This window comes from Carcharhinus amblyrhynchos, chromosome 4, assembly GCF_965287045.1.
Source record: "Carcharhinus amblyrhynchos chromosome 4, sCarAmb.v2.hapA, whole genome shotgun sequence".
NCBI classification, from domain to species: domain Eukaryota; kingdom Metazoa; phylum Chordata; class Chondrichthyes; order Carcharhiniformes; family Carcharhinidae; genus Carcharhinus; species Carcharhinus amblyrhynchos.
Window position 1 is genome coordinate 40,441,421 of NC_137327.1, and position 144,179 is coordinate 40,585,599.

Genomic DNA, 144,179 nt, shown 5'->3' on the forward strand with positions numbered 1-144,179 from the left:
CCCTTCGTTATCCAAACTGGCTCTATTCTCTCTCCACAGATGCTGTCAGACCTGCTGAGACTCTGCAGCATTTTCTGTTTTTGTTTCAGGTTCCAGCATTTGCAATAACATGCTTTTATTCTAATGCATTCCTGGCAGGTCATCCACATTCTACGCTCCATAAGCTTATGGTCATTCAAGGCTCTGCTATCCGTATCTTAACATGCAACAAGCCCTCTTTCGCTATCAACTCTGTGCTCGCTGTCCCACATTGGCTCCCAGTCAAACAATGCCTTGATTTTAAAAATTATCATCCTTGTTTTCAAATCCTTCCATAGTCTTGCCCCTCGCTGTGTCTGTAATCCCCCTCCCCCCCAATTCTCTGAGATATCTGAGCTTCACTAATTCTGGCCTCTTGTGCATTTCCAGTCACAATTTCTCCACCATCAGTGGCTGTGACATCAGCTACCTAAATGCCAAACTCTGGAATTTCCTCCCTACACTTCTCGACTTCACTTCCTCCCTTGAAAACACTTCTCGAAACCTATCTCTCGGAGTTAACTTCTGGTCATCTGACCTAATAACTCCTTATTGGCTTCAATTCATGCTTTATTTTATAATGCTCCTGTGAAACACTTCAGGATGTTTCATTAGATTAAAGATGCTATAGAAATATAAGTTGTTCTGTGGTATCATTGATAGACAATGAAGAATTCCTAGTTCAAAAAATCTGCAGCAGGATGCTGCTAATAATATTTTATTAATACAGTTGAAGGAACAAAATTGGTAACAAAACTGGCAGTCAATCTCTGTGCTAATTTCACTCTGTCCGACCAGTGACCCTTTCTCTGTCTGACTTTTGTGAAAATAAAATGCAATTATGCCAAAGTAACCGTGAGTTGTGTGCCAGTACGTTTAGTAAGTTAACACAATTTGGTTAGTAAGAGGAGCTTGATGGCACAGTCGTTAGCATAGCTGACTCACAGCACCAGGGATCTGGGTTCAATTCCCGGCTTGGGTCACCGTGCAGAGTCTGCACATTCTCCCTGTGTCTGCTTGGGTTTTCTTCCACAGTCCGAAAGCTGTGCTGGTTAAGTGCATTGGCCATGCTAAATTCTCCCTCAGTGTATTTGAACAGGTGCCAGAGTGTGGTGACTAGGGGACTTCATGGCAGTGTTAATGTAAGCCTACTTGTGACACTAATAAATAAACTTTAAACTAGTATTCTGATCTAGTGTACATGATCTTTCACAATGCAATACTAATGTGTTTTGAACTATGTAATACTCTTCAGTTTTCTTTCTCATTTGAAATTAGGATCATTTGCACCCATTCATTTCCTTTGAACTCTAATATAGATCCATGGTGCACACTTCTGGGAAGAATTGCACTGGAGTCAGTAATGGTGAGGGTGTTAGCACGTACACGCAGTAAACATCCACTGGAAATTATTGCAATTTTTGATGAGGTAACAGAGAGGATTGATGAGGGTCCTGTAGTTGTGAGGTTTACAAGAAGTACTTGCTAAAGTGCCACGCAAGAGATTTGTCAGCTGAATTAAAGCCCATATTATAAAATGGGAAGTGGGCAGCAAGGATCTAAAGTTGGCTCAGTGACAGGAAACAGAGAGTAGTGGTGAATGGTTGCTTTTCAGAGTGGAGGAATGTTTGTAGTGACGATCCCCCATGGAGTGGTATTAGAATCATCGCTTTTCTTGATCTATATTAATGATCAAGGTATCAAGGGGACTTGGGTATGCAGGGCACAATTTAAAAAATTGTGGATGACACAAAACTTGGAAGTATTGTGAATTGTGAGGAGAAATGTGAAAGGACATTGACAGGCTGGTAAAATGGGCAGACACATGGCATGATATTTAATGTGCAGAAGTATCAAATGATTCAATTTGACAGGAAGAATAAGGAGAGGCAATATAAGATAGAGGGTACAATTCTAAGGAGGATGTAGGAGCAGAGGGACTTGCGGATAAATGTGCACAAATCATTAAAAGTGGCAGGGCAGGCAAAGAAAGTACTTAATGAGCACATGGAATCCTTGGATTTTTAAGTTGAGGCCTGGAATACAAAAGCAAGGAAATTATAGTGAAACTTCATAAGATATTGGTTTGGTACATTTTGTCCAATTCTGGCTATCAAATCTTAAGGAGGCTGCAAAGGCATTAGACCATGTGTAGAAAAGATTCACAAGAATGGTTCTAGGGATGAGGAACTTCAGTTACAAGGAAATATTGGCAGAATTGGGGCTATTCTCCTTAGAGAAGATTCAGAGGGAACTTGATCAAGGTGTTCAAAGTCATGAGGGAGCTTCTTGACATTATAGACAGGGAAAACTATTCCTATTGGCTGAGGAGTTGAGAACCGGATGATACTGATTTCAGGTGAATGACAGGATAAACAAAGGTGGACAATATGATGAAAAACTTCATTACAGAGCATGTGATTACGATCTGGAATACACTACTTGTGAGTGTGCTGGAGGCAGATTCAGTCATAGCTTTCAAAAGTGAATTGGATAATTATACAGACAGAACATGTTTGCAGGTTGTGGAGAAAAGGCAAGGGAATGAAACTCGATGCAATGCTTTTGCAGAGAAATAGCCATGCCAATGGTGGGAGAATAATTGCTGTCTTCCTGAGACAGCACAAGAGGTCATCTATCAGAAATCAGATTCCCAGACTGTGGTTACAACATACAAGCCCCTTTTCAATAATGCAATCAACATGCATGGGCAGCAATCAGAGCATGAAAGGCAGCAAACTGACTTTGTATGATATCAGTCTCAGCATCCACTGCAGGACTGAGACAATGGATGGGATTTTCCAGCCTCCAAACAGGAAAATCTTGTCCAAGGTGATGGACCTTTCCATGGTCTGCCCGTCTCCCACTACAATTCCCTTGGCGGGCAGAATGGAAAAATTAGCCCTATTGAGTGGCAGCTGATGGTGTGGAATGGAAGTTGCAATATTGCCTATCATTGGGTCCACAGTGTTTGGACAGAGTTGGTCACCACTTCCATGTGGGAAAGGATGGGCTTTGGCCTCTGTGCAAAGCCCTGAATGAAGTAAATTCCAGAATTGTCTATGCTCTTTGGCACTGACCACAGGCTTCACAACGCACCATTGAAGTGCTGATCTCAGTCCTATGGCATGGGATACATTCGCTGACCATCCACATGAGACTATTGAACTTCATGTGTCACTTTCTCCATGTCTTCAGGGCTTGACTCCTGGCATTATCTTCCACTATTAACTGTTCCCACTGCTTTCAGAATCTGCACCTGGAGGGCCTCCTGTGGTGATAGGACATTTTTTTCTCCTTTCTACCTCTTCCACAAAGACTTCCACTGCTAGAAACTGAAGACCTTAGAGCCTCTCTCCCCTACATTATGCTATTATTCAATATTCCCCCAGTCAGAGTTATTTCTTAAATAACTGTCAGCTCCAGCCACAATGCTTCTCTTAAGAGACGCAGACCAGCTTTAAGCATTGCAGAATGACTTAGTGCTCATGGTATTGACTCTCTGTTAATTCTTTCAGCCAATTAGGTTAGTGTTGGCTGGACAGTGAAATCATTGAAATGAGCAGATAGCAAGAAATTGCTGTGCTGCTCTGCATCACAATCAACATGCCTTGTTAACCATCTTCCTGCGCCCATTTTTAGTGGCTATTCTATTTAGCCATCAGTAACATAAACATATCTATACACATAGCTTTAATGCCATGGTCATCGGCATTACATCTATGGTTATATGAATCATAGACTAGAATCATAAAATCCCTACTGTACAAAAGGAGGCCACTCGGTCCATCAAGCATGCATCAACAACATTCCCATCCAGGCCCTATCCTGTAACCCCATGCATTTGCCCAGTTAATCCCCCTGACAATAAAGATCAATTTAGCATGGCCAATCTTCTCATCACAATAGCTCAGGATTTTCCTTGGGCTTCAGATTACTTTGTACACTTGTTTCTGTTTCTCCCGTGTCCTCCCCCGCACCGCCCCACTCCTCACCGCATAATCTTTTGATGTGGTTCAATTCAGTTTCAATGCCTTGCTCTCCCTTCCACTATTCTAGCAACATCTCTTGTGCACTAAAGTAGATCTATGCCATGGCAATCCGAGGCTGTGGAATATTGTGCAAGCTCCCCTTAATTGCATTTTAGTAAGGTCACAATAAAGCACTGAAAATTTATCAATTACCACAAAGACTTTCCAAAACCCAATAATTTGGAGAAACACTCAAGTCAGAACATTCTCCACATGTTGCTCCATGTTTTTCCAACAAGAAATATAACAACAGAAGCTATTTCAACCCCCAAATTATCATCAACTATAAACAGCTAAGGGCGAGACTACCAGTATTAATATTTATTTCTTCACATATTTGTGAAAGCAATGGGATCCTGCAAAGCAAGTCTTATTGATAATCAGTTTTAGCAATGATTATATATCAAGTGTTTAATGAAATGCATTAATGAAAAAAAAATTGAGAATAGTAACTTTGAACAAAGTTGTCAAGGAGATGAGTACTTAGACTGAAGTGTACATATGTTAGCCACAATATTCAGTGCCTAATGTCTCCAGGCTCCACTTTGAAGACCCATTTTTCTTTGCTTGTCAAATGCTTTTCTTTCCAGTAAACATTGGGATTGATTTTTATTAACCAAAATGTGTTGAAGAGCTGATAACATATGAAATGGGGGGACACATTAAAATTAATTATTCCATAAGAACTACCATGCTGCTGTTGCATTTTACCAAAGATGCTTTTATATTTTTATTCAGAATTTCATGCTGAATGCCAAAAGCGAATGCATAGCCAGTTAGTGTGGGCAAGAGGACGATATAAAGTATCCATGATGCGAAGTAATGAAGGTGAAATGAAACCTTTATCAACCATCAGTCCAGTTTGCTATTAAAAGTTTGTTTGCATGTGTTTTCAATGACAGTTATGTATTACGATTGTTCCTAATGACATTTATCCTTTTGCTGCTGTGCGTAAAAGACTTTGTGCACTGTGATAATAGAAGGCTCTGTGGTGGTCCTTGTTCCCTTGGTGGTTACGGCAAGGGTGATTAATTTCCCAAACCTTGTTTTCTTAGACAAAATGAAAAATTAAACCAAACAAAGGAATACTGAGAATAAAAGTTGGCAAAGAACTTTCCTCAAGTGGTAGAACACACAATGTATGGAAAATAAAAGTCCAGCATTCAGCTTAAGATAGATGCGTTTTGCCCTGACTTCTGGAACATGACCATCACAAATTATCACAAGGAAAACATTTTGAGAGACCGGACTTGTACTGTGGGGAAAAAAAAGGAACACAGATAGAGGAAACTGATCGTATCAGCTGCAAAGGGGCTTTGTTTTCTCAAATGATGTATGGTTCCTGAGACAGGCTTAGCAAACAAATTACTGCCTCTATCCACTCCAAGAGAGTACTTGGGTACTTCAGAACAAATCACAGTTAGACACACAACATTATAAGAAGGTACCAACTCCAGAAGCTATGAACAATAGTCTATTCAGCATGTATCACAGGAAACACTGCCTTAAATATTAATTATAGTTAAAAATGGGTAATTTATCATTTCATGGGTCTCTGGAGTAATAAGCCTACTGTCTGACTTTAATGCACTTAGGTTTTGTTCCAAAGGATTTCTTAGTAGTAAATCGCCTATTAAACTGTTGGATGGGTTTAGAATTAGTCTATTGTTGGGCATTCCATATTTAACCAGAAAAAGTCTGCAAGCATGCTGGTTTCATTTGAGTTTTAGAAAAATAATTCTATAAGTGAAAAATGAAGAAATAATGACACTTCACTTTCCTGTTTTATGGGATGATATGGATGTGAGCATGTTTTGAATGCCACATCGGTTCCTGCTACAATGTAGTACCTGATTCTGATCCACACAAGACCCTGATGTATTAAACATTGCAATTCAGACCATGACGCTTTGTGAGGCAATGGATTGTATGGTTCGTAGTTTGTTGATGCTGCCATTGCACTGCAACATCTGACAACACTTAGATCCAAGTAACAAGTTAATACTTAAAGTCACTCTCTGAACATGTCATCAGCAAGAAAAGGCAGACACTCAGGCTTTCCAGATGATGATCTTCATGTGTTTTCAGAAATTATGGGACTGACAACTCACAAGCTATAAGTTCAAATTGTACCATGGTAAGTTACAGAATTTACTTCAACAAATTGAGTAATTTGTGAGTTTGGACCAGAAAATTGACCATGAGAGCTTCAGACTTTTTGTGCTAATGTCCTTCAGGGAAGGGAAGCTGATCAGGCCTCCTCATGACTCCAGTCCCATGCTACATGGTTGATTCTTTTAATGCTCTCTGAAGTAGCGTAGCGGACACTTTCTTCTCAGAGCAACTGAGGATGAGCAATAGATGCGTATAACTTGCATTGCCCACGTCATTAAAACAACCTTAAAAAAGAATTAGACAACTTACAAATCCTGGATTTTCAACATTACAAATTAGATTTACATTTTATTTAGATGGCATTGTATTTAAATCATGGGTTCTGTCACCAATGGAGCAGTAAAGATTATTTGTTTTATCTAAAGACGGAAATAAAGTTTAAACCAAATGTCAGATTATTCCACTATGAAGCAAAAAGAAAATGCTAATACATGAATATTTTACCTAAACTGTAACATGCTTGCTCCAGAATCGGCAAATTTCCATAAACATTGCCTCTGGTGAGGCATTGAATTTTGTAAATAATAAATAATATTCAAGAGGCGATCACTGAGCTATATAAGAATCGTTCTAAGAGTACGCTATCCAGCAGAGAATCTAGTGTGAATAATTTAATGTGGCCAAGTGTTGCAGCACCTTAATTCCACAGGTCATGTCAACATCCTTGTCCAGTCTTAATTTTCCCATGGTGGTCACTGCTTTCCCACAATATGAAGAATGTTTTTAGCAAAGTCCCTAGTGTATTATTTGGATCAAGGGGAAGCTTCCCTGCATCACTGAACCTTCCATGACCCTGACAAAGCAAAGCTTGGCTGCTATTACTCTGACCTGGCTATTATCTCCTGGTCTAAACCACTTGTTCCTCCCTAATGAAACTTACTGAAACATTGTAATTACAACAATGTGATTTTATCACACTTGTATGTGAAGCCTTTTGTTTTTTTTCCTTTTATGGGACTACTGTTTCAACCTCTATTACATTTCTAATTACAGTATGATAATCGATATTAAGAGGAAGTGTACAATGTCCATCTGTTGGACCTTCTGAATTCCTTTTGTGAGGTTCGACTTTACAAAAAACATAAACATAACCATCTGTAAATACAAATCATGGGGCATTTGAATGGTCTGAGCGGCATCTGTGCCATTAATGATACAAGTGCTGCATCTGCCTCAGGAAACATTACACTGCACAGTTGTTGGAAAATGCACTGTTTGCCCAGCTTAACAAAGTGGAGATTTACAGCAGAACATTTCTAGGAAGCACCAATTTGCTACAAAATCCTTCCCCAAAGAGCTTTTGAACATCAACTGGTAATGAAATGTGTATTTGCAGTTTGAACTGCTGTGGGGGGCTGGCTGCCATTATTTACTTAAGTAATTGAGAGCATGGACTGGTTGTTGCAGTGTATTATGATGTTGCTGTTTCACATTTGAAGAGTTTGCATTGAATTCAGTCCAGTAAAACGGAATGCAGTTTCCTTTCCTCTCTGGTTGTTTGATGACAAAACACCTGTGACGTATGAGGAGCCTTTGAGGACTCTGGGTCTGTACTTGATGGATGAGGGGCAATCTCATTGAGACTTACAGAATACTGAAAGGCATGGATAGAATGGGCATGGGGAAGTTGTTCCCATTGGTTGGAAAGACAAGGATCCGACGGCATGGCCTCAGAGTAAAGTGACAACGCTTTAGAACAGAGGTGAGGAGGAATTTCTTCAGCCAGAGGGTGTGAATATATGGAATTCATTGCCATCGAAGACTGTGGAAGCCAAGTCATTGAGTGTATTTAGGACAGACATAGATAGGTTCTTGATTGGTAAGGGGACCAAAGATTATGGGAAAAAGGTAGGAGAATGGGGTTGAGAAACTTATCAACCATGATTGAATGGCAGATCAAACTTGATGAGCCAAATGACCTAATTCTGCTCCTATATGTCATGATTAATTGCATCTTCAAACTCCCTCCCCTCCAATTAAAGCTTGATTGCTTTCTCTTTCTAACTACTCATCTTCCTTTCCTGGTTCAGTGTTTATTGTCACTGCCAATGTCTCTTTCCTTTCGGGTACTGTCCCTTTTTCAATAGCCCACCATAATCTCCTGGTCTAAAGCCCGCCATAATCCCCCTCTCTAAAAACCTACCATTGACCCTTGCTATTGCAACTCATCTATGGCCTTCCATTTGTCTTCAAAGTTTTTGAATATGTTAAAACAGTTCTTTGCTTAAATACTTTCAATTTGGTTTCCACTCTGCACAGAGACTGCCCTGGTCAAAATGATTACTGGTATGCTTTGTGATTGAGACTATCATATTTTATCTGTCCTCTACATCCTCCTGAAAACGTTTGACATAGTCTGCACCATTCTCCTGCACCAACCGCCACCTTTGGTTCACCTCAGTGTTACAGTCCATGTGTGGTCCCATCCCAGTAAAAAGTCTGACAACACCAGGTTTTAGTCCAACCTATTTATTTGATAATATACTCACAAGCTTTTGGGGTTAGTCCCTTCGTCAGGTGAATGGAGAGTTCTGGCCTCAGACAGAGCATATAAAGCACAGACTGTCTGTGCTTTATATGCTCTGTCTGAGGCCAGAACTCTCCATTCACCTGACGAAGGGACTAACCCCAAAAGCTTGTGAGTATATTATCAAATAAATAGGTTGGACTAAAACCTGGTGTTGTCAGACTTTTTACTGTGTTTACGCCAGTCCAACGCCGGCATACCCACATCATGGTCCCATCCCTACATGATGCAGCTTGTCTTCAAGACTGTTTCTTTTCCAGTCTGCACAGTCACCCCAGATGAGTTAGGATTTCCAACAACTGGATTTTAGGAAGACTGTATCTATCATTTTGGTCTTGGATCAAGAACTCTTTTCCATTAATTCTCCCTGGCTGCACACTCAGATTACAGTTCAAGTCTTTAACCAGACTCCTGGCAAATCTAGATTCAATGGGGTTAAATTTTCAAAATATTCTTGATGCACTTTGAGCGAAGGACGAGATAGCTCTTTTTTACCTTTTCACTGTAAATGCCTAGGAGCAGGCAAACACATAATGCAATATAATTCTTGCTTCTTCTTCCTGTTGTAATTCTGGGCACAAGGGATACATCTCAGGCATCCGGTGCTTTTTAGGGCATCAGGAATATCTAAAAGACTGGAATTTCCTCACTGTAATTGATTACAGTAGAGAAAACCATCTAAAATAAGAACAGAAGAACATTTCTTACTTGCAGTTCATTGGGTTGCAGCCTAAGGTAAATGCTACATTTGTATAATCAATGGCACACATGCCTGCACAATCCATCTACAGCCTCAGAAAGTATGATTTGAGAAAAGGCTCGGCTGGTAGGAAAATGGACATTACGCCCTACCCTGGATTGACCTTCAAAGGTCTTCCGGGGCAATTTGACCTAGCTCTCTCATTTACTCCTTGGTTCTCCTTGCCAAGATTCCAGCTTTCCAATCTTCCCTCAAAAATACTAAGTTGTCCCCAAAATCAGTCCGCCACTGATCTTGTCTTGTCCCACACTATCCATTATTCCCGGTGTTATCGAAAGGAATGAATAGAAAAATAAACAGCAGAGATGAAAGTTTATAGATGAGGTACTTTGCTTTTCCAACCTCAATTCCAGTGGGAGATCAGAAGCTCTAAAATTCAATAGTTGGTTGATCAGCAGAGAAAATCCCACAGCACATTGGAACCAATATTTAAACACTGTAGCCAAAGTAACTTCTGATAGGTGTTACATGTAGAACTATAGAATTCATAGAAATACAGTGTAGAGTATTTTACCCAGGCCCTCTCCCCTACCCTATCCTCGTAACCCCACACATTTACCACAGTTAATCTATCTAACCTAAACATCTTGGGACATTAAGGAGCAATTTAGCAAAGCCAATCCACTTAACCTGCACATCTTTGGATTGTGGGAGAAAACTGGAGCACCCAGAGAAACCCATGCAGACACAGGGAGAAAAGGCAAACTCTGCACAGTCTCCCAAGGCCAGAACTGAACCCAAGTCCCTAGTGCTGTGAGACAACTGTGTTAACCATTGTGCCGTACAGATTGAAACAAATTTTGGAAACTGTGGAAATTAGCAGAGGAGGGCTTATAAGTGAAATGATTCTCACTTCAGCTCCCAGTGGGTGTCAGTCTACAGCACAGAATTTGCTCATATTGCTGGAATTTGCAATTTTACTACAAGCTTCCATTTTAGTTAAAGGCTACCTGAGAAGATTTATAACTTGAACTGTCATATTGATAAGCATGAGGGCTATTAGAATATTTTAAGGTCCTAGAGAAAGATTGAGTTGAAAAAGCACGGGTGTTTCAGTCTCTCCCTTACATAATCAAGGGGGTGGTGGGGAGTGGGGGTCGGGGGAGGGGGGGTTCATTAATGTTCTTGAATTCAAAATGGTCAAAATGAGAAAACCAATTTTTGTTCCAATAAATATTTTCATAAAATTATATTACTTTAAAGGATGGCTCGATCCTTTTACAATAGTTGTAAAATCTGACCTGTGTATGGCTAGAAAAATTATGCAACTTGTACTGTTAAAATATAATGTGAGAACAGAGTCAGAATACCCATTCAGATTTGTGGTTGCATGTGCACATCTATGGCTGTGGTTCAGCAGGTGTAAACTAGTAATAGCTCTGGTCCATGCTTGGGTCTTTGCCAGTAACAGATGTGTTCAGTCAAATAAATAATTGAAAACCTTAAACAAAATCAGCAGCTTGGCTATTTCTACTGCATAATAAAGCAGCTCTCATAAAGGTAGTGGAAAAAACACCCTGCTCATCATCACTGCCATTAACAATCATGAGGAAAGATGAAAACAACGCATGGTTTATACTGAAAATGAAGGCTTATAACCAGAAAGAGTCCCTGGAGTCCATTACCAATTTTAATAATACATCAAGGAGCCATACCCTGAGCAAACAGTTCTATGCGAAAGCCAAACACAGCAAACTACTTACAGTTACCGCATGGAGAGACAACTCCCAGTGCTATGAATTTAGCAAATTTATAAAGGTACATAACATGATAGCTATTAGCTAAATTAAAAGAGAGCCATTACTGTGGTGGAGAGTCGAACCACTTGTCAGTTTAGGACCACAAGCAGGAAAGTTGGAATGCTTTTTTTTATATATATACAAGAGAGCTGCATGAGCAACAGTCAAATTATGTGCATGAATAATAAAATACATCTAATTAAAAAACTGTAGTTAAATATGCAAAAAATAATGATAATGAGATTGTGCAATACCTCAGAGTATTGCACATTATAAATTACTGAGAAGTGCAAGTTGGCCTGACCCAAACTCTCACTGCTGGAATAAAAGCAAAGTCCTGTGGATGCTGAAGACCTGAAATAAAAACAGAAAGTGTTGCAAAAACTCAACAGGCCTGGCAGCATCTGTGGAGAGAGAAACAGAGTCAACATTTTGAGTCCAATATGACTCTTCCTTTCACTCCAAAGGGTCATATTGGACTCAAAACATTAATTCTGTTTCTCTTTCCACAGTTGACTGCTAGAAGCTGCCTTGAGTATTTTGCATTCCAGTGCTTGCCCTGTTATATTGTTGTATGAAGTTGTGGGCTCTCATTGATTTTTTACTGGACAACAAGAATCCCTTTCCCATTATTGTTTGTTTTTTATCCTGCACAGTCATGTCTGAACAAGGCAGGAGTTGTAAAGGCTCATCATGGGCCACAGGATCGACTACTGTGCAAAAGGCTCCATAATCACACGTGCATGTGAGCATGCCTGCCTACATGCATATGAGCAGGCCTGTCTTCACCTCTACCTTGCTACCTAAAGAAGACCATAATGATATATGATGATTTCTTCGAGATATCAACCTTTCTGTTTTTGGGAAAATGAATAATTACTCGGTGAATATTCTGCAATAGTGTTAAACCAAATAACCTTGAGAATGACAAATCCTATTTTACAATAAATACTTCATTGTTGAACAAGTGCCAGCTTTCAGGATCTTATGGGTTGAACAGATGACCTTATTTTCTTGTTATTTTCTTGATGGGTTGCAGCATAGTGGTGCAGTGGTTAGTACTGCTGCCTCACAGCACCATGGCACCAGGTTTGATTCCCGGCTTGGATCACAGTCTGTGCAGAACATACATGTTCTCCCTGTGTCTGCATGGACTTCCTCCGGGTGCTCCAGTTTCCACTGAAAGACATGTTGGTAAGGTACACTGGCCATGCTAAATTCTTCCTCAGTGAACATGAACAGGTGCCAGAGTATGGTGACTAGGGGATTTTCACAGGGACTTCATTGTAGTGTTAATGTAAGCCTGCTTGTGATACTAATAAATAAACTTTAAAACATTACATGATAGATATTGTGCAGCATATTCCAACAGTGATCAGTGAATACCCTTTATGATATAATTTCTGTTTCTGACTGCTTCACATGTAAACATGGGTTGATAGAATCAAGGCTTCTTTTTGACAGCACCTTCCAAACCCTTGACCTCTGTCACATAGAAAGACAAAGGCAGCAGGTGACTGGGAACACCTGCAATCTCCCCTCTAAATCACAAAATATCTTGATTAGGAAATACATTGCCATTCTTTCACTGTCGCTGGATCAATATCCTGGAGCTCATTCCAGCAGAAGATTGCTTAGTGCCACCTTCTCAAGGACAAACAGGATGGGAAATGTCACCTGTATGTGTTTGAACTCACAAAAGTTCAATTTTGTAAATCCCAAACGCATCAGCAGGCTGGATTTTACCAGCCCCTGGAGACAGGCTGGGAGAGTGAAAGGTTTGTAAAATGGCAGATGCTTGGAGGGGAGCCTGACATCTTCCCACTGCCATGGAATATTCCCAGAAGAGGAGAAGGCAACATTGCAGCCAACTGAAGATGTATGGCCAATTATTAAACCAATTAATTGGTTAATTAATGGCCACTTCCTGTTGGTATTTTGTTCGTGTTATAGGTAAATGCTGGCAGGCTCCCACTGGGCACCGGGGTGGGGGAGGACCCTTCCTTATTGGTTGCGCCAAGATCCAAGGAGAGATCTCCTGGAGACAATGGCTGTCGCTCCAGCGGGTCCCACCTGCCTGGCCCCCAGCACAGTAAATTAAACACTTTTGTTGTCTGTGTGGGCGCCTCAACACGGTGATGTCATGCGTGTCCTGAAATTGAAGCTGCCAAACTCCTAGCTCTGTGATTGGTCCAACTGCTCTAGCAGATGGGCCACTATTGTCAATTGAATGGGGGTGCCAGTGGTGATTTTTTTTAAGTCGTGGTGAGATTCTGCCCTCCATCCTCTGATTTCCACCATATGGTTATGTGAATGTCCTGAACAAGGCAAGAGGCAACCTATATTTTGGTTTCCCTGTTTACATTTGTTGCCACACCTGACTAGCATTTGCTTCATGAGAGACGGACAGAGGTTTTGCCTCTGACAAGGCAGCAAGGGAAAACCTGAAGGTTAAATGGATGAAGGAATGGCAATCAACTGCATTCTCTAACTGCTGGATTATCTGCCCTGTCAATTTAGGCAGAGGAGAAGATGACCGTTTCCCTCACTTTATGTTGAGTATTTTAAGTTAGTGTCCCATGGTGTCCGAGTTCAAGGACAAGAAAATACCATCCAGTTCACCAAACTAACCTTGAAACCAGTTTATGTGCAATGTGCTCTCTCATGGTGTCTACCCAAAATATTTGTCCAGATAGAAGAAATCTGCAAAGTTTATCCTTGCTCCCATGGGTAATTGAATGCAACTCCTGAGTTTCTATCTAGCCTACATTGGCCATTCTTGACCAGATATTTTCCTATACCTTTTCCTTCCTAAAGAAAATTAACCAAAGGCAACTTTACAAAATAGGTCCATGTACAGATTAATAAAGTAAAATAATGACCCTCCAAAATAAAGACAGATTGGCGGAAGAATGCTTTTAAATCCATGATATGATGCCACCTACATTTTAATCAGTGACATATTTTCTTTAGCAGCGCATTGTTTCCTGATTTTAAAAGCTTAATTCATTTTGTTATTTATTTCACAAATGCAGATTTCAGACACGAGAAAGATTCATTGAAAACAGGAGATGTAAATGAGGCCGTATATAATGTCCCATGCAGGAAATTAAGCCACTTCTATAATTAAATGATGAAGTAGCAAATTCCTAAAACACCAGCACGTCCATCTGAAGTGAAGTTAAACCTATGCAGTATTTTCTATTCAAGTCAATAGGCATTTGAGTTGGTCAATAAATTTTTTAATAGAGCTGTGGACTAGACTGGCTTATACTTAGCCATTCAAAGCACCAGCAATTAAACTGTCAGCTGATACCAGCAGCTACTTTCTCTTCTGAGTGACTTCAGCTGACTACAGATCTCAAAGCAGCTCTGCACATCTTCCAGAAACATTGATTATCCTGCAAATCCAAAGGAAAATAATTTTTAGTCTATGGTAGAAATTTGTAATTTATGATTTTAATTCTCAATGTAATGTTATTTTGAGAAACAAGACCAGAACTGCAGTAATATACGTAATTTACCACTGGAGTGCTTTTAAACTTCTGATTAGGCTGTTTTTCTAATAAAATGGCTAAACAATGTAGTCACATGGGCAGCACTGTGCGCAAGGGGGATCACAGTGGCACAGTGGTTAGCACTGCTGCCTCACGTACCAGGGACCCAAGTTCAATTCCAACTTCAGGTGCCAATCTGTATATAGTCTGCACAGGTTTCTTCCGTGTGCTCCCGTTTCCTCCCACAATCCAAAGATGTGCAGGTTAGGTGGATTGGCCATGCTAAATTGCCCCTTGGTGTCAGTGGGATGAGTATGGTAAGTATGTGGGGCTACGGGGATAGGGCTTGGGTGGGATTGTTGTCAGTGCAAACTCAATGAGCCGAATGGCCTCCTTCTGCACTGTAGAGATTCTATGAAATACAAAGAAAATGCTGGAAGTGCGAAACAGGCCACACAGCAGCTGAAAGGCAAAAATTGGTTCATGTTTCAGATGAAACCTTCATTTTAGGTTTTCAATACTAGTTTCTTTTTTTTTAAACATCTCATCATTGAATGAGATGTCTCAGGTTGTGCCTTATTTGCCATGAATGGCTGGAGTAGCACCAAGCATCTCTTTCCTTTGGCTCATTGTTTGGACATTGACACAGCAGATCCAGTCTACTCAGATCATACTGTGTTTAAATTGAGTTTTTTCAGTAAGGAAACAGAAAGCTGACTCATGTCAGTCGCCTCTCAGTACAGACAGCAGTCCAAATCTTCAGATCTGTTGTAGGGTCATCCAGACTCGAGGCGTTGGCTCTATTCTCCATAAATACTATCGGACCCAAACAGAGAAAATGCGAGAGAGACTCAGCGTTTGGGTCCAGATCTTCTGTTGCCCCAGGGGCCGTACCCCAGAAGTATCCTGGAGAATGTGCTGGATGACCCCACTAGGATGTTCCCATTGTAAGGACTGCATGGGAATTGCCTGCAAAGTTCCAATTAGCCTATGTCTGGAATCCTCCAAAACTCTGACTTAAAGTTGAAGACTTTGGATGGTTCTGACTCATTTAATAGGATAGTTACCTAGGAAAAGTTAGAAGGATTAAAACCAGTTCTAACTCCTGGGTAATTATACCTCCACCCCCTGACAATCTTCATTAGTCCCCATTCTGACTAACCCCGAATTCCCTTTTATTAGTGTCACAAGTAGGCTTACATTAACATTGCAATGTTGGCCACAATTCTCCCACCGCAACTTTTCTGGCAGGTCAGGGTGGGAGATGCGTGTCACCGGCCTTGTTCCGGGATTTGCGCATGCGCATCTCCCAGAACTGGCCAATAGTCGCTGGTCAGACCACCCTGAAAACTGGCAGGAAGGCAGGTAAGTAATTTGAATCATTTTTTAATATGTTTTAAATGCCATTTAAATCTAATTATCAGGAACTTACCAGTCCCAATTGAATCTCCTGCCCCGTCAGGAGTACTTCATTCTGGCGGGGTTTAGACTAACTCCCCACATTCGGGGAACTAGCGGGAAATTCTGTTGGAATGAAAGGGGGGCAATCGGAGCCCCCAGGGGATCGGGTGGCAGAAGGGGGCAACACCCTCCTGGGGCACCTTGGGCATGGGCACCCTGGTAGTGCCAGCTTGTGCTCCCAGCACTGCCCAAGGGGCAAAGTGCCCATGCCCAGGGGCACCTTGACACTCTCCACCAGGCATTGGGCAGTGCCAAGGGGATGGGGCCTATTGTGGCACCTAGGGGACACTCAGTGGGGCTGGGGGTTCCTGCTGCCACTCTGGGATGGAGGGATGGCAGCAATTGGTGTGGGCTGGGGGTGGGGGGGTGGTCTGTCAGAAGGGGTGTCTACTTCCTGTGGGGGGTGGGGGGGGCTGCTGCTGGGGTGAGTGGGCTGGGGGAATTGCCACTGCTGGGGTGGGGGTTGGACTGGACATTGGGGCACTCCGGGGCAGTGGTGGGGGGGGGGGGGTGTTGCTCAGGTCTGGCTCGGGAGTTGTTGTGGCGGCCACAATCAGGCCATGGGCGGACTGGAGGGGCAGCATTGCGGGGGTCCCAGGCTGGCCAGCGATCAGGCATGACAGACATGGGAAGAACATGCAGACTCTGCGCAGACAGTGGCCGAAGCCAGGAATTGAATCCGGGTCCCTGGCACCAAGAGGCAGCAGTGCTAACCATTGTGCCACTGTCCTGACCCCGTCAACTAACCACCTCAACCCTGACCATTCTCTGACCAAACCCCTGACTAACATCCCACTTGCTAACACCCTCTACTCCCCCATCCCCGATTAAACACTCATATCCCGACTAAAGCTGTCCGACTGACCCCCTATCCTGACCACCCAACCCCACACTCTGGCCATCCAACATCCCTGTGTCCCCTCCGACTACCTCCTCCAACCACATGACCCCTCCTGACCTCCCAGGAGCTCCCACCCAACCAACCTTCAACAATACTCAAGAAATCTGATACTGTCTAAGAACAAAGCTGATCACTTAATTGGTACCCCATCCACCATCTTCAATATTCACTTCCTCCACCGCTAATGCACAGAGGCAGCAGAGCGTACTATCTATAAGATGCAAAGCAGCAACGCACCGAGGCTCCTTTGTCAACACTTTTTAAACCCACAACCTCCACCACCTTGAAAGAAAAGGGCAACAGACATATGGGAACACCACCACCTGCAAGTCCCCCTCCCAGTCACACACAGAAGAATCATAGAATCCCTACAGTACTGAAGGAAGCCGTCCGACCATTGAGCCTACAGCGACAAGAATCCCACCCTATCCCCATAACTCCACACATTTACTTAGCTAATCCCCCCCGAAACCAGAGTCAAGTTAGCATGGCCAATCAACCTAACCTGCACATCTTTGGACTATGGGAGGAAACCAGAGCACCTGGAGGAAACCCAGATGGACTCAGGAAGAATGTGCAAACTCTACATAGACAGTGACCCAAGCTGGGAATCGAACTCTGGTCCCTAGCACTGTGAGGCAGCAGTGCTAACCACTGTGCCACCGTGTCACCCCATCATCCTGACTTGGAAATATATCAGTTTCTTCACTGTTGCTAGGTCAAAATCCTGGAACTCCATCCCCAACAGCACTATGGGTGTTCCTACAATACAAGGACTGCAGTGATTCAAGAATGTGGCTTGCCACGACTTTCTCTAGAGTAATTAGGGATGGGCAATAAAATCTGGCTTAGCCAGAGCTGTCCATATCCCAACGACAACCCACCCACTTATCTTTAAACTTACTGGGTTACTACAGCAGAGGCCTTAAAAAGGGGGTGTAGCTTCATTTCTTTGTTGCTGCTACACTGCACGAACAGGATTCCAGGAGCAAGTGTGCTTCACATTTCTCAGCAGGCCTGGGTCTGAAACCCTGTTGAGAGATGTACAGTGAAACTGAGCCGAGTGCCAATCAATGGTACTTGCCATTGCACTGAAAATTTGGCCCAAGGTGATTTGGATAATTTTGTAGGGGTGTTAACTAGAGTCAGGCTCGCCATCTCCAGAAAGAGGCCATCACAGGGACTGCTGGGTGTTTGGGGGAGCGGGGGTTGTTTAAAAGACCTGCCTTAGTTCTTTTGAAGTCAGCTGTAAAAAAAATTAAATCCCACCAGGCCTCATCTCCCACACTCTCCCCATGCCCCATCCAAGTCAACCTATGTCCCTCTACCCACCTCCATGACATTATCTTTATGCTAATCCGTGCCCCTCTGCCAGCACTCCACATCCCTTTATGTTAACCTATGCCCCAACCCACCCTCATGGTTCTTTATAGCTAACTTAATGCTAACTCCTGTGAACTCATGCCCTCCACCCTTTGCCCAAGCACCTTCTATGTCAATTTACAAGTATCCATGGAAAGACCTCAGGCCTCATGCAAAGAATAAATAAAATAAAACTCTGTACCTCTATTATAGGCTCCATTTTAAAAAACTCATGCATAAAAACACATTCACTATCTTTACATTCCTTCAACTATATAAATCCTTAATAAAATGAACATTTCACTTAATGCTTAACCCCATATAAAAACATATATACTTATGACAGTTCCAAGCAACCTGACAGTTCCTCTATATTTAACAGTTCCAGTGAACTTATCCACTTTTTATGCACACTTATGTCTACCTTTAACAATCTCAGCGAGGACTTGTCATTTCCCAAAGGGTACCTTACCTCTCCCAAAAGTGTCCCTGAACCTATCCAAAAGAGTACCCTACATGTCAAAAAGGATACTTTGCCTTTCCAAAGAACTCCACCAGCTTTAAACCTTCTCCTGAAATGTTTTGGACATTTCAGTTACAAAAATTGGATCTGTTTGAAGGCATCTACACTGTTACATAAACCACAAATGTGCAAATTATGACCCACCCCGTTCACCCCTTGCTAAAAAAAGATGTTGGGGGAGGTGGGGGGCGGGGGCGGTGGAGCGCAGGTGCGCAGGGTTGGGTACAGGACTTCTGGAATCAGGTCTCTGGCACCTGTTGGACTTTAACCTGGTGTTGTGAGACTTCTTACTGTGCTTACCGCAGTCCAATGCTGGCATCTCTACATCATGGCTACCATTTTAGCTAAGCCAGAGGCCCTATTTGTCGTGGCAATAATTCAGGCTGTCATGAGCCAGTAATTATAGTTACAGTGAGTGCACATTCTTGAGTCTACAATTAAGTGGTATAAGATACCAAGGTCAGCATGTTTTCTGTGTAGGTAAAGTATCAGTTGTGATGGCTTCGCTTCTCGGTCCTGCACTGTTACCTTTGGTGTCCCCCTAGGATATATCTTTGGTTACCTTCTATTTCCTATCTACCTGCTGCCCCTCGGTAATATCATCGGAAAGGAGAGTTGCTTTTCAGATGTATGCTGATGACACTTAGCTCTATCTCACCATCACCACTCTCGACTCCCCCACTGTTGCCAAATTATCAGATTGGTTACTTTATATCCAGGACAGGGTAGGCAAAAGATCCCTCAATTAAATATTGGAAAGATCAAAGTCATTGTTTTTAGTGCTTCAAACTTCATTCCCTAACTACAGACTTTGTGCCGCTTCTTGGCAACAAACCAATCTGTCGATAACTTTGGTGTCATTTTCAATCCCAACATGAACTTCTGACCACATATGCAAAACATTGCTAAGATCCTCTATTTCTACCTCACTATCATTGCCAAATTTTGTTCCACCTTGTTTCAACTGCTCTCAAAACCTTCGTTTACACCTTGGTTATCTTTCCTAATGCAATCTTGGCTGGTATCCTACATTCTATTCTCCACAAATTTCAGGACATTCAAAAGTCTTCTGGTCGTGACTTAACTTGCAGCAAGTCCCATTCATCTACCACATCTGTGCTCACTGACTTAAATTAGCTCCTGCTCAAGCAATTTCTTGATTTTAAAATTCTCATCTTTGTTGTCAAATCCTGCCAAAGTCTCACCTGTCACTATCTTTGTAATCCCTTCTAGCCGCACAAGAGTCCAAGGTCTAATTCTAGCTTCTTGAGCATCCCTGATTTTCAACACTCCCAATAATCATAGTCGTGTCTTTAGTTGTGTCATTTTTTAAAAAAATGTATTATTATTGTCACAGATAGGCTTACATTAACACTGCAATGAAGTTACTGTGAAAATTCCCTAGTCGCCACACTCTGATGCCAGTTCGGGTACACTAAGGGAGAATTTAGCATGGCCACTGCACCTAACCAGCAAGTCTTTTGACTGTGGGAGAACATTGGAGCACCCAAAGGAAACCCAACCAACTCAGGAATTGAACCCAGGTCACTGGCGCAGTGAGGCAGCAGTGCTAACCACTGTGCACCGTGCATTCCTATATATTATGAAATTTCAGATAATACTTCAAAATTCTGAACAAAACAGAGTTAAATTGTCTGCTACATACCATGTGACTTTTTGCAATGTCAGCTCCTTACAGTCCTGAGGATCAAGCAAATACCTAATTACATCTGGACATTCTGAAACAGCGAATACAATCAAGGTAATAAACAACAATGAAAGCAAAGAAGCATGCTCCCCAACCTATTCTGCCTTCAAGTTCATCTGAGAACCAACTTGTTGGAAACTCAAGCAGCTTACTGAAAAATCTCTGCCTACAAGACCATCACTTCAACTAAAAGCATCAACTCATCTAAGAAGCTACAGGTCTGGCATGAACGAGAGACTGAGACAACCATATTTTTCTTAATTTGTGTCTAATTTTTGCATCAGTATTATTGTGGGTGAGTTGAGTGAGTGATCTTTGCATTTTTTTAAAATCTCCAGGACAAGTGTGTGATAATAAATAACATTCTTTATTAAAAAAAACTAACAGAACAGCTTGCTCTGAGGGTAAGAAAATACATGCATCGCACATACAAAATGCTTCAATCACAGGCAGTAAATCAACACATAACATTCTGTCCATGACAGTTGCATAAGATTTAAAGCTACTGAATTTCTTTGCTATACCTCTCTCTGTTCCTTTACAACACTCCTTAAGCCCACCACTTTGAGAAAGACTTTGACTAATTACCAGATACTCCTTAAGAGTTCGGTGTCATATTCAGTTTTATAATGCTCTTGTGAAGTGCCTTGGGCCATTTCATTACATTAACAAGACTATGTAAATTGTTATTGTTGCTGTTTAATCTGAGTCATTCACTCCCATGAAATATACTCAACCACATGAAATAACCAAGGTTTGCAATTAGATTTGAGTGATAAATTTGAAATATTTATTGTACTGGATCTAAGAAAATAAAATAAGTCAGATCAATTTGATAGTTGACAACACCGTTTCACATGTTCCAGTTCTATATATCCTGTGATGCCCGAGTTGACATTTTGCACATGTCTGATAAATAGTAATGTGCAGGATGAGAACTCAGTGACCATGAGCAACCCCTATAAATGCCCTAAGTTTCTGTTAGATGATCTTGGTCTAGTATTGCAGTGTTCTAATGCAGGCTAACTTACATCTCATTTTATATTATGCTATAATATCAGCTATTTTCCAACTTATAATATTAACACCTTCAGTATAATTAAGTTAGAATTAAATCTCAGTTGTGAACTAATTTATCTGGTTCTCCTATTCACACCCTGTGAATATTGCTTATTCCTTTGATCAGAATATTCACATGCTATTCTTGAGGGCCTTAGGTTGCCAATCATCACATAGTTTTCCTGTGAAAAGACAGATAAAATATGTAATTAAAAATCATTGTTCTTGCTATGCTCCAAGATGATAGTTTTATCTTAATCGATGCAGGACTTACACAGAACTGCAAGCAAATGGTACAGTAAGTTACACTTAATTATTGGCAGGATGATATATGACTCTGAAATATCAATGACAAATTAACAAAGATCGTTCGAACGAACACTTTGAGAAACATAAGGGATACTTAGTTTGAGGGAAGAATGAATAATACGATGAAATGAATGGCTTGACATAAAATGACAAAAATCAATAGGAAGGAGGAAGCTTTAGAAAAGGGTCTTATTAAAATCAATTGGAAAAGTGGAACATTGGAAAATATTATCATCACAAATCATCACAACAGCGGTAAAATACATAACAATGGATTCACTTGCATGATACGTGGAATGAGAGAATATAGCTATGACAGACTTGAACAACCAGTAAGATGTCTTCACTGAAGCATGGATCAAATCAAAATAGTCAAAATTATGAAAGAAGTTTGAGGTGAGAAATCACAACGGCTGGTTAGTGAATCAATAACAAACATGTATATATTAAAGAACTGTTGTAAAAACATAAATCTGAGAGTTTAGGCTATATTTTTGCAAAACAATGCAATATGGAATGCATTGTCACAGGTGGCTATTAAAAGTGAGTGAATCAAGAAATTTAAGAGAGAATTAAATAAACCCTTGAAGATGAAATATCAAAGTGCATGAGGAAAGAGCAGTGAACTGGATTTGACGATACAAAGGGGTGCAATCTTACCGGTCGTTCACATTATGCTCACACTGTAGAAGGGTCAGAGAATTTGGAGCTGAGCCAAATCTCCATTCACTGCAGTAGGATGGGCAAATCCTACCAACATGAATGGCCGTAACAATCTGGCCAAGGTACTGAAGATGTAAGGACAGAAGCTACTGGAAATATGCAGCAGTTAGGCAGTATCCGTGAGTGCAACAATAGGCTAGCATTTCCATCGTAGAGGCCTACCAGCACACTCTGATCTCCTCACTTCTCTATTCCACCAATATGAGTGACAAATGGAGACAACTATAATCTAGTTAACCTTCATGGGGGATCCTGAGACCTCACCTTAGCGCTGCCAGATGTTAGTGTTAGGGATCTGATGGCCCATGATCCTATGCATGCACCACTCATTTAATTCCAAACTTCGCGCTAAATTTCAATCTGCCTCATGTGAATGAGACAAAATTTCCTTGTCAGTTAGCACAATTGGTATCCACTTTCATCTTAGCATCACCTCTGAGGTTTCCTATTGCTGGGAGAATGCAGAAGGGATGTTACACCATTGAGATTCCACTCCTGTGCATCCTATCTTTGTGCTGCAGCCCCCAATGCTTTGCAACTTGCTCCTTAAATCCACATGAAATTACATCTGTTAATTCTGTATCTCTCTCCACAGATGCTGCCTAACCTGTGACCTTGGCTGTCAGCAGCTCAGGCATGTGCATAGTGCTGTCACCAGCCCTGAGGTAGCCGTGGGAGTCCATTGATTATGCCAAATATTTATTGATAGCCCATCCCCAGAAATGGAAACTGCCAATGAAAGGAAAGGTTCAGAAATGGACCAGGTGAAGGTGAAAGAAGGGAGAAAACTGGAAGGGAAGTTGATTTAGTTTTCCAGGTTTGAAAGATATGTCTGGTGCTAAGCTATCATCATGTGGGTCAAGATTGACCAAAGGGTCTCTTTGCTGAGATACCGATAATTTGTTGAACATGACTGTTCTGCATATTAAGCATAGCATTTCGAATGTAGATCATTGCTAGGTGGTTGAGCTTGGACTCCTGTGTGGTTTACGTGTAGTTTTTACAATGCACCTATATATTTACTTTCAATCTAAACATCAATAACCTGGAACCAGTCCATAAATTGTCACACTGACTGGATTTGATCATATCTTGATGGCTTGTCCTGTGCATTTGATCCACCAGCTACCAATCCTGCGGAAATAAAAAAAACCTTGGCACTGAGAAATGAAGCTCGAAGGCTTACAACAAAATATACAATGGTTGAACTGTAAATACTGCATATTTACTGTTTGGGTGCTCTCTTTCTGTGTGACCAGTCTTGATCACAAAACTCAGAATTGTATCATAATCTGGTCTGTTTGAATTCCTAATTCATTTGTAGCAGCAAATCTTTAATTTTTTTGAAATCAACCCTGCCCTGCTCTTTCAAAAGGGAAAAAAGAAAAATGTTATTTCTGTGGTTGCTACAGGTCATTCAACACAAAAATCTCTAAAAGAATATATGTATAATGTAGGAATAAGACCAAGATTATTTACTTCTCTACTTTACACATACAACCATTTATTTTGATGAAATGGTGTTATATTCAAACTGCTTTAATTTTGTTCCAACTGCAGGAAAAAAAACAGTACATCACAGATTTAACTTACACATGTTACAATGAAACATATACTTCAGTTCTGTATTTCCATGCAGTGGCCTTTAAGTTTATGTAACTATGAATTATTTTAATATAATGTTCACTATGCCTGCTTAAAGTGTTAACTTGAGAATTGGCCTATGCATAGAGAAGCATATTTATTTAACAATGAGCGAGTCATAATATAGTTCCTGCACTAAGTACGTCAAGGCAAATGCTTTTGTTTTAAGGAAATAAAGTCTTCATCTATAATGAGCTCTTTTCCCCACAGAATTTTATAGGACTGTAATTTCACTACAGGAATAAATCATTCGAATCTACAAGCAGAAGAAAAGTTTGAATTTTTCATTGTTTTCAAAATTTTAATTAACTGAAGGATACACAAGAATAATAACTGAGCTGCTAAATATTGCTTTCTAACATGTTCTTCACAAAAATGTGATGAAACCATGCTTTATTAAATTGAAAGATTTAGAAAAAAATGTCATCTTCTGAATTTTTCCACATCTGACCCCCTTCTACACAGTTCTGAGTACTGTGAAGGAGAAATATAGCTCTCTGAATAATGAAAATGTATTTATTACCAGCACAGGAATTAAGATTTATAACACACTGCAGTCCCACTGTTTAACAAAATGGAATATAGGACTCCTTAAATAAGCTGCTCAGACACGAAAACTTGGAGGCAAGGTCTAAATTCAGTATGTTGTAAGCACAAAATGTTTACAGGATTTTTACTATGATATGAGTCTTTACCATTTTGTTAGCACCCAGGTGCATTGGTCAATAAGGTACATCAATGAGAAGCCAAATGGTGATGGCTGCTATGAGAGTTCACCCTTCCCTGACTCCTCCCCATACTCCCCCTCCCTCCCCCCATCATGAAAGCTGTCAAATCTGCAAAGCCATTAACAAATCTTGATAAATTACACCATATATAATTTTAATGCTGATTAATTTCAAATTACACAAACTACTTTTGCATAACATTATATTTCTTTGTCAAATTCACATACAAAGAAAGACGCTCCAGGCATCGTTTCATGCAGATAAATTAACTCAGAGATTTGAAAGGAAATAATGATCCTGTAAAGTTTAACCACTTAACTGCTAAAAATCTATTTTCTTAATAGGAATTTCATTATGCACACATTCTTGGCGTTCATTTTTAAATAAGTTGCATTCAGTGACATTCTGCAATATGTATTGCAATATTCTAGATGAGCAAATCATGAAATACAAAGTAAAAATTTAGCAAAGATTCCATTAAAAATATATTACTGTGTGATACATAGAACCTTTGTAAATTAAATCAGTGTGAATTGGAAATTCCACTAATCTGCACCAATGCATTACATTGTACAGTGCCCTATACTTTGGACCTAAAGCATGTGTCAAAAAGATGGAGGCATCTTTTTGGAGAAAGTAATTAACTTGGCAATTTTTTTTACTTAAACAGTGAAGTGCGTAATTAAACCAAATGGTGTAAGATATCTCCCATTGTTCATTTAAGTGTGAGCAGTAGATTCCCCATGCACATTGTTCCTTAAATGACAGTTTTAAAAATGTCTTAACTATGAAACCTGTTCCTTAGCAATAACATGAAGGTCAATTGCATATCATTTTCACTGACTGGAGATTTTTCTCATGCCTTTATTTTAATGATCTGCTGAACCTTTTTTCTGTCTTTTTGCCTTCTTGGTGCTGCAGCTGAGCAGGAAAAAAAATTAGTGAGAAAGTTGAGACTTACAAGATTGAAAAGTTGGGCTTGAATAAATCTTCACCCTCTACCCAGCAAGTAGAGCATTGGCATCTTCCCATAGTAATCCCTGAAGTTTGCTTTGGCATCTGCAACAAAAGAAAAACGAGTGAAAGGAAAGGCTACAAATAACAACACGTACTGGAGTTTTTTTTAAAAAGGACACATCTTTTCCATTTCCATTACCAGCCAGTTTCCATTACATTAATAATCTGATATTAGGACCATCCCTTCCAAACCATGCAAATCTGAGGCAGCTCTTGCTATTGCCCTAGCCTCTTGACAGAGGTCCCAATGGATGGTAGCAGCAGTTAACAACTGGCTGGATTTATTCTCATCTTTCCCAACTATTTGACTGCAAATCGCATTCAGTACATTTTAATGCAATGAAAGGTCCTTGCAACATCTGATATCCTGCAGGAATTTTAAAGTAAATAAATGCATTGATCTTAATAGCAGTGAGAGTAGCAAGTACATTTCGAAAGAACGGCAGTAATGCAGCTAATACGTAACAGTTATTGAAGTTTACTGTGGCTAGAATGAATGATCCAGTTGGGTTTGTGCCAGAATAAGAGACAGAAAAGCTAATTAAAGCACGAGGAGAAGGCTTAGTACTTTAATTAGCTCAATGTCTCCTATTCCAACATAAAACCCTTGGATCATTCATAGTACAATACTTGGTTCAGGGGGAGACATTCTAACATGGATAAATATCGTACATGTTCTTTTTATATATTTGAGTTAGAAATGTTGGAAATTTTTAGCATTTTTGTATTGTATATGAATGTTAATTTTCACAAAATATGCGGGTATGAGTCAGCACGTGAGGATGACTGACAGAGAGCAGTGGTGAGCTTTTCATCCATTATTTTGGGATCTCTACATCCTAAAGTGGAAAAAAAGAGAAACAGTTAACAACGTATGACAGATATCTTGAGGACTTTGGAAAATCTTGGAAAAGTCAATCGTAATAAAGCTATTGTGTTTTACTGTATGTGGGGAACAGAGTTGAAAGGTGCTCCCTGAACTGGGTTAGCCTTATGAAGGAGTGTCAAGATTAGCACAGCTAGTGCTCAGTATGACAGGTTCAGAGGGGGGCATGTGGGAGATGCAGCTGCCGGACCTGGCCCTATTCGCCACTGGCAGCCCTGAGCTGACTTTTGCTGGCATCCCTGGGAATCTCCCCATGCTCATGGAGTCGATTCATTCATTTCTCAGCATGAGCATTCTTCAAAATGAAGTGCTGGAGGGCATCTGGAGTGGTGCCCCAGCGGGGGTTGGCATCTTCTGGAGAAGAAGGGAGAAGATTGGAGGGAGCTGTGCGCACAGTAGGAACTGTACTGTAATCTCGGTGTCAGAAAAGAGAAAGTTAACGCCTTATGTTTGTTATCAGCACACTAGACACTTAATTGTCTAAATGTTTTCTTTCAAAATTAAACCGGCATTGTTGCATTTGTTTTCCATGAAATGTTCACTGATGCAGTTGCAGGAATTAATTTGATATTGGGCTTTAGTTCAGTTTACTTAAATAAAATGACATGGTTCACACGAGGAATGGTGAATAAAGGGTCGATTATCGGTAAAGTGTTATCAGTTTTATCCCTTATACTTTAAAACACTACTAATACTTAAAACAATACTTGAGAATCAAGGTGTTACTTGAAAGCTAATTATTAAAGCTGTTTTTTTAAAATTAAAAACATTTACATTCACTTTCATTTGAAGATCATATATAAGCTATAAAATTCATTAATTTCACAGAGGGAGTATACAATCACCATGAGGCTATCAGCCAGGACCTCTATAGCCTGTGTTTTCTGAACACTTTTGTAATGAAGATTAAAATATCATTGTGTTGATTACATCTGATGTTACTTATTTAAATGATTACCAGAGTTTTAATTTAATCTAAGGTGAACATTCACAAGCAGTGAAAACATGATGAGTAAATGCCACATCTGTTGAGCTGGAAGATGGAACTGTGCAGGACACTCAATGAGGCAACAACTCTCCTTTAAATTTCCACCTAGTGTTTTATTTTTTGTCATCAAGGGATAAAATATGATTATTGTGACTCTGGTATCTTTGTAAATGGAGCAGACCCTGAAGCAGCAGCTAGGTATAAGTTTAAATGAGTTTTAAAAGTTTATTTATTGGTGTCATGAGTAGGCTTTCATTAACACTGCAATGAAGTTACTGTGAAAATCCCCTAGTCACCACACTCTGGTGTCTGTTTGAGTATACTGAAGGAGAATTTAGCATGGCCAATGCACCTAACCAGCACATCTTTCGGACTGTAGGCAGAAACCGGAGCACCCAGAGGAAACCCATGCAAACACGGAGAGAATGTGGAGATTCTGCACAGATAGTGACCCAAACCAGGAATCGAACTGAGTCCCTGGGTGCAGTGAGGCCACAATGCTAACCCCTTTTTTATGGCACAAGTCACATGTTTGTGTATACTTTTAAGATCATTATTCACATTTGCTTTGATTATGGATCTGAGAGGTAACTGTGTATCTAATGGGTTTAACTGGCTGAATGCTAAAGGTTAAAAATTTATTTCCTCCTTTGTGGGAAAGGGGCTCAGTTTCAGAATAAGGAGCCATCTATTTAAGATGAAGGTGAGGAGGATTTTCTTTTCTCAGAGTTGATGAATCTTTGGCATTCTGCACCCAAGAAAACAGAACAGTTGTTTCAGTTCTGTTGGAAACAGAACAGACAGGACATGTAAAGGGCCAGATAACAAGTCTCAAACTAAAGAAGAAGACAAAATCAAGAGAAACAGGAGAAAGATCCCAGGAAGACCTTCTGGAGAAAGGAAAAGTAGAGGAATCTGGGAAGATCCTGTTCAGTAAAGTTAAGAATGAAGAGAAGAGGAAAACTCCAAGTTTAAAGAGAGAAAGCCGCAGGAATGAGGATTAAAGCAAAATAGGCTTGCGAGAAGCCAGGATATCTAAGGAGACAGCTGAATGTTTGTCATGCTTTACTATGGGCCTGTGAAGCAGCAATGTTCTGTTGACACAGCTGAGTATCTGAGGTAGATGGCATGGAAGGAGAAGATTGAATGTATGTGGTGTTCAAAGGGACCATGGAAAAGATAGATCAAAACCATGGAAATGGATCCTCATTGAAGATATGTAAGAAAATGCATTGTTTGGGAAAAGATTCCAATGTGTGTTCTTCAAGAGTGGAGATTGGAAAGACAGAGTTCCAGTGGGACCATTTGGCCCACAGTGTGACAAGCAGACAAACATCTGGGGGGAGTTGCTGATAAATCCATAGATGTCATTTTCGGTGACAGCTGTGATTTGGGTGGCAATTCTCCCAAAAGTGCTGAATTGGTGGGAAAACTAATTTAGATCACAACTGCTTTCTCAGTACAACTTTAGACCGGAATCTCCTCACTATATGCAATGTAGAGATCCCAATCATGAATATCATTAAAAATCTGAGGTGCGTGGAGCCTATTCACGCCAGAGGCTGATGGCTCTGAAACTCTGCGCATACGCAGTGGCCCCGATCTGTTAGTCTCCCCGTTTGCAGGCAGCTTGATCGTTGGCCAATCCAAGACCCCCACATTGCTGCCACCCCCATGGCCTGATTGCAACCCCCATAACAATTCCCGAGCCAGCCCCAACTGCACCCTGTCCCAGAGTGCCCTGATATCCAGCCTACTTCCTCACCCCGGAAGACCCTCCCCTCCGGGTGGCAGATTCCCCCCAGGAGGCAGACACCCCCGGCAGACCACCGACAACACCGCCCCCCCCCCCCACCCCCCACAAGCTGGCCTCCATCTCCACCACAATTACTGGCCTCCCTCCAGCCCTGACCGATCCCCATGCAGAATGGCAATGGGACCCCCACATCCCCACCCCCACTAAGTGCCAGGGTGCCCATTCCCGGGGGAACCATTCCCCCACCACCTGATCCCTGAGAGGTCCTGATTGCCCACTCCTTCATTCCAAAGGGGTCTCTCTCTAGTTCCCCAAACCTACTCTAAGCCCTGCCGAAATGAAGTACTCCTGGTGGGGTGGGACATGCTATAATCACATCTAAACTATATTAAAAACAGGTTTAAATTACTTTTCTCTCTTCCTTCCAGTTTCCAGCGTTGCCTCGATTGTGCTTGTTGCCTGGCTCTGGGAGATGCGCATGCATCGGGAATGCATGCACGAATCCCGCGAAATGACCAATGCATGATTCTCCCGATCGAACCCACCAAAAAATGTGGGGGTCGCAGTGGGAGAATCGCTCCCTTGGATTCAGAATATGTCATATCTGACCACAGGTTGTCTGTTGGTTTACATGGACTATGTACTTACTGTGAACATTAGAGTACAAGAGAGATTTTGTAACTTGAGTTATCTTTATGAATCTGTGTACATATTAAATAGAGTTAGCCCTTTCTTCTTTATTCTTTTGCTAGAAGTTTATCAGCTGATTGTAACTCTGTTCAGTAGCTGCCCTCCATATTCTAAACAGAAGATAAAAATTTGGATCTATCAAGCCAAGTTCTACTCTGGAATCTGACTTATCCAGTACTAACATCAGTTGGGATCATAACACTTCCACAAACCTTTCAAGGGTAGTTGTATGTCAAACACATTTCACCTGCAGGATGTATGCCTACCCCTTTAAATAGTGTGGGGTGGTCCTCCTTAAAGTGATTAGTCCAGACGTTCAAAGTTTTAAAAACATGTGTTAGATCAGCCAAATGAATATTTAATGCCAAAGGCTGCCATTGCTGAGAATGCACAGCACACCCACCATGCAGGGTGCACTGGACATGGCCAGGAACGTTATTACAGGCCATTTGCTGAGTTCAGGGCATCCATACCATCTTTGCAACCTAAGTATCTGTGTAGGCTATAAAAATATAATGTCTGCAATTGTGTTCTCTTGTTCCCAATGACAAAAATAATAGTTTAGAATAAGAAAACTCATCTGACTGTGGAATAGTTCAGCATTTAGAGGTTCCATTCATAGTTATGGAATTATAAAAGCACAGCTAAGTCAGGAACTATGCCCCAGCAGAAAAGAGTCCCTGAAGGAAGAGGAGGCGGTAATGGCATGGGGAAAAGTACAGGAAGTGAACTCCTATCCAGGGTTATTTTGGGCCACAGGAGTTACTGTTGGAAATAGCCCAGATGTAGGCCTCCACTTGGGATGGTCACGTTGTGATAATTACGGAAAATTTTGTTTACAATTTTACATCAGTGGATCATTCTGCTTTTTTATTTAGGAGGAAGGGAACAGCTCAAAGAGCATACATTGAATCTCTGGGACACAGTATCCAATGCATAATAAAATGGTTATTTCTCATTTTCTTCCAATAGGATGGGTGGATTGGATCATTGCTTTCTTTCACAACGATGCTGGCACATATGCTTTAAAAAAAACTCAGAAACAATGTTTGAAATATGTGACTCTACAGCTTATTCAAAAGGCAGCTAGATATAGCATATGGGGCGAATGGGATCATAGCTTATGGGGAGAAAGCAGAATTAGGCTACTGAGTTGGATGATTAGCCATGATCATGATGAATGGTGGAGCAGGCTCCAAGGGCCGAATGGCCTCCTCCTGCTCCTACCTTTTATGTTTCTATGTTTATGACAAGATCCTGGCCCAGCCTTGTAAATGATCATGCGTGAACCTGACTCAGGCCCAGATCAAACGCCACAGCCGTTGATCTGTCCAACGTAGTCAATCCATTTGCCAAGGTATCAATCTATAATTTCAAAATTCTACCACACCAGTACTTTTACACGTTCATATGAGCTGGAAGGTGCTTGCTGATGGCAAATGAGTGTAGCTTAGAACTGAGTGCATATTTGAAAGTTTGGTGAGTGGGACTATTTGATGAGGTGAAAGAGGTGTTTCTTTCTTTCTGCTTTTTTGACCTTTCTTTCCCTGTAGGAATTGGTTCTTATTCTACGACAGGAAAAGAGCTAGTCATTTGGTGAGTACCTATCATGTGATTAAAGTATGTTCCAGCTCAAGATTTTGAATATGTGTCAAGGCTGAGAGCTCCAGAATGCCAGTGTGATCCTGGGCAAATACGTCAGCTGTGAGTACTTGCAGCTTGAAGAGCTTCGGCTCATAGTCATTGAGCTGGAGGCTGAGATGCAGACACTGTGACAGGCCAGGAAATTACCTGGATGCTTTGGAGCAGGAGGCAGTCACACAATTTAGGATAGGCTCTTCTGATTTGGTCAGTGATCAGGGAGAGGAGGGTCTGACAGTGTCATCCTGTGTTGGGGGCAGTACCAGGACCAGATCTTAGTGGGAGCCCCATGGGTGTGGTTCATCTATGTGTGGTGGGGGAGATTGATCACTGAGCAGGAAGAGGGGGGTTACTGAGGGAAAGCTGGCAATGATTGTTGGGGGGGATGGGTTGGGGGAAATGCTGGTAATGATTGCCAAGGATGGGATGAGTTTGTTTTTATTGCTGATCAGGGTGCTGTTTAAAGATGGCGACCGATCTCTGTGGAGCTGTTGCCTGCTCTAAGTATCCCTGCCCCATTAAAGTGACTGCGTAAACCACACCCATGCATTTTCTTTCTTTAAAGAGATTGGAGAGAAAATTGGTCTGTGAAACTGGAGAGTTCTATGTCAGTTTTCCCATTGAAGCTGACGCCTTGCCAAATTCTGGTAAGATTGCCCCCATGATTAAAGACATTATACCAGGGCACTTGGAAAGATGCAGGGTAATCAGGCAGAGTCAGCATGGTTTTGTGAGCGGGAAATCATGTTTAACCAATTTATTGGATTCCTTTGAAGAAGTAACATGTGCCATGGATAAAAGGATGGATATACTGTGCTTAGACTTCCAGAAGGTATTTGATAAGGTGCCACATCAAAGGATATTGTGAAAAATAAAGGCACATGATGGAAGAATGGCGAACAAACTGGATAAAAGGGTCAGCATAAAATGGATCTTTTTCTGGTTGGCAGTATGTAGTGAGTGGTGTATTACAGGAATCAGTGCTGCGGCCTCAATTTTTTCCAATTTATATAAATAACTTGGATGAAGAGACCAAAGCTACAGTTTCTAAATTTGCTGATGACATAAAGATAGGTAGCTTAGTAAGATGTTCAAATGATGTAGGTTAAAGTGGGCAAAGACCTGACAAATGGATAATGATGTAGAAAAGTGTGAAATTGTCCATTTTGGCAGGAAAATAATAAAAAAGCATAGAATCTAAATAGTGAAAGATTGCAGAGCTCTCAGATGTAGATGGATCTGGGAGGCCTAGTGCATGAATCATAAAAGGCTTGTGTGCGGACACAAGTAATTAGGAGAGCGAATAGAATGTGTAATTTATTACAAAGGGAATTGAATACAGAAGTAAGGAAGTTGAGCTTCAGTAATACAGAGAATTGGTGAGACTACATCTGTAGTATTGTGTACGGTATTGGTCTCTTTTTCTAAGGAAAGATGTAAATATGTTGGATGCAGTTTACTAAGTTGGAGTGGGTAGGTTGTACTATGAGGTTGTATATGTACTCTGTTGGACAGGCTGGATTTGAATCCACTGAGTTTAGAAAATAAGAAAAAAACTTGACTAAAATATATAAGATCCTGACTAGCCTTGACAGGTTAGATGTGGAGAGGATGTTTCCTCTTGTGGGAAAGTCTAGTACTGGAGCCACTGTTTAAAAATAAGTGGTTAGCTGTTTAAGACAGAGATGAGAAGAATTTTTTTCTCTCAAAGGTTGTTAAGTTTTTCATTCATTTGTGCGACATGGGCATCATTAGCTGGCCAGCATTTATTGCCTAAGGGCAGTTGAGAGTCAACCACACTGTTGTGGCTCTAGAGTCACATTTAGGCCAGACCAGGTAAGGATGCCAGATTTCCTTCCCTAAAGGACATGAGTTAACCAGATGGGTTTTTCCAACAATTCACAATGATTTCATGGCCATCAGTAGATTCTTTGTATTGAATTCAAATTCCACCATCTGCCATGGCAGGATTCGAGCCTGGGTCCCCAGAACATCAGCTGAGTTTCTGGATTAAGAATCTAGTGACAATACCACTAGGCCATCATCGCCTCCTCATTCACAGTTCTTTGGAACTATCTTCCTCAAAAGGCAGTAGAAGCAGAGTCTTTGAAATTTTTTCAGGCAGAGGTAGATAGATTAACAAAGGGATGAAAGGTTATCTAGAGTAAGTGGGAATGTGGGGTTGAAGTTACAATCAGATCAGCCATTACCTCATTGAATGGCACAGCAGGCTTGAAGGGCTGAGTGGCCTACTCCTACTCCGAATGCATATGTTCTTGTGTACTTTCTCCACTACCTTAACCTGGTGTTGTGAGATTTCTTACTGTGCCCACCTCAGCCCAACACCAGCATCTCCTCATCATACTTTAACAGAGGCATTGTCCCATTGTGGTTTAGTGTCTTCATTAAAACAGCTGAGTAAAGAATTTCACACAAATGCGCCAAATGTCTGTGTTCTAATATTTGCATGCTGTAATTTCAAAGTCCACATTTGCACTGAAATACCATTTACCCAGACTAGGCAACTGCTTCAGTTGAACAAGTAATGAGCAATGGGGATTTGCTGAATAGTATTAGGATGTTTCAATTTGGACTTGTTAAACTGTTTATTGAATTATACTTAGAATGCAAACTGGTTACCAGAGAAAACTGTTCAGCTCCTAAGACATTTCTTTTAATGAATCGTAAATAAACTGTTCTGACAGTATTTGGAAACAAAATATTCAAAATTGTGTCAATGTACTTAGTGGACAAAATTTGTTCCATCTGTTTTTCACTCACTGCACAAAATAAGGAGTTACATTGCACACCTCAAAACAAATTAATCTCTGATATTCAGGCATTTTATTCAAACTTAGCTAGGTACATACATATGTATTTTATCTATTCCCCACACCAGATTCACACTAACAATATGGACCATTCCTGGCTGACAGGTAGGGAACTGACCATAGAATCGCTACAGTGTAGCCCATTGAGTGCACTGACTCTCCAAAAGAGTATCCCAGCCAGGTCTTCCCCTCCACCCTACCCCTGTAACCTCACACATTTAGCATGGTCAATGCCTACTCTGCACATCATTGGACCTTTAATAGAAGGTGAGTAAAGAGAGTATGAGGTTATTCATGCATTGTCTCCCCTCCAGATTGGCACTATTATTTGAAATGAATGATGAGTTCTCCAATATCCTGTCCAATAAGTCTTTTAATTTCTTTTTGTTGCAATCTGACATCCCACAACAGTTGTAGTGCCTTCCCTAAACATGTAAAAATAGTTGCAATGATACAAAAAATGGTGCTGCTTTGCTGATCCTCTCTTACAGATATTTGATTTGAGTGGGAGTGGTTTGTGACTGGTGAATTACCACACCAAGGAGGAGAGATAGTGATTTCAGCAGTGGCAGTTTAATTATAGAGTAAACGGACTAAAGATGGTGGGTGAAACTTAAAACAGGCAAATGTAAAATATATTACATAGGAGGAAAAATGAGACTAACAAAAATTGCTGAAGTAGTTAAGGAAGATGTTAGAGACTGAGACATTTCAGTAAACCTTATGCTTATCATATTCAATAAGTATCGACAATAACAATAAAGCCTTATTGAAAATTATATCCACAGTCTGTCCCTCCAACATTACTGCACCGTGGCAGCAGTGGGTACCATCCACAAGATGCACAGCAGAAGCTTAGCAAGGCTCCCTAGACAGCACCTTCTAAACCCAGGACCACTTCAATGTAGAAGGACGAGTGCAGCAGATGCATAGGAACACCACTACAAGGTTCCCCTCCAAGCCCTCACTTAACATTGTGACTTGAAACTATGGGCCCGGAGGCAGGTAAGTCATTTGATTTTTTTTAATGTAGTTTAAATATGTTTTGCATGTGATTATTGGGAACTTGCCAGGTCCAACTGAATCTCCCACCCCACCAGTGGTACTTCACTCCAGTGGGGTTTAGAGTAACTCCCCCACATTTGGGGAACTGGCGGAAGACCCCACCGGGAGGGGTGGAGGGGGGAATTGGGGATCCTCAGAGGGTCAGGGGTGCAGGGTGGTGCCCCCTGGGCATAGGCACCCTGGCAGTGCCAGCCTGTGCTCCTGGCACTGCCCAAGAGGCAAAATGCCCAAGCGGCAAAGTGTTCATACCCAGGGGCACCTTGGCACTGCCCATGAGGCATCAGGCAGTGCCAAGAGGGAGGGACCTATTGTGGGTGAGGCCTAGGGGCAATTGGTGAGGGTAAGGGGGTCCTGCTGCCATTTTGCATAGTGATCGGTCTGGGCCGAAGGGAGCCCAGCAATTGGGGCAGGCTTGGGGCAGGGTGGTGATTGCCGGTGGGGTGGGGGGGAGGGTGGGCCTGCCTCCCACGGAGGGGAGGGAGAGGTGGGGGGGATTGCTACTGCTGGGAATGGGTGGACTGGACATTGAAGCAGTCTGGGATGGAGGGGGGGGCGTTTAGGGGACAACACTGTGGGGGTCCTGGGTTGGCTAGCAATTGGGCTAGCCAGCAAATGGGGAGATTGACAGATCGGGGCCATTGCGCATGCGCAGAGTCCCAGAGCTATGTGGACTCTGGCGTGAATAGGCCCCACTCCCCAGGTTTTTAGTGATATACCCGATTGTGATCTCTGCAGTGCACGGAGTGCGGAGATTTACATATGAAGCTGCACTGAAAAAAACAGTTGTGATCTAGAACAGTTTTCCCACTAAATCAGCATTTTTGGGAAAATCGCCCGCTATATCACCTAACCAACCTAACCTCACCAATGCACCTAACCAACACATCTCTCAGACTGTGACAGGAAACCAGAGCACCTGGAGGAAACCCCTGCAGACACAGGGAGAACATGCAGGCACTGCACAGACAGCGACCCAAGGTCTTTGGCGCTGTGAGGTAGCAGTGTTAACCATTTTGCCACCATGCTGCCCAGTGTGCCACCGTGCTACCCATAGGTGGACTGTTTAGGACTGTTATCAGGAGGTTTGTCATACGAAGAGTGTGTAAATACTCTGGATTCACTTAAGAACCAATTAAATCCTGCAATGTGGAGACTTTAAGAGTCTTTCCTAACTCATAATTCTCTTGGAATCTTGTACTTCGCCAGCAATGTCAACCCCATTGCAAACAAAAATAAATACAATGCTAAATTAAAACCATATCAAATTGTTGATTGGTTCCAGGGACACTTGAAGAACTAATGGGTGGGACGTGGGAATTTCTGTATCCTGCAGAGCCTCTGAAGTTTGAATATTTACAAACTAACACTAAAGATCCTGTTCAAATTATGCCCACCTAGGTACACTCCTTCCTTTATAAGGCTTGAAAGTGGTTGCACAAACCTGATCATTGTCATTGGAGATATAAACAGACAAATGCTCAATGGGTCCGTTTCACATTGTGTTGTCTTTTGGTTTAGCAGAGGCATTGATTTATTCAAAAAAGCTGTTACTGTTTGTATTGGGGACAGCAATCGGAGGAATCTTATATCATGGTGTTAAGGATATTCTGCACTAATATTGCCAACAGTAGTTTCTAAATTATGTTCAATTCCACATATCAAAGAAGAAAAGTAAGGCACTATGTGACTGTTCCTTTGAGGGTCACCAATTTGGACTGCAGAAGAGGGTCACCAATTTGGACTGAGAGTGGGTAACACTCCAGGCAGAAGATAGTCTGAAGGCATGTAGAATACATGTAGGCACTGGGGCAGCCAGTGAGGCTACTCTCAGGCAGTCAGGCGTCTGCTGCCCTCTGTACAGTTTTTCCTTGTTAATTAATACCCTGTGTTCTTGTCAAAGTTTATAGCATGCTTCATTGCAGGAACACTTTTGTTTGTTTGGTTTTATTTCTGTTTAATAATGTTCGTGTTTAGGGAAGTCTTATAAACAAGATGGGTATTAGTTTATCATGTTTACTAAATTCAGACGTCATGGCCTGGATTTTCACTGAACCAAGTTGACTGGGGGATCCTTTAAACATGATGGGTGGGTCTCAATTCTGGCACTCCCAACCCCATTACAAGGCTTTCTGATTTTCGGGAGTGCCTTTAAAGGCTGCAGGCTGGTTCCTGCCAAAAGCCCCCACTGGCCTGCTTCACTGCAGGGATAGGCCCATTCTACTTCTTACTGAGTCGGCCAAGTCTTTTAAGACGTTAGTTCACTGCACCCCAGAGGAGCTGTGAGCCTTAATCTGCATGACGGAAGCTTATAAATTGTAAGTTTAAAAGGTCTTCCTCATGCCCCCAATGCCTAGCTCTGCCCTTCCACCAACTCATCAGTACTCTAATAGTTATCTGGGCTCTCAGCTAAGTATGCACAATGAGACTTGGCTCGGAACTCTGACAGCCCTTAGAGTAGGAAAATACCCGTGCACCAGAGAAAATATTGTTTGACATTTCAGCCTCTCTGATCTCTGCTATCAATTTCACAATGTTTATTTACACAAGATTAAGTGCTTTCAAGGGTTTTTGTTACTTTAAAGGCTCTGTGTGATTGACACTTTGATTAGCTTTTACTGAAATTATTTTTCTCAACAGAAAATTATGAATTAATTATTTGCAAAGCTTTTTTTTACACATACCACAGTCATGACAGGGATTATTGGTTCTCACTATATGATGGGTCAATGGGTATGGAAGTCCATTGATTGGCATAGGGGGCATGATGGTCATAAGGGGTGGGTGGGCAGCAGGAGGTGACATGGGGAATTTTTGGAGCATGAGGGTTTAGGGGTGGCGGGCCTTTGTATTTTTGTTTTAGCTGGGATGAAGTTCCAAAGCACCAGCATAAACCATTTAAACAGCCCGTCTCTATAGCCAATAGCCCCTGTGGCTACCTCCAAACTTGTTCCCAGGTCTGCTGGGAACATGCCTGTGCCCAGCAATGAACATCCTGTCTATGTGGGCACTTTCTCCTGAGGCAGGCACACCGAGCTGGGGTTTTTCCTGACAAGCGCTTCCCATCTGGAAGATGGAAATCCAGGCCTATATCTGAATTTCTGCCTGTATATTAATTTTAGAGTTTACCTATGAGCAATATCTTGTTATCGTAAAAATCTGATGATTTAAGGAAACATGAGATTCAGAAGCATGACTCACACATTATAAACAAAGGCAAAGTAGTTCATACAACAATAGAGAGCTATTGAGAAATTATGTAACCAATGAATGGGGATTTGATAAAGATTGACTCAATGTTTCCCTAAGCACTTTTATAATTAAATTCAATTTTGTGGTATTTACATGGAAGTATCCCAAAAGTTAAAATCGTGACTCAAGATTCTAGAGGTTGCACTTCACTGTCATAAACACGGTTTCATTAAAGGGAAGTCGTGTCTGACAAATTTACTGGAGTTCTATGAGGATGTGTCTAGGGCAGTGGATAGAGGAGAGCCGGTGGATGTGGTCTTTCTGGATTTTCAGAAGGCGTTTGACAAGGTACCTCACAAGAGGTTATTGCAGAAGGTCAGGGGACATGGAGTTGGGGGTAGGGTGTTAGCGTGGATAGAGGATTGGTTGTCAAATAGGAGGCAGAGAGTGGGGGTCAATGGGTGCTATTCGGATTGGCGGTTGGTGACTAGTGGGGTGCCCCAGGGGTCGGTGCTGGGGCCTCAGCTATTTACCATTTATATAGATGATCTGGAGGAGGGAACCGAGTGCAGGGTGTCGAAATTTGCTGATGACACCAAGATTGGGGGAAAGGCAAATTGTGCGGAGGGTGTGGAGAGTCTGCAGAAGGATCTAGATAGGCTGGGCGAATGGGCCAGGAAATGGCAAATGGAATTTAATGTTGGCAAGTGTGAGGTGGTCCACTTTGGTAGGAAGAATGGTAGGAAGGACTATTACTTACGTGGCGAAAAACTGCAGCAGGCGACGGTGCAGAGGGACCTCGGGGTCCTTGTGCATGAGTCGCAAAAACCCAGCTTGCAGGTGCAGCAGGTGGTCAGGAAGGCGAATGGGATGCTGGCCTTCATAGCGAGGGGGATTGAATATAAAAGTAGGGAGGTCTTGCTGCAGCTGTATAGGGCATTGGTGAGGCCGCAGCTGGAGTACTGTGTGCAGTTTTGGGCGCCGCACCTGCGCAAGGATATTTTGGCCCTGGAGGGAGTGCAGAGGAGGTTTACTAGGCTGATACCGGAGTTGAGGGGATTGAGCTATGAGGAGAGGCTGAATAAACTAGGCTTGTACTCGTTAGAGTTTAGAAGAATGAGGGGAGATCTCATTGAGACGTATAAGATGATGAATGGGATGGATAGGATAGAGGTGGAGAGACTCTTCCCGCTCAAAAAAGACAGTAGGACTAGGGGGCACAGCCTCAAGATAAAGGGGAGGCGGTTTAGAACGGAGTTGAGGAGGAACTTCTTCACTCAAAGGGTGGTGAATCTCTGGAATTCTCTGCCCGTTGAAGTGGTGGAGGCTGCCTCGCTAAATATTTTTAAGAAGCAGGTTGATGGGTTCTTGATAAGAGAGGGGATTGAGGGTTATGGGGAGAGGGCGGGAAAGTGGAACTGAGCCACGACAGATCAGCCATGATCTTATTGAATGGCGGGGCAGGCTCGAAGGGCTAGATGGCCTACTCCTGCTCCTATTTCTTATGTTCTTATGTTCTTAAATGCAATGGCATGAAATTCCTGCTCACCCTGCCCATAGACTGTGGATGCTGTCCCAAATTCTCAGTCATTTACATACCCAGAGTAAGCCACCAGTATCTGCAAGGACATCAGTAATGGCAGCTGTTCTGGGATCTGATAAGGAGTCATCATCAACCTGACACATTGACTCAGCCCTGATCTACTCTTGTAAGGAGCTGAAACCAGACCTGCTCAGCCCAAGGTGCTCCCTTAGCCCACTAGCCCCCAGCCAATTCAAGGATCCACTAATCCCTGATTGATTATGTAGCCGAATAATGCTTTCCAACATTTGAGAAAGCCTCTTGGAAAATATGAATTTCTTTTAAGCCTTTCAAGGCTTTTTACAGGCTGAAATTTCTGTTGAAGCCCAGGAACTCCTTTAAACACAACGCCTTGATGTGGGGGTTGGCTTTTGGAGCTCGGGCAGAAGACTTTAACATTATGCCTACGCCACTTTCAGCTTTTCCTTTGCATAAGCTCACTCTCAACAGTTCCTCTCTACCCTTTTTCATTTTCAGCTTTCCCTCTGCACATATTCATACTCTATTTTTTCCCTAGACATTTCACATTCAAAATCCTTTTCGCACTGCCTAATTTTAGTTTTCCATTTTCACAGTAACTTCATTGCAGTGTTAATGTAAGCCTACTTGCGACACTAATAAATAAATATTTCCCCATCTAATCCTTTCTCCTGCAGGTTCTTTTTCTTAATTTTACCTCTTACAGATTTCCCACATTTGGCTTTGTTTCTATATGTTTCCATTGCCAGCCTTCTTGCCATGCATTTCTGCTATCTTCTTTCAACATATTGTTTGCTGTCCCTCGAAATGTATCACACACTCACATTTCCTCTGCATATTTCCCATTCTTATCTCTCAGCCCTAAATATTTGACTCACCTTTATATACATGTCATACACCTAAATTCCATCTTTATGTCACTCACAGGCTTCACTTCAACATTTCCCACTCTCCATGAAACATACCCTATTTTCAGCGTCTGCTCCACACATTTTTCTCTCTTAGTATTCACTATAAGCATTTCCGCTCTCCATCCTCCCTTCCACTCACACGCTGCATACATTCCTCACTTTAAGCAGGCCCATGACACATTTTCCCTTTACCTTCAGAGACTTCCAATTTCATCCATCCTCCTCGGCTGTCCTTTGGCACATTTCTGCACGTATCTCTATTGATGTCCACCGTGAGCCTCCTCCTGATGCACTGCCATTCCTTAAACTTACCCTTACACATTTTCACTTGAAATTTTCTCTACAAATTTCTACTCTCATTTTTTCCTTAAGTGCGCCCTGACCTGATTCTTTAATTAATGCATACCATGATTCTAGCTGTTTTCGAAATGGAAATAAAGAAAAATCCATAAGTAAAAAAAAGGAACGGGGTGGAGGAAAATTGAGTGTAGCGCAAATCTCCAAAATTCAAACTGTTTGACCCCTGTCAAAATTTATCCCAGACTTAGAAATCACTCTTGCAATCTGTGAAATGCTATCATCAAGTAGTACTAGTGTACAGACATATACATCCAGTAAATTCATTTATAAGTCTTCATGAATTGAAACTTACAAAGAAACAATGTTCTTACCATTTCATTCACTTACAAGATAGAACAGTTAACACTTCTGTGGGACACACTGTGAAATTATCTTTTTTAAAATTCACAAAAAGTATTTGTTCTTAACATTGCATTTCAATCTGAACTACTTCACGTTGCAAGTTGTTAGGAGTTAAAATGCATCACTTTCTCAGTTATGTAAATCCAGTTCAAAGCATTGTTCCCTTTGATTGGATTAAAACTTCCCAACTGCAGTAAGTGTAACCAAAGACCTACTAAGAACACATTATTTTCAAGGTAAGAACAGATGTTTCTTAATCTACCGGCACCATACATTAGGGTATTCAGATTATTCCATGGTATGTTACTGTGAATAACTTACTTGCTCCATCATTATGTGGGTCATTAAAGACATAAATGAGCTTTTATGCTCTAGTTTCATACAGCTGTCAGCAGCCAGTGCTGCGATAAGTGCGTTTTTTTTTAGCAAATGCTTTGCACTTTGAAAAATCAAAACAACTCCTATTGCACAGCACCCAGAGGATAAGGGGCTGTTTTGTGATCGGTTTACATTTCTGGTTGTTCACAGTTAATTACTGAAATCCAAACATGTCGTGAAGGCATACAGCTTCTGCTAAGAGTATATCAACAAGGTGAGCGAGCATTCGAATCGAAACACAGAGACTGTCGTAAGCGTTCGCAATATCGTAAGTGTTCCATGGTGGGGTCACAAATGTGTGATTTGGCGGATGTGACCTCCGCATATCAGCGTTACAAAGGTGTATGGGGGAGGGGTCGTTTATTCTCTTAAACAGGGCAGATTCCAGGCCAGCCTCGACCCACTCATTGTTGACTTCCTAACAAAAACAGCCCTCGACAGCTGAGGAAGAGAATTATTAGGGGTGTTGGAATAGGAAATGTCCAAGGTTCCTGACATATTGTGATTGGCTCCAAGTAGAGGGAAGCGGCAAGGCAGAGTCAGCCCCGAAGGGTGCTCAACTGTGCTGTTTAAACATACACAACTGCATCCTCATACAAGCAGATGGTAAAAAATAACTTTTGCGGAAACCTGCAATGAACTTGTCTTGCTTTCACTCTAGGGACTATTAAGAAACTCAACCAAAGGGTAAGAGTATGGAATCAATTTTTTTCAGCATCTGCACTTCAAACGTCCTCTAAATGATTCTGTCATCAACACAAAATGGGAAAAGTTACAATTTATATAACAAATTGGGTAATTAGGGACTTGAGCATAAATGACAATTCTTCCTTAATACCTGAACAAACATTGTAACTGGACTCGGTGGATTATAAGGAAATAGCCACTTTAGTGAACTACATGCACCATTGACAAGCACTCAAGCAACGATATTGAAAATGGAAAGAGTTGAGAAGTACTGAAAATGTTTCACAAGGTTCAGTCACAGCTTTCAGTACAAAATAAATTGCCGGTTTCAGGATTTATTCTCATAGTCAAGGGAACACCGTAACCTTGGTATAAAAAAGACTGTAGCCTACTCCATTAAATGTATATATAAAGATGTTCTGCTTTTCTCTTAAAGAGTGCAAAGGCAAAAATTATTGCCAAAAGCTGACACAAATGAATTCCAGTTTTCTATTGTGCAATGGGTATTGCATAGGAATTGTGCAATGCTCCTTATGGATTCTACACACCAAATGAGGCAAATTTACCAATACAGTGAGGTAAAAAGAATTGAGTGTGCAATCCTTAACCCATACAATTAATTTTAACTCGTACCTGTGGGAGGAATGCGTGTAAACAGCTCTCCTTAAGCAGATAATGCACCATTAGTCTTGTTGGAAAAATAGTGACTACTTTGCAAAATATGACTGATTCTCTGGGCTGCTACCTCAATGAGATTGTTTAACACAAAGCACAAGTACATATAGATAATATCAATGCTATATGATTTTACGTGCACACAGCTATCAACTGTGGAGGGGATGGAGGGCAGTTTGGGGAACCACCCTATTTTGCATTTCTATGTTCTCCCCTCATCTGGGTAAGTACATTGCCTTCTCTCATAAATCCACACATTTAGCTTCCTACTGGATATCCTCATGGAGAGGTGGAGATGGAAAAAGTAGGGGAAACAAAGCTTTCCTTCGTACCGGAGCTAAATTTATCATATCATGGGTAAGTTCACTTATCCTGAGTGCACCAGCAAAATATTTACTCTGTTTAGGTGTTCTCTTGTTCAAAAGCCATTTCTTCTTCCCTATTAATTTCCATAGAAACTGGCTCTGTTAAAGCAATAATGATACTAATGGAAACACTTCTGCATTTTATAATGTGAAACCCATCAGAACAAAGCACGTGTAGGCATCATAATAAATGCCCTTATTTTACATTCTTTTTCATCAGTAAGGAAGTGACATCTAATTAAGAGCATGTACGGCCCTGATCAAGTGCCTGGAAAACTATTTAATAGTGGACCCTTAAAATGGTCATCAGCGGGATCATTAACCTCAATCAAAGAGAAATTTTGCATTACTTGGCAGATCGCCTGGGACTACTTTCAGGTATCTCAGTGACCCTGGAAGAACTAAAAACTTCTTTGCTGATGCATTCTGCTGAATAGAAAACAAAATCTCAAAAAAAATTAAGAGTTTTCTGGGAAATCCCATTTGCTTTCCTTCCATGAAGATATTTTCACCAGTATGACCATATAAACTTCAGCACAGTCATTAATGCTGCTGCCTCACAGTGTCAGGGACCAACACTCGATTCCCAGCTTGGGTCACTGTCTGTGTGGAATCTGTACATTCTTCCCATGTCTGCGTGGGTTTTCTCCAGGGGTGCTTCGGTTTCCTCCCACAGTCCAAAAGACATGCTGGTTAGGTGCATTGGCCATGCTAGATACTCCTTCAGTGTACCGGAACAGGCGACTAGGTGATTTTTACAGTAACCTCATTGCAGTGTTAATGTAAGCCTACTTGTGACTACTTGTTAAATAAACTTAAATATACACAACACGGTTATAAATGCAACTTCCCTGCTGGTGTGCCTTTGTTGACAGAAAATATATTAATCATGTATCCGCTGTACTTAGACTGAATAAGCAAGTACCAGTCTATTATCCACCAAATATCAAAGAGCAGCAACATCATTGTGGTGGCCCAACATACATCCAGGCCTACCAATTCTTTCACATTCAGTGTGGTGTGAAATTGTGGTCATGATCTTCCGTCTTCCCACCTGAGAAATGTGATCGCTTGTGCATTGTGCTTGTAAAGCCTGGTTAGAGAAAGAGAAAGATATGGAGGCAGTATTACCTCTACATTCATAGCACTGGGGGGTTAGAGTGATTCGCGTTTGGCTTATTCTGTGTAAAAAGCAATCGCTGTTTTTTTAAGGACCGATTTTAACTCAGGAAGAGGGATGAAGAAGGTATGGTAGGGGTTCACGCTGTGCTCCCAATAAATTCCTGAGGGGGCCTAAACTAACTGGTAGTGTTGCACATTGAAGATGTAGCTCGATGCACACCTAATGTGCTCATCCCTTTTCAAATTCCTTCAGTCTAAATTTCTGCATTAGCAACCTTCTGAGCCCCTCGAGCTAATGCCACCAATGACAACTTCTATGACTATGCTGTACATTCTTTTTTTCCCTCAAAAGTACTAAATGGATTAAATTAGTTCTTTCTTTCCACAGCCCACTGTAAAAGTTTAATATTGCTGATAGAATCATAGAATCCCTACAATGGAGAAGGGGGCCATTCAGCCCATCGAGTCTGGATAGCGGATGTGGCTAAATTGAATTGTTACTGACATTGAAGAAACAATCTCTGTGGTAAGAAGCTCTTTTCCTGACAGCAATTTAAATTTGACTCCAAGTCAAGACTCTTGGCATGCGGCAGCACTGATGTCTGCAAGCAAGTAAGAGGCCATCACACTGAAGTAATCTCACACATAGCAAATCAGGAAGTTAATAGCACTGACTATCCTTCACTTTTATATTGAACTTCCAGAAAACAAAATAAATTATTCTGATTCGATTAAGATGGAAGTTAAAATATCACACACAAAGTTTTTTTTAATATAAAGAATTTGTTTATCATAATGGAAAAAATTGACACTCCACAGATGTGAAATTAGCTTTTTAGGGCTAGTAAGGGGATTTAGCAGTAAATATGAATAGTAAACCCTTAGAAACCCAATTACATCTCATCCAACAAAGTGTAACTTTTTCAGGAGGTTTACAGTGAAAGTAACAGTATAAGTATGAAAGTCCTCATCAATTCACAGCACACCTTTCAGAGAAGCAGAGATTTACTGAGAACAACTTCTGGATTTCCATGTTATTTTACATATGTGTGGATTCCAGACATTGCCATCAGTTTCACCATCATTGCCACTACAAAATCCTATCTAAGCAACTTTAAAAATGGACTATGAATTTGGATTGAGATAATTAGAATTGGACACAGATTCCCATATTTATCCAAACATATGTCCAACCTGGTGAAATCCAGGTCCGATTAAAACAGCTTTGACAAAGAATTGATCAAATATAACTTTGCTTGGAAATGTCAAACATGAGGATATTACAAATTTTTAAAAAACCTGTATACCGTCTTCAAAAAGGATCTTTAAGATGGTTACCACAGATCACCTAATGTTTAGAAATGCATGTTGGCCAAGCCTCTGGAAGTTTCTAAAAGTGGATTACAATAAACATGTCTATGCAACATTCTTGTGGAATGTCACATCAGCCACTGTCCGGATTTACTTCAAAAGAACAAGGACAAGTCTTCAGACTTTCTGACTCCCGATCTGTCAGGCAATAAAGGAGACCTAATGAAACTGATCTTGCACAAGGAAATGCTGAGGACCTCTATTGTACACTGATGGGTCTGACCATGGGAGATGGAAACTATTTCGTTAATATAACCATACTATTGATTGCTTTCCATCGTGTATCAATGGCCAGCCATCACATAACTAAAACCCTTTGATTTTTGAAAGCCTTTTATTATAAAGTCCTGCTTGATTTTTTTGCAGCAGACTGCAGAGTACAGGAATAACTTCAAAAGAAACATCACTGCTGAGATCAGGTTATAACATCTAGCGATCTACCAAGCCACAAGGCTTAAAGTTTTAAAGCTTCCTTGAAAGCCTGTTTCCGAAAGATCCTAGGTTTGCTTGGAAAAGAGAAACTGGTCCCCGAGCTACAAGTATTATCAAGACTGTCTACTCTACTTGCTGTGCATTTCTTATTTTGAAGAAACTCCTGTCTTCAGCTATCTGAACTCGTCTGAACTTCAGTTCCCAAGTGGAAAAGCTCCTCTCACTGGAATCCTACAAACCCATGAACTGTTAACAATTCTATTTGGTTTTAATTTTGTATTACATGAAACTCCTTTCTTTGACTGTATCTTTCTTGTTTGTATTGGGTGCGTGTGAAGTAGCAATAAACATTGCTGGAGAAAATGCATGCCGATAAAGAGTACTCCTGATTTAAAAATCCATGAAAATTCTGCTGCTAGTCCACTTATAACAACTGACCATGGGGGTTTGGGAATGCGCCTCAGCTTTATGTGAACTAAACTACACTGATTATGGACAGTCGGGTGCTGTCTCCCTCCCCTGCCTGTAACTGAATGTACTGTGTCTCACAGTTCACGTTCCTGACAGACCGGTCCTAGAACAACATGAGTTTGAATGCTGTCCGAAGTCAGAGCTGGCTTTTGTTCAAGGCAGTTGTTAATACGCATAAAGGAAATGAATTTTGCTGATTAATTTGCATAATGTGATTTAAAGGAAAATGTATTACCTAGGTGTACCCCTGGATGATTGTTGAAATTTACTAATTTCACTTACAAAGAATGGATGAATCCTGACACAGTCCAAATCCAACTAATGATTTCATTTAGTGTCCGATGTTTCACATTCAACCTCATCCCTCTAGTACTCTCTACAGACTGCAAGCACTATGGCTGATTGCCTTGCCATTGTATAAGTAGACCTTGAGTGAACTTATTCTAGATCAACAATAAGAACTCATTAATATGTAAGAGAAATTTCTGCTCACCCCTTCCTTCAGTTACAACAAAAAGCAATAATTTGTATTCTTGAAATTAAAGTGGTATTTAAGCTATTCTTTATCAATGTCAACATAGTCCATTAGACAAGTCTCAGTTTAACATTTTAAATGAAAGATTTCACCTCCGTGAATATGGCACCCCATCAGTGCTGCACTGGAATGTTAGTGTGGAATATGATCTGAAACTTCAGGATTTACCGGATAACAGTAACCATAGGGAGGAATTACTTCCCTTTCCTCTGTCAATTCAAACAATGGGGCTCATGAAATTGGATGTAACATTGACAAAGGGAAAATGTGAACAATGCAATTAGAATATGTTTTTCATAACTCCAGAAAAGATGAAGAGAACAGACTCTGAAATAATCATTTATGCCCCTGACATCCTTTCCTAACCCACTAACAATCTGTATGTCAGCTAGGCTCAGCTGGTAGCACGCTTACCTCTGGGTCACAAGGTTGCAAACTTGAGCCCCATTAAAAGGGTTTAAGGTCATAACCCACACTGAGACTCCAGTGCAGCACTGAGGGGTGTTGCATTCTTGTAGTTGATACCTTTCAGATAAACTGATAAACTAAGGCCTGAATTAGGGATTATGCAGACATTGATGAAGAACAGAGTAGTTCTCACATCCAGGCTAGCATTTCCCCCCAGACAATACAACAGGTAAACAAGTATTTTTATATGTATGTTATATATATATTATTGCTGCTCTTGGACATTGCTCATGCAGGGAAGCAGCCAGACATGTTACTGCACTGAAAAAGTATGCTTAAATAAGCTATACTTATCACAATCACCTATATCCTGCAAACAGCTCTAACAGTTTCCCATAGGAGTCAATACAAAGGTGCTGCTTCAAACATTTTAAACACAACGACCATTTGAGGTATTCAATATTCTTGCCTTCATGCACTTAATGGTTTAATAGGTTCTGCTAATTTCAGGCAAAGTTGGGTTCTCAAGCATTTCAATCAGCTCTTTGCAGTGTTAAAATATGCTTACTCAGCGAATGTAATTCTGGATGCAACTGCTAACAATTCCAAAAGGCTATTGTTAAATGGAAACTTCCTTTCTTTTAAATAAAAAAAATGAATGTATGTTGGTTTCTTTAGTGTCATTAGTGGCATAGGTTTAGCACTCTCGCCACTGAGTCCAAAGGTTATGGGCTGCAGTTTCGTTTTAGAGATCTGAGTCCATATTTTAGTACTGTGCTCACATGTAGTACTGACAGAGTGCTGCACTGTTGGAGATTTTGTCAATTGGGAATGCCATTAAACCAAAACCCTTCATCAGTCCTCTCGGGCGGACGTACAAGGCTCCATTGCACTATTAAGGGGAGGCAGTGGCCCAGTGGTTTTGTCTTTAGTCCAGAGACCCAGGGTAATGTTCTGGGGATCTGAGCGGGCTTGAATCCCACCAAAACAAATGGTGAAATTTGAGTTGAATAAAAATCTGGAATTAAAAGTCTAATAATGACCATGAAACCATTGTTGGTTGCTGTAAAAATCCACTTGGTTCACTGATGTCCTTTAGGGAGGGGAATCTGCTGTCCTTATTGGTCTGGCCTACATGTGATTCCAGGTCCACAGCAATGTGGTTGGCTCTTGACTGCCCCTTCAAGGGCAATTAGGGGTGGGCAATAAATGTTAGCCCAGCCAGTAATGCCCATATCCCATGACAGAATTTTAAAAAGGAGCAGTGCAGTGATCTCTGGTTTCCCTGGCCAAGGTATTTCCCTTTACTAAAACATTTAGCCATTTCTCTCATTGCTGTTAGTGGAAGTGTGCTGTGCCACATTTACTACAGCATTGACCATGGGCAGGGCAGAATTCCACAGGCCCTTGAGTGGTGGGCTGGAGCTGGGGCGGGAACGGTAACATAGTAGGGAAATGCATTGGCATAAATGGGTATTTTTCCATTTGGCAGGCAGTGACTAGTGATGTACTGCGAGGATCTGTGCTAGGCCCCAACTATTCTCTTTACATATTAATAATTTGGAAGAGGGAACTAAATGTATTATCTTCAAATCTGCAGATGATACAAAGTTAGGTGGGAGGTTGAGCTGTGAAGAGGATGCAGAGATACTTCAGCATAATTTGGACACAGTGAGTGAGAGGGCATATGCATGGCAAATGCAGTGTAATGTGGATAAATATGAGGTTAACCGCTTTGATAGCAAAAATAGGAAGGCAGATTATTATTTGAATGGGTCTTAATTTTGAAAGGTGGATACTCAAGAGAGATCTTGGCATCCTCATGCATCAGTTGCTGAAAGTAAGCACACAGGTACAGCAGATCATAAAGAAGACAAATGGCCTTTACAGAGAGAGGATTTAAGTGTAGGAATAGGGACTTTTTTTTGCTGCAATTGTATAGAGCATCGTTGAGGTCATGCCGGGAGCACTGTGCGCAGTTTTGGTATCCTTATCCGAGGAAGGATTCCTTGCTTTAAAGGGAATACAGCAAAGGTTTACCAGGCTGATTCCTCAGATGGCAGGACTATCACATGAGGAGAAATTAATTTGGTTAGGATTGTATTCATTGGAGTTTAGAAAGTGAGAGGAATCTCATCGAAATGTATAAAATTCTAACTGGGTTAGACAGGGCAGATTCAGAAAGAACGTTCCTGATGGTGAGGGAGTCCAGAGCTAAGGATCATAGTTTGAGCATAAGGGGTAAAAATTTTAGAACTGGAATAAGAAGAAATTTATTCCCCCAGAGAGTGGTGAATGTGTGGAATTCACAACCACAGAAAGTAGTTGAGGCCAAAATGCTATGTGATTCCAAGAAGAAATTAGACACGGCTCTTGTAGCTAAAGGATCAAGGGATATGGGGGAAGGTGGGACCAGGATATGATTCGATGATTAACCATGATCAAAATGAATGGCGGAGCAGGCTCAAAGGGCTGAATGGCCTACTCCTGACTCTAGTTTCTATGTTTTTATGTTTCTATTGGAATGGTTCTGGGCACTTTCTCAGCAACAGGCTGTGATATAGATCACATACATGCTGCAAGGATTTGTACATTTAAAAGTCCTTTCAAGAGCCACTTTACAGAGCAGCTGGCATTTTTGCAACAGCAGAGCAGCCCACCTGTCACATGGGGGAGGCTACCAGGGCACAGAGGGACCACAGGGAGAGGAAGTACGTCACGATGGCCCCAGTGATCTTCCTGCTAGGGCTCCCATCCAACTGACCACCCCTGATTTTTTCACTTTTTCGGCAACATAGCTGTCTGAGTTTCTGAGGCCTCCTCTTCTGGTGATGCTGCTAAGCTTGCAGAGCTATCAGTCCTCTGACTGGGCTGCCGCCTAGAGAGCCCACCCTTAATTTCTATCCTTAATGGGTAGAATCACTGAGCAGGCCCCACTGCGGTAATTGCAGGCTCGAGACCTGCTTTTCATCCCGATGTTCAGATATACATCTGATGAATAAAATGTATTTCAAAATGTACTTCACTGGGTATAAAGTGTTCTGGTCCCCTGAGATAGAATCATAAAATCTACAGTGCAAAAGGAGGCCTTTTGGCCCATCGGGTCTGCACTGACCACAATCTCACCCAGGCTCTATCCCCATAACTCCATGCATTTACACTAGCTCACGAAGGGGCAATTTAGCATGGCCAATACACCTAACCCACACATTTTTGGTCATCGAAGATACTGTATACATGCAAGATCATTTTTCTTTCTTGCCTTTGCTTTTTAGTTTTACCATCCGTCATGTACAGTAAGTTCTCACTTAATGCTGTAGTGGCATTGCTGAAAAGTGTGACTTTAAGTGAAACAAGTTTAATATTTCATAGTTTCCCATTAAAACTATTATAAAAGCTGTACTTAGGTTCTGTAAGATATTTATCATCAGAAAAATCGATAAACATTATACCTTGTAAGTTGAAATACTTTACATTGTTAAATACCTACATTTGTAAATAAAACAACTTTTAAAATGAAATAAATGGGTCAAAATCCTGGAACCACATCCACAATAGCATTGTGGGTATACTTACACCACAAAGTCTGCAGCACTTCAAGAAGGCAGCTTGCCACCACCTTCTGAAGGATAGTTAGGGATGGGCAATGAATATTGGCTAACTAGTGCTGCCTACATCCCAAGAATTAACTTAAAAAAAATTAAAATAAATATGCTAACTTTCCACTTATTCCTGCTTACTGCCAATCCTGATCACCAACTCTCCCACACACCAACCCTCCCATTCAGCGACCCTCCCACTCACTGACCCTACAGTTCATGGCTTCTCCCATGGCCTGAAATTCCCAGTTGTTGTGGGCCCTTCCTCTTGCCACCTCTTCCAATTTGTGCCCCCTAACGCTCTCTGATCCTCCCGTTCATTGCTGACCCTCCCAGCTGTGGTCTCTGTTACTTCTCAATCCTCCACCTTGTTGCTGATCCTCTGACCCAAAGCTGTCCTGACCCCTGACCTTCTCGATCAATGCAGACTCTTTCTCTTGCCGAATCTTCAATTCCTTGCCTCTCCCACCTGCCATTTCCCTCTCCTGAACTCTCTGGTGATGAGAAAAGAAAGGTAGGAGCAACAGCTTTGACTTGCTGGAAGTCATCAGTGACCAGGAGGTCCAGGGGTGGCAGAGACTGTGAACAGGAAGGTTGGCATAGAGCGAAACGGTCAGGGAGCAATAGAGGCCACTCCTAAATGGTGCCAATTGGGTCATGTTGCCCCATATCAGAGTCAAAATGAAACGAGTTTAGAACAAAACACCCATTAATAGAATTACATTAAAGTGGAACATTGTAAGAAGGGGCAACTTAAAACATAGTCTTACTGTATAGCGGATAAAGCACTATAGGCAGTGGTAACTGTAATTTGTTGACTGTGGTATTTTGAAACTATTAACATAAAAAGGAGAAGTATAAAAGCAAGTATTATAATTGAACCATTATAACAATGCTTACACTAAATTTGATAAAGAACATGACATATAAACCAATCAAAAGAAAGCAACAGAGATATAGCAGTTCACACTTTAAGATTTTCAACCAATTCCTTTCCTAAGACACTGAACACCAGCACAAATTTTGGACATCCACAAATCTGTTAACGTTACGGCCTCACTCGGCTTGAGACTGGAAAATCCCAACTGAGGTCAACGGACATTTCCATTGTCCACCCCTCGCCTGCTCCAATTCTGTGGCATGCGGGGTGGTAGAATATATCAGAATTGTTACATAATGTCAATCAAGAAAGTAGCACAATGTTATTAATCTATATACTATATCCTTCCCCTTGCTCAACCTTCAACTTGCTGCTTCCATCTCTTGAACTCTTGCTGTGAGCAAGCGCTTTGGAAATGAATGGCAAGAAGAAGAAACAGCAGTTTTGACTTACTGGGGCAAACAGAAGAGTCAGCAGTGAGTGGGAGGGTCGGGGGAGGCAGAGGCTGTGAACAGGCTGGTTAGCAAGAGAGAAAGGGTCAGGGAGCCACTCTTTAATGATGCCAATTGACTCATGTGCCTTATTTCAGACCCAACACAAAAGCTGACACTAGGAAAGATGTTTAGCATGCAAGAAACAATGCTTTTCACTATATACTAATACATGTGATGATAGTAAATCAAATCAAATCACCCACAAAGCTACCCACAAAGCAGATTGAAAGTTAAGCTCAGCTGGGTGACTTATCAGCTGACATACCACCTGGATTCTACCATCTTCAGTTCCAATCTGGCTCTCCTGAGCAGGCAGCAAAAGTACCCTCCTCACCAGGGTTGGCCTGTCGTTAAATATGCTGATTAAGGTTCAATAACATCATCAGGCCCCAAATGCAAATTTAACTTGGACCTGACTGGGGAAATAATTGTGGCTTTCCTGTCAGGTGGGGAAAACACATGGCGTCTATCTAGGTTTGTTTTTTGTTTAGTTTTCTTCTGGGGCCAGGAGATGCAGGAATGTCCCTAGTTGCCCATCTTTACTCCCAACTTTCCAAGATGTACCTTTTTTGGTGTTAACTACTGGCTGCATACCACCCAAACTTCATTCCCATAACAACCACCTACTACCCAACTCCATTCCCATAACAACCATCTACCACCCAAACTCCATTCCCATAGCAACCACATATTTTGTGATGTCAGTTGAACTCCTCAATTAGATTCAAACCAGGAATGCCTTATTCCCGGAGTACTTCCACTCTGACAATGATGTGCTCCCTCGGTTTAAAGCTATTGATAACTGAAGCGGGGCTCTGTAAACCTCTTTCTTCATTGTTCCATCAAACTCTGTCAGGGCAAGTGCAGGCAAACACACCTGGCCGTCCCATTGTATTGGGCAATGGGATTCTGTGTGAGAACCTCTCCGGCTACGTTGAGGGCATCCTGAAACCCATTGTACAAAGAACCTCCAGCTTTTGTTGCGACACTACAGACTTCCTACGGAAACTCAGCACACATGGAGCAGTTGAACCAGGGAGACTCCTCGTCACAATGGATGTCTCAGCGCTCTACACCAATATCCCCCACAACGATGGAATTGCTGCGACTGCCTCAGTACTCAATGCTGACAACTGCCAGTTTCCAGATGCAATTTTACAACTCATCCGCTTTATCCTGGACCACAATGTCTTCACCTTCAACAACCAGCTTTTCATCCAGACACACAGGACAGCCATGGGGACCAAATTCGCACCTCAATAGGCCAACATCTTCATGCACAGGTTCGAACAAGACTTCTTCACTGCACAGAATCTTCAACCGATGCTATACACTAGATACATCGATGACATTTTCTTCCTTTGGCTTCGTGGTGAACAATCACTGAAACAACTATATCAACAAGTTCCACCCCACCATCAGACTCACCATGGACTATTCCCCAGAATCGGTTGCATTCTTGGACACAAGCATTCCCATCAAGGACGGTCACCTCAGCACCTCACTGTACCGCAAGCCCACAGATAACCTCACAATGCTCCACTTCTCCAGCTTCCACCCTAAACATGTTAAAGAAGCCATCCCCTACGGACAAGCCCTCTGTATACACAGGATTTGCCCAGAAGAGGAGGATCGTGACAGACACCTCCAGACACTGAAAGATGCCCTCATAAGAACAGGATATGGCGCTTGATTCATTGATCGACAGTTCCGATGCGCCACAGCAAAAAACCGCACCGACCTCCTCAGAAGACAAACACAGGACACGGTGGACAGAGTACCCTTCGTCATCCGGTACTTCCCCAGAGCGGAGAAGCTACGACATCTTCTCCGGACTCTTCAACATGTCATTGATGAAGACGAACATCTTGCCAGGGCCATCCCCACACCCCCACTTCTTGCCTTCAGACAACCACACAACCTCAATCAGACCATTGTTCGCAGCAAACTACCCAGCCTTCAGGGGAACAGTGACCACAATACCACACAACCCTGCCACAGCAACCTCTGCAAGACATGCCGGATCATCGAGATGGATGACATCATCACACGTGAGAATACCATCCACCAGGTACACGGTAAATACTCTTGCAACTCGGCCAACGTTGTCTACCTGATACGTTGCAAGAAAGGATGTCCCGAAGCATGGTACATTGGGGAGACCATGTAGACGCTACGACAATGGATGAATGAACATCGCTCGACAATCACCAGCAAGACTGTTCCCTTCCTGTTGATGAACACTTCAGCGGTCACGGGCATTCAGCCTCTGACCTTCGGGTAAGCATTCTCCAAGGCGGCCTTCACAACACACAACAGCGCAGAGTCGCTGAGCAGAGACTGATAGCCAAGTTCCGCACACATGAGGACGGTCTCAACAGGGATCTTGGGTTCATGTCGCACTATCTGTAACCCCCGTGACTTGCCTGGGTTTGCAAAACCTCACTTACTGTACTGTCTGGAGACAATACACATCTCTTTAACCTGTGATCAGTGCTCCTTCCACTCACATTGTCGGCCACTTTAGGACTTGAACAGCAGGTTAGGTGTAAAGATTCGCATTCTAATCAGTAATCTGTAAACTGTCTGTGCTTTATATGCTCTGTCTGAGGCCAGAACTCTCCATTCACCTGAAGAAGAGCTTAACCTCGAAAGCTTGTGAGTTTACTATCAAATAAATCGGTTGGACTTAAACCTGGTGTTGTCAGACTTTTTACTGTGTTTACCCCAGTCCAATGCCGGCATATCCACATCAGGATAAGTACAGCACAGGCTAGATACAGAGTAAAGCTTCCTCTACACTATCCCATCAACAGTCCCAGGGTAGGTACAGCACGGGGTTAGATACAGAAATAAAGTTCTCTCTATACCAAGGCAGCCAACATTCTCAGGGCAGGGACAGAACATATTAGATACAGAGTAAAGTTCTGCCAACACAGTCTGATCAAACAGCCCCTGAGCAGGTACAGCATGGGGTTAGATGCATAGTGAAGCTCTCTGTACACCAACAACATTCACTATACAACCCTTGGGCCACTTGTCTCTTGTGACTGAAATGTGAGTCACAGCCACAGAAACAAGGGGAAAGACTGCTAATGGCAGTCTCTTTTGGTTTCTCTTTTTGTTCTCTTTTGTGCACAGTTCCTATTGTGTTTATCCTTTATAATCTATTTTGTACCTTACATACCAAGATACCTTCTTAAAGACAAACCAGAAGACAAAATGCTGGAAAGTCTCAGGCAGTCTGGCAGCATCTGTAAGGAGAGAAAAGAGCTGACGTTTCAAGTCCAGATGGACTCAAAGGCCCGATTTTACCATTTTCAATCTAAGTGCCAATTCTGGGTGTGGTACAGATCCGACTTAGAAATCCACTTTCAGGCGCCCCCATACGCTCTCAGCCATCTCCAGTCTGATTTGCGCTCTGGGCAGGGCTTAGCGCTGTTGGAACGATCAGAGTTCTGAACTGCGTACGCGCAGTTAGAAAATAATTAGAAACAGCGTACCCGTGTTAGATCACTCCCGAGCCACGCAAAGCGGCCCAGGAGTGAAAAGTGGGAGTGAGGGTGTATCTCGGGGGAGGCGGGGAGGGGAGAGGAGGGAGGTGGATAAGATGTACCTCAGCAGGGCGCGGATGGATCTCTGGTGGGGGGGAGGTCAGGGGCGTTCACTGCCACTCTGTGGGCATTTGGTGGGGAGGGGCAGGGGTGGCAATCGGTCTGGGTAGTGGCGGGGTGGATAAGGGGGCCAGTGATGTGTGTGGGTAGTGGGGGGGGGGGGGGGGGCACGTGGTGTGGATAAAGTACACACACACATTACTGCCACCCCCTTATCCAACTACCCAGACTGATTGTCACCCCTGCCCTCCTCCCCTCCCACCAATTGCCTACAGAGTGGCAGCACACTGCCCTGTCCCCCCCAAGATCCATCTCTGCCCCCCCACTAGAGATCCATCTGCCCCCCCAAGATCCATCAGCCTCCCCCACCAGAGATCCATCTGTCCCCCCCCATGATCCATCTGCCCCCCTGAGATCCATCTGCCCCCCCCGAGATCCATCAGCCCCCCCACCCGAGATCCATCTCCACCCCCGAGATCCATCTGCCCCCCTGAGATCCATCAGCCCCCCCGCATCAGAGATCCATCTGCCCCCCATGAGATCCATCTGCCCCCCTGAGATCCATCAGCACCCCCCCCCACCAGAGATCCATCTGCCCCCCACCAGAGATCATCTAGCCCGTCTCTCTCCATCCCCCCCCCCCCCGACAACGAACTTGCGTCACTCCCCCCATCAAAAGAATGGTCTGGCGTCACTCCCCCTCCCTTCCAGAAGAACACCAGACAATGATCAGCCCTCCCTCCCCCCCAACAGAGATCTATCTGACCCGCCTCCTCCTCCTCCCCCCTCCAACCAGACAATGAACTGACCTGCCTTCCCCCCCCCACTCCCACCACTGATCTGAGTCAGCTGCAAACACTGAACGCACTCTTCAGAGACTGGAGCACCCCACTCAGACTTCCATGCAGCAGGTCCCTAAAGAGCGGTTCCGGATTGGTAAACGTGGTGGTAAAGGGGAAATGCCGATAGAGTTGGGACGGCGGTTCATTAATTCAATTTAAATGCATGCAAATGCATTTAAATAGTCGTTGCACCCGATTTGGGGAACGGAACGGATCCTTGCCATTCATGGGTCTCGGTAAAGTGGTGATCTGCGCGGACCTGGGTTCAGATTGCGATAAAGGCCTCACGTCTGATTTTGTTGGTAAAATTGGACCCAAAAGGTCAGCTCTTTTGTCTCCTGACAGATGCTGCCAGACTTGCTGAAATTTTCCAGCATTTTCTCTTCTGCTTTCAGATTCCAGCATCCACAGTAATTTGCTTTTTACTTTCTTGAAGAGAAAAATTGCAAAGAATTCATAAATATTCTTTATATTCTACTTGTATCCAATTAAAATTTTCCAATATCCTAATTTTCCTTCACTAATTTTCTCATGGATACCACTGATCTCGATTAATAACTGACACAAGATCTGAAGATGTTCTATTTTGGCAGCATATATATTTTTGGCTGTTCATATCATTTACTTGGGACAGTGGGTGAAACTTTGCTCTTATTTTTATACCTGAACTTTTTAAACCTTGGCCCAAAATGTGACAATCTCAGTTTCTTAATATGATAAGATCAGTACTGATCGCACGAAGATAGTGGAGCGGTGTCACGAGTCCTTCACTTGCATTACCATGACATCTCGCACAATTCAGCTTGTCTCTTCTAGCCACAGGCTCAAAATAATCTATATTCCAATGACAAGAACTTCCAATATATTGAGACAATCTTCATGAAGTGACGTAAATAAACTGATGTGAAATGAATCATAACAACAATGGAGCCATCAGTAAGATTTCTGTTAAAGATTATTGTGCTTTCTCCTCTAACTAATCAGAAGGGCTATCTTAGATAAAGTATTATTCAGCAATAAAAAAATGAATCATCATGTGCTTGTCTATATAGATTCACAGTTTAATATTAGTTTATAGATTTGCAGCTTAATGTTCATTGTTTGGAAGTTTAACACAAATGATTAGTAAAAACTGATCTTATCTACAGAAACAAAATCATGGCACGTGAGAACCACATCTCTAGTATGTAGAGATTTACAGACTCAAAATGTGAATTTTGTTTTTCTCTCAGCAGATGCTGCCAGACTTGCTGAGTCTTTCCAGCACTTTCTGGTTTTATTTTACATGTCCATAAAAGGTATGAAGACAATTACATAACTTAGTTCTAAATGGTTATCTTTTATACTTGTGTATAAAAATAATCAAAACACAAAAACTTTCCAGGCTAAATTATGACAGCAGTGGACTACATAGGTGGGGGAATTGAAATTTTCGACAAGAAACCTGGAAGTTTTATCTCCACTGTGTGATAGATTTGGTTTGACAGGTTCCGTGTCCAGAAGTACATGGGATGAATACATGGGATTGAGGGTTTTAGATAGGCCTGGAAGGTAGGGATATGATCAGCACAACTTGTGGGCCGAAGGGCCTGTTTGTGCTGTAGTGCTCTATGTTCTATGTTCCAAGTCAGTCTGACTGAAATGCTTGGCTTTCAATTGGACAGGAAGTTTTGGAGCAGCTATAGCTGCAGGTAAGTTACTTGTTTCTACTTATGGGAGAATTAGGAGGGGATGGGTCCGATCCCTGACCCAAAGATGACCAAAGGGGAAGGGTGGCCTGTTGAGGAGCAAACTGGCATTATCTCCTCCTTCAGTTGTCAAATTTCTCGAGGCAGGTTGGGTGCCCACCCCTTGTTCTGGTCAGATTTGATATTTTTAATAATTTATCTTCACACCACCAAAAGTACTCTTCTCTAAACTACATTTAATTTATGGGCTCCTGCCATGAAATCTCAGTTGGTGCAATCACTGAGTAGATTTTGCATGTTCTCCCCACGCTTGCATGGGTTTCCTTCTGATGCAGCACGGTGATACAGTGGATAGCACTGCTGCCTCACAGCGCCAGAGATTCTGGTTCAATTCCGGCCTCGGGTGACTATGTGGAGTTTGCATGGTCTCCCTGTGTCTGCGTGGGCTCCTTTGGATGCTCCAGTTTCCTCTTATGGTCCAAAGATGTGAAGATTAGGTGGATTGGCTGTGTTAAATTGCCCCTTAGTGTCCAAGGATGTGTGGGTTGGGTGGATTGGCTGTGGTGAGGTTGTGGAGATGGGGCAAGGGGAGGGCCTGGTTTGAATGCTCTTTCAGAGGGTCGGTGTGGACTTGATGGGCTGGTGGCCTTCTTTAGCACTTTGGGTATTCTATGATTCGTCACCTTCTACAAAGCTTAAGTCCTTACACTGATTACAAGACAAATGGCTGCTTTGGGTTTCTTCACCACATTTCATTTGACCCACCTTCGTTCCCGCAGCAGTGAACTGTAAACAGGCAGGAAACCCATCTGTATCTCAATCACTGTACTGCATGGGTACAGTTGTAACAACAGTCAAGAAGCTTAATAACATTCATGAAGAGTAGTTCACTTGATTGACACTCCTGCCACTGTAATCAAGATCCACTACGTCTATCGCCAGAGCACTGCAGCTACAATGTGAACAAGAAGCATTGAATGAATTGCTTCATATCCCCTATAATTTCCCCTATGAAATTTATCACTGAGATAAACAGTAACAAGTGGTACTTGTATTTAATGTAGAAAAACATTACAAGGCACTTCATGAGGTGTCATCAAAAATAAATGGATGCCAAGTCACAGGGAAGATATTAGGAAGGGTAACCAAAAATGTAAGTCATAGAAATGGATTTTGAGCATATTAAAAGAGAGCTGGGGAGCTCAGTGAGTGAAATCCAAAGAGAAGTCATGGCTGACTGCTAATGGGAGGGGAGATAAATAGAACACAAAAGGCAGGGGATTTTAAAGTAAGGCAGATGGTATCGAGCTGGAAGACACTACAGGTATGAAGAGAAATGAATTATGCAGAGACATTGCACTGAGCACCTTGTAATACTGGTCACCATGCCCTGCCAACGTGCAACAAATTCACTGTGACTCAACTTCTTTGCTTCTACCTCATTCCAAGGATCAGATATGGATCCTAGTGGCAGATCAAAAATGCATTTTGTTGGTTACTGATGCCCTCTTTCACGGAGGCAGACAGTACATTCCTTTAATGATGGAATTGGTCTCGCAGGACAAAAGCATTCGGCTTTGCCTCAATTGCTGAATTCCACCAGGTACAGATGATGGACATCAGTTGCATCCATGTAGCTAACAAGGCACCCAGTGACCTACCAGAGAGGTCCTTCAATGAGAAGAGTTTCATTTACTCACAGTCCACCTGGTCTGCTACCCCAACAGGAGTTTCCTCCATGTGTCAGCTCACATTCTTGGCAGTTGTCATGACTCCTCTACCAATCAGATTTGCTTCAGATCTTCACCCCAACTCCAAAGTGTGTGGAGGGATCCTAAGGAACAAGAGAAGCCACTTGAAGAGGTGATTATTGGCTGAAGCCCCAAACAGAGGCACAGAGATGATGCAACCAATGCCATCTGCTCAGTAAGATAACCATTGAGCAGGCAATCAGACTGGAATTCTCTGGTGCTGCTGCCGTGAACAGAGTTTTGACTCGGTGTCAAAATCTACATTCTCACTGGCAGTGGGGAGGTCATGATGAGATTGGAGAAACCCATCCCTGATTCCAGTGCCTGGACTATATGGATAGTTCCCCCTGAAACCTTCGGCAAGGGTGTCAGTCATTGTAATAGCCTGCTATGCTCTCCATAACACTGCCTGCAAGAAGGTATGGCCCAAGTGGAAATTGAGGCCTGGGTAGGAGACAGCTTATCAGGCCAGGAGATAAGAGAGGGGGAGGAGGAATCAGAGGCAGTAACAGAGAGCTGCTCCGCTTGTGCAATGAGGTAGTCTCGTCTTGAAACTCTCTGGGAAAAGGATCACCAGATTGGCATCAATGAAGCGAGGGGCTGCCTGGTCCCGGATGCTAGGCCTCTGGCTGCCCTGTGACATTTTGCTTCCCCCTGGTACAGCGGAAGGCTTGACACAATCAGCAAATTTCTCCCTTAGGACAACCAGCAGCCTCAGTGATGGCATTTTCACTTCATCTCCATCATAACACTTCATCCGAATCACCTTCATTCCTACCCTGGCAGGCTTGAAGTGGAAACAGGTATTCATATCAACTCAGGGCTCATCCCAGTGAAAATCCTTACTTTAATTGGTTTCCCACTGGGCTTCTGACCCTAAAACAGAGCCGGCTCCTATTTCCCACCTCCCAGAAGGAAAGAAAACAGTAAACTGGAGAAATAGGAATACTAGTGCAAACTGTTTTTTCCCTTCTGGACTCCATTATGTTAATTTATCTAAGGGGAGGCAATGGTGAGGTGTATTGTCCCTAATGTCACTGGACTAGTAATCCAGAGACCCCCAGGGTAATGCTCCGGGGACCATGTTTGAATCCCACCATTGCAGATGGTAAAATTTAAATACAGTAAAAAAATCTGGAATGATGGCCATGAAACCATTGTTGGTTGTCATAAAACCCATCTGGTTCACTAATGTCCTTTAGGGAAAGAAATCTACCATCCTCACCTGGTCTGGTGACTCTAGATCCACACTGGGTTGACTCTTAAATGTCCTCTGAAATTGCCTGGCAAACCACTAGAACTTAAGGACAATTAGGAATGGGCAATAAATGCTGGAAAGTTTTGCCACATCTGACAGTGGAGGTGTGCACTTTCTTTTGCTGAAGCAGTTCATGTGTAACAGATTTTACACCAGAACATTGCCACTTCTGAATTTTCTTATCATTTCGCACCACTTCAGATGTGTTGCTGCCAAAATGCTACTTAGCTCATTGATATAGTCCCAATTCATGCAAAAAATGAAGAATTTGAGTGGGATTTTCCGAACGTGATCACCCCAAAACCAGAAAATCTCACCCAAGGTCAATGGACCTTTCCATAGTCTGCCCTTTCCCCATTACAATGCCCATGATGTGTGGAATGGGAAAATTTACCCCTTTGAGATACCTGCATTTATGCCAGTTCTGCACACTAAGGTGAAACAGGACTCAAAGTCAGCTGTTCCGTTGTTTAATAACCAATTTTTTAAAACAATCTTCTTTATTTCTCAGACTGAGACTTTCAGTGTATTTTCCACAGCTGATGAACTTTCATGTCGTCAGATTTTTTACACTAAAAAAACTAATGCACCCAAAACTCAATTTTCTTAAATATGCTATGCTTAAACTGCACACATGATGACTTGATGCCATCAAACTTCAATTTTTATAGGAAGGCAAAACAGGAATGAAAGAATTCCAGAATTTACACAGGTCCCAACTGCCTACATTGGGTACCACTTGTTTTATGCCGGATTTACTATTTGGGCCTATGTTTCAGCCTAAATTGGCACAGAGACTAATGTAAATTTTGGCATTGTTTTGGCTAAAGTCAGATCAAGAAAATTGCTTTGTTGCTATGTTGCAATTCCCAGAAGATCCCACCAGTTGGAAATGCTGGAAATTCCAGCAACTGTTTCAGGTCTGTGACCTTAAAACAGAACTGCCAAAAGTTAGAAATATAAAAGGCCTTGAGCAAAAAGAAGTGTGGGGGGAAGTTGGGGACAAAACAAAATGGAAGGTTTGTGCTGGGTGGGTAGATTAAATGACAAAAGGATTCATGGTATATGGCTAAAGGGAATGGCAACTGGGCAAGAAAGGAAACAAAATATGCATCTGAAGGAGGTGTGAATGGTAGTAACATGAAGAGTCGCCATTCAAAGCCAAGGAAAGGACAAATAAAGAAACCGGAAGAAAAACAGGAAACAAAATGGGACAGAGATTACAATCTAAAATTATTGAAACACAATGTTGAATCCAGAAAGCTGTAAAATGCTCATTTGAAAGGTGATCTAGCTGTTGTTTCTTCGAGCTTGCATGGAACACCTCAGGAGGCTGAAGTCAGACAGAGTGAGAACAAGGTGGAGAACTTGCATTAATGGATGGTGGAAAATGATAGGCCAACTGGGAGTACTTATCCAGTATTAAATTTCAGACAAGCAGTTTGACAATATAGAGACAGCAGAGTGGTCAAGAGAGATGATGTTAAAGTAGAGCTGAGGTCGCCAGCATATATGTGGAACCAGCTGAAATTGTGCTTTCAGATAATGTTTCCAAAGAGCAGCATGTGAATGAGATATTTTCTGGCCTTCCCATGGCGTATTTCTCAAGGCAGGAGGAGGCACACCACTCACTGGTAGTGGAATCTTCTGGTCCTGCTGCTATCAATGGGATCTCCCATTGGCTGCACCCTATGCTGCTGGGAAACCCATGGCAGGAGTGCGTTGCTGGTTCCAGCCATAGTCTCAGTGGCCATGGAGAGGATTGGAATTGACAGCTAGGAAATTAATTTTAAATTTACAATGAGTCAAATTCCTTCATGTGCAGTAGATCTGGATCCTCATATTGCTGTTTACTGGTAATAATGAATAGAGAAGAAATGGCTGCATCAATACTGACTGGCATGGAAAGTCTACTACTGTGTTACATGAAGTACAGAGTACAAGATAGCAGAATAACAGATTGCAACATGAAACAGCATTGAGAAATAAATTCTGCACAAGACACACTATAAACATTGCTCCTGTTTCTTTTAAATCAGCCATCAATGTTACAAACTGTACATGCAGCATAGTACAGAAGAATAAAAAGGAAATTAGTTGGAGTTTCATGTGTCTTCCCTATTTGAAAGGCAACAAAAGCAGAAGTGGCAGTGATCTGCACCTCACTCCAGATGCAGCTTAACAAGATAACACAAGGTAGTGCTTGAGAAGGTGGAGATTGACACTGTTCTAGGTACAGCTGGGCAAGCAGTAATGAGTCTCACACCTTTCAGCATTGTGAAAGCTTACGCTTGAATGATTGTTTATTTGCATAAAGCTAAATTTGTACAATGTATATATAAACAAAATAGATAACTAGGAAATGATGGGGGAGGGAGAAATGTTTATTTCTTGCAACAGATTTGTCTAAATGTTGAATTTGGCACATTTTACTTTGTGTTAAATCTGTCATTTAGGTTGGTACAAAAATAGTTTTTTCTCCTGTCACTATCTCCTGCCACTATTTCATGGACTTCGAATCTTTCTCTGCGCTTTAGCATCTATTATTTTTGTGAAACACTGAAGGTGCAAATCCATTTCTAAATGATCATGAACCACATTAAATAACCTATTATAGGTTAAATCTGTCGGGTAAGGTCTATATCTGTACTGCGAAAATGAAGTCTGTCACCTTGGACCTCTTATGTTTATGATTCAAGCTCAAATTGCTGTTTTTTTTAAATTAAATACAGGAAATAACCGAAGAATGAGTCATGCAAAATAACTATAAAGCACACCCATTACGGTCTGAAGAAACAAAATGGTTCTAATATAAGCTGCCTGCTTCTATTCTGTATGAAGGCATTCCCTTCGTATTATAGTTAGAAGGAGGTGAAGCAGAGTAGCAGGTCTGCGCAGGGGCAAGTGCTGGGGAAAGAAAGGTCAAGGACAAGTAGATCCTGCTACCCTTGTTTGAAATAATAAATAAGCTGACTCACCAGAGGGGAATCATTAAAAATAATTTGCACAAGCTTTCTGTTCAGCAAACTCTTTTGATACAACATTTCCTTCAGTGATTATCACTGCGGACATGTTCCTGCCATATGGATAGGAGCTGGGCTGGGAGGCTTCCCAATACCTGAGTGGTTAATTAAGAGCTGTTGCTGGGCCACAAGAAGCAGGTTTTAAATCCCTCTACACTATCCTACAATGAGTAGCTTTTTGCAGGCTAAGTCACAAGGGACAGTCAGAAGCGCAGGGTAATTATTTGAGATAACATACAGCTGAAGTGGGGGGATTGTGCATTTGAAAGGAGGTGATGGTAGAGAAAAAACTCTATAGTAAAAAGGTCAACATTTCTTATTTTTTAGCACACTGTTGACAGTCTGTAATGTCTTTTTGGAATGAAAGACAATGTTACCAGTTTTATGAATATCTCATTTTGAATTCGACTTTGCAATTCTAAGTGTGTGGCTGCCAAACCAATCTGAATAAGCTATTCTTACCTGTCAGAGTATGCTGTTATGACTTTGATCGCCACTGTTGGAAAATAGTAGGGCTTTCTCCAATAATCAGTGAGGAAAAAAAATACACACGCACACAGTAAAAACCTTGATATAATATGGGAAGATGCGTCCTGTCTGTATAACATTTCAGACTTGTGTAAGTCAAAAACCTTCAGCACCTTCAGAGGAGAAAAGAAATTATCACCAAGGGTGATGAGACCTATCTTCCTAGCAATCCCGAACCTAATTCAATATCAGTCAGTTCAATGACAAAAGCAGGGCCATCAATGCAGGAGGAGGGCTGTGGGTTATGGGTTAGAATAAAGGTGGGCAGATGTCTGATAATGAGACTGAGACATGCAGATGCTAATATCACTGTTCAGCAGAGCAGGATTGGCTTTGTTAAGCTGACCCAGGTAGCAGCTGTGGACTGTCAGGTTTTTGGAATGCTAGTTTCTCTTAATTCTCATTTAAGATCAGATTTGTATGCTGTCTGTCAGTGAACCTTCCACACAGGGAACTGAACCCCAGAGTTATCAGTTTCATTTGGACATAACTAGATGTCAAAAGAAGTTTAAGTTGTTTGAGGAGCCACTGTGCGCCCCTCACACTGATTGATGCTTCCATTCTCAAAGGCTCTGATGCTAATGATTCCTCTGTATTCTCTGCAGTATTATAATAACTGATTTGATTTTAAAGCACAGGCAAAGGGGAATCTTCTATTATATTTAGCAATTGTGCTAATCCCCTGCACTGCCTTGGTGTGGTGCTATCCTTGTTTGGTGCTAAGCTGTGTTCTATTCTGTTGGTACTTACGTAATAAGAAATAACAGTGAAGAACACAGTCTAATCCACTGTCTTGGGGCTGATAAGTGTTTGTGACGTTATTTGGTACTTTATTTTTTAAACATTGCATAGTTTCTCCACTCTGTTAGTTTTGCATCATTCTGTGACAGAGAGGAGAGGCAAGATGCCATTCTCACAGAATTATGACAATACTGCTCTTGAGTGACAAAAGGAGTCGACAATGATATCAAGCGCCACATTTATCACCAATAACTTGTTCACCAATTTCCAGTCTGGGTTCAGCCAGGAACACTCAGCTCCCAATATCCAGCCTTAGTCTAAACATGGGCAAAAGAGCTCCAAGGGAATTGACATCAAGGCATCATTTCACTAAATGTAGTATCAATGTATCTTGCAAATATAGGTAAATTGAAAGTCAGAGGGAAAGTTTGGAGTCATACCCAGCAAAGGGAGGTTGTTGTGTGTGTCAGGAGCTAAACATCTCAGTCGCAGGACATCACTGCAGGAGCTCCTCAGAGCAGTGCCCTAATTCCAAACATCTTCAGCTGCTTCATCAACGACCTTCCCTCCATTATAAGTTCAGAACTGAAGATGCCTATTGACGATTTTGTGGATTCAGTTCCAGTCTCAACTCCTCACATAACTAAGTAATCCATGCATGCATATAGTAAGATCTGGAAAAACATTCACGTTTGGACTGATAAGTGTCATGCAATGTGCTCACTAAGCATGGGTATGTGCAATCACACAACAGTCTCCAAACTGCCATGCAAGCCTTGTTTCATGTTAAAATACCACACATTGAAAAAGGACAGCTGTGCACATAAAGAATATTTTACAAGGACCATTGGTGGCAAGTAATATTCACAATACACAAGTACCAGACAATGATCACCATCAACAGGAAGAGCGTCTAACCATCGTCCTTTGACGTACAATGGCATTATCATCATTGAATCTTCCACCATCAACACCCTGAGGGTCACTATCAATCACAAATGTAACTGAACCAGCCAAGTGAGTACAATAGACAAGAGCAGATAAAAGGCTGCAAATTCTGTGATGTGTAATCATTTCCTAACTCCCCAAAGCCTTTCCATTATCTATAAGGCACAGGTTAGTAGTGTGATGAAATACTGTCCATTGTCCTGGATGAATGCAGTGCCAACAATGCTCAAGAAGCCCCAAGACAAAAGCAGTCCACCTGATTGACATCCCATCCACCATCTGAAACATTCACTTCCTCCACTACTGGCACATCATGACTGCAATGTGTACCAACTATAAAGTATACGACAGCAACTTGCCAATGCTTTTATGACAACATCCACTAGCACCGCCCCCCCCCCCCCCCCACTGCCCCGCTCAAAATGACCTCGCCCAAGTGGAAAGGCAAGAGCTGCAGCCACATAGGAACCCCACTGCCTGCAAGTACCCTGCTAAGTAACACATCACTCTTGCTTGGAAATGTATTATCATTCCTTCACTGTTACTGGGTCAGAATCCTAGAGCTTCCTTCCTAACAGCACTGTGGGTGTACCTACACTTCAAGGACTGCACTGGTCCTAGAGGATAGCTTATTACCTACCTTCTGAAGAACAATTAGAGATTGGCAATACTGGTCTTATCAGCCATGTTCACCTCCTATGAATGAATATTAAAAAAGTTAACTGCTAAAGGGTGTAAAAATGCATCCTGGTTTGATTCATTCTGATTTTTCTCTCCTGGGAAAGCAGATTGTTTCAATATATGACACTTCTCATACATGGGTCGACTGAGAGCATGAAAATTAGTGATGCGAGATCATGTAGCAGTGAATCTCCACTCAATCTATCAGCAGCCTTTTCATGTATTGACTTCTTGCACAATGAGGCTGCCGGGTGTTGGGACTCTCTTTATTAAGACCTTTTTATGGAGGTTTTGAAACCTGGTGCCATAAGATTTCTGTGTGCAAAAACAAATCCCTGCCCAGCCAGCAAAAGTTCCAAAATGGCAGAAGGGATTTTGTTTATAAGTCAGAGAAGACCCAGGAGAGCTGTACAGTCCCAAAGGATCTGCAGAGAGTGAATTTGTATTATTGACTAATCTGACACTTGCTGTTAGCATAGATTTAGATTCAATAAGCAGATGTTGTTTGACCTCTATGAGGAGTTAAAAGAGAAGCTGTAGTGTTAGTCTCCCATAAATTATGCCCTCCCAGCTAGTGAAAGTAAAACATTATTATTTTTCATGGCCAAACTGGTGGCATAATTGGCATCTAATATGGTCCTTCTATATTCACCATCTGACTTCAGGGTCGCATTTTGGGGAGAAAAACAAACTTTAACTGTAATTTCTGTAATGGTTAGGAACATACAAACATAAGTAGCCAATCAGCCCCTTGAATTTGATCTGCCATTCAGTTAGATCATGGCTGATCTGTACTTTAATTCCAATTACCTATTTTAGCTGCATATTGTTTTATACTCCTACCACACAAAAATCTCCTACACCGATTGGAATGAGAGGGGAGGATTAGGTTTTTATTATTCATTCACAGGATGTGGACATCACAGGCAAGGCCAGCATTTATTGCCCATTACGAGTTGCCCTTGGGAAAATGGTGACGAGGCTCTTAATTAAACTGCTGCAGTCTGTGCAGCGAAGGTACTCCCATCGTGCTGTTAGATTGGGAGCTCCAGGATTCTGACTGGGCAACAAGGAAAGAACAGTGAAATAGTTCAACATCAGAATGGTGCCATTCAACCTGGAAACAAGGTGGTTATTGAAGAAGGGCAGCAATGATGTCATGATCAATGTTTACCCCTCAACGAGTACCACAAAAACAGCTTAACTGTTCATTTGTCTCATTATTATTTGTGGAACCAGCTTTTCCAAGAGGGTCACCATATTTTCCTGTATTACAATGTGGGGGGGTGGGGGGCGGGCTGCAAGTTTGAGTTTGGTGGCATCAGCATAATATGGAAGGTGATCCTATATTTCCGAATATTGTCCCAAAGAGGAGGTGTGCTGATGGTGAAGAAGAAGGACCAAAGAAAGATCCAAAGATCCATTAGAAATAACAACTCAGACAAAGGAGGATAGACTATTGGCAATAATACAGTGCTTATATTGAGTCAGATCAGAACTAAATCAGAGAGATCAATGCCCCGAAGGTACACAGCACAGCAGAGGGACTAGATAAAAATGAGTGTTGAAGTGTCAAATGCAGCAGAGGATTATTAGAAGTCATGGTCATAAATGCACAAGAAACTGGACTGAATTTTACACAGATTTGATAGAGGCATATAAGATTTTGTTGGGTATAGATAGAGTGAACACAAGCAGGCTTTTCCACTGAGGCTAGGGGAGAAAAAAACCAGAGGGCATGGGTTAAGGGTGAAAGGAGAAAAGTTTAAAGGGAATATTAGGGGGGGCTTCTTCATGCAGAGAGTGGTGGGAGTGTGGAATGAGCCGTCAGATAAAGTGGTAAATGCTTTTAACATTTAAGAAAAACTTGGACGGGTTCATTGATGAGAGGGACGTGGGGGGATATGGTCCAAGTGCAGGTCAGTGGGACTGGGCAAAAAATGGTTCAGCACAGACAAGAAGGGCCAAAAGGCCTGTTTCTGAGCTGTAATTTTCTATGGGTGGAGAGGATGGTGGTGAAGTCGCTGCTTCACGTCCTCCAGTGTAAAAGTCAGAGACGAGTCCATTTTTTAATGGATGTTGGACTTTTGATTGGCTTGAGGCAGGCCTTCCACTCTATTGGAGAAGTTTCCTCTTTTGAGGCTTTGACAAAGGGTCATCTGGACTCGGAACATCAGTTCTTTTCTTTCCTTACAGATGCTACCACACCTGCTGAAATTTTCCAACATTTTCTTTTTTGGTTTCAGATTCCAGCATCAGCAGTAATTTGCTCTTTCCTTCCTTCTGAGAGCTTCTGAGAAATCAAATGGTTGGCAGTTCCCTTATCTAGTCAGCACCATCAAGAGTGGTGGCCACTGTTGGACTACAGGCAGTCCCTTGGAAAGAAAGGGCCAGGATGAAGGTAAGCTCCAGGGCCAGGCTGGCAGACACAAGTAAGTGGGTTGCTGGATTGACAGCGCTGGGAGGGAGAGGGGAGACACAAGAGATGGGGTTATACAATGGGGCCCATATAGGAGGCAAGTTCTGAAGTCGCCACGATGTTACCAGGTTTTATTAGGTGGCCCGGATACTTTAAACTGGCCTCCTCTGCTAAAGTTAAAATCCCAATGGCGGTGGGATGAGATCTTTAAATGATCAATAATTGATCCATGGATGGGTGAGAGAGAACACAGTAAGAAGTCTCACAATATCAGGTTAAAGTCCAACCAGTTTATTTAATAGTAAACCCACAAGCTTTTGGAAATGCTGTTCCTTCGTCAGGTATGTGGAAAGTTCCAGGACTTTAACCTGGTGTTGAGAGACTTACTGTGTTTACCCCAGTCTGACGCCAGCATCTCCACATTATGGTGAGGGGGGGCAGGTTAGAGGCATTGTGCCACTGGCATGATCCCATGGTTGGTGGATGGAAGGTGTAAAATTCAGCACATTTCTTGTGAATTTGACCATTACAGTTTTGGGAAAATAAGTAGAACAGACGGATGCAAATCATAGAATGTTTGGAGCAAAGTCACAAGGCAATATCACATTGAGGGGTTTAGAGAGGAAGCACAGGTTCAAGATAGGGCAATACTGAGAGTGAAGTTGTTTAGGGCGGGGTTCTTGAAGATAGTAACAACGACAACTTTGAAAGAGGTGTGGATGGGGCAAAACAAGAAACACAGGCTGATGAGGTTGGTAAGCATGGGGAGATGATATCTGGCTAGTCAGGATTTTAGTGATCTGTGAGCTGAAGGAAAATGGTGCTGCAAATATTGGGAAGGATGAGAGAATGATTGAGTTCAGGGAAAAAGAGGGAGTGGGGATGTTCAGTGGCAGCCAAAGAAAACAAACATTGTCAATTTGCTGTCTTCATTTGCACATCCAGTAAAATCCATGAGTTGATCACATTTTGAGTTCAAGGTTTTGGTGGGGATGAAGGGGTAGGGAAGACAGGTCTGTGAAGGTGGTTTGCAGCATTGAAAAGGTGGTTTCTTTTCTCCAGGCTGATTTCAAGTAGTCAACAATTTTGGTCAAGGAGTATGAACAGCTGGACAACTCGAGATATTCCAGCTGAAATCATACACTGTTTCAGTGTAGCTTTATTCACATTTTATAATATTACATCTTCCACTGGTTATATTGGAGAGAAACTAATAACAAAGTGCATACAGTGTGGACAGTGGGCACAAATGTGATAGTATTTTGAAAAAGCAGATTAAATTAGGCTTTAAATGATTTAAATTGTGCAATGGTTGGGTATTTGAAAATTGATTGGAATTGATTCAGAATCATGTTTGTGTTCTGAATTCTACTTGACTCTTGCACAAGGAATGCATTATTCAGGGTAGGGATGTATGTTTGTGAGAAATAGGGAACCATGCATGGTAGGTTTAAAAAAATGTAATTATTCTGTCTCTTTCACAATCTATGAAAAACCCAACAGAGTTCACTATGTCATTGTATTTGGCACTGTTACATTTGGGCTGATTTATTTGTTGTTCTGTGTTTGCAAATAAAGTGGACCTACTTCTGGACAATTGTTGAATGCAAGGAGTGGCATCCCATTGGAAACCCTGAATGAAGGAGACATTGGCCTAAACGTTCACACAAAGGTTTTGTTACTTGGAACATGAGCAGAAACATGCATACCATTACCCAAACGATTAACATCACTTGAAATCTAGGGTGTTTACAGACAGCATTAAGTTTGCATTAGTTACCCGCTTTCATGATGTACAAACCACAAAGTGGAGTAATAGCTGATGTGGCTCCCTTCAAATCATGTCATAGTACAATTTTTTAAAAATCTTTTTATTCCCTGCATCAGTAAATTCAAATTGACTGCTTGCTAAATGAGGATTTAAATCAGAGATAATGGGCAGAATTTTTGGAAGGACAGGAATCTTGACCTGCTTTGCTTCTTTTGAGAAGATCTGTCACATTTTGTGCCTCATTGGCACAAAAAAATTCAGCCCTCTGAGAGCTTTTCTGGTAGCAGCTATTCTGTGTTCAGCATTGCACTGGGGATGCAGTGGCTGCTGCTTGTGTGAAACCCACCTGAGGCTTCGGACTGAGGAAGGGTCCAGGAACAGGTGTGCGATTATGCTAAGGGGTTCACAGGGAAGGGGAACGGAGCAAGCGTTGGCAGCAAGGCCAGGTGGCACGGCTCTCAACTGGCCACCTGTTCCTAATTCCAGGTCCCTCCATTCGGTACTGAGTGCTTTTGAAAGAGGGACTCCTGCCTGGAGACTGCAATCAGAGTTGAGGTGAGAAGGTGGCAGAGTCCCCAACTGCTACCTCTCATCTGATTAAATGCCCCCAGCACCAAACCCACAAGATGGACAGTCTTGGAGAGCACAAGATTCTGCCCAACAATTCTGGCCTATGGGCTCTTGTGTTTTTTTTTCAGACATTCAACTGTTCAGAGCATCGTCCTAACATGTCTTATTTTCATATCTAGAAACTCATTTTCAAAAGAATCTGACTGTGAATTGGACACTTTGGGCTGGGATCTTCCAGCCACATGGAGACCAAGGTGGAGGTGGGGGTCTGGGAAAGTATGTATTCGCTTGGCTGCCCAATGCATTCCTGCCTCCAGGTGACTTTTCTCTGGGCAGATTGGGAACCAGATGAACAGCCAGTCGCCCAATTATGGCTACTTAGAGGCCATTTTGTGCCAGTGCTGGTATTTTACTGACATCGAGCTGTTCACTCAATGCGTGGAGGCCACAGTTAAGGCCATCACCTGACAGCACCAGGAGAACATTGGTGCTGGAAACTTCATGCTTCCTTGAAGGAACTTTGGGGATGAAAGGCTGAAACTTTGACTGAGAATAGGCCCTAGAGGCTTTGGGCCTCTTTGATTTGTAACTTCAATGCAGGTATATAAGAGTGCCTCTGTGTAAGACTGCTGACCTGACAATGCAGCTTGCCCTCTGATCAAGCTTGCAGCCTCAGGAATCTTCCCACTGTTCTTAATAGTGTAGCAAGCATGGAGGTGGCCAAGTATGTTGTTTCTCAGAAGTTTGTACTGATGAATACACTAACAAGATGGGCCACCTAAGGTCTAACATCAATGTCCTGACATCTACTAGAAAATCCAGTCCATGGGAGGGAAGAGCTGCTCTTCATGGAAAGCTTTGCAAGAATCTGATTATCCGATATATTGATAGACATGTAATTTATGATGTTGAAAGTTGTGTGTCTCTATTTTGATGACACACGTACCATGTGTAAGCATTTTACTGAGATATATGTCTCATAGCACTGATGGATATATCAGTGCACTCTTACAGAATAGCTGTTTTGCTCCTTGGGCCTACGGCCACATACCAAAATGCTACAACTATAGTACAAATAGTGATAATAGAATACTAATCACAGCCTTTAATCAACCATGATGCACTAACTGTATGAACTAAATATGGTCAAGCACAAAAAAAATCCACAATGTAAAACTGTAGGATGTGCAGCTCATTTCACACAATCTCTTAACCTCTCACCTGAATGACAAGGTCACGTGTGTGTTATAAATACTCTGGGAGAAACTGGGATGTGATGTCCTCAAAAACAGTAATCAAAGGTAGAATATTGTTCAGCCAATGTAACAAGCTGACATGTACTTACCAAATAAACTTAGCAATCTCTCAAGTGGGATTTTCCAACCCCACAAACCAGAAAATCCTGCCTGAGATCAACGGACCTTTGCATGATCTGCCCATTGCCTGCTACGATTCCCATTATGGGCGGGATGGAAAATTTCCTCGCTAGAGTGGATGTATTAGCATTTCTGGCTATTGTGATTTCTCAATTAGTCTTCTAAATAGTTGGAATTAATTAATGAGTAAAATATGTAAGAGAATAATTTCCACAGGGTTCTCCTCTGCAGTTTTGGCAGGGATTGGTGGAAACCTTGAGACAATCCACATAAACTGTAATTTAAACCATTTCCACAAAAACTAATGCAGGAGACCAGGAAACTTTCCCCCAACACCCAGGGACATTCTGAGCGGTGGTTATATTAAGCTTGAAGTGCAGAAGTAAGTGAGAACCTTTTATTACTATAAACAGCAGAAAGGAAAATAACAAAATACTGATTTATAAATTGTCCACAAAAATGTATTTCTCCTTTTGATATTGATTTCAGTGAAGAGTTTTTTTTAGCTCAGCAATATAGTTAAGAATTTCCAGTGAAGAAATACTTTATTTTTGATTGACAGGTGATGGACCATCAGTTTTCTTTAGTTTTGATTGGTATGCTCTGCCTTGAGGATACACCTGGAATCACGTCAGTCCGCTGACAAAAAAGAAAACTTATAATTCCTTATGGTTACTTCATGCATCATAATGTGTTTTGTTCTGGAAACTGAAGTACCAACATTGAAATTTCAGTATACTCTGAAGCTAGTTTCAATATCATGAGAATATTGACATTGATTCTATGAAGAAGCTGTTAGGATACTAAAGGTTATGAAGGTAGAGTTTCCTTAGGGATTCAGCCAATCTCCTGCCGTAAGACTGATGGAAGATCGGTAGAAGCCCTGGGGAAATAGTGTGAGTAGCTGTTTTAGCTGTGTCGCTGAGGTTTCTGCCAAAGCCCTGCCAAAGTTATAGTGAGAGATCAGAAAAAACCCATTCTACAGGATGGTATCTTAGAGAAAGTATTAAAAGTGCCAAGTGCTTATGTTCCTACCTTTGTAATGATTACACATTAAACATGAATTTATCCTTTATAATAAGGAGGTTGCAGAAGCCCATTCATGCAGAAATATTCTATTGGATTAAAACGCCCTATAATGACTTATTAAATTCAATGTAATATACATTGGAAAGCTCAGGGAACTTTTGCAGTAAACAGTGTGCTGTGTTAAATGACTGTGATAATATAAATTTCATTTGTATTTGCTATTTTGGATGCTGCCACATCTGCAGGTACCTCCATACTACTGGAAGTAATCACTTCTGATTTGAAAGTTCAATGTGAACTGCTACTGGAAATCAGAAAGTAATTCTCTCAAACGCAGAAACAATAAAGGTTCCATATTGAGGGCTGCATAAGCAGCATTGCAATAATACCCATGTGGTTTTTCCTTTCTTTGCTTTGAATATCACCACAAACAGACAATTTAATACATCATGCCTAACCTTTAGCAGTAAAATTGTTCTTCAATAATAATGTGCTACAGAATACAATCAAGCAACACAGTATTAGAACTCACAGCTTTTGCTGAGAATACAAAATGCATTATTATTCTCCAATAAAAGATAACAATGAAGGCTGCAATCTACATCCCAAATTTAAGCAAACAAAGTACATTAAGACACATTAAAAATTCTGTTTTAGCTATTGAAGTTGCTTTAGTAGATAGTGTTTGGAAAACAATGAATTGCTAACTTTCAGGAAAATGCCATGCTGTGAGATGAATATGTAACCTGAAGAACAATTAATTGAAAGTGGAAGAGCAATAGATTTGCTCACTCTTGTTATATCATACATCACCAGATTTACTCAGTGGCAAGATCCACATCAAGCCTGGTTTCAGTGAAGATCCTTAAGTGGATGTAAGCTATGCCTTGGTATATGCTATATATGTATGAGCGGACCAATACTTGGAAACAGGATATCCAGTTAAAAAGATGGCCAGAATGGTCAAAAGTTGAGAATATTTTCACTGTGGTGATTTGATTACAGTTGACTAAAATGCATACTTTTTAATGTGGCATTTTTTAAATGGATCATCTTTGTTACTGTTTGAACAACGCCCGGGCCAATATTTATCCCTCAATCAACATCTCAGAGACAGATTTTCTTGCCATTGTCATATTCCTGATTGTGAGAGGTTGCTGTGCATAAATTGTCTGCCACTGTTTCTATATTTTGCAACAGGACCACAGCCCTCAGAAGTGCATTATTGGCTGTAAATCACTTTGGGTTAAACAACTGTCATCAATGATGACAGTAGCACCATGGTTAGCACTTTTGCCTCACAGCACAAGGGACCCAGGTTCAATCCCAGTCTTGGATGATCGTGTGAAGCTTGTGCACTCTCCCTGCATCTCTTAGGAGTTCCTTCAAGTGTTCTGGCTTCCTCTCACAATCCAAAGATGTGCAGGTTAGGTGGATTGGCCATGTTAAATTGTCCCTTGGTATCCCAAGATATATAGGTTAGATGGGTTAGCCCTGGTGAATGTGAGGGGGAGAGGGCCTGGGTAAGACAGTCTGTCAAGAGAGTTGGTGCAGACTCGATGGGCTGAATGGCTTCCACCTGCACTGTTGGGATTTTATGATTCAATGAAATGCAAGTTTTTCATTTTTCTTAAGCAAGCAGTCTCACAATACCAGGTTAAAGTCCAACAGGTTTATTTGGAATAATGAGCTTTTGGAGCACTGCTCCTTCATTGGGTGAGTGGACATTTTTTAAGATTGAGGCTGTTGCATTATTGAATGCACATCACAGTTAAGTTCCAGTTAAAAGAACTGCTGAACTTAGCTAATTGAAGAATGACCAACTGACTCAAACAGACCGGGAGACTCAGCATTGACCTTGGGTCCATAATGATCTCAGCAGGGGCAGTACTATGGGCACCACAGTTGGCCATAATATGTCTGGGTGAGAGAGCAGAGAAAATTCAGTCAAGGTTCCAGTTGTTGATTGCTATCCTGCTGGAGAAATATGTTTGTGGATATCAGGTGAGAACAGAATTGGTTGTCTATTGAAGAGTTGGAAAGCACACTATATGGGTTTACATAAGAAGAATAATGACGCATCTCAGTGTTGGTAAAAAATTACCCCTAGCAAAGAGTTAATTAATGTCTGTAGAAGAGGAGGGAGAAAAGTTGACTTAATTTAAGATAGGGAGGAAAACATTGCTTAAAGTAAAAAACACCTAGAGAAAAACAGGAGGACTGATAAGCCAATGACAGTACAGTTGGTACCAGAATTGATAAAAAAAAGTATCATTCACAGATACCACAAACGTATAGGCTTTCCCAAGTTTTTTTACAGGAACAGAAGTTTAAGCAGTATAGATTAGATAACATTGATGCCTTTAAGATTATGGGAAGAATTTTCCCAAAAAATGGTGGTGTGAAAATGACAAGAAAACTGGAACGATTCGCACCAGTCTGTCTGGCACAGTCTGGATTGCAAATGTCCCACATGGGAGAGTGGTGAGTTGCGTGCCAGTTCTGGGAGAGGCGGAGCCTAAACAGGCCAGTGAGCTTGGCTGCAGAGCGATTGGGTGCTATTTTGAAAGCACACCTGATTTCACATTGTACTGGGAGACACATTGCCTTCACCCACGGATATCAGAACACCACCAACCGCACCCCCCCCCCCCCCCCCCCCCCCACCCCACCACCCCGGCCTCCATCAGTGGCATGTTTTTCTATCTGTCTCCAACATGAATTGCCAGAATTGGGGCATTAGGGTCCTCCCAGCGAGTCCCCATTCACGATCCCGATGTGACCCATTCGCACCCCACCCCTTCACGACCCCCACTTCATGTTCCGCCCCTTCATGCCCCACTCCTTCAAGACCCCCCCTGCATAGCCCCCCCCCCCTCGTTGCATAACCTTCACTCTGGCCCTGCCAAGAATGACCAACTAAGCCAAACAGACTGGGAGACTCAGAGTTGACATTGGGTCCATAATGATCTCAGTACACACTCCACAGACCCCACTACACTGCCCCAGCACACTAGCAGTACCCACCTAGCACAGCCCATCTGACACTGCCAGTGTACCAAGTGGCCACTGTGCCAGGTGGGCACTGACAGAAGGGCACTTCTCAACCATGACCCAGACCACCTGGGGGCTTCCATGGCCTCTGAGCCCCCCAGTATGGTTAAAATGCCTGTTCTTGGCTAGCGGTCATGATTCCTGCCAGAGTCGCACCACGCCCGAGAATCAGACGATCCCAGGAGCTGGGAGAATCAGCGTCAAATGCGCTAAACATACTTAAATGCTGTTTTAAATATGCCAATTCGCCTTGCGTCCATACTGGGCGTGATCTGATTTGCACCAGTAGAAAGGGACTGGGATGATTGCAAACTGTTTAGCACCAGGTGCAAAAACCACTTTTCGGCCTGGACACAATTTTCCAGTATTGGTGTGATCTGTGCCAGGCATGGCAAGGCCAGAATACCACCCCCTATATAGGCAACTGTGACATATAAAGGGAACTGAAGCCCTTTATACTGGTTGAATTTTTATCAATATAGACACCAACAGTTCTTTATTCTACATGGCAGTTGTCAAGTAGAATAGGACATTTCTAACTACAGTTTATTGCTGGGCCATTGATTGTACATCTAGCAATGTGCAATATGTAACAAGTGATCATGTCCAAATCATATACTGGGTTAGGTACAGATTAATTATGGAAATGCAACATCGTCTTCATGAGTTTTAATTTTCTTGCTGTTTCAAACATTTCAAGACAGTTATTTTGCAATGTTATGGGAATAAATTGAAATGTGGGACTAAGCTGAGCAGCCCTTTCAAAGACTTGGCACTGGCACAAGAGGCCAACTCACCGCCTTCTGTTCTGTGGGGTTCCATGATATCACTCTAGGTCAATTTTAACTGTAGTGGAAAGCTAGGGTGGTGATGGGGATGGGGATAGGGGCGTCAGTGGTGGAGGGGATCGCCATGCCTCTGGGGGAATAAGGGAGGGGGCGGTGAAAGATGGCAAGCCTGCACAGGAGTGTCAAAAGCCCAGATTTTAACTATCAGTCTTCATTTGGATGCTGCCAATCAGTTGCTCCTGGCAGAAAGCAGCAGCTGGTTGGCAAAGCAGGACTAAGATCAAGACAGAAGATGTGGTTGGGCTTTAATAAAGCAACTGTCTCTTTAAGAAGTAGGAGGGGGCAGAGGAAGGAAATGTCGGGCGTCTGATACAAGCTTTGTTACAAAAGCAGCAACTGGCTTTGAAAGGCAGTCTTTTGTTTTTGTTTGAAACTGATGATTGTATGAGGACAATTAATAGTTTCATTAATCTGGGCCACAGTATAAAGCATCTAGATTGAGAAATGTAACGCAAAATCTTGGCCCACCCAGAAGGAAAAAACAGTTGGAATCAGTGTTCTTATTTCCCTGTGTTACTGTTTTTTCCTTCTGGAAACTGTTCAGCCTCATCTTTTAGGGTTGTTCTATAATCGAGCCATAAGCAGTTAATGTGAGCAATTTTGTGTGTATTGCTCAACCATCCTTAATATGGAGAAGCAACTGCCTTTTCATGATAAGGGTAATTTTCTGTTAAGTGTTTCGTTTTCCAGTCCATATCCCTTTCTCACCACTGCAAATGCTAATCTATTAATTGCTCATCTATCCTCTAGTCTAGACAGTGTACATATCATATGGTAACCAGTCCTAAACCAGCAATATAAATTTACTTTTGCTTTGCAATACTTCTTCGTGCTTTTAAATTTGGAAATCAGCAATATAGTAACATGGTAAAAGAAAAAAAATATGCTCTGGAAGGCACCAGTGCTGAAATATGATACATTATGCTCATGAATGATAATCTTTTATCAGCAATGCTCATAATTTAATTGTTTGCTTATCAAATGGTGAATAAATAATACTACCAAACCTGTAATTTCCCCAATTGCTAATCACCAGGATTAAAGAGCTGCGGCTGGGCTTTCTTGCTACAATTGGCCGTTGAGAAGGTAGCACTGTTGACTTTGTTACCTCTTTCAACTTTTCTGATTTTCTAATCTGTGATGAAAAAGCCAACACGAAGTCTGTGTTACCTCCACAGCTACTACCAATACAGTGTCTTTCAGTTAATACAGTTGAGGGTGGCATGGTGGTACAGTAATTATGGCACTGCTGCCTCGCAATGCCAGGACCTGGGTTCAACTCTGGCCTCGGGTAACTTTGTGGAGTTTGCACATTCGCTCTGTGTCTGCAGGGGTTTCCTTCAGATGCTCCGGTTTCCTCCCACAATCCAAAAGATATGCAGATTAGCTTGGTTGGTCATGCTAAATTGCCCATTAGTGTCCAGGAGAAGGACATGTGCGGGGAGGTGTGGGGGAGTTTAAACACATCCTAGTGACCCAGAGACATGGGTTATAGGGATAGAACATGGGTGGGATTGTTGTGGGTGCAGACTTGATGGGCTGAATGGTCTTCTTTTGCATTGTATAGATTCTATAATCATGTATATGTCCTGTTCCTACATGCAGCAAAACTTAAAATGCATACATACAATTCTTCAAGCATTGCTTTTTATCCCCCAACTTACCTTCCTCATTTTCTGAAGATGTTAATTCATCCCAGTCTTTTGCTTCCACAGACAGGCCAGCTTCCACAGCTTGGCCCTCATCCAATGTGCACATAGGTAATTCCCAATACAAGTCAATGGAGGAATAGGCAGCACACTGTCATGGCAACATGAAGCCTGGGCATTTTAACTCCTTGCAAGTCTCCTCTGCAAGATCCTGGTCAGCTGCCCCACTGAAGCAGAGGGAGCCTAAGCTATGATAATTCTTACTGTACTGGTTCCCGAAGGAAAGGAAATAAATATTTCAAAATTTACCCACTTTCTTCTGGTCCATATGCTTCAACCTAGCAAGAAGAAAAGACAATAATGTCTTTCTCATTCAGGTCACTTGTTAAAATAGCAGTCAGACCCCATAATGTCATCAGAGTTGGATCTTAATATTTAAAAATGGAATTCACTGATGTCTGTCAGGCATCCTTTCTGCCTGCTCAGTAGAATAGGTCAAAATAGAAAGCTGTGGGAATGGAGCAGAAGGTCAACAGCTAAGTATCCTAACATTATTAACTATCCCTCAGATTTAGAAACTTCATGGTCTGCGTGGTTCAGTTGCGCATTGTGGGCTGAATTTAAAGGCCACGGTGTTCACCTGTGAGAAAGCTAGGAGCAACTGCAGCTTGCCTATTTTTGAATGCTCTGACAGGATTAAATATGAATCAGACTAACTAACTGCATTCTTTCCATCAATGTTTCCTTGCTGGCATCTCTTTAGTCCCATAGCACCACTGGAAGTGGTGGCCAATGATGGTACTGCAACAGGCCCTAAAGCAGCATAGATGGAACATGCCCCAGAGTGCAGCTAAGTTGGTTGGCCCAAAAGGGGCCAGTCGGGCAAGAGGTGGGGGGAATTCATTGCGGAGGGTAAGAGAGACTCTTTCTGCAAGGGTAGTCCATGTCACTGTGGGCTCCTCTGTGGGCCACACTGAAAGATTTTGCCTTATTTTCTGTACTTACTGAGAGTACAAAATAACAATCATGCAGCAATGTAGGCTTGTTTACATCATCATTTACAGAGTTGATAATTGCACAGAATTTGCTGTCAGAGCACAACATTTAACTAAAATTATCCGAGGATAACTTAATGCACCCGCACTGTCAAAAGCGCAGTTTTCCAGTAACAACTGCCTGACATAAATGGTTAAGGAAATAGCACAATTACTGAAATATCCTAGAGGAATAGCATGCATTTTCATGAGTGTCTCTGCGTGACAGAGAGTGCTGAAGCAGGCAGCCTTTCACTGCCAGTCGAGTTGGCAAAAAACAAGCTCTCTTCCCTGAAAGACAATTAGAATCAATTAAATTAATTAAATGGAGTTCTACATGGTTAAAACATGGGCAGAGGTTCAGAACATTGGTATTTAGAATTATAACAATCTTGTGGCTGGCAAAATATGTCATGATGCTGCACTCAAGTCAAGTGCGCACGATAATAAAACCAATATAACTTTTCCTCAAACCTGTGACATGGTTTCTTTTGTCAAGCTTTTCAACATTTGTCTCATGAATTTTTGAACAGAAAATACTATTCCAAACAGCCACGGTATATTGATTGCTACTTGAAATTCAACATGCAAAATATTTTCTTTAAAAATAAACAAACAAAGAAAATGGCTTTGGTATCGACAGGTTCGTCTGTTACTTTTATTAAGAATGCAGATTCTGCAAACCTGAACATCATCCGAAAAGAAAATCATTAATGCCTTTTGGAAAAAATCCAGATGTGTCTATGCTTGTTAGATGACGTTAAAATTAGTCCAACCAATTGTATCTGTTTGTTTCTTAAATGTAGCCTGCAGCGTGATCAAACTTTTAGTCACAATTATTGTACCATTACTAATCCTTTTACTTCTTACTGTGTCTCTGCATCTTTCAATTACAGATTTCACCAGTGGAAAAGTGCCGACAATATAAATTGTAAATACTGCACAAAGACATAAGCAGTGTGGCTTGCTTATTTTTTGTGACTATCAGGGAATCAAGTGGAATTCATTAACCAGGTGTCTTAATAATCAAACAGATAAAACTCAATTTTTATATGATGGCAATGTATCAAATTTCCATCAGAAAAAATTTTTGTATATATCAATGTCATTGGAAAAGGCTTTCTCAAAATCACCAAAGTGTATTCCTTAAGGCTGCTTCTTCAACTTCTCAGTTCCAAAATTCTATGTTTTTTACCCTTAAGCAAAATGATGTGTTTCTAGTGCCATGAATTTTTCAAAGGCATAAAATCTATCATGATGCAATTTTCTCCCCTCTTCATTTACTTTTAAAGGGTTAAACAGGCGATTTATTTGGCTGTCAAGTTTCCGCATCCCGGGTTTTCAAAACGTCTAGTCTAGTTTTGTTTAATATCGACACTTGTCTGCATGGTCTGTTGTTGTTAGCATCGTGTAATATCCATGACAATCGTGTTGTGGCTTTCAGCGCTCTGTAGTGCTAAATCTAAGAGGCCATTTCTAGCCAGTAAAGGGCTTTATTTATGTGTATTTGAAAGAGTCTGGTGAAGGGCCCTCTTCTTAAAATCCTCTTCAGCAGGTCATCGTATTTTCAAAAGGCTTTAAATGAAGAGGCAGTGATCAGTACTTCCATCACGTTCTAATAGACTGACATGAGCATTTGGGTTTGAAAGAGGGGGGAAAAAAGTGACGCAGATTTGCCCTAAATTGGCCTGACGCACAAAGCAATGAGTGCAATTGACTGGCAAGCTAACCCCTCACACCCCTTCACTTCTAACTGCTGCCGCACAATAAGAAAGCCGTGGGAAGCTGCTTGGGAGCACAGCGTATCCATTTTCATGGCCCATATGGAAATTTTGTTTTGTGTACAGAGAAGTGTCTGATAACAGTGACCTTAACTGCCATATGTGTTCAGTGAATAGTAAACAGAGCAAAGCAGTCCGGCTCTCTGACCCTTAGCATATGGGCATCTATTCCGGAGGAGGACTTTTCACAACACATCCGCTTTCACTGCCATCTTGCCTGGTGCCTGGGGGATTTCACTAGATTTGTTAATGAATTGCTCTATTGACTCATATCTGAGCTTGCCTCATTAGAGTTGAAGAACAAAATTTTTATCTATGTTTCCTTGAAGGAGACCAGAATGCCTCTCTTTGTCAGGAGGTGTTAAATCCTGAGAGCCGTCATCTGTGCTGAGCTGATTTATTTTGTCAGTTTAAGAATGTTCTCTGGTGTTCATTGATGCCGAAGCCTGGCCTCTTCAGATCAATCTTTTTATTTCACAAGTTTTTCCTTTTTTAAAAAAAAGTTTTTTTTTTAAAAAAGAAGCCAGTGTCTGGTTTACAAATAATTGAACACAATGTCACCCTGGTGATGGCTGTCTTCACTGTGCCAAGCACAAGTGCATACAGCAGGTCTCCCTAGCATATAACCACCTGTCATGAAATGGCTTTTATGTGGTCACAACCCAAGTACAACCTTGCACCATTCATCTTCTCCACCCCCTATCACTCAGGAAGCATAGTACATTTTGGTTTGTTAGCATTAATACGTAGCGCTTGTAGGCTGTGGAAAAGAAAATCTCCAGCTGCATGCCAAACATCCAGGCACGGAAAGTCTTTGGCACCAGATCACTGAATGAAAGATTTGGAAACTCATTTCACTAAGCGAGCACCAGAAATGCAAGATCTGTCCTGCTTTAATATGCTACTCACAGCTTAGAATAACAGACACCTGACGCTGTGTTACAACCCTGCAAAATAATTGAGAGGTTTACATGATGTCATAAACTGTGAGAATTAAGTTTGAGTGATTACTACAGACATCTGAAGCTTGAAACTTTGTTCTAGCCTTGTAAAGGCTATCACGGATTGCTTGCTTTAATTAATGCATGTAATTATAATCCTTATTATATGTGTTTAAAAGTTGCGGGCTGTGGTAGTTAGCTTGCGATACTGTTGTTACTGTGCAGCTCCTGTCACCCCATGGTTTCAGTATTGTATTTCTGTTTTCATAGTTCAAAGTTCCTCAGAGGAATTGCCAAGTTCTGAGATTCTCCATTTGACTGTAGCAGCTTTTATCTTCCGGAACTGCAAACTGCCTTTAAGACAAAAGTTTTCACCAGCATGCTCGAATAATGAAAGCATAAAGTAAATGAAAATTTTGATAAAAGCAGACTGTTTGAATAGTACCAGGTGGCTGTTATTATGGGGTTATAAAGTTAATTTTTGCACGTAATATAGAATACAGGCCTTTACAAAATAACATAAATGGGAAAAGAAAAGTGCTGATTATTTTAAGTGTGGAATAACGACTTAACTGTTTAACCTGTTGGTGGAGAGAATCCAACTGATTAATGTTGGTGGTTCACTCATTGGGTAGTTATTCAATGCCTGTGTGCATAATCTTCTTTTAATGTCATTCAACTTCCCTTTTTATAGAGAGTTGACAAAAGTAAAAAGTTTGATATTTAAAACTAAAGGAAGAAAAACTAATTTTTAATCAATGCACATAGCTATGTGGAACACTGTGCTTTATGGTGGTACAGCCTGATGACATTCAGCAGTTACTGTCACTTACTGCTGGCTCAGAGACAGTGTTGCTCAGTGGACATCTAGTGAATTGCTTCCAGAACCATTCTTGAGCTGCCTGATAAGTGATGCACAAGAGTGATGCAGCACGACTCATCCTCTGAATTTCCTTCTTTATCTGTGAGATAAAAGTATACCCAGGACTTGGCTGTTGCCCAGGCACTTTTGCTGGCTACCATCCCTTTTATTCCCTTCATCCTGAATGCCTTTTACTGTTCTAGGTAAGGTTTCACATATGTGAACATCTTTGCAGTATCTCATTCAAATGGGAATTTTTCAAACATGAGTCAAGACTGTTGGGGGCGGGGGGTGGTGGTTAAGGAGAATATTCAACTATAGGGCCACCATCACAACCCAAGCCCAGCCTTCTCCTCATTAAGTACATCAGCACACATTTCAGCAGCAATCACTGAATTGAGGTCAGTCGAGGGCACATTGGTTGATTATTTTTTTCCTCCCCAGCCTAGGACACTTTGAGGCCCCACTGCCAACCTGTCTACAACTGCTAATTCAGTATGAATTAGGAATGAACCTGGACACTTCCAAAACCTTATGGCTCAAAATCACACTGGATAGTGCACATGCAGAATTAAGCCATCAGTTGAGTCAAAAATTAATACAGTTGGGCACCTTTTAAAAAGAAGGCAAAAATTGTAGATAAGGAAGAAAAAATGAATATTAAACATAAAGTACAGCAGTGATTTTAAGGCAGTAGTTGAATCTCATGATCTATCATTGAGCCACTCAATTCAATTACTAGACTGTAACTCACTGCTATTATGCTTTATTAAAATATAAGTTTTCCATTTTGCTGTTCATTTTGTGGCTTAAAATTGGAACATCTGTAGCTTCCACCATAGTTTATCATTTGCACCAGAATTTTCCGCAGCTCTATAGCTAATGTAAATGCATGCGGTGTGGAATACCATCACATGGCATGAAGACAGGGCAAGGCAGAAATGTCTTTAGCTCAGGATTACTTTGTGTCTGGCATATAATGTATGAGAAAAATGTGATGTGCTTCAATTGTTCTTTTGCTCATGTAAATGGCCATCAGTAACTCTCATTAGCCATGGCCTTTCACACTCTTGAAAGCACAGTGATGTTCCATCTCCATTACTGCTGCCAATTCCCAGACTTATTCCATGTACATGAGGTCAGCATTTCTGCATGTCACATAAAACCGAAGTAGCACACATAGCTTTACCAATGGTAATGTTTTGTGTTTTTTAATTTTAGAAATGTTACACTTCTCGGGGGGTCTTTATTTTACGATGCCGGGTAGACAAATCAAAATAATGTATAACATTTGCAAATTTCTGTAATTATTAGCACTTACCTTTTATTCAAGAAATGGATGGCAGATCAATAAGCAGTAGGACCCGTGGCTGAATATGTAATAAGAACAGCAGGTCAGATGAATGTAAGGACATCAAAATATCAGACAGTGATATTAAATAATAGTTACTCAAATAAAATTCAGCTTTTTTATTATTATTATAACATAGTAGAATAGTCGAACTTCAATGCAATATTTTCATCTGTGCGACAGAAAAATACACTTAGAATATTGGATTATACTACCGAGACGTATCTACTTACTAGTATACACACTATATACTATACACTGCGTATGCATGTTAACTGTGGTTAAATAAGGCCCCGGCTGAATACTGGAGTGTGCATTTGATTACATCTGCTGTATAATGGCATTCTCACATGGCATCACACAATTCTTCTTTTACACTTATGTGAGTGGTTATAAAGTTACTGCTATCGGTTGCGATGTAAATGCTGCCGAATTCAGATTGGTTCCTGGAATGGGTGGACCAAAGTAACAGGCAGCCATGGAGCCACAGAAATGGAAACCTTGCAAATCTGTACCCACATGCCAGGCTGTTCCAATTTCAGCTGACTGATTTTTGGTTAGGTCAGTTCTATTTTTGTCTTTTTCCCCCCTCAATATTCCTTTTCTTTTAAAAAAAAGGCCCAGCTACATGTGTCCTGTATTTTATTATCATGGATTTCACAATCATTATTACAACTAACAGCAGTAACACAATTTGTGAACAGGCGTTGTGATGGTCCCTGGGGAAATATGCTGAATGTAAAATGCAGATAAAGATCACTTTGACGCCTGCATTGTAAAAAAAAAGATGTGCAAATTTGTTTCCTGAAATGTTGCCAGCACTGGCTGAGCCCAGTGGCTCTGAAAAAGTGGTTGATGCTGATTATATTTTAGAGGTTAAAGTTCAGTCTTATTTTCCTTAAAAACTTGTGGCAGCAACATCAGTTTCAGGTTTCTCTGCGGTGTCTATGACGTAAATAAAACACTAACAGCAAAAAAAATCTGGGTGGTTTCTCCTCCCTTGAGGGCTACTGCAATCTCAATGGGAGGATGCACAAGGAAAGACCTAGTAATCTCCGCCCAAAGGCAAACAGACTCTGTACAAAATTGGTGGAAGCTGATGGGTGTTTCACACCAGATATTTCACAGAATTTTTATGTGACAAGACAACGATTGTTTTTTCCCCCCCTTTCACTTTTTTTTTCACTTTACCATCTGTGAGGTTCCTGACTTCCAGTTGACCTTGAACCTGTGTTTTTATAGTGGCCATTTGATTTATACAACTAGCCTACTGCGGTTTATTCTGCATGACCTTTTCTGCTTGCTCTCTCTTGAACTCTCAGGGCATTGAAAACTTGGCCGGAGAAAACTTTTAGTCTGATGCACAGCAGAGCTGTAAATAACAATCGCGAGGTCTGGCTAATTAAGGAAAAATTAGTTCTGCTTAAAGGGAAGGCTACATCATCGAAAAAAAAGCTGCTATGCTTCAAGAGACTTGGGCAAATCAACATCTTAATGAACAGTCATCCACGCTGTATTAGCCTATCTCAGCCAATCTAAAGTGCACCACTAAAATTTGTGAAACAAATTAGGAAAACATTCAATCACAAATATTTAGCTGTACTATAAGCAATTATCTGATGATGCTCAAACTGCTTGCTCTTTCTGTCCCTTTCTTCCCCCTCGGGGTCCCTGTCTTTGTTAGCTTGCCATGTTGATGTTTCTCAGCTAGTTTTAACTGGTTTTCAATTTATCCCTTGCTTCCACGTCAAATCCTTGGTCTCGCTCACTTTCATTTTAAGCATCTCTGCTAATAAGGGCAGCAGAGATGTTTTGTTTTTCTGTCAATGCAATTTTGTTATACTTTACTACTTTCAAGCCTAGACAGTCCCTGTTTAGCACTTCAAATATGTGTTAAATTGAGATTATGGAAATGGCAGACCTCACTGGTCTGGGAGGAAAGTGTTTCATAAAGAAACAAGGGTATTAAAAGAGTTGCCAGTCACTTACTGTATGTGTTGATCAGCAGCTGAATGATGTGTCGGTGGCCATGAAGGGCTGCTATGTGTAATGACATATAGTCCTAGGATTTGAACAGAAGACAGCAAATTTCAAGGCATCAAATGCAAATTACACAATTAGTTGACTTACAGAATTACAACTGTAATATGTACAGACAAAAGCATTGTGTCAAAAATCTTATGCATGCCACTATTTAAGCTGCAGTTGGGATAGTATACATTTTAGAGTATGTAATATGAATAATCCAAAAATTGTTAAATTTCACTTGAGAAACTCTCTTTACTGATTGTCAACAAATGAAAGAACACAAAAATTCCTATCCACTTGTGCATGTCAAATAACATCAAGTTAATCAGGGTGTAACATTGAGCCAATCAGGACTTTTGGTAAAGGGAGTGGATCAAGGTTGGCTAAAAAAAGGAAGAAGTGTCAATTCCAAATACATTCAAGGCCAATTATGAGAACAAATGTATGCAATGGTTACTGCTATGCTTCTAACTGAACATACAACTCGAATGGATAAACTCTTTGAAGATGCTGAGAAAAATCATCAATAAACAAATAGATCAAATACAACTATTTTATTAACTAGACTGATGCATACCAATTGAAGGACAATTCAGATTTGTGGACACCATGGTGGTACAGTGGTTAGCACTGCTGCCTCACAGCACCAGGGACCTGGATTCAATTCCGGCTTTAGGTAACTGTCTGTGCGGAGACTGCACGTTCTCTACATGGGTTTCCTACCGGTGCTCTGATTTCCTGCCACAGTCTAAAGATGTGCAGGTTAGGGTGATTGGCCATGCTAAATTGACCCTGAGTATCAGGATAAATTAGCAGGGTAAACGTGGGGTTACAGGGATCGGGCCTGGGTCGGATTGTTGTTGGTGCAGACCTGATAGGCAGTATGACTGTAGGGATTCTATGAAATTTATGTACAGCATTCTAGTGTATTAAATCATGCCCCATTTACTCTAAATATATCAAATACCTAATTCAAGCATAAATCCTGAACACAAAATTCTGCTGCAAGCATCAAGTTCCTCTCAAATGCTTAGCACGTCAAATCAAGTTGTTTCACTGCCACATCAAAAGTCAAATGAATTTTTGTGGAAATATGCATTTTTTTCCCAATAAATTATTTTTATGTCTAGATTGGAGTGCTGAATTAATGCTGGTGGTGTTGGTGGGGTGGAGAGTGGGAGGAATTTTAAAGTCCACAAATAGGCAGGTTTGGGTCAGTTCAAGCATTGAGATGTAATAAATCTGAATTCCAATCCCAACCCAGCTCCAACCTGCCCAGGGAGATGGAACAACAGTGAGCAGGCAACCAATTAACTGGCAGGACAGTGGATAAAGCATAAAATGAGGCAAGGACTGCTGGATTCAGGATAAGTCTCTTTCCATTTACCTGCTTGACACAGTATACCTGCTTCACCAAACCCTTCGAATCAGAATCCTCCCAACCGTGTGACAAACCCTTCAATTTCCACTCTGAGATCTTCAATCTGCCTTTGGCCTCCAATCACCACCCAGCTTCAGTCTCCCTAACATTGCTGCACTCTGTAACCTGAATTCCCCTCTGCTCAAGCTTCCCTCATCTTTATGGCTCTGGATTCCATTCTGCCACCCTTGCTCCTCTTGCCTCCCTCTATACTGATCTTCCGTACCAGGTTCTGATCTCTGCTCCCTGACTTTGATCTCCCTAATCTTCCCTGGCTCTGTGTTTTGAACTTCCTCCCCATTCCCCACCCCCACCACGATCCTTCCCCATCCCCCGTGGCTCCAGGCTCTGATCTTCTTCTGACTCTTGCACTCATGGCCAACCTGATCTTGCCTGGCTCCTCCCCACTTCCCAGCTGAGGTGTGATGCCTGCCTAACAGCCAGCCGGCTGTCCTGTCAACTTGGCTGCCTGCAGCCAGGAAAAGGAGACAAAATATGCTGCCATTAAATTCTGCAAGGTCTCCAGAAAATATATTCTTCCGTCTTAAAACAATGACTAACCCCCCACCCCCCCACCCTCTCTTCCTTCCCTAACTCCAAGATATGACAGCACAATAATTCAGTAAGCTGTGGAACTACAGTTTTAGCTTTGGATAGTTTTAGTCAGAGTTGACAGAAATCCTGACTAAGCATAACAGTTCTTGACAAATAGGTATTTATCAAAGCTCAGCCATATTCCATCAAATTCCTGTGGATGAATTATATCATGGAAGTTTGTTATTTTCTTATTTTTTCACAATATCCTCGTGGTAGTGGAAGAATTTGCAGTTTGAAGCTCATTCTATGACAGCAGCTATGTTTTGGCTAGTCTAATACACTCAGAGGGTTTTACTGACTCCCACAACCCATGTGATGAGGAAGCCCATACCCACTGGATGAAAATATCCTACTAGGTGTCAAATAAAAACAGAAAATGCTAGGACCATTTGTAGAGAAACGGAGTGAATTTTTTGAGTTCAGTATGAGTTTTCTTTGGGCACGTGTTAGATGTCAGTCTGGATGTTAGAACCGGAGCTCCGGTTTCTATTCATCAAGGCTGCCTGATCCAGAGACAGAAAATGGTACCACTCGTTCCATCATGGGTAGTGTAGCCGCACATGTCACCTTGCAGGTGCTGCCGTTGGGTTTGAGAAGCAGACCCCAGATTCCGGAAACTCTGAATTTGCAGGATAAAACATTGTTGGTGGAGTTCTCTCATTTTGGCAATAAGTCCCATGGCGGGGCTGGGATCGTGGATTTTTTCCCACTGCAGAGGCCGGTGGGAAAAATTGCCAAAACTTCCGGCCCATTATGCTCCTGGTTTTTTTGCACCGTATTCTTTGACTGGGTAGGCCTAATTTTTTATTTATTAGTGTTACAAGTAAACTTACATCAACACTTCATGAAGTTACTGAGAAAATCCCCCATATGCCACACTCCGGCACCTGTTTGAGTACACTGAGCATGGCCAATGCACCTAACTTTTGGACTGTGGGAGGAATCCAGAGCACCCAGAGGAAACCCGCACAGACACAGACAAGGAACATGCAGCCTCCACACAGACAGTGACTCAAGCCAGGAATCAAACCCAGGTCCCTGGCACTGTGAGGCAGCAGTGCCAACCACTGTGCCACCCGGGTAGCATGGCAGCATAGTCTGCCATGCTACCTGGGTGCCATACTGAAAAAGCAACAAGCTGACTCATTGTTGAAGAAAGACCTCTTGAAAATGAAGATAAATGTCTGGGAGCCCTCTGAGACCGGAAGATGGATTGCCTGAGGAAGAATATGGATGTGCAGAACATTCTAAGTCTGAAAGATGGACCCCCTCAAGGATACCGAATCTGGAACATCTACCTACTGATGCTCCCCTGACCCACTGGTGTGGTGTTCCATGGACCAGTGTCACAGGCTGCCTCCATCTTGAACTCCCGAGACAGCAAGGCATTATTCAGGTGAGTCCCAATAACTGCATGCCACATTGTTCCAAATGTGTTTTGCGGCAGAGATTCCAGTGAGGGGGCGGTTCGGGCCTTTATCTATATCCCATGAACGGGATGCAAATAAGATTCATGCCGGTCTCCATCAGGTTTTCTGACCTGCCACGGTGGACACCAGCAGAACATCCTATAGTAAGTTTACGCGGGTGTGAAACCAATTTTGGGGCCTCTCACCACATTGCCCTCCCCACATCTGTTATTGAATCCGTGGGTAAGTTCCATCCTGTGACTTAGCTCTGTTAGTATTTGATTTGACTTGATTTGATTTATTATTGTCACGTGTATTAACATACAATATTGTTTCTTGCATGCTATACAGACAAATCATACTGTTCATAGAGACAAATCATACTGTTCATGCTTCCCGAAGCATGGTACATTGGGGAGACCATGCAGACGCTACGACAACGGATGAATGAACATCGCTCGACAGTCACCAGGCAAGACTGTTGCCTTCCTGTTGGCGAACACTTCAGTGGTCACGGGCATTCAGCCTCTGACCTTCGGGTAAGCATTCTCCAAGGCGGCCTTCACGACACACGACAGCGCAGAGTCGCTGAACAGAGACTGATAGCCAAGTTCCGCACACATGAGGACGGTCTCAACAGGGATCTTGGGTTCATGTCGCACTATCTGTAACCCCCGTGACTTGCCTGGGTTTGCAAAACCTCACTTACTGTACTGTCTGGAGACAATACACATCTCTTTAAACTGTGATCAGTGCTCCTTCCACTCACATTATCAGCCACTTCAGGTCTTGAACAGCAGGTTAGGTGTAAAGATTCGCATTCTAATCAGTAATCGCTAAACTGTCTGTGCTTTATATGCTCTGTCTGAGGCCAGAACTCTCCATTCACCTGACGAAGGGACTAACCCCGAAAGCTTGTGAGTATATTATCAAATAAATAGGTTGGACTAAAACCTGGTGTTGTCAGACTTTTTACTGTGTTTACGCCAGTCCAACGCCGGCATACCCACATCATGACTACTATCGTCCTTGATTATGCCGGATGCTTTGCCGAGGCAGCGGGAAGTGTAGACAGAGTCAGTGGATGGGGGGGCTGGTTTGCATGATGGAATTGGACTACATTCACAACCTTTTGTAGTTCTCAGAATTTTTCTCAAAACAATTCTGGATACAAATAAAGTAGAATAAGTGCAAATATAGCTGTTGCAAAAATATTACAGAAAGCTTTTCAACATAACATAACTTTAGACTGCTGCCTAATTTATGATATGTAAGGAAAGAAATTGTTTTTGCTTAATTTTTGGTCTGCACCATCAGTTGCTCACATTTTTAGGCATTTATTGTTGATGGGCAAGGCAACTTAAAGAAAGCATGCATAAAGAAATTAGAAAATAGAGATGCATCTATTTAAACAGTCAGGATTAATGACCTACATCACCCATGCATATGTAGGGTTACGAGGATAGGGCCTGGATGAGATTGTTGTTGGTGCAGACTCGATGAGTCAAATGGCCTCTTTCTGCATTGCATGATATACATCATATTCTCTTAGCATATATAAGTCTTTGTAGCTTACATAAGTTTTGGTGTGAAGATTGTTGGTGATGAGTATGTTTATAATTTCTATTACTCTACTAGGATGGAAGCCAGACATGTTCATGAATTATCTGGGCAGCTATGGTAAATATCTCTCCAACTCCAAGGGCAGGATGTTTTTGGTCCCACCATCGAGGGACCCCAGTGCAAGAATGCAGTGGGCCAGCCAAAGGTTCATTGATTTTCGGTGGGACCAGAAGATCCCAGTGGCGTCTGAGGCTAGAAAATCCCAGCCCTAATTTCAAACAAGATGAATAGGATAGAATTGTGGTGTAAGGATTTCAAACCTGATTAATATGTTGACAGCAAGATCATCAAATTGAAGCAAAGTGAAAAGATCTATTAAGCAATATACGCTTAATAAACGAGGCAGCATTTAACACAACTTGACAGGTTATACTGCACATTCTGACTATGGAATCAGAGTGTGAAAAAACCCAGACTGGAACCAATGTCATAGGATGGGATATTACGGCCTTGCGAGAGTGAGACCGGAAAATCCCGCCCAAGGTCAACGGACATTTCTGTTGTCCACCCCTCACCAGCTCCAATTCTGTGGTGGGCGGGGCAGTAGAATTCTGGTGAAAGTCTTCACAAACCCTGGCTTTGCCTTGAACACTTGAGCCTAAATTTCTACTCCTGAGTTGGTTGCGCAGAGTCAGGACAACTTATGGCTCCACAAACCTAGGTTTGTGCTTGGAATTTTTGTAAATTTGTGTAAGTGAAAATGAGTGGCAGGTGACCCTGAAAAGAGTTTGGAAGCTGATGCGTGTGGAGGTGGGCTTAGTGGAAGGCCTGTCTCAGTACTTTGGCACTTTGTTGAAGAAATAAAAAAAAGCAAAAAACAATCCTCCAACCCTCATACTTTCCATGCACCATCCATTCCACTTCATATCCCCAACAATTGGTCCCCTCATTGGCCCTCAATACCCTTGATGCCCACCTAAGCACCTCCACTCACTTCCCATGGTCCCTTATATCTTCCACGCTAACCCATACATTCTATTTGTCCATATATAGCCCCTTTGCTCACAGCAGGAACTCATGTCATCCAGGCACCCCTACTGAGCACCCTTTGCTCTCATACCTACTATGCGTTGTGTGTGCGTGTGTGTGTGAATGAGTGAGAGTGTGTGTGAGAATCTATGTAGAAGTGTGATTGGTAAGGAGATCAAAGGTTATGGGGAAATGGTGGGAGATTGGGGTTGAGAAACATATCAGCCATGAGCGAATGGCAGAGCAGACTTGATGGGCCAAATGGCTTAATTCTGCTCCTATATTTTATAGTCTTATGACCTCATGCCAAGATTAAGTAATATGCTTAAGTACCTATTGATGAATTTGCTATTTAAAAAAACAATTGTTGATAATAACCCATTTATTATAGATAACTTCCTTTAATCCCATTTAAAATCAAGTATTTGTATTCACAGTCCAATTTCAAAGAGTTTAGGACCATTGGAACTGTCAATCAAATAGGCACCCCACTGTGATAATGATGCAAAATCAGCCATGTAGCCCCAATCCTGTAATCATAACCCACAGTTTTATGTCAGCAGGTTGTATGCAATAGCAACTATTTCTTAAACACTGTTTTTGCCTAATATTTAAAAGGCAGGATATTTAAATGTTTTGACGCTTGACAGTTTTTTTGACATTTTCCCAGACAGTTGTCTTGATGATTTCAATAGATTTGGCAGTTCTAACATGAATGTGCACTTTGTGTGCATATTCATATCTACCTTTAACATCCTAAAGAGCACCTTATCTCTCTCAAAGGACACCATATCTCACCCAAAGGGCAGCCTTGGATGTCCCAGGATTATATCCAAAAGGGTACAGTACCTATCCAAAAGGGTATCCTACTTCTTTAAAAAACCCCAGCAGCAATAAACCTCCTTCTACCAGATCTAAATTGCACAAGTATTGTTTTCAACATCCTACCAACCAAAATCAGATCTGGCTAAAGTGGCTGCATTTTAACATGTGCAGCTGCCTTCATAAGAAATGCGCATCGAAACCTGTCCCAAATCCCTCCCTACCCCCAGTGAAAATGGTGGTGGCCAGCAGGCTTTTCATACTATTCGGATCCTGGGAAGAGATAGCCCCCTTTTTGGATGTTTTCTGTCTGTTGCAATCAAAGTAGTTTGGACCTTTTTTCTTATACCCTAACCTGTTAATTAGACCCCTTTAATTACAAACTATTTGAGCTAATTGACCAGATACCAGGACACATAATTGATTTTGAATTGGTATCTGGCATTAGTTTCTAATCTACAACATTCCTAAAGAAGGAAGTTCTCAACACATCCAGCCACCTTATCAATTGATACTCTACTGGGTCTGATCAGTCCAATACAATTCCCTGCACTCAGACGCAAGTCTTCAAGCCAGGTTTATTAAAGTTCACTTAAGAGTGTGACATATGTTAAAGTTACAGAATTAGAATGTATGATTTAATTATTTTACAAAGCTTAATTCTAAGGCATTATTTTCTCGCAGTGTTTTTACTTGAACAATTCATAGTATAGATTCACAGAATTCCTACAGTGCAGAAGAGACCATTCGGCCCTTTGAGTCTATACCAACTCTCTGACAGAGCATCTTGCTCAGGCCCTCTCCCTCGCCCTATCCCTGTACTACATCCAACCTTGCATATTTACCCCCATAATCAACGCGTCTTGGGACAATAAGGGACAATTTAGATGGCCAATCCACCTAACCTGCACAGCTTTGGGGTGTGGGAGCAAACCGGAGCTCCTGGAGGAAACCCACACAGACGTAGGGAGAATGTGCAAGCTCCACACAGATAGTCACCCTAGGCCAGAATTGAACCGGTCCTGGAGCTGAGAGGTAGCACTGCTAACGACTATGCCACTGTGTCGGCGATGAGTGGATATCCAGTCTTTAGTAGTCTAGCAGAGTGGCAAGATTTGAAAAGGCATGAATATGCCTGTTTCCTAGTTAATTAATTAGGTAAAATGCATCAACAATCCATAATGGAAAGCTGACTCATCAAGTTAGGTTACTGGCTTTTTTTTGCTTTAGATGATACACGAATCTGAACTTTAGGGCCTTTGAAGTGAAACAAAACCTTGTGCTCATCTAACTATGAATAAATTATTTGGACAGCTCCCAAATAATTAATGTAGTGTAACAATTCCAAAATAGCTAGGTAATGGATACCACTTTAATTGAGTTATCCATTTAGCAAGACTGAGCCAACATCCCGATTATTGTTCTACGTGTGAAAGTGCAGATTGTTCACATTCCAATAAAGAATATCAAACCTCTGTGCTCAGTAACCAATGAAATAAATGTTATGCTGCATACACCAATTCATAAGCTTCAGTACCATATGCATTTATGATGCATGATAATCTGTGACAAAACACCAAAAACAATGGCTGGAAATTTCCTGGAAGGTTTTTTTGTAACGCTGCATGACTCCAGTTTATTTGAACACAAATTTGCATAGACATAGTTTATGTTAGTCTTATATTGAAACATTAGTGAGCTTAAATTTCCTTGATTGTTTTTGCCCCTTCCCAGATACACCTGCCAAAAGCCTCTACCGTTCATTTATATAGCTCTACTACCATTCAAAGGACCATGCAATTTACCTGGATTTACACAAGCAGAACACTGGAGTAGATTTAATCCCAAAACGTTAGGTGCTTCTCAACCTGAATTCACTTGGCGTCAGTATACATGAGAATTCTGGAATGTGATAGTAACTGTCAATGCATTTATTTACAACTTTTTTTATTGAAACATGCGTCAAGAAAAAGATACAAAAGTCTGAGAACGCATACCAAGTGATTCAACAACAGCTTCTTCCCTGCCTCCATCAGTCTTTTGAATGGGCCTACCTCGCATTGATCTTTCTCTACATCCTAGCTATGACTGTAACACTACATTCTGCACTCTCCTTTCCTTATTTATAAACAGTATACTTTATCTGTATAATACACAAGAATCAATACTTTTCACTGTATAACAATACATATGACAATAATAAATTAAATCAAATCAACTCACAGATATTTAACCAAATTTGTATCAGTCTCAAAATTCCCTCACATGATCAGAAAGGCCAAGTGACAATGTTTTTGTTCTGCATAATAATGGATGATGACAATTAATGAGCGACAGAAGCAAGAGGGTCTAAGAATCATGGGAAGGCTATCATCCATTCACTGTTAACCCAATTGGTGGCACTCCAGTGACACTTGTTTTACACTTGTTCCTATATTGTGTAAGAAAATGAGCACTGCATGAAATTTAGGCATAAATTCCTGCTCAGTGAAATTGGCACAGAAAGCAAAATAAGTTTTGCAGTTATTCTGCATAGGTGCCATTAGGAAATTTAGGGCCCATGACATTATTTTACTTTGGTTTGATATTTCACCAATGAAAATAAAATTCTGACGATATGAAAATGCCAACCATTGCATGCAGTGCTCTAGCGACATAATGAGAAAAAGCATCAACCAACAGTGCCATAAATTTTAATGTCAAACCGTCCCTGGGAACTACTTATTCAGTACTCCAACAACCATAAATTAATGCATTCCTGTACTTAAAAATACTAATTGTATGCCATCTTAATTAAAATGTCCATAAAAACAGATTGTCACACCTGTACAACTTGATGTATTTCATTTATGAGAAAGATTTACTCGGCTATACACCTTCTAAGCTTCTGAAATAAACCTAATAATTGACCAATAGTTATCTGGGTCCTATATTACTGCTGAAATAGCTTTGGGAAATTTAACATTACTTCCACAAAAAATCTAATTCATGCCTAAGGGGAAATTGTTCTTCATTAGTGTATAAAAGTACATTGCATATTTAAAAAGGAACTCGAATGCCTGATTTATTTTATATATATATATATGTATATTGAGTATGAGAGTTGCCTCATTATCCCAATAAGAGGAATTTGGAATTTGGTGACAGGCAGAGTCATGTACGTTGTGTAATATATAAAGGCCACAGACTCTTCAACCTTTTCCACCTTTTTTTTGCTATGTGTAAATTTAATGAAGCAAAGAAAGGTCAAAGATTTTAAACAAAGGAAAAGGTGGCATTTATAGAGGACGTTCTTTATAAAACATGATCAATATTTGTTAAACAGTCCAATAAGCAGAGTCAACTGCCACATACACTAAACCCAACCTGCCTATGAAACAAACATCCTTTGATTTATTCTTGGAAAATGAACTGACAAGTTACTTCAAGCTGAGCACCGACAGTGAGTAGAATGAATGCAAGACACTAATCAGGGAACAGCCTTCAAAAGATAAATGATGTAATCGCTATAGCATTGCTGTAACTTTTGAGTTTCTTGTCATGACAGCTGTAGGCCTTAATGTTGCATGGCAGCTATGCCGAAACCAGCCCCTGCTGTCAGCACAGCTATCATCTTTCATGGGTCATCTATTATCTACAGAATCTGTCATTATCCTAGGCCTTTTCAAATTGTTCCATCCAAATAAAAGAACGGTGGCATTTATTTTATACTGGAAGCATTTTGGGGAAGGAGGTGAGTGTGAAATGGAGGTGGGTTCTATGTTTGTGAATGCAGCTCCAGAGGATATAACTGGTACTTTGTTTATTTGGACAGATGCACAGAGGCATCTCTGAACTTCTGCCAGTGATCAAAGGAACTGATGATGTAGAACAGATTCATGGGCTATGTCCTATCAGCCTCCAGTTTACTCACCATCCATCATTCAAAGACTGAGATCTATCTGAATGATGATCACACCCTAAACACTAAAAATGAATTACTGCTCCAGTTGAGCCAGGTGTCTTGCCTCCAGAAATGAAGGCAATCTTGTTCACGTAAAAGAACTCACTGAAATTTAAAAACCCACAAAAAGTAGTGGAACTCATTTTAGGGGAACAATGTGTCAAGTTAATTTGTAGACTTACAAGACTGTCAAGTACTAAACATGTCTGTGGGAGTGAAAAATATCGTTAAGGGTGAAAAAAGTTTAACTGAGATAATAATGCGTAATATATATATAGAGTTGAATATTAAAATCAGCCTAATTTTTCCTGGAACAGTTAATCTTAAGAGGCAAATAATTTTATTAAACAACAAAAAAATTTAAATGATAAAAATTTAAACTTAAAAAAATTGACACTTCATGAAAGCAACATATGATATGCTATTTCCTGCATACCAGTGAGTTGTATCTGCAAGCAGGTTATACCCTCGCTTATTGTTTTTTCAAGACTGACCAATCGCTACAGCTAAGCTGTTAAGTCTTTTTGACAAATACTTCAGTTAGCATCTGTGTTTGTGAACAGGTGATTGTGAGTTAGTTTGTGTGTCAGAAGGGATGATTCCAATACTCAAATACCAGTGTATGTGTACGGGCAGGAGCATGAATGGGAACTATGCACAGCAGTTTAAAAGGGATGGGTGGTACTGGTAGATTTTCCCACATTCCTCCATTTTCAATATTTCGATACAAACTAATGAAATGTGGATTATATGATTTATTGACAAGCATAGGTTATTTGGAGGGAAGTAAAATTGTCTGAAAGAGTATGGGTAAGGTAGCATAGTGGATATATTACTGGATAATCCAGACACTTGAGTTCAAATCACCAATGGGGCAATTCAGAAATATAAATTCAGTTAACTAAATGGGGACTAAAAACCTATCAGTAATGATGACCATAAAGTTACAGGATTGATGTAAACATTCAATTGGCTCACAAATGTCCTTTCAACAAGGAAAATTGCTGTCCTTACCTGGTCTAGCTTACATGGGACTCCAGACCCAAAGTAATGTGGTCTTCTGGATTAGATAAATGAGCCACTCAGTAGCATCAAGATCATTACAATGTCCTTCAGCAGTTCAAGAAAGTGGCTTATGGCCACTTCTGCAAAGGCAATTAGATATTGCCACTAAATGATGGCCTTGTCAAAATGATCATTTCTCATGAATGTATAAATAAAAAACAATCATGAGTAATTTAATGTAATCACTCTACTTTGCCTTTGCATTGTAATTGACACATGGCTTTAGAAATTATAAATAAAATCTCAAACTTATTTTATTTAAAATCAACATAGAGGAGGATGTTCTTGCAATTGCTTGCAAAAATGTATATAGCAGCCCTTAAAAGCAAATTTCTATGTCAAGAAGACAACTTGAAAATAATATTACCTATAATGTTTGTAATAACAATGATATTCATGATAAGTACACATTATATAAAGAACGTTGATATTTTCAAAAGAATAGAGTCATTTTCAAACATGCATTTTTAAAAGGAACATTGAAGGAGGTGTGGGGGGTAGAATGGGATTAAAATTAGGAGTGCAGAAAACATTTCCACTGTTTTTCAAATGTGAAGCAGTGTTAAGACAGCAGGATCTTTATGGTTGCCCTACTGAAGGAAAGCTCAGGTCACGCTGAGCCACTGGAATAACAATTTGACTGCAGCCGCTGGTGGCATTCAGCATATTCATGACAAACGCAGACTCATTTCACAGGTGTATTAAAGTATTACTTACCCCCTTTCAGGATAGACATGTCACCAGTTCCAACAGTGAATAGTGATGCATAAAATTGAGGGAGAAAATATGTAGAAAATAAGCATACATCAGAGGCAGGGTCAAGAACCTAATTTCACAGTGACATACAGGTAATTTGGCTTTGAAAATCTTTGTCAATTCTAAACTCATTTGGAAAAGCATAGCTCAAAAGGCTGGTGTCTGAATATGAGATAGCTACCCTGAATTCCAATATTTATAGCACAGTTTGCAAATACATTACCCCTGTCACAATGAAATAAGTGACATACTTACATGCTGAGCGAGTTGGTCCAAAGGTGTTGGAACCGAGGGAGGGGGAGATAAGAAGACAAGTAATTAGTACATTAATCTTTTTTATGATATCATTTTTCAGACCTATATGATCGTAATGTAAATTAGAAATAAAGGAGGGTTCATGGAAAATAGAATTAATTTCAAGTAGGTCAATCGCTCTACAATAACTGCATTTCAAGCAGAGTGTAATTTATGGCAACATTTGTCCATTTTCCTGCACACTGCTGATTACAATGCTCTTGCTCACTTCTATCAGTTGAAAGTCAGCTTGCCAGATAACATTCTGCACCATAATGAAATTCATTTGCAGTACAAAAACTTGAGTGAATCAAACAAGCGCTGTTACAGCCCTTAATGGCATTCTATGGATTATTGATTTTTGATTTAGTTTCTGCTCACCAGAAACCCATTTTAACAGCACCATTACCTCCATAACGATTAGAGACAAAAAGTTAATTATGTAATTATAAAGCCAATAACAGACTTGTCTGGTTTACTTTGCTTTAGTCAGTTTAAACATTATCTCTCATGTGCACATCATAACAGCCTGGATGTGAAGAGAGAGATTAACACAATCAAAGCAGATGTGAAATTTAATTCTCCAGGCCATTGCTGTCTGGGAAACCATTAAGTAATCACAGCATTCTTCCTCTATTAAATTCACGTCTGCCACTTCACATACAAAAGGTGGAAAAGTGGAAAAAAGGTGCAATGGAGCATTCCAATTTTATTTGACTTGAACGCAAACTGAGCCTCAGGCACAGTGTGGAAAAAAAGGTCTTAAATGGGATGCCTCAATTTATTTGAAAATGAAAAGGTTGGAGAAAAGAAATTAAAGCCTGGATGCCGTGGCTAAGATAAACCAAGGAATGGGTTTCACCTTGAAGAATAACTACAGTTATGGGGAAATCAGTACTCATTAATGCAAATGTAAAGCTTTTTTAAAAACCTTTCAGGACTACAGTTGCAGTTTTACAGCATTTCAAGACAATTTATTCTATAAAATGAAAATGGATATTTCTGGGTGTTATTACCATGACTTATTTTCTCCACTAATATATTTGACAATATCCATTTTATTAGTCATCATAGTTTGGATTTATAAGGAGTGTCAATAATCGAGTCACCATATTATTACCTTGACATTTTTCAACATACAAAAATTATTCAAGGATTTCAAGTGAACTTCCTTATCAAGGATGAGACATTTGTAAAAATATATTGTTAAAATCCACAAAGCTACAATCTTTATCTGTAGCTCTCTTGTTCCAAATAAAATATATAGTAATCATTGCAAGTTAATACATATATTCAAATTAATGCAAGACAAAGGGAAAATGCTCTGTTTTATTTAAAAGAGGAAAATTCTAGTGCCCTGTGATGAAAAAATGCTATTGATGATATTAAAGTAATTAAGGGACAACTGAAATAATGAGTAAAATTTGTTGGAAAGGTGGCTTCTCTTTCTTGATTGCCAAAGCCCGAGGAATGACTCACAATGCAGGAATTGCAATCAAACAACTGGGCTTTTGCACTTGATGTCAATATCAAAAGTTTTTGTTTCTTAGAAGAGGTTTATCAATCAACAAAATATTCATAAAACTCAAATTAAAACTTCATATTAAACTTTAGATTGCTTAAAGTAGAGATAAATCTCTTCAACCAACTGACCCAAATTGTTTGCTCTTCTGAATTTATTGCAAAATTGTCCACTGCACTTGTAAGAATTTTAAGTTTAATTTGATCTTAACTGTAGTGTAGCACTTACAATAAGCCAACCCTAAACTGAACCTTGATGTGACAATAGGAATAAATGTAGAAACTGGCATTGTTTATTTGGGAGATTTTCTTTCCCTGAAAATTGTAAGTTTGAATGTTAGAAATGGCCCCAATTCGCTTTGGTGTAGATTTTCAATGCCATTTGGGCATCGAAGATTGGCAGCCCATTACGGAAACTGCCCAATTTTCAGTTCCTTTCAAGTTATGGGAAATTATCGTTAGGCGGTTTCTATAGTGAGGGCAATCCACAATCCCAGTTTTTTGCCTGAGCGGCAAGTTGAAAATCTAGCTTTTTGTAATCCTCACCCAAGGTCAGAACTCATTTCTTTTCTTAAATAAACTTCATTTTCCTAAGGTTTAACCTCATATTACAACCTGATTGGTGTTACCAATTTTAGCTGAAGTCGCATTTTACTTCCAAATTTATGACAACTAAATAGTAAACGAAGTCCAAATTTCTCTAGCTTTATGAGGACAGAATGGTCCGATTATGTTGGCACCTTCAATAAAATATCACCATCAATAAATTTCCCACCACAAAAATTCAATAGCTTTAACAAAATGAACACTAATCAGTTTATGCCTAAAATGTACTCATTAAATTGAATGTGGTCATGTATACATAAAACAGATAGATATGAATTTTCAAAAAAAAGTCTTCATTGCATCCGTACAGCATTTGCCAATGCATATTCGAGGCACATTAAACTCTTCAAAGTATTTTTAGTAAATTTCTTAAAATAAACTGACAGTAGCATCGTACTCTGGTTTAATAGCATGCTAAGGTGGCAGATTTGACAGGTCTGAGTGACAGTCTAGCAAGATCACTATAAAAAGCCCCTGTCTGTTTAATAGAAGAAAGGTGCTTTTTTTAAAGTAGGCCAGCAGGGGGTGAAAGTACAAAGGCAGGCGTGGGGGTGGGGGTGGAGGATGGGTGGCGGCGGGGGAGCAAGAAAATATGCTTAAGATTTCAAGAGACCAATCAAACATCAGTTAACATCTCAGTCACTTACAGATTTAACATGGACATCAATGCCATCTCTGGCGATTGTCTCTGCCATTTCCTCCTCGCCATGCTTGGCTGCCCAGTAGAGTGCTGTCTAAGAAATTCGCACATAAGCCAACTAAATACCTTCTGTAGCATAAAGCTCGTTTTATTGTCATCACATCTTAGACAAAAGGTCTTCTTTGGGCAATATAAACAGTATTCTAATGGTTGTGGCCTCATTCTTTCTAATAACTCCACAAAGAAATGACACTTCCCAGAAAATGGTCACAATTATTTTATTATTCCATGTTAACTTGATAACCTAGTGACAACAAAATAGTACTAATTGGGGTTTTAGCAACAAGGGATTAATTAGTATGTATCCATTATGATTTCCTAATATGCATATGAATTATCTTGATCAGCTTGCAGACTGCATTTGTGAGAACCCATCTTGCGTTACATTGTTAGAGTTTCAGGTTCCTTTTCTTTTTTTAAAAAAGGGCCAGAATTAGTAACAAATCGTTTTTGTAAAACATGTATTGTTCAAACACTAGGGGATGGAATGCTTTCTTATACCAACTGAATTCAATGCTCTCAGGTGCAGGAGAGTATGATTTAGATGCATAGTATAGAACTCTTACACTGTGGCTCAGCCGAATGCGTGAGAACAACTTCCTGTGCCAGCATGACTGTTTCATTTCCCGTACCATCCTTATGGTCTCTCCCAGTGAGACTGCCTAATTAGCGCTGAATTATGGGCAGTTTGGAGCTATGGTCTTCTGTTCTTTGGGACCTGGGTTGAGAATGCCAGAACATATTATACTTAAGACTCTTTGCAGTCATTAGAGAGCAAAGACTTTCACCCCATCTGTTGAGGTGGATTTGTTTTCTTGCAAAGTTCCAGAAATGGCATTACTTAAACTCAACCAACTGAACCTAGCTCCTCAATAGGCTTAATATTATTTTCAATATTATCAAATTACTTACAGTAAATATAAAGAAACAGCTTGGAGTTGGAGGATCAGACAAGCAGTTAAACCTAGCAGGGCACCATCGTTTGGAACAGTAATAAAAAGAAGACACAAAATTGATTCAGAAATGCTTGAACCTAAAATGAATACTTACTTCAGAAATTCTTCACTCTCTGGACTGGAGTTGGTTTTTATTTTTTTTACATACTTATTACATATACTAGAAAATGTCACCCCGGAAGGCTAATGCTAAGTAGTTTTTGACCCTCTCTCATCACCCCTAAGCCATCTCCTCATTTGCCTGCAGACATGGTTTTGCTCATCAGTCCTGCATGTCTCCCATTGACACTTGCTCTCATTCCACTTTGCTGAAGAAATCTGCACTGTGAACACAGTTTGACATTTCCTGACATTTCATGAACTAATTACACTACAAATAATTAAGCATGTTCACATCTGTAACAAACGAAGGCAAAATGGTTGTCAGCACCAATGATTGATGACCTCCCTGAGACTTTATCTGATGAGATTCTCTCCACTACAGGCAGACCTGGATGCCAGCATGTTTGCAATAATGCCTTCAGCCCTTTTCATCTGATCAAACCAACTAAATGCTTTAAGAAAAGTATGGGAAAATTAATGACTACAATGAAATATTTGCATTTTTTCCAGGCTGGAAAAACAATGAACAAGAGATGTGACAACCTCAATTATTTGGTGGTGCTAAAAGCTCGGAGACAGCTCCTGCTGGAGAGTGCTGCTGGGAAGCCCTAGGGTGTCAAACAGGCTGTGAAAATGGCAGGTGACGAGGACAACCCTTTTACTTAGAAGCGACCCATAAGCTCAGCCACAAAGAACAAAATACTAAGGGACAAATTTTATGCGAAGGAAAATGTGTCACCTCCATAAAACCCTTTTGGAACTCTTATCAATTTATTGAAACACATGACAGTGCACTGTTCAACCTAGTTCACAGCAGTCAACGTTGTACTAATGCGGAACTGCCCTTTTAAACATTTCCTCTACACATTCTGTGTAACCATTAATAAATCTGCACTGGATATAAATTCTAAAGTGGATTAATTGAACATGTCTGTGAAGGTAAGAATTTAATTTATTAGAGAAAAATAATTATTAGAGCATTTAAGATGATTTATCTAAGATAATTTTATTTTTAGTGTGTTATGTTGCTTGACGGAACTAGACATTAAATATTAGTTTAATTGTTTTTGAAAAGAGTAGCTAACCAGCAACAAAGTATATACCTTCTCCAATTCACCATAAATTAATTAAGTGTATTTTATCTCAAACAGCAATGTGATACATTGATAAAGATTATTTTCTTCCATAATATTGCTAGATACAAAAATATCCTCGGACAGAAAAAAACCATACAATTTTGAAACTGTTTCAGTTGCTGTATTTCAATATTTGCACACTGGTAAACTAATGCCCTTCTAGAAAATAAATACTCTCACCAATCAATTCTACATTGTGCCAATTGGAGTCTAAATTGTTTTTGCTGTCTCTTATAAATTCCTTCTACAGATTAAATGACGATGCATAAAACTAACTGAGCACGACTGAAACTGGTGAGCTTAATTTTGTTTGTATAGATTTTAGAGTTGGATAAGTACTGTATCAGTGTCCTCCCTAGAAATTTGGTGACATGAAGTGGGTTAGAGCTGGATACATCTTAAAGCACGGTCATTTAACGTTAAAAGGCTTGGATAATACACGAGTTAAATCAAGAAAAATGGCACAAAGCTTTTAAGCATTTTCCCAAGACAAATTATGCAATATTGTTTCTGTATGTGCAAATAGTGCTCATCGAGTCGAAAGGTTATTAGACGAAGAACACATCAGGATTCGTGAAATGCTTGTGTAGCAAAATAGAATGAATTTTCACTGTAAGGAATTAAAGATTTCCTACTATTTTCAAAGGATGTCACTGTCAAAAAAAATGTCGATTGGTTCATGAGTCTGGGACAGGCAAAGGAGGGGGTTAATTGGTGGCATGAACACGCCTGCATGACTCTGGTTAACTAGCATGGTCTTTGTTGTCTGTGTTCTCAATTATTGTTTCAATACTCAGAAAGGTTTCAGGGTTGTGTGTGGCATGACAGGCCTGGAAATTCTGGAACACTTTGTCTATGATTGACATAGACAAATAAACCTCAAAGACATTAGTTTAACCTCAGGAAAATAAAATACTCGTATTTTTATTGCCACTGAAAAATATCTTCTAAGACGTTAAGCATATTTATTGCTCCTCGCAGGCCTGGATTTTTTTTTCTGACAACAAAAATCAATTGCTGACATCTGATCAAGTTTCTATTCCTACCCATTACCAAGATCACATACTTCCATCTCTTTACCATTGTCTGTCTCTATTCCTACTACACTGTTGAGATTTCTCTGCGCCTTCTTCACCACCAATGATCTCTTTGCCAGCAGTTCAACCCAACATATATTCAAACTCATCAGAACTCTGCAACCTTCATCTTATTAAGTACTGAGTTTCTATCACTGAACATAAAGCTTTCACCACTAGCTCCCCATGTCCCAAAATGTTTTCTAATTTCTGGTCCTCATATGCATATCTCTATAGCTTCGACTACCCTATTTCTGCAATCTTCCCCCATTCTACTTTCTCTTATTCTTCTGACTCTAGACTGATGTGCCTTTCACCCCTCTGCACACCATTCTACTGTCTGTAGGATAGCTTTCCCCTATCCTTCTCCTAAATGGGAGCTTAATTCTGAAAATTCTGTGCCTTATTAATCTTGTCCTCAAAAAGCTTCCTCATAATCTACCACTTTAATGATGCCTTTTGTCACATGCTCTAATTCCATTGATGGTAAGAATGAAAAGAGACATGAAAAGAGATGGCACAACAGGTCACAAGGGTCTCCCTACAGACATGGGAGCAAATGAAGAAATTGTTTTCAGACATCTGTTGAAGTGCCGAGGTAAGTAGATTGTTATGACATCTCTAGAGACCGATAACTTAAAAAGAAATTCAAACTTCCTGCTAATAGCTGAGAGGATGATGCAACAAGATTTCATGTTTTAAGACTTTTACTGCAACAAAAAACTAAAAGCACTCTTGAATAAGCACTATCTTTATAGACACAAAACAGAACGCTTCCCTTTTCCTTTCAATACAACTAAAGCACGCTTCGCAGGTATACTTTACAGTACCCATTAAATCGCCATTCAATTCTCCCAGAACCAGTGCAAGATGATTCTTAGCCCCTGAGCATTTACTACTGTTCTTTTCCATTCTCAGCTTGGGAACCTTGAATCTTTGAACTGTCTTTTGCAGTGCTGTGGGGGAGGGGGGTGTGTTATTTCTAGGGAGAAAACCAGAGTGCTTCTCTCCAGAGAAACCAGTCAGCTTTCTCTCCAAATCTTAGGATATTCCGCCAAAAAATAATCAAAGGAGCATGTTTCACGCCATCATACGGGGTGGTGGGGGGGGAGGGGGGGGTGGTGGTTGGGGGGTGGGGGGGAGGTGGGGGGAGGTGGTGGGGGGGGTGCCTGAACATGCTGGCAAATTCGGCTGTTCAGGAATCGGGGGGACCATCTTTAAAATGGGCCCCAATCAGAAACTTAGTGAACTTCCCACCTAGCCCACCACTGAGATCTCAGGACACTCTCCCCTCTTTCGATCGGAGTCAGTAATTCTATACTCTCCCAATCATTGACACTTTCTCCACCATCTCCCCAACCATCGGCACCTTCTCTCCCATCCCTTCACTCCAATCATTGGCAGCTCCCCACCTTCCACCCAGCCCACAGTCTGAGCCAGCACCCACCTCCACTCCCTCCCACCCACACCCACCCCCCCACCACCCCCCAACAGATATCATCAGCATCCCCTGTCTTGCTGTCCATTTCCAGCCACCACCACATCTAAATGAATTTGCCCCCCCACCCCCCAACAATGGGGCTTCTACTGGGACCTGGGCATGGGTATGGTATCAACCTGTACCAAGAGGCAGTTCCAGAGAGCACTTCTAGGATATTGGCAGGCCACGACCCTCTCCCCCAGGGCTATATTTTCCTCTACGCCCCCAGGTAGAACCCCATGACAGGTTCGTGTCTGTGTGAGCATGTTGTAAACTGCACCAACGTTGCCTCACTTCAGTGCGATGTCAACATTCAGCAGGGGATCAGTTTCTGGTGAGGGGGGGCATGTTAAGTTTAGTGCCATATTCTGTGGTGGGATGGGCTTGAATGTGTGTGTCCTGCCATCATACCTGGATGATAGTTGGACTTCCTAAATGGCACTGAAGCTGGAATATCTACCTAATAGATATTCTTCACATCCACTCCTGTGTATTCCAGGGTTCAGGAACACTGGTAACCTCCATCCAGACTCCAGAAGCAACCTCAGGCATTTTTTGCTAAGTCATGTCTCCTGCATGCCACAATGTTCCAGATGTGTTCTGGATGGGCATGTTTTCCGTGGCATTATCGAGAATCAGGCATGGGAAGGGGATTCTGATTGGATCTTCTTTTGCATCCCATTAGCAGGATGCAAATCAGTTTTATGCAAGCCACCAGTGGGTTTCCTGATCCACTATGGTGGGCATCAATGGAAGATCCGGCAAGAAATTCATGCCAATGTAAAAGCGATTTTTTTGGGCCTTCTAGTGATTTTTTTCCTTTCCCCACTCGCCATATGAACCCACTGGTGAGGGCATGGGAGTATTTTGACCCCCACCCCCAACTCTCTTTTACGTAGGAAGTAAATATACAATTTAAAACAAAATTGTTCACAACTCGAAATGCTTGACACTGTTTTGGAACTTTGGAGACTCACTGTCTATCTACTGTTAGCTGCCGTCATTGTCTCAAAGAAAAAGAACATAGAAAAGTGTACACAGGACAGGCCCTTGGGCCCTCCAAGTTCGTGCCAATCATGATGTCCTAACTAAACTGAAAAAAGAAACCTTCTGTCCTTACTTGAATCGTATCCCTCTATTCCCTGCCAATCATGTACCCAGCCAGATGCCTCAAAATGTTGCTAATACCTTGCATCCACCACCTCCTCTGGCAGCATGTTCCAGGCACCCACCACTCACTGCCTGAAAAAACTCCCCTGCACATCTCCCTTAAACTTTCCCCCTCTCACCTTGAACCTGTGCCCCCTTGTAAATGACATTTCCACCCTGGGAAAATGCCTTTGACTATCCAACCTGTTTATGCCTCTCACCAACTTTTACAGATGCACCAAAGGAAGCATTCTTTCTGGTTGTATCACAGCTTCATATGGCTCCTGCTCTGGCCAAGACTGAAGAAAACTACAAAGGGTCGTGAACGAAGACCAGACCATCATGCAAACCAACCTCCTATCTATTAATTTTGTCTGCACTTTCTGCTGCCTCAGAAAAACAGCCAGCATAATCAAGGACCCCATGCAACCCAGATGTATTTTCTTCCACCTTCTTCCATCGAGAAAAAAAATACAGGAGTCTGAGGACAGATAGCAATTGACTCAAGAACAGCTTCTTCCCTTCTGCCATCAGACTTTTGAATGGGCCTATCTTGCACTAAATTGATCTTTCTCTACGCCCTAGCTATAACTATAACAATACATTTTGCACCGTCCCCTTTCCTTCTCTATGAACAGTGTGCTTCTGTATAGTGCACAAGAAACAATACTTTGACTGTATACTAATACATGTGACAATAATAAATCAAATCAAATCAAAATCATAATTTTGTAGACTGTTATCAGATCTCACCTCAGCCTCTGTCTTTCCAGTGAAAACAATCCTAGTTTATTCAACTTCTCCTTATAGTCAATGCCCTCAAGACCAGGCAACATCCTGATGAACATTCTATGCATTCTCTCCAAGTGTAGACTCTCTGAATGTCTTCCCAATAAAACAATCTGGACTCTCTTTAATCCGGAACTATCAAAGCACTGTGGCTTGCTTTCTAGCACTCTTCAGAATTGTCCACATGACTCCCTTCATTTATCTTAAATTAAAGGTATAATCCTAACAATCTTATAAACCCCATAATTGTTACAAGATTCTTTTTTGCCATGCAGGAGCTCTCCTTCTCAGGGATTACCTGATAGGGTGTTGTCTATGTTGTCCCAATTCAACATCCACAGACATATGCAGCTGGACCCCAAACACCTTTCAATGAGTATTTTCAAGTTTTCCTGCAACTTGGTACTGCCAACATGGAGGCTTGAAGAGACTCTTGGAAAGTGCTGCCCCCAGAATGGAGATGTTTTGAGCATAGTGTGAGATAGAATCATAGAGATTTAAAGCATGGAAACAGGCCCTTCGGCCCAACTTGTCCATGCTGCCCTTTTTTTAACCCCTAAACTAATCCCAATTGCCCGCATTTGGCCCATATCCCTCTATAGCCATCTTACCCATGTAACTGTCAAAACGTTTTTTAAAAGACAGAATTGTACCCACCTCTACTACTACCTCTGGCAGCTCGTTCCAGACACTCACCATTTCTGTGTGAAAAAATTGCCCCTCTGGACCCTTTTGTATCTCTCCCCTCTCACCTTAAACCTCTGCCCTCTAGTTTTAGACTCCCCTACCTTTAGGAAAAGATATTGACTATCTAGCTTATCTATGTCCCTCATTATTTTATAGACCTCTATAAGATCACCCCTAAGCCTCCTAGGCTCCAGAGAAAAAAGTCCCAGTTTATCCAGCCTCTCCTGATAACGCGGGTTGATGGGTTTTTGATAAGAGAGGGGATTAAGGGTTATGGGGAGAGGGCGGGAAGGTGGAACTGAGCCACGACAGATCAGCCATGATCTTATTGAATGGCGGGGCAGGCTCGAAGGGCTAGATGGCCTACTCCTGCTCCTATTTCTTATGTTCTTATGTTCTTATGTTCTTATAACGCAAACCATCAAGTCCCAGTATCATCCTAGTAAGTCTTTTCCACACTCTTTCTAATTTAATAACATCCTTTCTATAATAGGGTGGCCAGAACTATACACAGTATTCCAATGTCTTGTACTTGCCAATGTCTTACCAATGTCTTGTACAACTTCAATAAGACGTCCCAACTCCTGTATTCAATGTTCTGACTAACGAAACCGAGTATGCCAAATGCCTTATTCACCACTCTGTCCACTGGGACTCCACTTTCAAGGAGCTATGGACTTGTACCCCTAGATCTCTTTGTTCCGTAACTCCCCCCAACACCCTATCATTAACTGAGTAAGTCCTGCCCTGGTTCGATCAACCAAAATAAATCACCTCGCACTTATCTAAATTAAACTCCAAATGCCATTTATCAGCCCACTGGCCCAATTGATCAAGATCCCATTGCAATCCTAGATAACCTTCTTCACTGTCCATTATGCCACCTATCTTGGTGTCATCTGCATACTTGCTAACCATGCCTACTAAATTCTCATCCAAATCATTAATATAAATGACAAATAACAGTGGATCCAGCACTAATCCCTCAGACACACCACTGGTCACAGGCCTCCAGTTTGAAAAACAACCTTCTACAATCACCCCCTTTCTTCTGTCATCAATACCAGGTTAAAATCCAACAGGTTTATTTGAAATCACTAGCCACAAGCTTTTGGAGCGCTGTTCCTTCATCAGGTGAGTGGGAATCATGTTCACAAACAGGGCATATAAAGACACAAACTCAATTTACGAAATAACGGTTAGAATACGAGTCTTTGCAGGTTGTTATTGTTCGTCCATCGTCATTGATGAGGACCTCAACACCATTAGTCATTTTGAGGCTGGATGCGGTGTGTCTGAAGATGACTGATCAGGCCAATTCGGGCACGAATGTCCTGGCACATATTGGATAGACTTATGTAGACACTGTAGTTGTTGCGCTGGTGGCTCTGGACTTGCGCAGCTTGCGCTTAAGTTGTGTTTCAGCAATACATCTTGCTTTGTAAGCTTGACAGCCTTTGTGGATGAAACAGCGCCAGGTAGGGTGGTTTTGTGCCAGTGTTTCCCAGGTGGTCGTGTCAATGTCAAGCAACTTCAGGGAGGCCTTGAGTGTGCCTTTGTAACGTTTCTTCTGCCCTCCATGCAAGTGCCTTCCAGCAGAGAGTTCCCCAAAAAGGAGCTGCTTGGGTATGCGCTTGTCTGACATACGGATGACATGACCTGTCCACCGTGTCTGCGCTCTCATCAGCAATGTGTGGACTGATGGTAGACTTGCTCGAGAGAGAATTTCAGTGTCTGGCACTTTATGTTGCCATCTGATGCGTAATATTCTGCGAAGACAAGTCATGTGGAAATGATCGCATGCCATCGATACACAGTCCACGTTTCACACGTATACAGGAGGGTAGGAGTACCACGGTGCTGTAGACCTTCAGTTTTCTTGCTGGGCTGATTCCTCGACATTCCCATACAGTGGAGAACAGTCTACCGAAAGCGGAACTTGCCTTTGCTATTCAGCAGTTAACTTCTATATCAATAGTCACTGCTTGGGAGAGGGTGCTGCCAGGATAAGTGAACTGGTCCACTGCCTGTAGTTTCTGCCCTTTGATCGTGATTATGGGTTCTGTGTACGGTGCATGAGGAGCAGGCTGGTGCATGACTTCAGTCTTTTTAATGTTGATGGTGAGTTCAAAGTTGTCACAAGCCATGGAAACTTTGTCCATACTGACTTGCATCTCTGGCTCTGAGCCAGTATACAGGGCTCATGGGTAAAGAGGAAGTCTCTCAGAACAGTCTCCTTCACTTTGGTAATAGCTTGAAGTCTCCTCAGGTTGAAGAGCTTCCCATCCATTCTGTACTTGAGGTTGATTCCTGCAACACTGTCCTGGAAGGCATCATTCAGCAAGGCAGTAAACATCATGCTGAACAGTGTGGGTGCGAGCACACAGCCCTGTTTGACGCCATTGGTGACTAGGAATGCCTCAAAGGATTCTCTGCCATCCAACTCCAGCATCACAACGCTCATCACTGCCACGACTGCTCCAGAAAAAAGTGTACCCACCCCCAATTTCAGTCAACTGGCCTACGTTGGCAAGACGAATTTCACTCAGAGCTGCAATGTCAATGTTGTACCTTGCAAGCTCTCTGGCAACTAAGGCTGTTCTTCTCTCTGGTCTGTCCGCTTAGGGTTGTCCAAAAGCGTGCGCACATTCCAAGTGCCAATGGTGAGCGGTGCCACCTTGTGTTTGTAGTTTGCTAACTACAAACTACCCAGCCTTCAGGAGAACAGTGACCATGACACCAAACAAACCTGCCACAACAACCTCTGCAAGACGTGCTGGATCATCAACATGGATGCCATCATCTCACGTGAGAACATCGTCCACCAGGTACATGGTACATACTCTTGCAATTTGGCCAATGTTGTCTACCTGATATGCTGCAGGAAAGGATGTCCTGAGGCATGGTGCATTGGGAAGACTACGCAGAAACTATGACAACGAATGAATGAACATCGCTCAACAATCACCAGGCAGGAGTGTTCTCTTCCTGTTGGGGAACACTTCAGTGGTCATGGGCATTCAGCCTCTGATCTTCGGGTAAGCATTCTCCATGGTGGCTTTCACGCCACACAACAACACAGGATCGTTAAGCAGAAACTGATGGCCAAGTTCCGCACATATGAGAATGGCTTCAACCGGCATCTTGGGTTCATGTCACACTGTCTGTAACCCCCATGACTTGCCTGGGCTTGCAAAATCTCACTGAGTGTCCTGGCTGGAAACAATACACATCTCTTTAACCTGGGCTTAACTCACTCTCCACTCAAATTGTCTGTACCTTTAAGACTTGACTACCTGTAAAGACTTGCACTCTAACCTTTATTTTGTCAATTGAGTTTGTGTCTTTATATGCCCTGTTTGTGAACATGACTCCCACTCACCTGATGAAGTAGCAGTGCTCCAAAAGCTTGTGGCTTGTGCTACTAAATAAACCTGTTGGACTTTAACCTGATGTTGTGAGACTTCTTACTGTGTTTACCCTAATCCAATGCTGGCATCTCCACGTTTTGTCATCAAGCCAATTTTGTGTCCATTTGGCTACCTCATCCTGGATCCCATGAGATTTAACCTTATACAACAACCTATCATGTGGTACCTTGTCAAAGGCCTTGCTAAAGTCCATGTAGACAACATCAATTACACTGCTCTCATCTACCTTCTTGGTCAACTCTTCAAAAAACTCAATCAAATTTGTGAGACATGATTTTCCACTCAAAAAGCCATGCTGACTGTGTCTAATCAATCCTTGCATCTCTAAATGCCTGTAGATCCTGTCTCTCAAAATATCTTCTAACAACTTGCCCACAGATGTGGGATGCATTCCTGTAACATTTTTTATGGTTGCCAGTCAAGACTGTGTATAATCACTGTGAATACAGACAAGTGACAGAATTCCGATTGGAATTCCAACATGTGGAATAAAGCCCAGTCCATTGTGCAAACCAGTCTCCCATCCATTGATATTGTCTACACTTCCTACTGCCTTAGAAGAACAGCCAGCATAATCAAGGGCCCCACGCACCCTGGACATATTCTCTTCCACCTTCTTCCACTGGGAAGAAGATACAAAAGTCTGAGAATGCTTGTTAACCGACTCAAGAACAGCTTCTTCCCTGCTGCCATCAGACTTAACTTGCGTTAAGTTGATTCTTCTCTACACCCTATCTATGACTGTACACTACATTCTGCACTCTGTATAGCGGGCAGAAAACAATACTTTTCACTGTATAATAATACATATGACAATAATAAATCAAATCAAACATGAAGAGATGATTATCATTCTCTCCTGCAGAGAAATTGTGCATGGGACATTGAATTTAGAGGCATGGTTTCACCAGCTGGCAAGTATCCACTTTTCTTTGATATATTTTCACACATTCTGGGCAGTATTCTCCCAAAAAAATTCTAAGTGTTCAATTTGTGGGAAAACTGAAGTAATTCACACTGTTTTTTTCAGTGGGAATTCGCACTAGAATTTCTCACAGTTTATGCAATGCAGAGGCCGCCAACATGAATATCATTCGAATTCAGGGAGCGAAGCTTATTCTCGCCTCAGAGGCTGAAACCAGTGGGCATCTGCAATTATGCAATGGCCTAACACTGTTAGTCTCCCATTTGCTAGCAAGCTCAATCACTAGCTAGCTTGGGACCCTGACCCCTCCCCCCCGCAAATCCCTAAGGCCCGACTGCGGCACCCCCCCCAACCATTCCCTGTCCCCCCCACCCCATTCCCAGACCGCCCCAATCTCCAATGCCAATCACCCCACCACCACATGGTGTAGATACCTCTGCAGGCAGATCCACCCCCTCCAGCCTGCCGACCCACCCCAATCACTGGCCTCTGCCCTGCCCCCATCAATCACAATACAGGGTGGCAGCATGACCCCCACACCCCCATTGTCTACCCCCTAGGCCCGTCCCATCACCCCCTATGCTCCACCCCATATGCCCCATCCCCTTGGCTTGAGTGCCCCATGCCCGATGGCCAATGTGCACAAATGTTGGCACTTTGCTCCTTGGACAGTGCCAGGGGCACTGGATGGCACTGCCAGGGTACCAATGTCCAGGGGCACCAACCCCCCCACCACCACCCAACCTCCTGGGGGACCCTGATTGTTTCCCCCCGCCTTCATTCCAGCCGGGTCAGACCACTAGCTCCCCAAAACTCTACTCTAAACTCCACAGGAGTAAAACACCCTGGTGAAATAGGAGAGGTTAGTGGGCCTGGAGAATTCAGTCCTGGACCTGCTAATAGGATTTAAATGATATTTCAAATTTCATTTAAATGCTAGCCACACCTCCCCAGAGCTTTCTGGCACGGTCAGAAAGCTGGTACTTGGAGATGCTAGTGTGGTGCGAATGCTTGTGGATACCCCTCAAATCACTGCCCCCCCGCGTGATTCTTCTGGCCCGTTGTGCTAAAAGGTCAGCGCAGCAGGATGGGAGAATCTCTGACTCCATCCTTCTCTTCCCTGTGTCTACATTTTAAATTGCTGCATCACACACTGGGTGATTCAAAGGGATTGCCATACATTGAAACTAGTTCCTCCTTTCTCTTTCTCTACGTTTTTTCCAAAGTTAAAGCAGGAGCAGACTGGCAGTAGTGTCCCTCATACATCATCACAACTTGTCTCAAGCAACCCCTGCACCTAGCCCCAGCTCCAGTCCAGCTACTGGAACCATGAAGCAAGTAATTGGTGAGTTTATTTTATTTTAATTATTAGTGTCACAAGTAGGCTTACTGCACTGATGTTACTGTGAAAATGCCCTGGTCACCACACTCCGGCACCTCTACATTGAGGAAGAATTTAGCATGGCCAATGTTTTTAACTAGCATGTCTTTCAGACTGTGGGAGCAAAAGGAGCACCTGGAGGAAACCCATGCAAACATGGGGAGAACAGTCAGACTCCACACAGACAGTGACCCAAACCGGGAATCGAATCTGGATCCCTGGCACTGTGAGGCAGCAGTGCTATCCACTGAGCCACCGAGCTTTGCAGAAGGAGGACCGGATGAAGCACCATTCATACGTGGAATGGTGAAGAGGTCAGGGGATATCACTTACAGAATGGACCAAGCTGTCAGCTCATCTGAAAGCCCAAAAGCAGAATTTTGGTATAATTCTGGTTCTATCTTTGATTAATATGAGCAATGGACATCAGGTTATTTCTTGACAGTATGTCACGCCTCTCCATCACTCTAGTTCAGTAGATGGATTTGCTGAATTGCTGAGCCCGGTGGATCAAACTGCATTTTCACTGCTTCTATAGAGATGTTCCCCTGGACTACTGTCCCACTAACCTCATCATCCTTTAGCTGCATGCTCATCCCCCGTAACACAGAATGGTTGAACACCAAAATGCAATATTCTTGAACTATAAAGCAGAACTCTAGCAAAGTAGCAAGAATGTTATTTCAGCTTCTTAACTGTGAGGCTCCAGTGTGACCTGCTTGGAGACACTGGCCTTGTTATAGTTCTATTCCACTGCCAAGCAGGGGTTCCAAACAGATATCTGAATCCTTGGAAGCAACGGGTAACCCCCTGTCCAAAGATGTTGCAAATGCTACCCCAAAAATGGTATATAAAGGGGGAGCAAAAGGACTCTTGCACTTGCCAGGGACAGCATCTGTCACAGGACATATGCTAAGGGGTCTCTTGTCAGGAGAGAAAGTTAGGAACTAGTAGTGGAACATTTGCTGAGAAGTTAGCATCTGTTTAAGAGATTGCTTGCAGACAGGTAATTGTAGTGGTTGGGGACTCTCATAAGAATACAGAAGTGATCAAATTGCCTGCTAGGGATTGCCATATGAATGTAGAGTGACTAACATAATTATCACCTGGTTGGAGGTTGCCATAAGAATCCACATCAGTACTGGAATTCAGTATTACGGCTAAAGTAATTGCTTTAAGGAAAAATGTCAGGAAGCTACTTTCAGCGTGAGAGAAAGAAAGAGAAAGAGCACTCAGCAGTATCTGTGAAGTATATATGTCCAGAGAGAGGGATAGAGAGAAGAGCACTTAGCAAGTAGCTGTGAAACATGTTGAAGCAGAAAAACACAACAGCATAAAGGAATCTTCTGCACCTAGTTCAACTGCAATTGTGTGAAACATGTCATCCACTGTTTCTGGGCCTAGACCTTTCCAATGTGACAATGTATGATAAAGTTCAGTAATAATTTTCCCAGTGTTTCTTCTGAGGACAACCATAGTAGAAGAAGGAAGTGAGGTTGGGGTATCCTGGCTTTCAATGACGATTCCCTGGAATGGGACAGTTTAATGAAGTTTATCAGTAAGACGAGATATCCCTGAAACTAACCATTTACATTTTTGGAACATACAAATTTCATGGACCTACTCACCTTCTGAGTCCTCATGAACCCTTTGGTGGAAGAACTGGCTGGTATCATGAGAGAATTCTAAGGCTCTCAGTAAAGCAAGTAGTTCTCCCTCCAGTAGGAAATCAAGAGAAGCTCCTTTGAATGCCACAAATACAAAATGTATAAGGGCAAATGCTCTCCTGCTATCAAGTTGCCCCCCAGTAATATTTTAGTTCCATAGATTAAGCTTAAAACTTACCTCTTTGGTCACTTGTTGTAAGTTTCCCTTTTGGAATTGGTTTCACAGGAACACAAGAAATAGAAGCAGGAGCAAGCCACCAGCCTCTTCAAGTCTGCCTCGCCATTCAAAATGATCATGGCTGATCTATGCTGGCCTCAACTCTTTTTCTGTGCCATTTCTCTAACACCTTCTATTCCTCGATCTATCAAATATTTATTCACCCTCACTTTAAATACTTCCAAAGATCCAGCCTTTATCACCCTTGGATGCAGAGAATTTCAGAGATTCACCACCCTCTGCGAGAAGAAATTTCTATGCACCTCAGTTTTAAATAACTGGCCCTTTATCTTGTAGCTATGTCCCCTTGCTCAAGAGTGCCTCACAGCATCAGGTACCCGGATTAAATTTCAGCCATGGGTCACTGTCCACTGTGTGGAATTTGCACATTTCCCCTGTGTCTGTGTGGGTTTCTTCAGTGCTCCTGATTCCTCCCACAGTCCCAAGATGTGTAGGTTAGATGGATAAGCTATGGTAAATGTGTAGGGTTACGGTGATAGGGTGGGGGAAAGAGCCTGGGTAAGATACTCTGTCAGAGAGTCAGTGCAGACTTATTGGGCTGAAAGGCCTCCTTCTGCACTGTAGAGATTCAATGATTCTAATGTACTCAAAATATTTGTTGTGAATTCATTCTTGATTAGTGGTTGAAGATAAGGGGAAAAAAAAATACAATCAAAAATCAAGTAATAAAAATTTTGTCCCCACTGTAGCATGATTAAACTTACTTATAAAACTGTTTTTTTGTATTTTTTTAATGTTTGATGTCCTGAACTTCTCTCAGGAGCTTGAGCTGTGACTCCACGTGGAAAACTCTGCAGGATCATTTCTTTTAGGACTTATGTTATTGCTTATTTGACAAATGTGTAGACACGTCTGACAGGAAGTGAGCTGGAGGCCATCTTGATAAAGGAGTGCACATGCACACCTAACAATCACCAACAACATGCACAGTGGGCAGACTATGGCATCAATAAATGTGCAATACTGATATGACGCCAGTGCTGCCATTTCAAAATACACACTCCAGCTTACACCCCGTCTTAATGTCACACAACTGAATATACCTGAAATGAAATGAAGAATTCCCAACTCTCCTACTCCATTTCAAGGGGTCATGAATTAATTAAAGGTTATAGTTGCTGGATTATTTCTGCTGGTTTCTGGTGCAATTGGAAGCATTTGAGGCGCTTAGCTATATTTGGCTAAAGTTTCAATAATCTTCAGAGAGTGGACTGACTGATATGGAAGTACTTGTTTAAAATTTCAAATCTAGTGCTGAAATTAGCTGTTTCCATATATGGGTTATGAACTGAACATATCTGGGAGAATAAAATGAGGCATCGCCGTGCAGGACATGCTGTTGGAAGAGGAGAGAGGAAGAACAGCTCTCAGCAGGAGGCTATATCTGTCAATGGTCTCTAGGGAGAAATTCAAAGCTTTACTTCAACTTCAGCAAGGACAAATGTTTCACATGTCTGTGTTTCACAAGGGGTAGTCATGATGTAGAGATGCTGGCATTGGACTAGGGTAAACACAGTAAGAAGTCTCACAACACCAAGTTAAAGTCCAACAAGTTAAACCTGTTGGACTTTAACTTGGCGTTGTGAGACTTCTTACTGTGTTTCATCTGAGGGGCCAGGACTAACGCCTATTAAATGCTGCAGCCACAACTGCTACCTTAAAGTAGAGCAAGAGAGCATTGTCAATGACTATCAAGGGGATTGTGTCTCTTAATGTGCATGTGTTTGGTTTCTTGCAGATTGTGGCTGAAGATATAAGCAACATCTTGCCTCTGGCAATCTGGCACCTGCATTATCCTTCCCCTTGCCCTGGCTCCTATGCACTTGTGTCTCACTGCTCTATCGTAACCTTTAAAATGTGCATTGCCAATCTTTGAGTTAGTGGCTGTGAACGTAGATCCCTCATTTTCCATATCCTTTCTTTCTTTCCGCTTCTGACTGGGAAGATTCAAGTTCTTGGATATTTAAATGTAAAGACACAGGGCTAGGTTTTGGTAAGAGGGGAGAAGAAAGTAAGAAACATGTCCCATCTGCAGTTTATGATTCAGAAGAGTTTGGAAATGGGATGGGGGCAGAAAGAGGATTAGGTGAGCAGAAATATTCATAATTGATTCCTTCAGACCCACCAATAGCACTGGCTTCAATGATGCATCTTCCCATGATGACCAGCACTGTCTCCTTCATGGGAGTTAAAACATGCAGATACATTTGTCTTATCCAGTTTCTTCCATCTGTCTGCTGTTTTAGTACATGCACTAGCTCACCTTTATCCATAGCACATTACTTTTTTCAAAAAACTCCAATAAATTGGTTAAACATTATTTCCCTTTCACAAAACCATGTTGACTCAGTCTGATTTCCTTGAATTTTTCCAAATGCCCAGCTATAATATCATTAATAATAGCTTCAATATTTTCCCTATGACAGACGTTTGGCTGACTGGTCTCTACTTTCCTGCTTTCTGTCTCACTCCCTTCCAATCTAATGGAACCTTCTCCAAATGTAGGGATTTTTGGAAAATTAAAGCCACTTTGGGTGAAGTCCATTCGATCTGGGGGTTTGTCATCTCGTAAGAGGAGAGAGGAAGAACAACTCTCAGCAGGAGGCTATATCTGTCAACGGTCTCTAGGGAGAAATTCAAAGCTTTACTTCAACTTCAGCAAGGACAAATGTTTCACATGTCTGTGTTTCACAAGAGGTAGTCATGATGTGGAGATGCCACTTTCTCTGATGATCGTAATTTTTGTGAATTCCTCCCTCCCTTTCATTTGCTGATTTACAGCTATTTCTGTAATCTTATTTGTGTCCTCTAAATTGAAGGCCAATACAAAATACCTGCATAATTCATCCACCATAGCCCTACTTTCCATTATTAATTCCCAGTACCACTTTTTATGGGACCAACATTTCACTTTGTTAACACTTTTCCTTATTAAATATCTATAGAAACTCTTACAATCCATCTCTAAATTAGTAGCTAGCTTTCTCCCGTTCTCTAATTTTTCCCTCCTTATTAATCGTTTTAGGTGCAGTGCACTGAGCAGTGGATCAAGCTGGCAATATAATTGGTAGGATGTGCCTGTTGAAGGTGAACTCACCTCTTCCCACATTGTATTAATGTCCTTAAAGTGACACCTGTGGCATCTGCCAGCACGTATTTTCACTGTTTCCAGAGTGAATGTCTAGAAGGCCATCTCTCCCCTTCATTCCTACACCCTGAGAATACAGCACTCTTCATTGCTCAAAGTATTGCAAATATTGTCTTTTGAAAAACTCACCACTTCTTTTGGCCACAATGCATCTCCTCCTTAAGAGGTACATTGGTAGCATTAGCTCCGTGATATCAGGACTCAGCTGATGAGTGTAACAGAGACTGCCAACTATTTTACTGCACTATCTGCATGACAATGAGTGGGCACTGGTCACCTAAATCAAGAACCTTGGTTAGTAAGTTAATGGTAAATATTATTTTTCAATTTGAAACTAATTACCACCCCATTCAAGCTAATAAAGACAACAGAAACAAAAATTACAGTCATAGAAAACACCCAAAAACAAAATGGGGACATCGATACATAATTATTGTTCATTGTGGTGCAGGCAGTGTGGTAAATGAAAATGCACAAGGGTTGGCTTATGGTCAGCGAAGAGGCATGCCAGTGCTCACACCAAAACAAAAATTGTGCTATACAAATCAGAGACCAATGACATATGCCTTTTCTATAGTCTTTAGCAGGATCCTTGTCCAACAATTAAACCGAAATAGATGGAATCACTGGAACCAAGTCTGTCAAGCCTAAAGATTACTTTTATTGACAGACATTTGGTTTCAGGATGAGCTTCATTGCTTTGCCTGTTCCTTATTGATAATCATTCACTCTTTCATTAATGTTCTACATCCACAACTCTCAATCAGCTCCACCTTCCCCCTTAACCCCTTGCTGCAGCCTGGTCTCTGTGGCTGATCTGTTGGATTAACTACTATCACAAAATAGTGAGCTGCCCATCTGTGCTGGCCCATCTGATGTATGCTGGAGACCAAAAATCCAGGCACATACTTTTCCTGGTCTGATCATCCAGTTAGATCAAAGGAGGTGGCAGATATACGTGTCCCTGCAGTTCTGAGAATGCCACAGTCTGAGTGTGCGCAATACGCACAATGCATCAGTAGGATTCTGCTCAAACTTGGATAGACACTTGCCTGTCAGCTTCTCCCAGCATAAAGACTCCACCGCTTATATCGTCCAAAAACCAATACCACAGGAGTCAAAGGTGCCAATTCTAATGTTTTAAGTGTGCCTGTTGCTGCAAGTGCACATTCTCACTTTTTTTCTCTATCTCTGCAATTAGTGTCCTTTCCCATACAGTTGGATAAAAAATTCCTTCCTTTACACAAGTAAAGTACACCTCTATTGGGACTCTTAGTTCTACACTAAAACCTCCCTACACTGCCCCTAAGGCGCACAAAGTTAGCAGCAAGGAAATTGCAAGCATAGAGCTGTATTCCAGTACAAGGACCGTCTTGCAGGAACTAATGCAATACCACCCACACTTCAGCTGACACAAGAGAGGACATTAGTTGATAAGCTACACCAACACTTACTTGGAGGATATTGCCTGCATCTTGTATTTCATTTTCTTCTGTTCTTGACAGAAACTATTCATTTCTTTATTCACCCTCGAAAAGTCTACTGATGAGATGAGGTGCCTTTTCACCTACTCCAAATCCTTGCCAATTTTCCATTCCTTTAATTGTCCATTCCCTTTAAATTTCACATACTTCTATGTTAAGCTTAGTGCTGTAATCCTTTCACAAATCTAAATTTACACTGAAAGCAAATGAGATAATCTTGGAAAACAGAGTACATACAGCACACTTCCCTTTTCTGTTTGTCTGAAAACTGTTAATGCTCATTCCACTGTAAGCTGGACTGTAATCTAGGCTAGAGCAAACAGCATATGCAATAAAAACAATAACTGAAAAATAACAACGGAAACACAACTCAGACTACCTGTATGGAAGGATAATGAAAGTTGGACATTTCTTCTCCTCCACTAGACATTCAGAAATGTATGGGCCGATTCTCCCATCGCAACCCACAAATATTTTGGCTGGTCCAGTCAGAAGAATTGCATGTCAGACAATTCACGAGATTCGTGCATGCATTGGGAAACACATGTGCATCTCCCAGAGCCAGGGATCAGGTGCAGTCGAGACTGCGCTGGAAACTGGCAGGAAGAGAGGTAAATGATTTTAATCTGTTTTAAATATGTTTTGATTATAGCTTAAATGTCATTATTGGGCCCAGCATGGAACATGCAGGAATGAGAAGAGACCTCGCTGGACTGAGATGGGGACAATCAGGGCCCCCCAGGGGTCAGACGGGATCTATGGGGCAATTGGTGGGGGTGGTGGGGGATCTGCCTCCCCCGATGGCGGGGCGGGAGGGGGTATGCTGTGGTGAGTAGGTGGAGGGATTGTCACTTTTGGGGAGATGGGGGATGGGGGGGTGGGGGGGTGGTGGGACAGGAGTTGGGCTGGACATCAGGTGCTTTAGAATCACTGAAAGTGGATAAATTGCTTGGTAGGATAAAATGTATCCCACACAGATGAACATGTGAATTAGGAGCAGGAGTAGGCCATTTGGCCCCTCGAGCCTGCTTCAAGGTCGTGGCTTATCATCCCAGCTCCTAAGAGAAGGAAGGAAGAAAATAGCAGAGGCACTGGCCATAAATTTCCAATCCTTTGATTACAGGTATGGCGCTGGAAGACTGGAGAACTACAATGTTGTATCACTGTTTAAAAAGGGCAGGTCTGAGTAATTTACAAGCTAGTTAGCTCAACCTAGGTGGGGAGTAAAGTATTGACAGAAAATATTTTGCATAGTATTAATAATCATTTAGAAAAGCATACGTTAATTAAGGTCAATCGGTATGAATTTGCTAAGAGAACATTATGAGTGGGATATTATGGCCTTGCTTGGGCGAGACCAGAAATTCCCACCCGAGGTCAATGGAGAATTCTGTTGCTGGACCCTCGCCCGCACTAATTCCAGGGAGGGCAAAGTGGTAGAGTTTTGAGTTCCAGCCTATGTCTTATCTTAATTTATTTTTTTGAGGAGGTAACATGTTATGTAGGCTACATGGATTTTGGCAAGGTCCTACATTGTAGTTTGATCAGGAAAGTAAGCGCCTATAGAATCCCAGGACAAGTGGTAAATTGGATCCAAAATTGACTCAGTGCAGGAGCAATTGGTGTTATTGCAATTAGAAGGCCTTTTCTAAGGTGTTCCATAGGGCTGATAGAAACATAGAAGACAGGAGCTGGAGGAGGCCATTCAAGCCTTCGAGCCTGCTCTGCCATTCATTACGATCAGGGCTGATTGTCCAACTCAATAGCCTAATCTTGCTTTCTCCCCATAACCTTTTATCCTATTCGCCCATGTTATATCTAGTCGCCTCTTAAATACTCAGTGCTCTACTTTTTGCTTTTTGTAGTATATATCAATGATTTAAACTTAACTGTAGAACTTGTGATTAAGAAGTTTACAGATGGTACAAAAATGAGTTGCATGGTTGATAGTGAAGAAGACAATTGTAAATTTAAGAAATCAATAAACTGATCATGTGGACAGAAAAGTGGTGAATGAGTTGAATCCAGAGAAATGTGAGGTAATACATTTGGGAAGGACAAACAAGGCAAAAGGGAATGCACAATAAATAGTTAAGAACCAGAGAAGTATTCTGGCCACCATATAACAGGAAAGTAGTGATTGCACTAGAATACAGAGGAAATTTACAAAAATGTTGCAAGGAATGGAGAATTTTAGCAAGAGATCTATGGACAAAGACCTGGAAAGTGGAACAATGAGTATAGCTATTTCTCAGCTGACACTGACATGATGGGCCATATCTCAAGTTTTATATAATATTCATAACTTGCTTCAGTTTTGTTTCACAGGGTTTTGTCATTTGTGTCCCTACAGTATGTTATTCCCTTATTAAGCACAATTTCAATACCACAACACCAGATTGAATATAGAAGGTTTAGATGGGAGGTGAAAAAGCAAGGAAGGAGTAAGGAAAGATAATGACAACATTAGAGGGAATCCCAAAATCTTCTTTAGGCATTTAAATAGTAAAAGGGTGGTAAAAGGAGGGCTGATCAAGGACCAAAAAGGGGATTTACACATGAAGTCATAGCTGAGGTATTAAATGAATACTTTGCATCTGTCTTTACCAAGGGAGAAGATGCTGTCAAGGACATGGTAGAACAGAAGGTAATTCAAACATCTGAAGGGTGTAAAATTGATAAGGAGGAGGTATTGGATAGGCCGTCTATACTTAATGTGAATAATGCATAGGACCGGATGAGGTGCATCCAAGAACGCTGAGGGAAAGCAGAGTGGAAACTGCAGTCACACTGCCCATAAATTTTCAGTCTTTTTTAGATTTGGGGTTGGTGCCAGAGAACTGGTGAATTGCAAATGTCACACCCTTGTTCAAACAAGAGTGGAAAGATAGGCCTAGCAACCACAAGCTAGTTAGTTTAACTTTGGTGGTGGAGAAACCTCTGGAAACAATACTTTGGGACAAAACCATTAGTCAGATGGACAAATGCAGGAGAACTAATTAAAGCCAGTATGTGTTTCTTGAGGGAAAATCATGTTTAACAACTTGGAGTTTTTTGAAAAGGTAACAGGTTGGGGAATTTCACAGTAACTTCATTGCAGTGTTAATGTAAGCCTACTTGTGACTAATAAATAAACTTTACTTACTTTTCTTTACAGAGAAGATTTGATGAGGGCAATGCTGTTAAGAATTTCCAAAAGATGTTTTAGACAGTGCCACACAATAGATTTATGAGTAAAGTTATAGCTCACAGAATAAAAGAGACAGTGGGAATTTCTGGAATTGGCTGAATAACAGGGAACAGAAAGTAGTGGGTAATGGATGTTTTTCAGGCTGTAGGAAGGTTTGTAGTGGAGTTCCCCAGGGGTCAGTGTTGGGTCCCTTGCTTTTCCCCAGTATATATTAATGATCTAGACCTTGGTATACAGGGCACAATTTCAAAGATTGTGGATGATACAAAGCTTGGTAGCACTGTGAACTGTAGGAAGGATAATGTGGACTTCAGAAGGGCATAGACAAGTTTGTGAATTGGGTGACAGGTGGAAGATAAGGTTCAATGCGAGGAAATGTGAAGTGATATATTTTGGTAGGAAGAATATGGAGAGACAATAAAAATAAGGGATACAATTCTAAAGGGGATACAGGAGCAAAGGGTGTATATCTGCATAGTCATTGAAGATGACAAGACAGGTTGAACATGCTGTTAATAAAGTATCGTAGGCTTTATTAATAAGAACATAGAGTACAAGGGCAAGGGATTATGTTGAACTTGTATAGGGCACTAATTCGGTCTTAGCTGGAGTCTTACATCCAGTTCCGGGTGGCACAATTCAGGGAGGATGTGAAGCTTTTGTACAGAATGCATAAAAAATTCACAAGAATGGTTCCAAGGATGAGAAACTTCAGCTATGAAGGAAGATTGGAAAAGTTAAGATGTCTTTTGGAGAAAAAAGGCTGAGAAGAGGTCACAAGGGTCTGGATGGAGATGATGGGGAGAAACTGTTCCCACTCATGAAAGGATCAAGAATGAAATGGTACAGAATGAAAGTAATTGGTAAAAGAAGCAAAAGTAACATGAGGAAAACTTTTTCATGCAGAGAATGGTTACGGCCTGGAATGCACAGCCCGAGGGTGTAGTGGAGGCAGATTAAATTGAAGCATTCAAAAGAGAATTAGACAGTTATCTAAAAAGGAAGAATGTGGAGGGCTAAAGGGAGAAGGCAGAAGAATGGATACTGAGTGAATTGCTCATTCCGAGGATTGGTGCAGACATGATGGGCCAAATAGTTTCCTTCTATTCTGTGAAATGTCTGTGTTTCAATTCTGGTGTCACTCTACATTTAAAATACACTGCAAAATAATTTCTGGCAATAAATTGCAGTATTTTTTTAAATAAACTTGCAGCAATGATTTTATAATCATCAGTCATCTGTGTGTGTGGATGCCATCATGTGAGAAAGATCTGAAGTGCATTTACAGCAAAAGTCTTTAGAAAACCTGATGAAAAACAGAGAATTAGTTCCCACATGCATAAACATGTAAAATCAAAACAGTATACATTATAAACACTAACAGATACTAAGAACTGGTTTTGAGACAGTAATCTAATATTGGGGTTCAGTCGATAGCAAATGATGCTATCTGAACATCTTGATTAGATGTTCTGTGCTAACCATTATTCAGTAATAAAGAACAGTATATTCTTCCTCATGTGATCAAAGAGAGAAAAGAGTACAGTGATCAAAAGGAGAAAATCAGTACTTTACAAAAGACTGATTATATAAAAAACAGGAGACATGTTTGCCTCCAGCAATACAGTTCTTGGGTATGTGAGGCTGATTTGAAGCAATTCATCTCTTGGGGACTAGGTATTCATCACTCCAACTGGCATGTCTTTTTTCTGACCATTAACCATCTTGCTTTCAATCTGTCCATGAAGGCAGACCAAAGGCAGACAAGCTATTAATTTGGCAACACTGAGCCATATATAACCATGAAGAGTGAGACATTCAGTTCAGACAGTTGATGGGTGAGGGATCATGGGGAAAGCTGATAAAAGGAAAGAAAACTGATGGCACCTACCACTTCTCCATTCAAAAAGTATTTAATACCTTTTTGGTCTTCAAGAAATGGCACTGGAGGTAAAGCCCCTGACATTATTCAAAATGTAATTTGATGTTATGACAAGTATCCTAGGTTTGTATGAAAGAATGTTTTAAATGGTTGATTTGTTATTCTTTATTATATCCTGTGTCATAGCAAACTGAAACTTGTGTCATTGTCATCCCGCAACCATTGTTTCAAGGTGGCACAGTGAGTAGCACTGCTGCCTCACAGCGTCAGGACCCGGGTTTGATTCCTGGCTTGGGTCACTGTCTTTGTGTAGTCTGCATGTTCTCCCTGTGTTTGCGTGGGTTTCCTCCCAGAGTCCAAAAGAGGTGCTGGTTAGTGCATTGGCCATGCTAAATTCTCCCTTAGTGTACCTGAACAGGTGCTGGAGCTTGGCAACTAGAGGACTTTCACAACAATTTCATTGCAGTGTAAATGTAAGCCTACTTGTGACACTAATAAATAAACTTTTTTTTTGTCTATCAACCTCTCTTCTTCCCTTTTGCCTTTACTCTTTTTCTCTCAGTATGATACACAGCTGACACACAGTTTAGACATTTAAGATTCAGCAGAGGTTTAACAGTGCAAATGAGGAAGAATATGATGCAGAAGAATCATGCACACACCTATAAAGGAAAACAGATCTAGAGAAAGAATATATAAACATGTCAGATCTTCAATAAAGTAGCTTTGTATTGTAGTAGATTTCAAGTATGACGATTAAGATTTTGATCCAGAAATTTAGCTGCGCACCTCTGAGAGATAGGTACTAAGAGTACCAATATGGCATCCAGTGTACAGGCATTCAGGCTATGCCAGAAGTATGCTGTATGCAATATCAAATGATTGCTTCCTCTTTTATATGCAATACCATGCCATTTCCCTGAGAAGAGATGGTATGCAAGAGAGCTACTCATCGTCCACTGTCAACAGTGGCTTCTAAGTGCTGCATGAAGTAGCAGAGCAGTCTGAAGTCACTTACGCTATGAATTTCCTTCCGTCCCCACAGGGGATAGCGTCTCAATTCCGTTCCAATAAGAACAGCTTGTGACCTTTGATGGGAAGAATTTACAACTCAATTTGCACTACTGGAAAACATGTGTCAACATTTAAGGAGAACTGACAAGATTATAATTGTAAATGTGGGAAAGAATTTAGCTTTCTTGTTATTAAAGAAAATAATCATTGTTGAGGACATTGCCCTAGGACGTTTTGTTATTCCAGGAATGCTGACTAAAATAAAGTCAAGGAATAATTTTGTCATGCATGTTCTAGGCTAAACACATGCACAGAGTATATAGATCAGAATGCTGACTGAGGAGGCAAGGCATTTGTGTGGTAAGGAGCTATAAGTTACTCGATAAATCCCATTATACCCAATGTCCCTGTGCTTCCTGGTACCCACCAAAAAATGCATGATTATAATTCAGAGATTAAGCTTTCATTGGATGAACTACAGAGGAAAGAAAACTCCTTTTAAAATGCAAACTCTTTGACCCAATGACATAATTTAAATCAAATGGGATGACATTACCAACAAAATAAATTTCTATTCCAAATAAAATATGCAATTTTTCTCAGTGATTCATAATAAAAACAAAAACAATAAAGAAGTTGAAATAAAAGGTAATTGAGGTAACTATGGCTCAGCCATTTGGCATTTAGACTACAGGAGTGTGAAATTAGCATAACTTGCCTCCATTTATGAGCACAAGTACTGTCAGTGCTCCAAAATGGCATCTGTGGCATGTACAAATTTTTGGAGTGAGTTCCACAGGATGTTAAATTGATGAGGGGGTTTTCTCAGTAAACAATTATTGGAATTATGCAGATCAGGCAAATCATCATGTCAAACAGCACCTAATGATGATTTGCCAACCACCATTTTGGGCTCTTAACTATGTACAGCTAAACATCCATTCAGCATCAGGAAGGCCCCCTCTCCACCAAACCAGCCGTAGACCAAGTGGTCACGTGAGAGCGTGAAGACATGGCTACAAAAGAGGAATGTTGGAATTATCCCATGTACGCAGGCAGAGCACAAATGTTGAAGGAGCTGCAAAGCATGTAAATAAACTACCTTATTGAAAATCGTTGTCAGTAATTCAGTGAATCCACACATTAACACCAGTGCTATTTTAAGTTACTTATAGGTTAATTCATCTGTCTGTTGCCATGCTTCTACAGCTGTTTAGTGCTTTTAAAGACCTTTTTGGCAGAGGGGGGTGGGGGGTGGGTGGAATTACCACCACCCAATAGTAATGGTGAATGTTACTTGCCACTTATTAGACCAAGCCTAAATTTAGTACAAATTCACTTCAAGTTTTCTTCCCATTGACCCTTACCGGATGAGATCAGACATGTTACTAAACACATCTTTTTTCTGTTTATGTCTGCAGTTCTTCTAAGCAAAGGCCCTGGAACCAAGAAGTTTAACTAATCCTACCACCTCTCCACAGAACCTGTCATGTATATTTGGCTTGTTACCTGCAGAACAGGCAGTGATGTACAATGTTTAACTCTATACAATTCAAACAAAAGGCAGAAGATGTATCTCTCTAATCAAAGAACAAAGAAAATTACAGCCCCGGAACGGGTCCTTCAGCCCTCCAAGCTTGCACCAACCATGCTGTCTGACTGAACTAAAACCCCCTACCCTTCAAAGCCTGGCTTATTACAAATACCAACAAAGCAACTGTGGGCCAAATATTGACTCAAAGAAGTGAAGGAGGCTGCATCTGGAGCTTAGAATGTCTCAAACCACATTGGTCACCTTCTAGCAGGGCTGTTTTATCTAATTTTACCCTTCAGTTTAATACCTTCCAAACCAAAATGGGGAAGGGAAATCGACAGTATGATGGGAAAAATGCATGTTCTGGTTCTGTGCTGTAGGATTCTATCATTTGAGTTAAGGTGCTTTGTACCATGAGGTTTGACCCTTAGTTTCAATTCAAAGAATGTTACAAAAGTAACACATTTTGCATATATAACATAATATAGCACATGATATGGAAACAGCGAAAGAAAAAGATGCTTCTTTCAGTAGCTGATGGTTAATACTACAATTATTAATAGAAATTTCTGTTGGTACAAGATTTTTGTCGGTTGCTAAATGTTTCTAGAAGAGTTTCCTCTTGCTGATTTATACAGGAATTTTTGCTTCCAGTTTGTGTGCAAAACTGTAACCATTCTCTCTCCTATAATGAGGAATGGACAGCACCAACCCTCCGGTCAGTTAAGAATCACAATTGGGAATCAATTGAGTATCATAAATAGCATTGCAAAAGCAGAGCTGTCAATTAAAAGCCAAATTGCTGCAAATTTCAATGTCACTGAGAAAAGTCAGAAGCCACAAGCCCTTCTGCCTGGATCCAGCACAAGAGGAGAGACTACTTACGAGGCTGATTGCGGTCCCTCAAAGTGCCTGGTGCATCAGGCAAGGGAGAGTGAGGTTTGAACAGCCAAATCATTCCGTCACAACTGTCGTAGACGTGGTTGATTCACAAGCATTGTTATTACCATACACAGCCCAGGGAGGTCCAGAATTATCAAAAATCCAATGGCTGTCAGTTGGAAAATCTGCAATCATCCAGCTTACTTGTTCTTTCCACACTACAATCACTTAGGTGTGGTAGGTTAGATTCCATAATTTAAAACAAAGCACAATTGCCAAGGGGCAGCACCATGCCAACTCAAGCAGTCAAAATTTACACACTACATAATAAAAGAAATAAATCCCCTGTACTTAACTGGAACTCTGTGCTGAGTATATATTTATCATTGGTTCTCATTGTCACAGGACAGCAGGTCTGGGAAATGTAAATTAGAATTCCGATGGGATGTCTGAATCAGTGCGCTGTAAACAATGAAAGATAGCTTAACATTTGAGTGATCATTCACAATCATTGCTGTTGCGACAACTCTATTTGAACACAGCAGGAATCATTGCCAAGTTAGACTCTTGGACTCTATGCGCGCGCATGTGTATGTGTGTGCGTGTGTGTGTGTGTGTTTTGTCAGAAAGCAAAGGTAGCTTTAAGTGATCTATGTTAGAATGCTGGTTATCAGAAATAAGGTATAGATTTAAATGAGTTTAATTTAGTGTTTCTGTGTAAGAAAGGGTAAAACTCTAGTTAAATTCATGCTAAACATTCGTGTTTGTATGTATGGGAGTTTTTGATTTTGTTTTAAGCTATGTCTCTGTTGTACTTGGAGAATTTATGCTGTTAAAGGTTAACAAGAACTTGGAGAAGGATTGTGCTGTTGCTCAGCAACCAGAGTCGACTTTGAGTTTATTTTAAACCAGAGGGAAAAAGCTTAGGCAGTTAGAGAGGGAACTGTTCTCTCAGCTCTGCCAGAAGCACAAGCAGAACAATGAAATAATGGGCAAGAAAGCAAGGCCCAGAGAAACTAAAGGGCAGGTAGTTTGAAAAATAAGGGAATGTAAAGAGGAATTCTAGGGAGTTTGACAATAAGGGAACGAGAGGAACTGGAATTACAAGAGAGTACTATTCGTTAAAGTTAAATCAGAGCTGAAAAGTGCAGACCTGGTGAAGTTGGCTACTGAGAAGACAGAGATATTTGAAGTAATCTTAAAGGTTGGTGATTTCTTATTATAGCCTGTGGAGTAGAAATTGAAGCTATGATGATCCAATACCTGACAGATTGTGTGAAAGTTTTAAGTACATGGTTATTCACAACAAAGGAATACTGAAAGGAGAGTTGGAAATCCTGGAAGTGGATCCTTGCTGGAATTAGTTGAATGAGACATGAATATCTAATTCAGGAGAGTATTGTTACATCCTTGAATTGTATTACCATACAAGTCGATTTTGGCAGTTTGAGATAACATCCACAAAAAGTAACATACTCAGAGGAGTTATTGAAGAAAGAAGAAAGCAATACTGTACTTTTAAAATATAGTTACAGTTGTAATGTAGGAAACATGGTGGCCAACTTGTGGTCAGTAAGCTCCCACAAATTGCAGTGTTTGAATGGTCAGATAGTTTGTTCTTGTGATGCTGAGGAATAAATATTGATCCATATTATGGAGATAACGCTCCTGTTCTTCAAAATAAAGCCAGGGATCTTTTATATCCACCTGAGTGGGCAGATAAAGCCTCAGTTTAATATTTTACAGAAAGAAGGTGACTTTGACAATACAGCACCCACTCAGGACAACATTAGAGTATCAGCTTAGGTTTTTGTGATAAGCCTTGGGGTAGGAATTTCCAGACCCAACATCAGTGCAGGTAGGAGGGAAAATTTGGAGAGCCATTAAATGATGACTCTCCAGGTGACTTTCCAAATGTTCATGTCTCACCTGTGAAGATGCTAACTGGTGTTGGGGCCAGATATTCCCACCTTTGATGAAACTTGCAGTCTCTACCTTCTGACTCAGAGGCAAGCGTGCTAGTAATTGAGTCATACCTGACACCACCAGGCGCAACTGATAATATTGAACCTGAGAAGATATCTACTATAGACCTATGTTTTTAAATTTCCCTGTTGCCAACTTTCTATTCATTTTTCCATTCCGAACAAGGATTTCATAGACAGTATTGGGAAAGCTTGCGGAGAGATCAGAACGTAGTAGCATAACTCAACACTGGTAATGAAAACAGCAAATACACAGGGTGAAATTTTAAGAGAATGAAGTGTCCAGCTAGTGTGAAAATGAGAGAGTTCAGAGCAATTTACTGGGTGAGATTTTACATTGAATCTTGTGCACATAGTGCATGAAAACATTGACTAGACTGTTTCTAGCTGCTACAGGCAGTGGGTGGGGCTTAATTCACCAGCCAGCAGCAGAGGGAGCTATTGTACATGCACAGACCTCTATGTCTGCACAAGCGTAATAGCAACAGCAGAGGCCTAACTGAGAGAGAGCTGCCAGACCTCTGCTGCTGCAGCCAGCCAGATCATAACCCCTCCCCCTGCCCCACAATTGCAAGGGCCCACAGCTGATCCCCAGAACCACCCCCCCCCCCCCCACTGCCCAGACTGATTGTACTCCCCCTCCCCCTATGATCACAGGCAGAGCAGTAGCAGGTCCCCTTATCACCCCACTGATTTGATGCAGAGTAGCAGCATGCCAACTTCCCCTTCCCTCACCCCACTGATCTGATGCAGAGTGGTAGCAGGATTCCCTCCCTCACCATATCAATTGCAGACAGAGTGGCAGTGGGCCCCTCCTCACTTCCCAATTGGGTTGGCCCTCCCAGTCCCACCCCCTCCAGGCCTCACTCCAAAAGTCCAACCCCCTTGTGCACTATGTGCACTAGATTGGGTGTAAAATCTCACCCAGTAAATTGCTCTGAACTCTCTCATTTTCACACTAGCTGGACACTTCATTCTCGTAAAATTCCACCCTGTGTATTTGCTGTTTTCGTTACCAGCATAGAACATAACATAGAACATAGAACACTACAGCACAAACAGGCCCTTCGGCCCACAAGTTTCACCGATCATATCCATACCTACCAGGTCATAGAACTATCTGCAACTCCCAATCCCATTAAATCCCATTTACTCATCCAGAAGTCTTTTAAAAGACCCCAGTGAGTTTGCCTCCACCACCACCGACGGCAGCTGATTCCACTCACTCACCACCCTCTTAGTGAAAAACTTACATCTCCCCTGTACTTGCTCCCCAGCACCTTAAACCTGTGTCCTCTCGTAGCGACCATTTCAGCCTTGGGAAATAGCCTCCAAGAATCCACCCTATCTATTCCTCTCAACATTTTGTAAACCTCTATCGGGTCGCCTCTCAACCTTTGTCTCTCCAGGGAGAAGAGACCTAGCTCCCTCAACCTATCTTCATAAAGCATGCCTCCAGATCCAGGCAACATCCTTGTAAATCTCCTCTGCATCCTCTCAATAGCTTCCACATCCTTCCTGTAGTGAGGAGACCAGAACTGCGCACAGTACTCCAAGTGGGGTCTGACAAGGGTCTTATAAAGTTGCAGCATTATCTCCTGACTCCTAAACTCAATCCCTCAAAGTAGAGTTCAAATTCAAAGTAGAGTTATGCTACTATGTTCCGATCTCTCCGCAAGCTTTCATAATACCGTTTATGAAATCCTTGTTTGGAATGGAAAGATGAATAGAAAATTGGCAACAGGGAAATTTAAAAATGTAGATCTGTTGTAGATATCTTCTCAGGTACAATATTATCAGTTGCCCTTGCTGGTGTCAGGTGTGACTCAATTACTAGCACTCTTTCCTCTGAGTCGGAAAGTAGAGACTGCAAGTTTCACCAAGGGTGGGAATATCTAGCCCCAACACCAGTTGGCATCTTCACAGGTGAGACATAAACATTTGGAGAGTCGCCTAGAGAGTCCCCAGCATTGCCTGATGGGTAGCACCAAGGTGCCCAATGGACATTACCAAGATGCCAGGCTGGCACTGTCAGGCTGGCACTGCCTAGGGTACCATTCCCTTGCTCTTGGCCTCCGTGGAGGGGGGGAGCAGTGCCCAATGGCATCCAGTTCTACTGGCAAGAGTTTGATGGCTGCTCCCTGGGGAGCAGGTGTTTTCCCCGTTGAAGAGAACGTCTTCTGGCGAGGCCATAAAGTGAGCCAGGACAATTGAGTGCCCGACTCGCTAAACAGATGCAAATTTTCTTTTGAATATATTTAAATATATTACTCAGTCTCTCGCCAGAAATCTCCGAGGGGTTGACCTCGCTGGAAATCCGGCTCCCGCAAGATCATGAAAGCCAAGAAATCATGCGATTTTACCAGTTCACTCTGCCCATCAATGCACAGGCAAACCGATAAAACTCCGCCCACAGTGAGATTTTTAAAATCCCTTTTCTTGGTCATCTATGATGGATTTCTGGTATATTGTAACCAATACTAAATAGCTATGCATTGTTCCTAGAGACTGACTGCTATATTGGCAGAGTTGATACTTTTCTGTTCTTTGGGAATGCCACTGGTATTGCAAAATCTAGTTTGTTGTTACATGTTGCTGCTATTAGTCAGTGAGAAAAGGGACAATACCATTGTATTTTACACCTACGGCATCTTTGCTACATCTGTATGAATCAAATTGGCCAACACCACAAATATCCCTAGTTGAGCCTAGAAGGAGCATGATATATAAAAAGTGATGGCTGCAGATAGTCATGTATGGATGCTCGTGTCCCGTTTTGTAAGGGAGATGCTATTAATCCTCTGTCCTTAGATGACTCTCTAATGTTAGTAGATAGTCATGTCTGGTATAGGGGACTTGCAGAGTGCTGGAGTGCTATTCATGTTATTGACATCATATATGTGCTCCTTTCTTGCTCTTGACATCCTTCCATACCTTGTGCAGCATTACCGCAGTCGCTATACTGAACAATAGCCTTGAAAGAGAAAAGTAAAAGGCAATCTATTTATATAATGGAAATCATAGAAACCCTACAGTGCAGAAGGAGGCCGCTTGGCCCATCAAGTCTGCCCTGACAATAATTCCACCCAGGCCCTATTCCTATAATCCCACATATTTACCCTGCTAATTCCTCTGACCTACGCATCATGGGACATGAAGGGGCAATTTAGCATGGCCAATGCACCTAACCCACACATCTTTGATGAAGAGAAAATTGCAGGTCAATGGGGAAAGAACAGTATCGTGGGAATATTGAATTTTTTTTTCAAAGACGTCAGTTCAGGCACTGTGGGCTGAATGGCTGCTTTCTGTGCTGTAAAGGTTTATAATTCTATGATCCCTAGGTGATAAATGCATCACATCTGCGCTTATTCGTAAAGCAATATGCTACGAAGCTACAAACACCTCTCCCTTTTAGTACATTCCAGTCCCTTAATTACTGGATTGCAAAATTTGTTCGCATTAATGTTCACATTTGGATTTCATCTTTCAATAGCTTTAGGTTTGAGAAAACTTTAGTATGTGGGCACACAATTGCACTCCTGGTATTAATGCAACTATCGCTCAAATGCCACTGGTATAATGCTTGATGCTGACAGCAGTTTCTAAGCTATAATTAAAAGCTCTAATGCAACTTTACTGATGTCAAGCAAGCAAATGATCAGTTGGAAGCAGTAACCGATCCAACTGACTGATAAACATCAAGGTGATTTTTTAGTGTTGAAAATTATGTTAAAAACCTATTCCATAAACATCTCAAGACTTTAAGAAAATCTTCCACCTATTCACAATACAGAAATATTATATTGTGTCCTACATAACCTGTAAAGGACTAAGTGCAGAAAAGGAAAAGTATAATTTATTCCTCAGATAAATAATGCCTAATTATGACAAGAATAGCAGTGGATAAGACAAATAGTATCTTTAAGGAGAAATTTTTAAAATGAACTGTTGTAGCAAATGTAAAAATACTTTTTACTTTTTTCCTTTTTTACAAATGTTTCACGAATCCTTTAAGCAGTCAATTCTGATGACATCTTAAGGCTTGGAGGGTTAATAGAGGCCAACAATGCAATGAAGTTGAATTAACACATAGATTTGAAATGGTACTGTCCAATCAGACAGATGTAATGATTGTACTTCGAGTGATGTTAATTCACCTCCCTCACACTGTTTTTCTCAGTAATTCTGCCATATCAATTCCTGTAATTATTGTATCAACAAACAGTGTAGACTGAAAACTGCAGTTGGCATATTGCATTATAAAACATAACTGAGTGGCATGAGTGAGCAATTTCTGGGGTTGAGTAAAGTTTACTCCTCACCCACTCAGTAACAGTTACCAATTTGTTACAGGATATTTTACTCTGCACTGTGCTTTCAAACATAATGTGGAGATGTTGGACTGAGGTAAAACAGAAAGAAATCCCACAACACCTGCTTAAAGTCCAAACAGGTTTACTTGGAGCAAAAGCTGCAAGCTTTCGGCTTTTGCTACAAATAAACCTGTTTGGACTTTAAATTGATGTTGTGGGATTTCTTTCTGTTTTCTTTCAAACATATCCATAGTTTGCAACACAAATCCGTTACTATAAGCAGTTAAGGTAAGGAGCGCAATATATTGCTGCCTTAATGAAATGTTTCTAAATGAACAAAAATGAGTATCAAATGTCATTTAGCCTATTGTATCTTGAAATCCAGGAAACTCCTGCATTTTGAATTGCTCATGGCTCAGGCCAAGGATTTTAGGCTCAGACATGGAAAGGTTTAACAGCTGTTAATGATTCTGAACACCAGAATTGAGAGACCTATGGAGGTGAATTTGCAGGTTTCAACCCATGCACAGAAAATTAGGATTTCAGAGATCATAGATGTATAAATGTACTCTTTAAGTCGGCTTGCTGAATGAAATTTTTAAAATAGTTTTTGTCCATATTATTCTTGTAACCTATGCGTTGTGCTATAACTTCGGCATGTTTGTAATGTGGAACATAAGATCACGGACTGTTTTTCTTTCTAACTATTGGTAACCAATCAAGATTTGCCATCATCAAAGCCTACAAATTGCAGCTGACATTCAGCATTATGCCAGTGGCAATTGTGGGATAAGGGTATGAAGAAATCGAAAGGGTTGCCAGGGGTGTCAGATTGAACTAGAGGTGCACTCTCCAGGCATACCGCTATTCCACCTATTGACTCTACAGCCCCAGGCATAGCTGTCAACCACTCAGGTTTACTAAAGAGGCAGTCACACAGCTGTAGCACCTGATTCACAAAGACCTACGGACAACCTCAAACATTGGTATCGCATGAACAGGAACTGTCATTTGACAAGGTCCCTCATGGCAGGCTGGTGCAAAAGGTTAAATCTCACAGGATCAAAGACGAACTAGCTAGATGGGTACAGAACTGGCTTGGCCATAGAAGACAGAGGGTAGCAGTGGAGGGGTCTTTTCCTGATTGCAGGTCTGTGACTAGTGGTGTTCCGCAGGGCTCTGTACTGGGACCTCTGCTGTTTGTGATATATATAAATGATTTGGAAGAAGATGTAGCTGGTCTGATTAGCAAGTTTGCAGGCAATACAAAGATTGCTGGAGTTGCGGATAGTGATGAATGTTGTCAGAGAATACAGCAGGACATAGATAGGCTGGAAAATTGGGCAGAGAAATGGCGGATGGAATTTAATCCAGATAAGTGTGAAGTGATTTTGGTAGATCTAATGCAGGTTTTTTGGGGGGGGGGGGTTGGTGGTGGTGCTATACAATAAATGGCAGGGCCGTCAAGAGTATAGATACACAGAGGGACCTAGGTGTGCAAGTCCACAAATCCCTGAAGGTGGCAGCACAGGTGGAGAAAGTGGTGAAGAAGGCATATGGTATGCTTGCCTTTATAGGACAGGGTATAGAGTATAAAAGCTGGAGTCTGATGTTGCAGCTGTTTAAAACGCTGGTTAGGTCACATTTGGAGTACTGCACCCAATTCTGGTCACCGCACTTACCAGAAGGACATGGAGACTTTAGAGAGAGTGCAGAGAAGGTTTACCAGGATGTTGCCTGGTATGGAGGGTCTTAGCTATGAGGAGAGATTGGGTAGACTGGGGTTGTTCTCCCTGGAAAGACAGAGAATGAGGGGAGACCTAATAGAGGTGTACAAAATTATGAAGGGTATAGATAGGGTGAATAGTGGGAAGCTTTTTCCCAGGTTGGAGGTGATGATCATGAGGAGTCACGGGCTCAAGGTGAGAGGGGCGAGGTATAACTCCGATATCAGAGGGATGTTTTTTATGCAGAGGGTGGTGGGGGCCTGGAATGCACTGCCAAGTAGGGTGGTGGAGGCAGACATGCTGGCATCATTTAAGAATTATCTGGATAGTCACATGAGCAGCCTGGGAATGGAGGGATACAAATGAATGGTTTAGTTGGACCAATGCGTGACACAGGCTTGGAGGGCCGAAGGGCCTGTTTCCTGTGCTGTACTGTTCTTTGTTCTTTGTTCAGAAGGGTTTGCAGCCCCTTTGTAAACTGGTGGGTAATCAGATTGTTTTATTGCCACTTGTGTTGCTTAAATGCCTCCAAATTGAGGCTCACAGGCTATTTAAAAGATTTACTGCTGCTCTTTTCTCATAGGTTGGCACACTACAGGGAAATTGTCCAAATTTTAGCTCATGTACTGAAAACAACAAACTTGTGGATAAACATAGATTAAGAAATACAACCCAAATCTTTTAGCAAGCTACTGTTAGCATACAAAGAGCAATTTCTGGGTGTATTTATATATGTGGTAAAAAGTCTTCACTCCAATATGCTTCTGAGCAGATGAAAGCATTTTGATTGGTTTATATATCCCATTCCCTCTGAAAGGAACAATTGTAACCCAATCTTTCACTTTTCACTCATGGCACCAATTACTTACATTAATTTCCCCTTCCCCACACAAATGCTTGTAGTCAAATCTAGTCTTGGCCCTTTCTGTGCAGTCACCCTGTCCTCTTGCCAGTATTTCAGCCATTCAATGCTTCATGGTTTCAGTCTCTCTAATGCCTTAACTCTGTCAGAGTCTTCCCAGTCCCCAGACTCAAGAGGTGTCTTCAGGCTTGGCACACCCAAGCTTTTCTTAAGTGCTTGCCGTCACCCCAAATCCAAACTTGAAGGGCCATCCCAATGCCAATGTATCCCAAGGCCTGAGATTGCAATCCCCTCCTCAATTCCACCAAAGGATTGGAAAATTATAGATGTAATCCCATTGTTTGATAAAGAAGGTTGGGAGAAACCTGGAATCAGACGCGTCAGTTTGATATCAATTGGTGTGGAGATGACTGCAATCTGTCATCAAGGGCAGAGTTTTGAACAAATATGAGGCTATCATTGTGAGTCGGCATGGATTTGTGGACGATAGAACATTTTGACTAATCTAATCGAATTTTTGAGATGATCACCAATGCGGTAAATATTTAAATATTTGATTGGGCTCTGCACAAGAGCTTGTTAACGAAGATAAAAATGCATATAATTAGAGGTAACCTTGTGATATCTGTTGTTAATTGTTTAGCATATAGGAGACAGAGTTTAGGGGTAAATGTAATGCATTCTGATTGGTGGGATGTGACAAGGATCCTTAAGGATCATTTGTGGGAGCTGAGCTTATATGACAGATGAAGGAAGAGAGAATTGTCTATTAAATTTTGCAGACGACACTAATTTGGGAACTTTCAAACTCCAAGTTCTCATGTTGGGGAGTGCCCCAAAGCTGCACTGGTCCCACATATTGATAGGGAAAGGTTCAGGAACCACAAGGACTACCATTCCTTCAAAGTGCAGTTCGTGCACAACCAGGTTCCTGGTGACCCTGTGTGGCTTTCATTATATGTCTGATACAGATTCTCAGTTTGTTGTACAGGGGTTTGTTAGCCCTGGTCTCCAAGCAGCCACCCTTTTATTCTTCTTGGAGGAACAGAAAGCTATCTCAGGGTGAAGACCTCTGGGATGCTGCCAGGGTGAGCAGATGAGACAAAGAAACTACATCACCTACATGCACACCAAGAACAGGAAACTTGAAAAACTTGGCATCACCACCAGCAACAACCAAGCCTCCCCCGGCACCACAGTAGAAAACAGTATGACCGCAGAGAGGTCCATTGTTAACTTGTCGGACTACACACTTCAACCAGATGAAATCAAAGTTCTCAGCCGAGGGCTCAATTTCTGCCCCACCACCAAAATGGACCCCATCAGTCTTGCAGCAGACACAGAGGAATTCATCAGGTGAATGAGGCTGCGGGGGTTTTTCCACAAACCCCAAGAGGCCAACAGCGAACACAATGAGACAGCCAATGAACCAGAATAGCCAACAGAGAGATCCACAGTGCAGCAACCTAAGAGGAAGGAATCCAATTGGACTCCTCCAGAAGGCCGCTGCCCTCAACTGGACATGTATGCCCAAACCATCAGGAGGTGTGTTAACACCAGATTCATCAGCCACACTCACAAGACAGCCCCGAACATCACCCAAGCACAACGCAATGCCATCCACGCTCTCAAGACCAACTGCAACATTGTCATCAAACCAGCAGACAAAGGAGGGGCCATCGTCATACTGAACAGAACGGATTACTGTAAAGAAGTGAACCGACAACTAAACAAGAGGAACACTGCAGACAGTTACCAGCAGATCTGAGCAAAGAACACACTCGTCAATTCAACACTCTGATCAAGA

The 144,179-nt window shown here is 41.5% G+C and overlaps 1 long non-coding RNA gene across 4 annotated transcripts; it reads right to left on the bottom strand.

The window, feature by feature from the left end:
- Positions 1–20,976: 20,976 nt before the first annotated feature.
- LOC145341938 (uncharacterized) lies at positions 20,977–98,366 on the bottom strand. 4 transcript variants are annotated; one of them, XR_013886473.1, is made up of 6 exons: positions 98,252–98,366; positions 89,568–89,640; positions 87,549–87,597; positions 61,664–61,797; positions 26,127–26,224; positions 20,977–23,927 (listed from the first exon to the last, which is right to left on the bottom strand). It is a non-coding gene; the product is annotated as an uncharacterized LOC145341938 (long non-coding RNA). The 4 variants fall into 4 exon arrangements; XR_013886472.1 differs by having other exon boundaries at positions 20,977–21,943; positions 23,058–26,224; XR_013886470.1 differs by having other exon boundaries at positions 20,977–26,224.
- Positions 98,367–144,179: the final 45,813 nt, after the last annotated feature.